Here is a 117,257-nt window from a genome sequence, read left to right as displayed (position 1 = left end):
TCTCCTACGTTGCATGAAACATGTCAAATTAGGTAATATAAAAGAGGGCAGAAATATATACAGAAAGGGGTTCAAAACCTTATATTCTGAGATATAAACACGTTTTTTACTTCTTCCTTAATTCTACATCTTCTTCCCTTGCCTCTTCTTTATTTTCATAAAAACTCATTAATACTTTCATTAATGTCATTTGCTATGCAAATATACCTAGTACTAACTTGATCTTCGAAAGACCCCCCATCAACTCCCCTAGGGGACTTTGTGCGGGTATTTATTTAGGAAAAGATGTACACCCCCTGAGAAAATCCATTGAAAAAGAAGTCAATGCAGTCTTGAAGTGAAGGTCGTAAAACATATTGTGAATAACGTACAAGAATTTCTAAGAATAATTCATCCCAAAATATTTCTTGTGATTTTTATATCGCCATCACGATACAAACTAGAATGTGTTACTGGTAATGCGATGAAATATGTTTTTTAAAAATAATTTTTAATTAAAAAAAATACATGATAGATGTTTTTAGCTTTTATTTTTTATTTTTGATATTAACATATTAAGATCATAAATTTTTTTAAAAAATATTGATTTAATATTTTTTAAAATAAAAATAATTTAAAAACATTTTAAAAAATAGATTGAATTGTATTACCAAACACAAAAAAAAAATATTCACTCACATAAAACCTCAAGGAAAATGAATTGAGTCGTTGTACCATCACGATGGTACATTTCAATAAAATTAACTAGTGGAAGATCATAGTTTGTTTACCAAATTTATTTTATTTTTTTCGAAAACTTTTTGCAAATTTTGATTTTAATCCGGAAATTTGTTCAAATACCTTTTTTTAATTCCAAAATGATCATTATTGGACTTTGTTTTGTCTCATTTAACTTCTAAGTGGGTTCATAAATACAATTTAGTTCCTCAATTATTAAATTTTTTGTAATTCATCACTGAAATTAAATCAACCTATCAGTCCTCGCATTTAGTTTAAATTTTGAAAAAAAAAAATGATATCGTTGGAGGTAGGCCTCGTTTATAGAAAGAAATTTTCTAATTTTTTTCATTTTTGGTTATATTTTGAAAAACTAATAGACAGAAATTCACTTTTTCATAAAAAAAAGTTGTAGAGAAAGAAAAATGTTTTGCGGTCCAAGATTCATTGGAACTATATATTATAGGATTAATTTAAAACCAATAAAAAAGAAAAATATAAAAACCTCCTTAAAACTATCATGGGATTAATTTAAAACTATTATAAGGATGGAGTTTTCAATTCTTTATTTTCACTTTGTTTTCCTCTCCACTTCCAGATGACCTGTGGGCCATACTCTAGCTACTAAGAAAGCATGCATAGCCAGCCTGTATATTCCTCCTTATGGATAACCTCCAAAGAAATTGAGGGCACGTCAACGTTAGAAATTTATTTTTAGCACTTGGTTAATAAATTAAAAGCAAAGTCGAATCACAGGGGATAAAATTTATTGGAAGTAATTTTTCAAAAAAAAAATTTTAATATGAATTATTAGCATGATTAAAATAAATTGTGAGTAAATAAAAAAATTATTTTAAAAAACTCTTGATTGGTATTATTGTTTTTAAAATCCAAAACTCTCAATCTCACATTGAAAGAATAGAGGTTTTCTCTGTAGCTTATATAGCGGGAATAAACCCCCCACGTAAATGTAAAACTAAAAACATTAAGATTTTGACAAGTAACGAAAACCCGAGAAGAAGAAAAAAAATGAGTAAATGATAATGATGATAATGATGATGATGATGATGATAAGTGTGATGCATAATAGAAGTTATAACCCCCATAAATAAATAAATAAGCATTGTTGAGATTAAAAATAAGGATTTTGAATTTTAGCTTAAAATTTATAACGTCAGCGAAACCAGTAACGGGTTTCAATGGATAAAAGAATAAGAAAAATAAAAAAATGATCCTAAAAAGTAAGAAATTAGTATGGTAATGAATGATAATATAAGCTATAATAAAAGATAATACAAAGAAAAAGGGCAAGACTGATGATACAAACATCGGTTAAAAAAAATTAGTAACGTTATTGTGAAACGGTAATAAGTTTGGTAAAGAAATAAGAAATAAAAAATAATTATATTTTTTAAAATTATAAAATGGTCTTGAGAGTTCGTAGGAATAATCGATATGATTTATGTAAAGATTAAATAAGAAAATTTGTCCCTTATCAACTAGTTTTACGGTATCGAGTATAGATCTCAATCTGACTATTATATCGGGCTGAAATTTTACAAGTAAACTACTGACATGTTGTTCTATCTTGGATTTAGATTTTAGAGTAATCAGCATTTGGAAAGGTTATATAAGATTGGCAGTAGTCGAACAAAATCAAGAAAATACCATGTAAACTTACTAATGACAATTTTATAAATAAGTGGAAAAATAGAAAACTTAAGTTCTTCCTCTCTTTATAACTGAGGGGTTTGCTAGGAAATAAAAAAGGATAACAAAAAATGAGAGGAAGAGAAAGCTTTAGTGAGGATAGAAAATTCAAGGTAAAAAAACATGGAAGTGAAGATTGAATGAGTGATCCTAACTAAAAATTCTAAAAAAAAAAACAAATGAAATAAGAGAGAGCAAGAGACTTAGGGATTCAAAATGAGGTTTTAGTGAGAGAAAATGAAGAATATGAGAAAGAATGTAAATATTAAACTAGTTAATGAAGTGACACTTGATTTGGGTTGAAAACATCTAGGTAAGTTGTTTTTATGCAAAAGTTTCATGTTTAATTATGTTTTTGAAGTAAAACATAGAAATTCCTAAATTTTGAGGAAACTAGGGTTTATGAAATTATTGAGATTGTGTAAAGTAGATGTGTTTCTTGTGATAAATGATGATGATGATGATGATGAAGAAGATGAGTTTAGAAAGTGTTATTGAAGATAAATAAAATTATGGGAGATAGAAAGATTTTAAAGAGTGTTTAGCTAAAAATGGATAAAAAAAATAGAATCATGGAACTAAAGTGAATGTTGAGTTTTTGTATATATTTAGTATATGATAGTTTGTTGATGATGATTAGAATTGAATTAAATAAATTATCAAATTTCAATTGATTTTCTTGCTAGTATATTATGAATTTGAATATATGTACAAATGTTGAAGCATTGTATTAATGGGTTAAGATTTATAAATTAAGTTAGATAAACATGTTTAAGGAGAAATTTATGAACAATCAAAGATCGAATTATAGAGACCTTAATGAGATAATTAATTTATAGTTATGCAATTAGTTTAACTGATTAGGAGTTTTTTTTAATTTGAATATGTTTATCAATAATGTGTTGGAAAGATTTTGGAACTTGGTGGTATGAAATGTGAATTACATGTTATGAGCATATTTTAGAATATATAGAATGGAATTGTTGAAACAATTGGCATGGCAAATGATTAACTTATTAAATTTGATTATATGTTAGTGTTAAGAATTAACATGACTAAATAGGGAATCTAGAAAAATGGAATGAATTCTGATTTTTGATTAATGTTGAGAAAAGTTGGGTTAGGAAAGTTACTTTGATGGATGGTGATTCTAAAATGAAATGAGGTGTATAAGAAGGCTTTTTCTTTGGTCCAAATGGAAAGAAAATGAGACTTTTATGACAACCTAAATTTTGAAGAAAACAAGGGTTGTTTCTGTACCATATAGATATCAAAGTTAGAACTTGAAAACGATAAAATTTAGAGTTGGTTTCTTGAAGAAAGTTATAGATATGGATGTTATCTTTCAAGTGAGATTGGGCTTGATAATTTCAGAGTGATATAACTCCAGATATGAGCTAAAAATCGAGGAAATGTCTAAGCCAAACTAACTCTTAGATATATTTCTGATACTACTATAATTATCGATTTTGAACTTGAAAATGATGAAATTTGGAGTTATTTTCTTTATGAAAGTTGTAGATATGAATATTATATATCAAATGAAATTATTCTTGATTAAATCAAAATTAATTTAATTTTAGATATAAGATAAACACTGAATAAAGGCCCAAACCAAACTAAATCCTACTAGATATGTTTGTTGTCTGACTTCTAATTGGGTTTGGGACTTGATTGATAAGATTTGAAATATTCTCATCATAAAAGCTGTAATAAATGTGTTAAATTTCAATCAAAATAATTTTTACTTTATTTGAAGTTATGGAACTCCAGATATAGAAGAAATACTAAAGAGGAGTCAGGTTGTATGCCATATGATAGATTTTTGCTGATTAATTTTTAGCTAGATTTGAGATTAGATAGTGATAGAAGTTTGGACATGTTCCTCATGAAAGTTGTGCTTGAAGATGTTATTTTTCATTAGAAAATGATCTTGCTTGATTCGGAGCTACAAAACTCCAGTTAAGGATTGAAAACCATAAACAGGTCATGCTATAACTCAATAAATAGATTTCATGTATGTGTGAAATGAGTAATTTTTAATATGCTAATAGATGAATTTGATTTTTCTTCTTTCTTAACAATAAAAGATGTGTGTCTTAGATTTTGAAAGGATTAAACCATGTCTAAATCTAAGTTCTAAAGATTGAGTTATAAAAGAAACACTAAGCAATGTTCAACATATGTGAGTTACATTGATTTGAGTAAATAATAATTATTTTGCTTGAAAAGTTATCCTTAATATAGAACTTTGAATAAAAGATTGCGAGGATGAAAATAAAAAACACATGAATGAATGAATGAATATGCATAAGTTTGTGTATGTGTAATTTTGAGATAAATAAATACTCCAAATATAATTTTGGTACGAACGAGAGTTATTAATTGTAAAATCAAATCTTGTTGTGGTTCAAGAGAGGCTACAAGGATAAGACAACAATAGTAGGAGCAATAGTACATATATAAACATAAGGTAGGTGCCTTGCACCTTGATCCTTTTATTTTGTAAAATCTGTAAGATTTAAATCACTATCATTTCTTAAAATATGTTTGTGAATATAGGATTGTATATAAAAAGGAAAAAACATGTAATCGACTAGCTGTCCTAAATAGAGCTAGAGGCGTCAATGTATTAGTACTATCGTGTTAATAATAGTATAACTGAGATGAAATGTTATAGTTGTTGTCTCGAAGTGAAGTTTCTGTGTTATGAATAAAGTATCAAGTTCTAGATTAATAAAGTGATTTTATTATATATCTAATTGTTGTGTAAATGGAGGCATAAATATATGAAGAAAGTATTGCCCGGTGATCGGCTATTAGAACTAGTGACTCGTTAATGGGGCTAGTGCTTGGTAATAGCCTGTTGGAACTAGTGACCTGATAATGGGGCTGGTGCCTGGTGATGAGGTGTTGGAACTAGTGACCTGATAGTGGAACTAGTGCTCAGGCAAGGGCTAAAGGCATCAATTGATTAGAGCCCGTTTGGAAACGCGGATTGGCCCGCGTTTCCAAAAAATTCAAAAATGTTTTGTTAAAAATTAATTTTTATATATGTTTTAGATCATTTTTATACGTTGATCTCAAAAATAATTTTAAAAAAATAAAAAAAATCATTTTGATGCATTTCGGCATGAAAAGCAATTTGAAAAGCAACCGCAACCACACTCCCAAACAGGCCCTAATGTTTAGGAAAACTTTTGGTAAGATGGTTCTTTTGTGCCATATGATTGATTGAAAATTTGATTTATGATCATGATATATTATTGAAAAATAAAATGATGTTTTGTAAAATTGATTATAAGGTTTTGGTTATGATATGTATTACCTTCAGGACCAAGATTATGAATTGGTTAGTGGCCCCTCATGAAATTATTAATGTCTGAATCATTGACTCGTTGGATTATTAATGAGATGTTGTATAAAATTCAATAGTTAATATAAAACTATAGTGGTATAATCATGTTAATGGTACTAAACATTGGATTAATGAATTTGAAGTAATGAAAACTTAATCCTCGTGAAGGATGGAGACAAAATTTGTATTAGCTAAGAAGAATGCATAGAATGGTGGATAAACTAGTAAATCTGAGCGGTGAAATAAAAGATGGCTTTCATGATGAAAAGGATAATGGTACAGTTTAAAAGTTGAATTAGAAATTATAATAATAGAAGTTCATTGATCATTAGGATACGGTATAGCTGAAGGTATTGATGATGTATATATATTGTATTTCAAGTCATTTTGATACAATATGAGAACTATTTATTATATGAGTGTAGAATGTCATGTTAGTTGTTTTGTATAATGTAATTATGTATGATGGTTGACATGTTATGAATTTGTTGACAATTATAATAGTGGAATGAAATTTTATTAGTAGTGGCAATGACTATATATAGCCCGTGGTTGTCAATTGTTTTATTCAATGTAAACAAGATAGGAAAGTTCAACTAGAATATTGGTTATGTGATGGAAAATATACTATGATAATTTTAATTTCATGGTAAAGGAACTACCAAATTTAGAAATTAAGTATGGACTAGCTATGTAGAATTTAGTAACAAATAAACTTGTTGAAGCTTAAATAGTTGTGTAATAGTAATATGGTATTAATGTGTTTAACCTGAACTATTATGAAATTGTTGGCATGATATCCTTAAGTCAAGCATTTTAAACAATAAAAATGAAGAGATGGAATTTAAAGGAGCAACTTTTTCTATTAGTATTTTTATAGATAATGTCATTTTTAAGCAGATGATGCAATTACCTTATAGGATTAAATTGTTTGTTTTATGATGAATGAAAGACCTCAAACGAGGGATATAAAGGATAGAATATTGGAAATGTTGAGATTAAAAGATCTAGCTTATGCATTAATTTACTTTTGAGTATGATGAAACAAAATGTGAAACTAGTTAATGATATGTTTTATTAATATGATTTGAATACTTGTTGAATTGAAAATTGAAATCAAACATAGATAAAGAATTTTGTAGGATACATTACAATAAAGACAAGGCACGAGAAATTTCTAGTATAGAACAAATTCTTGCAGATTATTCATGAGATGTATTAAGTTCATTAAACAGATCAACCAATAAATGTACTATGGTCTTTTTAGGTAAATATTTTGTAAAGATATCTTATGAGTTTCTAAATGAACCCATATGACATCAAAGTTCTTAGAAGAGATAGGAACTAGATGAAATGGGATTTAGGTTTAAACCACATATGCTTATTTGGCTTAGCTTGGCATGACACAAACATGGACTCAGGTGAAAATTATTTTTTGATTTATAGAAAATTATTTTTGCCAGCTTAGCCTATTTTATGTAGCCCATCCATAAATAAAATATATTTAGTGATCATTTTATATTGTACATAAAGCTAAAACCTCTCAATTTTTTACTGTAGATTGTGAACAATGCAATCCACAGTAAAATAATGATTTTGCCCTTCAATAACCATAGGATTGAACACAAACTTGGGGCTAAAATAGTATTTTTTTTTTTTTTTTACATTTTATTGCATAGTGTAATCAGGCTTTTGCCCTTAAAAAATAACACAACTTATAACCAATGGGTTTTTTGTGATTTTTATATTTTTCTGTACAATGTAATTACTACATAGCTCTTGGGTCATTTTCTTTTTTGCCTAAGGTCAATGGGCATTTTTTTTTACAATTATTGCTTGGGATCAAGGGTATTTTGGTCTTTTAATAAATAAAAAAGCAGGTGGGAGTTCCGCGCCCTTTTAGCAGCGCACGTGGTGCCTCCCGGTGGCTATTGGTTGCCTTTTGAAGTTGCTTTCGAAGCATCACGCCACCCCCTACACGATAGCCTGACACATGTCAGCCTCCATGGCATAACAGAGCTCTAACAATGATTTTTCTCCTCCCATTGTTTTCTCTCTCCTCCACCTCAAAAGGTGTGTTGGCCTTGTAAAATTGTAAAGTGATTATCAATATTTTAATTATATTAAATTTTATTTATATATTTTTTAATTTCATCTCTTGATATTTGATTTTTTATGTTTTTTTTATGAAATTTGATCCTCATTTTTTTATTCCTATTTATTTTGCTTTTAATCCTTTTTTTTATTGGATTTTATTTTTTGATTTAATCCCTAATCATTTGATTTTAATTCCTTTTTTTATTGAATTTTATTCTCATTCTTATGATTGCAAATCCTTTTATTTTGAGTTCTCTCCTTGATTAATTTTTTTTTTGTTTTGCAATTTCATCCCTCGTTGTTTAATTTCATTGAAATTTCTTATCATATTTGATGTTTATTTTTTTATCATGCTTTTAAAACTCGGTCCAGGAGTCGACCCCCATCATTTCTTGGGTCATGTCTTGGGTCATGGGTTGGGTCGAATGACCGAGGTTACCGAGGTCAATCAGATTTTTTATTGTGTGGGAAGTAAAAATGATATTATTTTGATAAAAAAAAAATAATGGCAAAAAATAATCAATGGATTTTGACATGATTTTCCCCTAGGTAATTGCTTGATTTTTTTTTATTCTTCAAAAAAGTAAAAATGATATTATTTTGATAAAAATAAAATAAAATAATGGAGCAAAAATTCAATTATAATCTTCTTTCTTTTGATTAGTTTTTCTCTATTTTGAATTTTGTTTTTAGATTATTTTTTTCAGCTTCATCCTTTTCCATTTGATATTTATATATATCAGATATGGTACTCATTCTCTTTATTTTTGTTTTTTTATCCTTTTTTTGTTTTTTTTAATTTTGTCCCTCAATATTTTTGTTTTTTTTAGATTTAGTCTTTATTTTTTTTAATTGCTCTTTTTTGTACTTTTCTTAATTTGTTTGTTCTTACAATTTTATCTCCTAGCATTTTATTTCATTTGTTTTTCTTATTCAATTTTGGTTTTCATTATTTTAAATTTTTTTATCCTTTTTCTTTTGTTTTGTTAAGTCCCTCATTATTTTCTTTCATTAGTTTTTATACTACATTTAGTCCTCATTATTTTGATTACTATTTGTTTATTTTTTAAAAAGTTATGGTTAAGAATTTTGTTCAAGATTTTTTTTTTTTTTTTTTGTCTTCTGTATGATCATCTCGGTCTCATAACCAGAGTTGTTGATTTCAAAGATTAGCCCGATTTAACTTCAGTTTTTTGTAACTTTTTTTATTTCATCCTTTAGCACTAAGGTATTGGGCCTTGAACTTTCTATTTTTTCTTCCTCTAGAATTATCCCGGGTCGCGGTTTAGTTAAGTTAACCCGGGTTCACTCAGGTTATCACCATTTGAATATCTTTTTTTATGTTAAAAAAAATTGACCCATCCTGCGGCATAGCGCGGGCAAACAAATCTAGTATATTGCTATAATTTATAGCACCCTCATATATTTAGTTGAATAAAATTAAACCTAAACAATTGCAGATGATTTTTTTTATAATAATCTTAAGGTTGTGATTATAAACATAGTTTATTATTACTAAATTAGTTGCCAAGTTGAGTATGTATAGTGCTGTTGCTCTAGAACTTTGCCCTTTCAAACATGGTGGCTGTTGACCATGACAAAAGTCACTATAAAAATACCCAGAGAGAATATAAAAGTTGTTGTTTTCAATGTCCTACAGGCATTTGTATAGGATGGATGGTCCTCAGCAAGTCAGGAGCACTACAATCTAAAGTTTGTAGGGATGCCTTGAGATGGAAATTCTATAGCATATGTTAATTCCATTGGAATCGTCCCTCGCCTAGGAAGTAGTGACCATTTAAATGGATGAAAACAATAACTTATCAACATTTATACAAAATGCCAAGTTAGGGGAGAACAACTTTCAAAAGGGTTTCGTTCGATATCACATGATAGAAATATCAGATAAAATAATAATTAAAAAAAAAAAACGTGTTTGGAAACATTGAGTTTTAGAGTGAGTTTTTGTTATTCAAAAGTATAAAAGATAGAGAAGACACATGTTTATTTCTACTGCCTAACCAAACGCTACTTAGAAATTTTAGAGTCAATTTAAATGACTAAGTATGATAAATATCCTCCTTTTTATTAGAGTATATTCTATCATTTTTCAAATTTACTAAAAATAAGACTATAGCTTGAGTTAAAAGTGAGATGAAAAATTATTCACCACTCTTACCATTTTGCAATAATTCCACCAAGACACACTACAAAAAGGTAAATACAAACGGATATACCGATGAAATATTTTTGTTGGTAGATTGCGGTGAGTTTTTTCAACTGAATATATCCTCGCAATATCCCTCAGTAAACACCACAACCCCCCCTTATATTATCATAAATCAACCTTTCACTACAAATTTAGTCATTTCAACAATCAGTTTGTCAACATCTATGTTCTTATTTAAATTTTATTGAGGATTTCTCACTTCAAGTAAGTAAAACTATCCATTTTTTATTTGAACTCAATTTTAAAATGTTAAATTTTATAGTATATTTTTGTAGTATATATATTTTATTTGGATGTTTACTTGTTTTGTAGCTTTTTCCCATAGAATTTTGTTGTGTGAATGTATGATTTGTACATGTTAAGATTTGTTTGAGATTTTGTAAAATTGTATTTGTTTGTAAATGGATGAAATCTAATTTGAATTTATGACTTAAATGTTTATGATGAAATAAATAATGGTTTATTTAACGGATCCATTTTATTTTTTTATTTTATGAGTCGTAAGGTGCCGGCCAATAACATGCACTTGAGACATTGGCATTCACTCACAACGCATGCTCGTCGTGTTTGATGCCGCCACGTCAAGGGGGTCAGGTCCCTTTATAGTAGGACTCATTTACCACGATGTACCAGGCTCAATGGAAGAATAACCTTTCAATGTAAATTTATTTTCCCTTCACATCAACATGTTAGTAATTTTTGAAAAAATAATTTTAATTAACGAATGCAATTTCAAGTTTACAAATATTAAGGCTACTAGAACCATAACATCGGTGATGAAAATTCTATTATTTAAATGAAGTCAAGTTTTCAAATATTCTGAATAAAAATCTATAATTAATATATGGTTTGGAAGATTTAAAATTAGATTAGATTAAATTTTAAATCGAAAAATTACTGGGTTAACCTCTAAATCATGTCGGGTTTAATAACAATTATTAATTATTAAATGGTGTATAAAAGCATGCACGTAAGGGGAAAACCCCACCACCCACTTTATTGGCACTTGTTCATAACCTCTATTAAGGGAATCTGCTCATTAGTGTCTTTATCAACCTCTATGACTAAAATGAGAGGTGGTTTTGTGCCTTACAACCCTAATAATAAACAACAATTTGTCATTTTTATTTGCCTTGGTCATCTTTTCTTGTGACTAAAGGATTCCTTGATAGTGGATATCCTTACACCTAGAAAAGCTACTTTGATGATTTTTCTTGATGATGATGAACCCCCAGATGATCAAATCAAACAAGATCAACTGCTCTTTGCTTTAATTCTTTTCTATGGTCGGTCTGGATATCCTAACTGCATGCGTGCACACCCCTCAATTGCTATAGATAGCCATCCATGCTAAAGCAAATTCCCTTTGGCAAGGTCCATACAAAAACACCGGCCTCTTTCTTGAAACCTACCTACGCCCTCTCCCTTCCCTTCTCTAGCATTTGACAATGACTCCTAAAGAGGTAAACAGTGCAGCAAACGTCATCTTCTTCCTCTCCCAGAGAGGAAAAGGAGATTCCTTTCATGTCCCACACCCTTTTGCCTTTCAAATATTCCCTCCTTCGGCACACATAAATATGCCGCCTATTGATTCTTCATTCTTACTCTCGACCCTCTCTCCATCTCATACAAAGCTTATCTCTTGGTTTCTCCATTCATGCCTAATGTTTCCAGAGTTAGAGGTACTCCTGATCCACACAGAACATGCATGAGCATCTAGCTAGCATCTAAGCTTTGATATATGCCATCTTCTAGTCTGACCGTTCGGTTTTCTTCTCTTGTCGTGTGCAGAAACCTCGAGTCACGGAGATACAAGTCCGAATGGACTGTAATGGGTGTGTGCAGAAGATCAAGAAGGCATTGCATGGCATCAATGGTAAGCAATCAGTATGTGACTTGATAAATCCTTCAATCTAGTTTCTTCCACTTTCAGATTATCATCTAGGCTTTCACTTTCAACTTCCTTGTATCTAATTTCGTTCTCTTTTTCCTCAGGTATATATGATCTCTACATTGACTTCCCACAGCAGAAGCTGACAGTCATTGGGTGGGCAGATCCCGAAAAAATTATCAAGGCGATTAGGAAAACTAGGAAAATTGCCACCATATGTTCCCATTCTGAACCATCAGAGCCTGCTGCTCAGACAACAGAAAAACCACCCGAACAAGCACCTGAAGGTGGGGCACCGCCACCACCGGCCTCCGACCAGGCAAATCCTCCCACAGCAGAAGCTCCACCTGCTGAAACAGCAGCTTCAACAGCAGAGCCTCCAAAAGATCCACCACAACCTGAGAACCCGCCACCACCTGGGGAGAATCCATCACCTGTTGCTGAAGAAACCAACGCAAATCAGCCACAAATGCCCCCTGGACCCAAAGATTCAGGAGAGGTTCATGTTATATACCATCACCCACCTGACTATGGCTACAGATTTGCTTATGGTCATAACTATGGCGGTAACTGGAACAGACACCCTATTAGCCAAGGAGTCCCACAAGCGGCGCCAAAGCCCGTCTACGTGACTCACAGCTACAACACATACAGGCCATCACCGAATGTCACTGAATATGAATATCTCCGACCACCACCACCCCATCACACAATTTACAGTAGGATGGACCACTACAATGAGGATTATCATGACAACAGTCGCAGTAATAATGGAAACATTACATCTATGTTTAGCGATGAGAATCCAAATGCTTGCAGAATAATGTGAGGAGGCCCATATGAAAAATAATAGAATCCAATGGCACCAATCATCTTCTAATATGCATGTGAACACGTTTTGAGAGGAGAATGAGATTCCAAGCTTGTATTGTGCGGGAAGAATTTATTCTGCATTCCACTTCCAAACTCTAAGAGGAAAAACATACCTTGTACTATTCACTTCCTTTAGAAGAAACCTGCTAAGAATTAATTATCTATTCTACGACTGTGCTCTCGGCCTTCCATTTTAAAAACAGTATTCCACCAGTAGTTTCAATTCCCGTAGCTTGCACAACCTCTGCATCTGCATAGGGACACTAGAAAGTTGAAAATATGCTTCCAAATGCCTTCCCCGTCAACCAAAAAGAAAACGTGCATGCTTCTCTACACGCATCTCAATATATTCCACTTCTAATTCTATACACCATGTCCAACCATGACATTGATGGAAAGATGATTCTTCTACTAATAAACCAAAAGAATTGATTGATGATTATGTTGTTTTTAAAAATACAACTGAAAGATCAATGATCAAAATTGACATGTCACTCGTTAGTTGTTCCAATGATGCAGAAATGTATAGTTTCATATCCCTCATTTTCACTTTTTTCATATTCAATCCCTCTTCTTTACGCCTTGTACAATTCAATTTGTAAGTTCATTTTTCTTTAGTTTCAGTTCTTGGACGTCTAGAAAAGAGGGAAAAAATCAACACAAAAGATAAAAAAAAAAGAGGAAGAAAGTTATTGGATGACAAAACTTCAACCATCAGTAACTAAGATTTTGATGTTTTTGGATTCATTTTTAAAAAGATAACTCAATGCAGTTAGTTTATACCTTCAATGATGCTTAATAAGGTAAATCAACCCTTAAAAAATATTATGTTAGTTTGATTTTGAGTTTTTTATTCAGTTAATATGTTTTTGGATTAAAACAATGTTGAAATTCAGGTTTATAGGATCCATAAACTTGGACCCCAATTTTCCAACTACTAAAGCTAGCTACATATGTCAAAAAATATTTTTGATACATGATGAGTTGTCCACAATATTTTAAAAAAATATATATAAGAACATATAACTTATTTTGAAAAAAAATAAAAAATCAGACGTGCTTGGGTTTGGAAGATGTCCGGGCCTGGCTTTCCAAGCCCAAGCACGTCTCGACTTTATGGTTTGGGTTAGGCATGTAGCTTAGTCTTTCCAATCAATCAAGCCTAGTTTTATTACAAAAACAAAATTGTCATATTGTCAAATTTTTCGTCAAAATTTCCTAGGTAGTCTAATTACCCTACTAAACTTGGATTTTCTCCCAATTTCACTCATGTTTACCCTACAATTTGAGTGTTCGTACACCTAAGAGTTTTTCAACCCAATCTCTTATTGATTATAAACAAGTAAATGCAACACAAGTAACGAAACAGAATATAAAAATACAAGTATTACAAGAAATAATCTCAAACAGAATATAAAAACACAAATATTACAGGAAATAATCTCAACCTTTATTAACCTTTAAAAAAGAAATACACAAAAATCTTTGTTTGTGCAATGCATAATTACCTTTGCATGCTACAAAACCCTTTGGCCTATCTATATTACAAAAATACAGAAGCTATAAAGAAACTAACTCCCAAAATATATTTTAATAGTTTTTATCTAAAACAGTCAATTGCTGAAAACTATCTAACCCACCGCAACTTCCCTGGGTCTGAAACCCATCAAATCATAAGCAATGCAAACACTGATGGAGTTATAGCAGCATGCATGGGCATTGGCTAATTCAGCAGCAGTGTGTATCGGTGCATGCGAGCAGCGGGTTTATGTTCAACACGATTTCGGATTTGGATGTTGGGTTATCTTTTTATATTTTATAATATGATTGTCTTTAAAAAAATTCATTCAAATAATTGTTTGGTAATTGCATATTTTTCAAATAATATTTTAGTTTTTTATGATCACACTAACCTAATATGTTAAATTCTTTCTAAAAATCCCCTCATGAACAGCAAATAAAATGTCTATTTAATTATTTTTTATTATAAATTTAAAAACAATAAAAAAAGATAATTTTTTGCAAAAAACAAAACCACAAGAATAAGAAGATTTAAGATACATTTTTTCACTTCTTATTTCAAATCAATAGAATTTTTTTCTAAGTTCTAATTTTAATTGCCTTCATTTTTTATTTAAGAAACCATAATCTTTTAATAGATAAAAAAAAAAAGAAATTTTTGACTGAAAAAATACATCTTTCCCTTTATTCAAATCATTATCTTTCTTACTAATATCTATTTTTATTGTCACAAAATTAAATAAAAAATTAAAAAGTTACCCCTATCATTATCATTAGGTTAAATACGGATCATTACGCATTGATTGGAACTGGCTTCGTTAGGGGGGCTCGCATAATTTGTAACGTCAGCTCAAAAATTGCTTTGACGTCAAGAAAGTTCCGTGGAGTTCATAATACTCACATAATCATTTATCTTTTGCTTTTGACAATGAAAATCAATTTTTTTTTACAATTCATCAATTTATATATTTTTTAAAATAAAAACATCATTTTTTTTTAATTTTCAATTAAAAAGTTTATAATAATGGAAAACATATACACAACACTAGAGCTTTCTTCTTGTGCTGCAACTTAGCTTGAAATCTTTAGCACAGCGTAGCACAGGTAACCCTAAGTAGTCAACTCTTGGATGGTTAGTACTTCAGTTCCAGAACTTTCTGCTTGATGCAGTAATCAGCTGCTGTCCATGATTTGGATCAGAAGCTCGAACCACAAAAATGATCCTTTTCTTTCTATTGATTTCCTAGACAAACGAAAATCAGTAATATGAAACAAGAGTGGTATATTCATTGTTATAGACTACGTAATTCCTGGCTACTAGTATTCTCATGGCCATGGAAAACTCGCTAATTCACTAAAACATTCTTATCAAACACGAGCAAGCCTAAAACGTTCGTGCATAGCTTTTTCGTCAGCTAAAATCACCTCTGCAAATGTTCGGCCACAGATGCAAACAAGATGCAGATATAAAACTCATGAAGAACTAACAGAGATGAAACCTCAACTAATTGGCTATCAGGTTATGCGGTAGTATCAGGAAAGGGGGCCTAGCAGTCAATTGCCTGTTTACATGTTACAACAAGTATAATACATTCACATTTGAAAAAACTTGTGGGCTGTTAATGGAAGAAAAAAAAATAAAACAAGTTAATTAGAAACGTAACACCTAGGCTTACCATGATCATTTCTAAACAAAAACATAGAGCGAAAACAAGATAAGAGGAATAAGCAGGTACAGAAGGAAACAAGTATTGCTGTACTCTATAAAGGTTGAAGATCAGTTTCGGATATGCACCAAAAAATCTGTGGATAGGCTGAACCAAAATGATAGAAGCCCCCGCCAGAAGATGCCTCTCTGGGTAACAAGCCGCTATACTCCCTGGGAAACCTTCATGATAACAAATTTTGGGGTAAATGTCAAAACGAACAAATCTCCACCAACAATTTTGAGAACTAAAAATCTTACAGTTTTTTATGATCAACCGGGAAGTTTAAACAAATTGTGAAAACTCCATTTGGGAATTTTTTTTTAAACATGAACATACATATAACTAGCTGTGCTTCTTCCAAAAGACATGTAAATTCTCATCCGGAATAATGCAACCATACCATTGTGCAGTTCTATAATATCATCACCATTCAATCGGTCAACTTCTAATCACTCAAAGTTTGGCCATAGGCAGACAAATAAAATTCTCTGTCAAGAATGATTACCTGGCATGGTGATTGCAGCTAGCTGTCATCATCACTACTTAACTGGGATTCATCATCTTCTTCCCCATAAAGATGTTCGTCGACATCATCATCATCCTCGTTATCATCCATTTGGTCATTATGCAATGAGATAGGGTTTTTGCTCAGTGCAACCTTGTCAATCTGTTAAGAGAACACAGACAACAAATTAAATATCAACAGACCTTATTAAAGCCATCAAAGTAATGCAACAAAGAGAAGTTCGGAACCTGTGCTGTTACAAGCTGCAATCGACCTGCTAATTGCAACAAAGGTTGAACAGCCACAGCCCTTGATTTGGTGATCTGAGAGAATAGAACATAATTTGAGTCTGCCAGGCAAATAATATGACACTAAGGTCTGGTGCAACAGCATTATAATCCAACGCCTTTTCTAACAGTCTCTATGAACTGGGACCTTTGAAAGAAGAAAAATGGGATAAAGGGATGGGATTGGAGATGAAAGCCGCCTTATTTCTAGATGCTTAAAATGGACAAATTGCATGTGATGGACCTGTATGGAAGGAAGAGCTCTTTTCCCTTCTCTCTACATAGAGATGATGGAAGTACCCATCTCTTCCTCTTCCCTCTTTTGCCCTGTGTCCGTGCCCTTCCATCAAATCATATCATGGGAGAATAACCACAGATGGCAAAGTAATGCCCCCCAGATGATAACAAAGCTCAGTCACTCGACGTAGCATCACCAGAATGTTTATTACAAGGCCCCTGCAAATAAGATCAGCTTTGGAGTTGGCCTGGTCTACATGTTACAATGGCCAAAGTTGATCTAGACCACAGAAACAAAGAGGCTGTCTCTGACCAATTTGCTACGTTACTAGTAACCTCAGCCTATCACAACCTATTTTGGCTTGACATCTTTCATCTTGGAAGTTAGAGCCACTAACAGAACAAGCCATGTTGTACAAGAATTTGAATACAAATGTTGATTACAATCTATAAGTCCAAGTATCTATAAACAAAAGTAAAGCTAACAAGTTATAATAGTGTATATAATTTTAAGCAGTGAAGTTTTACCATGAATATGACACATAGGGAAAGAGATATGGGGTAAAAGGAGCTAACAGCCGCAACAAGATCACTTCAAGTTATGACACAGCAAAGATAAAAGCATGAAAAGAGAAACAAATGATATGCCTACACGTTCACATTATTGTACCTTTAATAAGGAATTGAGCATCTGGGACTCCGGTTTTTCTTGAGCCACAATATATTGACCATGATTGACCAATATACAGTATATCCATGGTAAAACACACTTTCCACTATTTGACCTGTTGAAGACAACCACAGTTTTGAAATTCCTCCATAATTAGTGAATAGATACATGATGGCTTCCTAGAATAAAAGTCCTTCATAAATATCATAAGATGTAACAGGATCAATGAACATATTCTTCTTGGCAGAACCTTATGTTCTACATAGAATTATCTGTTGTCTTTTAAAGAAGTCTACAATAAGAATAAATTAGAAGTTGAGAGTCAACACAATTATAGAAAAGTAAGAGCAAACCTGGATTGCCACTTAGCCACCAAGAGTTCCAGTAACTTGTATGCATTGCTAGGTTCCATAGACAAAACTGTTGCCCTCATCTGATAAAAGAAAATTATCAGCTACTGTAGAAATGAAGAATATACATAAAGGAAAACAAGAACATAATTTGGAGGGGGGGGGGGGAACCAAAACTGCCTTTAGATGAAGAACAAACCTTCTTTAGCGGGATATTGTCTTCAAGGTTAATACCCTTAAGTGTTGCAGAATCAAGAGTGGGGCTCAATATACCATCATCTTTACTACCAAGTATGTTCAATAATCTCAACTGCTTCTCCATGCCAGTTGTTACAGCATCAACCTCTACCATGACATCTGTAGAAACCAGCATAATAAACAGATAAGAGCACGCAGAAGAATTGACAAAACAACTCACGTTAAACCAGAACTTCACAGTAGTAACTCTGAAGCAAAAGTGTGACTTCACAATTACTTATGCCAGCATGGCGATAGAACAATTTCAATATAATGTCGATTTACCCATTACATATTACAGAACTATATTGATATTTAGCACACGCATTTTCATATTGAAAAGCAAAATCATTGCACAAAACTTGTGACACTTTTCAAAACAGTTCTTGGGTTCTTGAGGATAGACCTTTCAGTTCCTTTCTCTCAAATCATTTCTATTTGTATATTATTTTCCTTGCTATCAGTTGCTCATTATTTTCATTTTCTCCCACTTTACAATTTGCATTCCATTTCATCTCCTTTTTTCCTCTTTCTCAAGCTATCTTATATTAAGTTACAGCTATCCATTACTCAGTTGCAACATTATCCTCATTGGCTCATGTGATAAGGAATAAGCATATTGTAGATAAATGCTTAATGAAATGAAGTAAAAGAATCATATGATGCAAGTTAAGAAAAAGGGAGAGATCATAAGATTCCCCATATTCAAGCATCCAGACACAGAAGTTATCAAAAGAAAAAATAAAGGCCACCCCAAAAAATAACCAAGCAACCATTACTGTCCCAAAAAAGTGATCTGATGTATTCGACAATTAACAAAAAAAAACCCTACCCAGAATAGAGAGATGAACCAACATAGGTGCATTCATATACATTATCGGAATTTTCTGGAAAATAATAAATGTACCTTTGCTCTCAACAGATTCTTCCATGACCTCATCACGGTCAACGATATTCATATTTCTCATCTTCTTCTCATGAAGATCATAAACTTTTGGGAGAGGAAGCAAGGCATCTTCCACATTGGCACGGTCTAATGCAGTAACTGTTGAATTTAAAGAAAAGTAATTAGCAACCATGCAAGAGCAACAATCCACATAAAAATGACATTAGAATTAAAAACTATCAGAAGAGGAATCTATATCATCAAGCAAGAGCTAGCATAATGATGAGAACATGTTAGGAAACAGCTGAATAAGCAGATTTTCAAAGGATGCAAAAAACATCAACTGTCTATGCAAACCATAACTACTGAAATCAACAAAATATAAAACTGAGAGCATTTTGACAGAGGGCTCCACCACAAGGGTTAGCCTCATCAGTCAACATGGTAAGCAAGGGCTGTAAAGGATATAGAAAATGGTCTACGCACACAGTCAGACAAGGCAAAAGGAAATCATTGTTCAATCAAACGTATCAAAGAAGTCAAAAACTAATTTTTTGAATTCTTTTGTCTAGAGTTCATGTCAGTATCAGAAGAGTTTGTCTACAGAGAGATGTCCAAGATAGCGTGTGGAAACCAATAACTCTCACAATATATTTCGACTTATCCAAAAATATAAATAGTTATAGTCCAGAGTTACCTCGATTTTGTAAGTCTCTGACTTTCTTAGAGTTGCTGAGAGACTGACTCAGTGGTAGCAGAACTCCATCCTGAGAGCTATTTAACTTAATGTCTGTCCCAGGATGCATTAATATTTTCTGAAATGAAGGCTTTACAAGCAAACCATAGGCAATAAACACATTTGCAGCTGTAGGTTTGGCAGTGCCTTGTAATTTTGCAGCCAATACTGTTGGTAATGCACCCTTGTGATTTTTGGGAAATTCTTCATAAGATAGTAAGACTTTTGTGGGTTTGGAATTGCGTAATTCCTCAACATTTTTTCCACACCACGTGTAACAAACACCAGTTTCTGAAATGGCCAAAACATACAGGCCTGCATCATCAACTCCCTCATTTTCAAAGCACTTGCAATCAATGAATACAGCAGGGTGCTCCATTGCAAGAACACAGCTTGCTGATTGCCGTTTGCCACCATCTATTCTCCACAGTGCAACATATCTTTCACCAACAGCAGAAGAGAGGATGTATTTTCCATCATCAGTAAAGACCATGGAGCGAACAGCTCCCTGTCAATATTGAGAGAGACTGATTTAGCTGAACATAGAAGCCAAGGAAGATAACTGAATGGAAATGAAATATAGTGCCAGAAACATATCTTCTGCATAGAAACATAGTGCAAAAGGAATATGGAAGCACTCACAGGATGACCAGAAAACTTCTGCATCTTTTTGTGGTCAGAGCAATTGAAAATCTTCAATTGTGCAGCTGCAGTTGCTAATATCTTCCCATCTGACATTCAGAGTGTGAATCCCAGCAAAAGTATGAGAAAGCAGTAAATATTGCATATTCACAAAGCATTCACTTCCAACACACTCTAAAGAGAGTATCTTTCATTGATGATTAGCAACCCAAAAAATACCAAATGCCCAGAGTGTAGTTAAATTGAATCATTCACAACTAATTTACTGAAGTACATCTTGGCATAAATTTTCCAGATTCTACACTTCATAAAAATAACTAATTAGCAAGTGAAAAAAATTACAGAGAAAATGTTTGGTTTCCCTACAACCATAAAGCAAGAGTAACACAAATGGAGTGAATGATCAATACCTGATGAAACAGACATGCAGGATATCGCCTTTGTAGAAGCTCTAAACTTCCCCAGAGTATTTCCTGTTTGTGGATCAGTTTTGCAAATCATTCCATCAGCACCTGAAGTGTAAATGCACGAATCACGTGTAGAAAATGAAACAGCACTGACACCCCTGCACATCAGAGAAAGAAAACTATTAAATCTAAAGTTACAAGTCAACTTTTACTGTTCTTTTTCTATTTTTGGCAATTCTGAAAACTGATGCTTACAAAAACCTAGGAACAGTGTGGTTCAAATTCATAAATGATAAAAGGCATGACAACATAATAATTATTCAGCAAGGAACTCACCCAGGATGGCAATCGCTAACACTCCACTTCAACTGACCAGCAGATACATCAAGTGCCAAAACATCACCACTGCCCGTTCCTAACACTAACAATGAACTTCCTAGCTTCCTTTTCTTCTGCAATCACTCATGGTTTTGAGCACAGAGTTATTTCAGATAGTAGGAAGCAAAGATCAATCATTTAGTAGCACAATTACAAAGCAATTTTTATATTTAACCTTCTTATCCAAAGACAACCACTTCATGCATTTATAATCAACCGAAAGGTGTCCTCTTTCAGGTTTAGCATAAAAATCTCCTTCACTTGATGTTATGTCTGCAAACTCAGTTTGCACCTGGCCCTTTAGTGTATCCCAGATCTGAAAGGAAAAGGAAAGATTAGTAGTTCCTACATGAAAAGAAGAAGAAAAACCTCCTTTATCAGACAAAGGATATTATCACACAAATAGCACTAAGCTGGCCAAAAATTCAATAATGAAGCATTGTCGGAAAACATATTCTACTATCAATCTCAATTTTCAAAAGCCCTAGCATTTTCAGAATTCAAAGATAAGGAAATCAAGAACCTTTATTCGACCATCTCCCGAGCTGATTGCTAAGTAGTCCAATGAAGGACTAAATGCTGTCAAGAGGTCTCTGATATTCAAGGACACCATAATCCTGCGAAAAATTTAAAGTGACAAGCGACACTAATAACCTTTTCATTCTCATAATTCATAGCTTATATAGTTAACAAATAACCATTCAACATAAACCAACATACCCACCACAGACTTTTATGAGAATCATTGTAAATCCCTCTTAAAACCCATTTACCCAATACCAACTTTCAATCATGAATGTAAAGAAAGATTAAAACTTTTTTTGACATATGGGATTATGAGTTAAGAATTTGAAGTTTAGAATGGTTTCTTTTACACTGTGTTTTTAAATAACACAAAAGAAGAGGAATGGAAGCAGAGGCTTACCTGAAACGGTGGTGGCGGAGAGAGGAAGTTGGAGAGGTGGCGGTCACTGGGGTTTTAGGGGTTTTAGAGTTTCCTCAATTCTCTCTCTCTCTCTCTCTCTCGTGGTTTTGTTTAGGTTTTTGTTTTGTGCTTTTGTAATAACAAAAAACACTTAATTGGGCCTGGGCTTTTTGGAGGGCTATCTTATTATGGGCTTGTGAGCCAGTTTTACACTTCATCTCACAAAAAACACTTAATTAGGCCTGGGCGTTTTGGAGGGCTATCTTATTATGGGCTTGTGAGCCAGTTTTACACTCTATCTCACAAAAAGATTATTATTATTATTATTATTATTATTATTATTATTTGGTTTAAATGTTCTAGGGTATTTTAAAAAACAAAATCAACCCTGGATTTGTTCGGAAAAAGAATACTACTTTAATTTTAAACTAAATTAGAGTTGGAAAAAAAAACTAAAAGTATTTATTCAAATGTAATATTTTTTATTTATAAAATTTTAAGACTAGTTTTTTAGTTTTATAATTTTTTACTGATTTTGAAAAATATATTTAGAGGTTTTTCATAGTTATTCAATACAAGTTTTTCACTGTTTTTCAAAAAAAAAAAAAACACGAACAATATAATTTATATATACACACACAAGCATTTTTTAGCAAGATAAGTGATTAAAATTATTTTTATATATTTTTATATTTAGTTGGTGTCATATATTTAATCCTTACCATAAATATAATATAAATATTTTTTTAGTTAACAATATAGCATTTTCATGATAATTTTTAATTTGAATAAAATAAAATTAATATTAAGATGAATATAATTATTTATGTTTATTTAAGAAAAATAATTATAATTTTGATGTATTTATTTTTTTATGAATAAATTTTTCATCATTTAAAACAAATGAACATATTTTTTAATTCCTCACTAGAAAAATAAAATTAAAAAAAAAGTTTTTTTTTCGTTACTAAACACACAGCTTTAGATACTCTTTATATATATGATAGCGTTTGGTGACCTTCTAGAAATATAAAAAATAAAGATGGTGAGAATAAAAAGAAATGTTTTCCTATATTTCTTATTTTGAAAGTGTCAATTATAAAACTATATAGATTTATTTTATATTTTCATTTGTTTTATTTCTTTTATTATCTTGAAATACAAACCAAATACTAGAAAAAAAAATCCATAGAAAGTAATTACAGTGGATCCTATTTCCATGCAAGTGGAAGAACAATATATATACCAAAATATATCTAATAAATTTCCATATCCTTCTGTGTTTGAGTTTAAATAAAGTTATTTAAGTCTCTGTATTTACAAGAAAAGAAATCTTTCTCTTATCTTTTTCAAGACGCCAGATGATAAATTGGACTCTTCGTAAAACTTCTGAGGCACACAGATTACATATTCATCGCTTAAGCCTCTGGCAATCATCCTTTGAATGAATATTACACATAACCAGGGCTTAAATTTCACGATGCCATGAAATTAAGAAAACGGCGAAAGAGAAGGAAAAAGATTCTTAGCTTGCTTGCCTTTCTCGAATTTTATTAACAAAGAAGAAAAGGAAATCGGTCGAGAGTTCAGACAGATGGGATTTTGTCTTCTGCTTCATACCTCTGTGTTTGAAACCCAACCTAGTAAGTTAACATGGATGATCTAAGATCCAGGTTAGATTAAGTTTCAACAAAAATAAAGAATGAATTAACTTGATATGATTTAATAAAAAAAAAACTGGATTAATCTAGGACTCAGTCAGTCTAAAAGAACCTTAATTAAATCATTGATTCTTTTTTATATATAAAAATACATTGTTCAAGATAATGTTATTTTTAATTTTTTTAAAAAAAACCGACCAAGTTAACCCGGAGTTGTCCCAGAATGACCCTAATATTCAGGTTTAAAAACCATGCTTCATATACATCATCAACTATCAAATAATATTTGTTTTTTTAATGAGGGTTTTTTAAGCCTGTATTTTTGTTTTTCCTAGTTGTTTTAAAATATTTTTTCCAAGTTATAGAGTTGATCTAGTTTTCCCGACTTGTTTTCTTTCGGGAGCTGTTTTAAATCCTCGTATAAACAGTTTTATGTATTATTTTGAGGAGATGAGATATATTAGGAGAATAATACTATTGAATTCCAAGATTTCTTCGGAGCTTAGAGTTGAAGATTTTCTTTACAGTGGTAATCTTCGGCCTCGAGCACCCTGATATTCTTTCTATCTTTACTGTTGTACGCTCCCTTGGATTTTCTTGGCATTCCACATGTCAATGACAAGGTATGATCGTGAGCCCATAAAAAAAGAAGTTTGATAGTTACAGTACTAGGCCGGCAAATAGACTAGCATGGAGAAAGTTGCTTGAAACGCATTCCATTCATATCATGAACGCAGTTCTATGGTAAATAGTCATAGCATCATGGAACTGTTTACCTTTACAATAATTCAAGAAGCAGACAAAGGTTGTCTGATGTAAGCCATCTGAACTGCAAGCTTGAGAAGAGACATGGATCCATATCCATTAAACCTAGAGAATTTTACTGCAAAATATCGTCAACTATACATGCCACTTTTACTTCTGTCCTAATCCATAAATGGTAATATTATATTCTGCTGATTCCATCCACGATGCTGGGCACTGCAGTTCTCCCGTGGAACTCTTGTTAGTTGTCATCATGAAGAATCTCTGGGTAAAACTTTAGCACTGTTGCATGCATTTAATTTATCTAGCTTGGATTAGCAGGATCTGGGGATAATTTCCCGTCTCTGTGGATGAGATATCAAGAATAGTGATCTGGGAATAATTCTCTGTCAACAACAACAACAAAGCTAAGCCACAGTTTCGGGCAATCTTACATTAATTTGTCCGAGCTACAGGATTGAAACACGCAAACATCAAAACCTGTGATCTTGTCATGATGGTTAGCACACGAATGTGCTTATGATTTACATAGGGCCAAATTTGATTGTAGAAGTGAAGTTAGAGATCTCATTTTCTTTCAATTAATGTCAAAATTCACCTGAATCAATCTCTTTCAGGCTCGGGTTCCTCTCCCTTCCTTCCTCCTTAATCTGTTGCGCACCGTAATGGTTGAACAAAACAAAAAGACAGCCATGTGATAAGGTGAATAGCTCTTGTACTTGAATAGAAAACACTTTGTTTTTTTATGGAATAATGCCCGTCAATCATGGCATGTTATATAATCTTAGCCAGAGATATGATTCAGTGACACCATCGCAATTGCATGGCTGTGTTTTTTTTTTTTCCTTGTGGAGTCTCTTCTTTTTCCCAAATGACCATATTTTCTATTGATCAGTCACTGTGCAAGAATGGGACACGCCTGGTTGGGGCCTTTTGCTGCCATGGACTTTTGTCACTATTAGAAGAAGATGTGGATCAGCTGCCTTCCACTGCTGATGTTACTGTTCACCGCCAGAACGGTTCCAACAAGGCATGTTTGCGTGTAGGGACATGCCTGCAATAGTCGATATCACCCCTGCCGTTCAATATTTGAGTGTTTTCTTCCATGAAGAAGAAAAACGTTTCAATTTCGGGGTGGACTTTCATGGATAAGCCATGACACAACATCGGATGCTGCTACCAACATGATTTTGAGCCCTTTAACACAGCATTGGATGCTTTAATCTCTCGGTATGATTTGCGAGAGTTGTAGACAACCTTGTTGCTTGCTAGGCTAGGAAATCTAGTGCTGACCTTAAAACACTGCAATCAATTAGCATGCTTGTTGGATTGCCATGTGGTTGCAAGGCAGGCACTTGCAGTTGTTATATTTATGGCAAAGATCCGAGGCCATGGTGAAAGCAGTCACATTGAACTTCTAGGTTAGGTGTCATGTCATTTTATGCCTCGCAGATGGCTTTAATGATCACATGCCTGCATGGTTTAATCTTTGCTTAAAGTGTTAATTACTGCTACCCTTCAATATCGGCGGCTTAACCTTGCGATATCAACAAGCTTTTTCTTTACACAGCCTGTCAATCATTTTGAAGCTTGAGTAACTGTCATTTGGCTTGCAATTTTTGACATAGACAAGCCTACCAAAAGAAAATGTATATCATCATTATCAGATTAGATGTAATTCTGAAGCTCCCATGGAAGTATTACTATGCTTTTGCTTTTGTGATCTTGACTTGTGTGGCCTGTTGTCTTGGATCCATGACTTCTTAGCTGCTGTGTTGAAATGTGCGAGAGCCGAGAGACCTCCGATGGAAAGAAATTATTCAAGGGGAATACACAAATATTGCTCAAATGCCCCCACGTTCTTATTGACTGAGGTCCCGTTTAGCCAACAGCGTTTCGAACTGCGATTTGCTACAAAAATATATGTTTTTTATACACGGTTAACCGCGATTTGAAACGTGCTTGGCAGTGATGTCTCCTATACTTTCATGGCTTTTTAGTGATCTGGGAGGTTGGAGAATTAGCTGCAGTCTAGATTTTGTGGTTAAAACATGATAAGATTTGAAAGTTGGCTGCTGCGAATTATGATTTTATGAGTTGAGCTCGTATCTTAGATAAATTTTTCATGGTATTCAAGTTTCTAAAGTTGTCCCATGTTTCTTTGTCCTTTATAAAGTGATTTTTGAAAATTATTTTTTAAATTTTATTGTGTTTATTAATTATTATAAAAAAAAATTCTGAATTGATTTTATTTATAAAAAAGTATTTTTTTTAGATAAAAACACTTTTTAAATGTTACAAAAAATTCAAAAATATCTTATTATTTGTTAATTATATCAAATTTGGTCCTTAAATTGTTTATTGCTATATATTTTATTTTGTGTTATTTTTTTCAATTTCATCCCTTAAAATTTAATTTTTATATCAATTTGGGTTTTCGTTCTTTTGATTGTTATTTGTTTTTCTCTTATTATTTTTTTAATTAAATTTTTTTATCTATTAGATCCGGTTCACAATCTTTTGATTCTATTTATTCTATTTGAAGTAATTTATGAAATTATAATTTTTTTAATTATCTTTCAATTTTTTTATTTGTCAAATTTGGTCTCTATTATTTTAATTATTGTTTATTTTTATGAAATAATTTTATTAAATTAGATTTGTTTTCAATTTCATCACCCTTCAATTTTTTAATCTGTTAGATTTGATCTTCATTTTATTTTATAAACTTGAAAAAATAAAATAAAATATATTTTCTAACTCATTTTCTATGATATAGTTAAACACTAATAAATGTTTTTTAATTTATTTTTTATAATACTAAAATAATTTATTTTTTAAGAATTACTTTTATTTTTTAAACAATACCTTAAATTAAGGTTGCGTAACGGGCATATGCAAAAAGTGAAGCATCTAAAGGAAAGTCTAGCATGAGATCTAGTTCAAATATGATTTAGGTTATGGTTTAGAAAATGTTGTTTCTTATTTTTATATACTTTAATTCCTCCATAAAAAAAACTTTGTTTAATTGAAATAATATTTATTTTATTCTAACCTAAGTTATATCACTCCATTAGCATATGAATACTGATTTATCTTAAAATCAACGAAATGCAAATTGATGACGCCTTGTGAGCTCCATCTTGCTTATGAGCAAGAGTGAGAATTAACCACTGCCCATGATTATTTTATTTCCAATCATAGTTAATCATAGGTGTCTTTCTTCTCAAGGTAGCACCAAGGATAGGGCTCAAATTCGAGATCGAGTCATTTTTTATTTAATAAAATATAAATATTATTAAACTTAAATATTAATTTAAAAAAAACATTTAAAAGGATATAATTATCGAAATATATAGAAATTGACGAATCTAATCAAGTTCATAAATATTAACATACAGTCTTATGTTTTGGAGGGTAGCATTATTTTATATTATACATATAACTAAATCGTGTGGGGATTTACTGTTTCCCCACACACAAAACACTTTGGATTACAACAGTAATCCACAGTAATTCTTTTTTTTTTTTGCTAACTTTCCCTTTTTTTTTGTTTTTTTGCAAAATTATTTTTTTCAACTTTCTTATTTTTCCTTTTTTTTTCATTTATTTTTTTTTCAAAATTATTTTTGTTGATTTTACCTTTTAAATATTAACCTGGTTAAAATTTTTGCTTTGTGATTTTTTTTAAAAAAAAATACTGTGGATTGCTGCGATGTTTTTCCACTTAGTTTTTCTATTTTATTTTTTTATTTTTCAAAATTATATTTGTCGATTTTTTTTTTAATATTGAGCTGATTGAGAATTTGGTTTTGTAATTTTTTTCTTTAAAACATTGTTAATTGCTACAGTGTTTCTCCGCATGATTTTTTTTCCCTTCAAAATTATCTTTATTTTATTTTATTTTTTAATATTGAGCTGGTTAAAAATTACAGTTACAATATGTGAGGAAAGCATTATAACTTTTTTTGAAAATTACTGTCCATTGCTACAGTGTTTTTTCCCATACAGTTTTTTTTATAATTTTTTTTAAATTATCCTTTTTAATTTTATTTTTTTGATATTGAGTTGTTTGTGAATTACAATTACAAGTCATTACAAATAAGGCTAAATCATATGGGAAGGCACTGCAGCTTTCATCACAAAACACTGTGAATTGCTACAGTGTTTCCAACATGATTTTTTTTTTGTGTTTGTTTTGTTATTTTTTTTTATAAAATTATCTATATCGATTTTTTTTTAATATTAAGCTGATTAAGAATTTAACTTTGTAATTTTTCTTCTTTAAAACACTGTGAATTGTTGCAGTGTTTTCCCATGTGATTTTTTTATGATTTTTTCCAAAATTATCTTTGTCAATTTTTTTTGTAATATTGAGTTGGTTAAGAATTATAATTACAATAAAACTAAATCATATGAGGAAAGCGTTGTAGTTTTTCTCACAAAACACTGTAGATTGTTACAATATTTCTCTAAATGTTTTTTTATTTTATTTTATTGGGAAAAGTGTTATAGTTTTCCTCACAAAACATTGTCAATTGCTACACCTTTTTTTCTCATGAGTTTTTTTCCTTCCAAAATTATCTTTGTTGGTTTTTTTTTAATATTAAGTTGGTAGAGAATTTAGCTTTGTTATTTTTTTTCTTTTTATGAACTTAAAAGCTAAATCATGTGGCGAAAGCACTTTATCTTTCATCACAAAACATTGTAAATTGCAATAAATCATTTTGTTCAGTCTCTAAGTTTTGGATCGCCAACACAATTTTTTTTTCGTCATGAAATATTTACTTCATCATACCTTTAATTTCTATTACTTATCTAGCGTTGGTTCACAATTATAATACTATCAAGTATATTTATTTTATAAACCCGCGGCAGCACGCGGGCATGCCATTATATATATATATATATATATATATATATATATATATATATATATATATAAGAATTTGCAGTCCCAGATAGATATATATTGTTTATTTTAACGCTCTCTAGCGGTACCAAATGTGGCAGTGAGCTGTGATTTGCTAGTAATTAATTTCTTTTTTTTTTTTTAAATGTAAGCTGTGGTCAATACTTTATAGCAGTCAATGCAACAGCAATTTATAGTATTTTTTTCAGGGAGCAGCTCACCAATTTGACACCCTGAATCTTGATTGGTCCAGCTCGACAGGGAAAATAAAATCAAACCATGCAACTTGGCATATGCGGGCAAAATCACTGGCGTGACTTTATATTTTCAAGTAGCTAGATTACGGAAATTAAAGTTTTTTTTTCCAACTTGGAATTAAAACAGACCGTCCATAGCTAGATTTATGTATTTATGGGGATTTTATCATGTATAGTATAGTTTTATCTTGAATATAAACCATCGACATCACAGCATGGTCATTGTACAAAAACAAATATTACAGCATGGTAGCCAAAGTAAAGTATTAGAGGCGTTGGTGCTCCCTTCTTTCAAAAGTTTTTAACTTTAGACCATTTTTTTTTAATTAGAAAAAAGGATAAAACATATAGATTTTATATTTTGTTTTTTTTTTAATAATAAAGATGTTTTAAGCTGATTTATGCATGATTAAGATTAAGATCTTTTTAAAAAAGAAAAATCCAAATTAGATATTTAAAAATATTTAATTAATCAGCATCTATTATAACTAAAAAAACTATTTTTGTTTTGCAGATAGGAAAATTTTTTCCATACCCAATAAATAATTAATATAAAATAAGGATATTTGAAAATGTAATAGAGGTTATTTTTAAAATATTTTTTATTTAAAAATATATTAAAATAATATTTTTATTATTTTTTAAAAAATATTTTTAAAGTCGACTAAAACAATTTAAAATTAAAAAATTAAATAAAAATTAAATTTTTTTAAGAATATTTTTTTTTAAAAAAAAAAACAAAATTATACGTAGAGGTGAGAGAGAACAAATAGAAAAAACTTGTGCTTCTTCTCTCTCTCTCTCTGTGCGTGTAGTGTTCTGTTATGTTCTGTCAAGTGATTGAAGCCAGGCTGGCATCTTAGCCATGATTGAGGTGGGTCCCACCCCTTCATCTCTCTGTCCTGTCATCCCACATGCTGTCTCAATACCCCATGCACCTCTCCTCCCTTATTTTTATTCCCCCGCTTCACCCATAGTTTCACTCGCTTCCCATACCACTACAAAAAAAAAAAAAAAAAAATTAGCCAGCATTGCCGATTACCATTTGAGATGACTATTTTTATAACATTGCAATTTACCAAATATTCATTCAAAGAAAAAATAATCAATGAACTGGTTTTTTTTCTATTTAAATTATGTATTTATAAAATATTCTATTCTTATTTCTTACAAAATATAAATGTTAAATGATAATATAAGATAACATTGTTTATCAATAAAACGACAAAAGTTATTTACTCATTATACAGTTTAAAATTCTTAAAAAAAACATAATTTTAGTGATAATATGTTATTTACTTATTACATGACAAATGTTAGATGATAATGTAAAGTTTTCGTGATAAAAAATAACAAAATAAGAACAAAATGGTATTTAATGAAATATTATCCGGAGAATAATTAAAATTACTCTATTTATAATAGATTTTAATTAAAAGATAAAAAACTAAAGGGTTGTCTTAAAAAAAAAAAGCTAGGAGTCAATTCGTGGGTGGGTAGTGTGCGTCTCAGTACAAAAAAATTCATGTCTTCACACCTAAATCTTCTTTTTTTTTATTCAAAAGTCATTTTCTTCTAAAAAACAAAGTACGTGACATGTCATCTATAGAGGCAAACAATATGTAACCTAATAGTAAAATTCTTGACCGCTAAAATTGACAATAAAATGCAACTAAAAAGTCATGTTTTAAGTTCTTGGACCCTAAAAATCCTTCATTAATCATTTTTTTTTCACTTGAAAATATTCAAGAAACACCATGAGCACCTTAATAAACCAGTCAACAATCTTAAAGTATACTAAAATTAATCAAAATATTAAAAATTAAATTGAATAAAGAAATCTTAAGCCTAATTATTTTTTTAGCGAGATAAGAGGTCGAAAAAGCTTTAATAGTACTCATCTTATAAAGAAAAACTCAATGATACCAATATAGCTAATTTAATTATCATATAACTAATTGAGAATTTTATTTCTCTTATTTTATCTTTTACTTTCTCTCGTTTCTCAAAACTAAGGGATTGGAACACATAAAAAAACAAGGAATAAAGTTTAGGATCTAAATGTAAATTCTAAAATTAAAGGGGACCAAAGATGCAAAAAAAAAAAGAAGATTTGTAGGATGGAAATGATGTTTTTTCTTGTGATAATGAAATAAGCCCTACTATTCTTTTATCATTCTTTTTCTATTTTTTTTCAAAACTACAAATGGAAATCCTATTCTACCAAATTGGCTCTTAATATAATTTTAAAATTCATGATAGCACCTGGAGTTTTCAAGAATACATAAAGAAAATAAAATATTACAAACATTTACATGAAAAATGAAATTAAAAAAGATTTTCAGGGATAAAAATAAAAATAAAAACAAAAAACCGGCACCGTTCAATAAACAATGTTTTCGGTAATGATAAATCAAGGGTATATAGTAAAGAACCATAAAAACCTGTTCTTTTTTACAACATGCCTAAAAAGAAAACTTACCAATAAACAAAACGGTTCACCAAAATTATATGCAACCTTTGGTTAAATTATCAAACCCAACTACATTTTTTTTCATTACAAAATAAAATATTAAGAAAAAATGTAAGGAAACAAAACAGAGGCAAAGCTACAGCAAACACAGCTGCTAAAATTTAAAGGGTGTTTGTCGGGACGGTTGAATTGTATTTTTTTATATTATTTTGATGTTTTAATATTAAAAATAAATTTTTTTAAAAAAATTATTATTTTAATATATTTTTTTAAAAAATAATATTAAATAAAAAACAATTTTGCTACCGTTCCACACTCACTCTCTCTCTCTCTCTCTCTCTCTCTCAATGAATGAAGCCCGTTTCAGACAAATTTGTCGGCGAGAGACGTTTCTAATCATATTCACTCAGAGGGTAATTACGCCATTAGTGGCCATTAATATAATTAATTAATACATTTCCTTTTTTCTTTTATTTTTTCATGAAAATTAAGCTGTCATTTCTTTACTTAACAAAAACATATTATTACTGAGCTATTATATAGTTTTGTGTAATGTAATTATAATTATTATAGTTTTAAAATTTGATTTGTTTGGGTTATACATCAAGAAGAATAATTTAGATCGATACAGTTTTATTTTTTAAAAATTAAAAATTATATCAATTTAAAAAAATTAATAACCGTGTTTTAACCGCACTAGAACTGGGTCGACCAATTTTTTTTCTTCCTATAATTGGACTAATCCGAACTTAGATTAGTTAGATTCCAGTTCGATACATCAGACTTGTCCGGATCTTAAAATAATGGTAACTTATGTACAGTGATGGTAGTAAGCAATGATAAATAAATAAATAAATAAAGAAAAAAATAAAGAAAATGTTCTTTGTCATTTATATATAATTAATGCTTATAATATACATGCTTACACAAAGCTGTCCCTGTTTCTGTGCTGCTTCTTCTTCTTCTTCTCCCCCCCTCCCTCTCCTTTCTCTTTCTTTCTTTTTTCTCCTTTTGTTCTGCAGTTTGTTGTTATTGGGGCATTAGCTAGCCAGACTTTGTTTTCTTTGCTCCCTTTTTGGTTTACACTGCTGAAGAAGAAGAAGAAGTTGTGAGTTCTTCACGAAGATGCCAGTAAGTACGTTTCTTTTATATATCTGCGTTTCTTTCTCCTTTTCTCTTCCTGCAAATCTGGAAAGCTTGGAATCTTGATTGGTTTTGTGATATATTTTTGTTTTTTTCAAGTATTTTTTCACTGCCTTTCTGGGATTCTCATGTTTTGTTGTATAGTGCATCAGTGTTTCACAGCAATGGCTATGGCTGTGAATTCAGTTCATTTTTGCTATTTCTTGGTTCATGGGCATTCTATGCTTCTATCTTTTCTAAATATGGTGATAGTAAAGTTCCATTTTTGCTTGAACCGATGCTTTTAATTTGGATATTATTTGTGTGATAGATTTTTTTTTCCTGTTTTGCTTCTTCCATCTCTTCTCATTTCTAAATTTAGTTGTGTCTTGAATATCTGGTCTTTCTGTGTTGCTGTTACTCTGGGCAGTTCTGCTCTCATTGGAGTTTTTTTTTTTTTTTGACCTTTTATACTTTTGACTAGTTGATTTGTTTACTGCATTGCTTTCCTTTCTTTTGGATTCACCAAACCACAGTTCAGCTTCCACATCACAAGGAGGCTCATTTGTTTTACTAGAAAATACAGTATAATTATTTTTATTTTATTTTTTATAAATTGCTTTCCATTATGATCTCATGTATTTCATTGCTTCACTTGAAGCATCCTCTTGTCAACTAAAATATAATAGTTGCCTGCTATACTTCATCATAATAGGATTTTTCAATATTTTTTGGGGTGTAAAGGGAATTGTTAGCTTGCGAAATTCTTACATAATATGAAGAATGCTCTTTGTCTCCATATGGCATCTTTTTTTGTGATAAAATGGACAGCCTGGTTTTTGCTTTTCTTTGTTCTTATTCTGTTGTTGGTTTTGTGAGCTTTGTACAACTCACTAGATTCTAAGAATCCAATAGAGGAGGTTAGAGTCTGCTTGTTCCTGTTTCAATGAATTTTCAATGGAATTCATGATTGCTTTGAATTTTTTATTGCTCTCTTGTTTGATTGACTGTTGCGCAAAATGAATCTTTATTCTACGAATCTGTTCTTAGATTTGGTTGTTTTGTGAGCTTTGTACAACTCACTAGATTGTAAGAATCCAATAGAGGAGGTTAGAGTCTGCTTGTTCCTGTTTCAATGAATTTTCAATGGAATTCATGATTGCTTTGAATTTTTTATTGCTCTCTTGTTTAATTGACTGTGGTGCAAAATGAATCTTTATTCTACGAATCTGTTCTTAGATTTGGTTGTTTTTGCTCTTGTTTTTCAGGTGGCATTACTCTTGCTACTGGCACTGAGCATTGCCATTAGAATTGATGCAGAAGAGAGTAGCGGAGTGTGTGACTTTAAGCCGGGTTTAAAACCGAGGCCACATAGTGTGTCGATCTTGGAGTTTGGTGCAGTTGGAGATGGGAAAACATTGAATACTCTTGCTTTTCAGAATGCCATTTTCTATCTAAAGTCATTTACTGACAAGGGCGGTGCTCAGCTTTATGTCCCACCCGGAAAATGGCTTACTGGAAGTTTCAGTCTTACCAGCCATCTCACACTCTTCCTGGAAAAAGGTGCTGTCATTCTAGGATCGCAGGTACTTTTTCACTGTTTGCTTTCTCGTATTTGTTTTCCCTCATTTGTTTTGTTTGACCTGTTTCTAGTGAAGAGATAGATGAAGAAAAATCTTCTAACAATGCAAAATTAGTTTGGTTTGCTATGTTCAATCCTTGGGATTCTTACACATGCTTTCCTTGTTTGTCAGGATCCATCCCATTGGGATCTTGTTGATCCCTTACCCTCGTATGGTCGTGGGATTGAACTTCCTGGAAAAAGATATCGAAGTTTAATAAATGGAGATATGCTAACTGATGTGGTAGTAACTGGTAAAAGCACTTGCGTTTTCATTTGTTTCTCTTTCAATCACCGATTGTTTGGTCTTGATTGCTGCTTACCTGACATTTATTTGCTGGTCTAGGTGATAATGGGACCATTGATGGTCAGGGTTCAGTTTGGTGGGACTGGTTCGAGTCCCGTTCCTTGAACTACAGCCGCCCTCACCTTGTGGAATTTACATCATCTGATCATGTAGTAGTTTCAAATCTTACCTTCTTGAATGCTCCTGCATATAACATTCATCCTGTATATTGCAGGTAAGTTTTCTAAGATCCAGGTGATTGCTAATTTAATAAACAGCTTAATATTAGATGGAGTGACTTAGTTTTGTGTGCAAATTGTCTCTGATGCAGTAATGTGCTTGTTCAAAATATTTCAGTCTCTGCTCCTGGAGAATCCCCTTACACCATCGGCATAGTTCCAGGTTTGTGGAACTTGTGTTTGTGTAATTAACATGTTTTCCACTAATTTCCCTCACTACGAATACTAACTCTATTTCATCCTCAAAATTTTAAGTTGTATAATTTGCTCAAACTAAGAATGCTTTATTAATATAATGAGTGAAGAGATTAGGTGTGGATGAACTGCCTTGATTGTGTTTTGTAATCATTGTCGGACAAGAATTCAGCTGACTCGGTTTTTATTACATTTTCAGATTCTTCCAATAATGTGTGCATAGAGGACAGCCTCATCAAGGTTGGTTATGATGCGATTTCCCTCAAGAGTGGTTGGGATGAATATGGCATTGCCTATGATAGGCCAACACAAGATGTACACATAAGAAGGGTCTACCTTCAATCATCTTCAGGCTCGTCCATCGCCTTTGGTAGTGAGATGTCCGGTGGCATTTCTAATGTGTATGTTGAGCAGGTCTACCTATACAACTCATTTAGTGGCATTGAGTTTAGAACAACTAAGGGCAGAGGTGGTTATATCAAACGGGTCATCATATCAAATGTTGAATTGAAAAATATCAACATGGCATTTGGTGCCATTGGTGATTGTGGGTCACATCCGGATGACAGTTTCGATCCTAATGCCATCCCAATTCTTGATCAAATCACTTTGCAAAATGTGATTGGTTCAAACATCACTACGGCTGGAAACTTCACGGGACTTGCAGAATCTCCTTTCACCTCTATTTGTCTATTTAATGTCTCCTTAACAATTCCCGCCACCTCAACTTCTTGGACATGTTCAAACGTTATTGGCTTTTCAGAGCTTGTTTCCCCGGAACCATGTCCTGAACTCAACAGCTCATATTCAAATTCTTCCTCGATTTGCTATTCCATCCTGAATTCCTATGGTAAATCCGTGAACTTATGAATACCGTTCCTTCAAAAGTACAGTCATATGGGGTAAAAAGGGATTCTTCCACAGCTTATGGTCTCCAGAGTATGTTAGATTCTTTTCAATAAGACACATGTCTACAGTATTTGTTCCTTCATTCCCTTGGTTTTGCATTTCCTCCTGTTCAATTCTGCAGATTATTTGTACAGCTTCATATCTTCATTCATGTGTAAGAAAATTTTTGGTAGTTATTGCAACAAACCACAAAAGTGACATGAATATTCTTAGTATTGCTACCTGTATTCTATTAAACCCCATACCTTGTTCACAGAATCAGATGCATGCAATGCAGTTTCCTTGTGAAATCTTCATTGGATATGAATCAATATACCAGCAGTATTAGTTGACATGAATTGCATGAATTCAGTATTTTGTAGTTAAGGAAAAGAGCATCTTATAAAGTTTAGGAGCTTCTGCTTCAAGGTCTAGGACGTGACTGATACGAGGATTCTGATAAAGATTTGCACTTCTGGTTTTATGTGATGGGCATGGTTGTCAGGAAAATAATTGCAGTGTTTTAATCTCGAGCCCCCCCTGAAAACAGCATGGCATGGTACAGATTTGTTTCCTTCTGCAAAATGTTCCTGCTACAAATTTGTTTACACCAGAGCTTTGAGGTTTGATTAAAAAATGAGGCATAAATCCCTTCACTCCCAGCCTAATTAAATCACTAAATCGTTGATCTGCAGAAGGAAGATTATGGATCATATAAAAGGAAGAGCTCAGTAATTGCTTGATTCTAAATCAAAGTTGTGCTATGCCTAGTTGATAAACAATAATAAAGAAAGATTTTTTACACACACACACTGAAGTCAGCTGTCACCCCAATAAACCACATCCTACTCCACAATTTTCATCAAGCTGGTAACATCTGCAAGCAAATTATTGTTATAATAAAGTAAGGAACAACAAGTCTTTGACATAAATAATCTCTTTTTTTTCTTTCAAGAAACCACAATTTAATCGGGCAACTAGTTTTATATATATATATATATATATATATATATATAATAGATTTTCGCCAAACCTTTTTTAGTTAAAACTCAGATTTTTTTTGTTATTGTATTTTTCTTATAAAAAGATATATTTTCAATTCATAGAATGATTTTTTTTTACTAAAATCTCCTTTATTTAAGAAGAATTAATTGACATTAAGATTGACATTACCTATAGATTTGATGTGTTGAATCAGGTTACCCGATTCACGAGTTTAACGAGTTCAACCATCAAACATGTTATGTTTATATATATATATATATATATATATATATATATATAGTTTTTTATCCTTTAATTTTTCTAATTATTTTTTTTAATTTCACTCTTCTTCAGTATTGTATTGGATTGGTTAGAAAATGAAATTTATGATTTATTTTTTTCTATTTTCTCTAGGGTTATCATGATCTCAATAATGTTTTTCTTAGGCTTGGTGCTTGATTTGTAAGGATCTAATTTTATCATAAAAAAAATAAAAAAAATTTACAAAGACAACAAAGTTATTAAACCCATTGAAATTCATGATTTAGGTTGCAAGGTAACCAAGGTTGATCCAATATATCACCGTCTTATAATTTTTTTAAAAATTGTTGTCTTAAAAGTGTTTTTTTTAAAAATTATATCATGTTTTTAATGGTCATCCAAGTTATCTTTAGACCTATTAAATTAAATGATTCTCTTTGGATAAACTCTCATGCGATTTAATTTAAAACTCGAGTTGGGCAAAGAAGCAGTTGATATGTTTCAAGATCAAATCACTCGATTGAATTTAATAATATTATAAAAAAATATCTCTATACTCTTAATACTTTTTTAAGTTTAGAAAAAAAATATCTATCATGCAGCAAAACATGGACGAATGTACTGGTAAATTTTAAACTATAACTCCAAATTTTAAAATTTATTTTTCATAAGTCATGTCTAATATTTATACTATAGTATTGAAAAAAAAAACATATAAAGATAATGGGCCAACCCATCACCCCAGTAGCCCATTAAGTTGAATTTGGATCCAAAATTGGCATTTGGCCACATAAGGACAAATTCATCTATTATCATATCTAACAAGACCAAAACCCTCAAAAAACCTCTCAAAGACCAACCGAAAAGCACGAGAGCGACTAAAAGCTCTAAGCTTGTACTTAACTTCAATGGCGGCGAAGAAACAAGAGAGTAACAACAAATCAAAGAAGAGAAAGCAAAACCCAGATGCTAAGACGAATACATATAGCTCATTTTCTAAAAGACCGAAGCTTGTCAGCTCAAAACCTGAAAACAAGCAAGAAAAGAAGCCTTTCAAGCCATTTAAGAAGCAGAATTTTGGCAAATTGAAGTCGCAATCTGGTGAAGAGAAGAACACCCCTTTATCAAAAAGAGAGCGTAGGCTACATGCAAAGGTTATTTATTTTCTAGTTTTTTTTTTTAATTTCTTTTGTATAGTTTTAGTGGTATTATGTATAGTTGTTTTTTGCGTACTGAGTGTTTTTGTTTGTTTGATGATAGGAATTGACGGAGGCTAGGAAGAAGAGAAGGAAGCAACATTACACTCTTGAACTAGTATGCGCATTCTTTTAATTTGTTTTTATATCCAATCTGATTCATTGAAGTCAAATATTTGTCTTTGAGTCGTGGTTTAAGGAGTTATTTGGGACTAACATGTCCTTTGAGGAATCAACTTATCATTTTTGGAAAAGATAAGTTGAAGTTCAAGGCTTGGTGTTTTTTTTAAAAGGAAATCTGAAGTGTATTGGCTATAGTTTATGTTGTAAGTTTTGTTTATTGTGATTATTGGTTTGAGCAAATATCTTTTATTTTCATACAGGAGCTTGCACGTCTTTGGGAAAAGATGAGGCAGCGTAATATTGTCAAAGAAGAGAGATCCAAGTACTTTTTTTTTTGTTAAGCTTAACTCCATGATAACATGTGCATGGGATTTTTCTTTCATTCTCTCTCTTAACCGTTTTTTCCCTTTTAAATTATCTTAAAAGGATTATTGCTGAAGCTATACTAAAGATGAAGGGGAAGATTCCGGAAATTGCAAGCTCCCATGTTTCGTCTCGTGTTCTGCAGGTGATTTTCTGCTTCCTTTTTGTTTGTCCATGATATGGGTTTTCCTAAGTTTACTGGTTTGTAAATGTTTGTTGTATCCCTCATTTATGCTGTTTTATTTCATTTTCAGACTTGTGTGAAGTATTGTACACAAGCTGAAAGGGATACCGTATTTGACGAGCTCAAGCCACATTTTCTGACCTTTGCGACCAACAAGTATGCAATTCATCTTGTCATGAAAATGCTAGATAATGGTACGTTTTGAGTTGAGAGAATCAAAACAGAAACTAGAGGGACAATCAAAATGCCAGTTCCTATACATTATATTTATACTTGTAAGTAAGACCCTTTTACTTTCATCATCTAAACTTCTTTATCTTGTTTGCAGCTTCTAAAAAACAGCTAGCAGAGTTCATCAGCTCCCTCCGTGGGCATGCTGCTTCTCTTCTTCGACACACTGTTGGATCTGTTGGTATGTTATACACTTGGGTTTTTGTTTGCTTTTTTTAAGGAGTAGTGGATCTCTTGGATACTCTGATTAAAGATATATTGATTCTGCTTAATTGTCTGTTACTCACTCTAATTCTCTCAATTTTCATTGAACTTAATTCTGGTGGTTTGTCAGTTCTGAAGACTCAATAGTTGATCTAAACCTGATTCATCCCTATACTTGATGCAAAACATTACCTTGTTAGAGGCTATTCCCTTGAATTTTTCTTTAGATTATGGTTTCCTTTGGTTTTTCCCTATCCTTTTCAGGAAAATATTGTTTCTATACTACTGTTTCTCAAGTTTGATGAATTGGATAAAGGTTTCCTATTGAAGATAGAATGCAACTGATTACTTTTTTAAAAAAATTCCTTTTTCAGTTATCGAGCATGCATACCAGCTGGGAAATGCAACTCAAAAACAAGAGCTTCTGATGGAGTTGTATTCCACTGAACTTCAATTGTTCAAGGATCTTTCATCAATGAAAGAAAGCAGGTGACTCATTTTCTGTTTCTAGTACTTTGCCATGCAAGAGTGTTCCTTATTGTAATATTTTCATGCTGCTTTCTTGATTTTGTTGAATATTTATCTATGCCTTGGTAATCTTTCAGGTTACTGGATGTTATCTTGAAGCTGAACCTACAGAAAGGTTCAGTCTTACGACACATGGCTTCTGTCATTCAACCAATTCTGGAGAAAGGAATTGTTGATCACTCTATTATACACAGGGTGCTAATAGAGTACCTCAGCATAGCTGGCAAGGTTAAACAACATTTTAATGCCCTAAACAATTTCAAAAGAACAAAATGTGAAGCATTTTATTTTCTACAGTAGTAGTTTCTCTTTGCAACTTTGTTGTCTTTCTAAATTAAGTTTGTTTTTAGACCTCAGCAGCAGAAATAATTCAACAATTGTCAGGCCCACTTCTTGTTCGAATGATCCATACAAGGGATGGATCTCGGATTGGGATACTGTGTGTCAAACATGGGAGTGCTAAGGTTTGTTGCATTTTCTTTGATCTTTAATATCGACAAAGATTTAAAAATAGTTGTTTATTTATTCAACCATGTGAAAAGGGTTATTCTGATTTCCATCGGTTGTCCATTGCCCTTTAATCTTTCTTTCCTTTTCCTTTTGTGATAATATCCAGGAGCGAAAGAAGATTGTCAAAGGACTGAAAGGCACAGTAGGCAAAACAGCTCATTTTCAGTATGGAAGTTTGGTAAGGATTTCATTTTTCATCTGTACGTGCTCTGTAGCTTCACGTATTTATTGCTCTTGTGGCTGGAGAAACCATTTACAGTCACCTTCCTGACATTGTCTTCTGACTTAAAAAGTTTCATTTAAGTATTTGATGTTGTGTTTTACCAATTGAGTTCACTCTTATGTTTCCTGTATTTCCTTGGGTAGATCCTGCACCACATAATTTCCTCCAGATCTGCATATATTGCTGAATTGTTTTCTGTAGTTGTAAATGGATTCTTTGTTCTGTGTTTTTGTTTCCAGTGGTGGTGGGGGGTGGGGTTGGGGTATGGTTCAAATTGTAAAGATTAGTGACTGAAGGTTGTGTATATGCTTTACACTATATCTCAGTATTTTGAATTTTTATGCCCATTTGCATTATCTTCAGCTTCATCTGTTTCCTTGCTTGTGTCATCATATTTTTGTTCTGTGGTATTCTCTGACTATTAACTTTTTTGTGTATCGGATGTTTTTAGGTACTTGCCTGCATTGTCTCAACTATTGACGACACAAAGCTCGTAACAAAGGTTGTTTCTAGTTGTGATGCTTATTACTGTTATTCTTTAGAATTTTCTTTTGAATGTCTCTCTGATTGAGTTTCTATTAAACTCCTCTGATTGCAGACTGTCATTCGCGAGCTTCAGTCGATCTTAAAGGAGCTTGTTTTGGATAAGGTTTCTACTCTTCTTGCACCTTGGAAGTCATTTTGGTTACATATATAATGGGAAAAGGTGTTGTGTAGCTTTAACTGTAAAACATGGATGGTCACCAAGTGTTTATTAAAATTCGGAATGCCACAAACAGGACTGGCTATTAATTATTAATTATTAATTAATTCAACATATCATCAAACCCCCTGGGCACCTCTGCTAACAAAATTTGGAAAACTGGTTCTTACAACGTATTTATTTATCAATTAATTTTGTGGGATCTTTTATCTCAGTTTTTTTATATTGACAGATTTTTAGCTGTCTGGTTTTACCCTTACAAAACTTGTTCCTGATTCTTTTCACTGTTTATTAGAATGGAAGACGTCCTTTGTTGCAGTTGCTTAATCCAAATTGTACGCGGTATTTCAGTCCTGATGAAATGGCTTCTCTTAGCCTATCTATTTCCTCTCTCAATGCCATGGTAACGTGATATTCATTTATCATTTATCTGGACCCTGAATGATCTTAGATCACTGATGCAATAATGCTTGACTGTACTATTTTTCTTTTCCATTTGCAGGGTGAATTGGAAGTAAATTCTGAAACTAAGTCTTTAAAGGACGAGGAATCTATTGACAAGGACAACAATGGGAGAGAAGTTACAATGGCAAAGCCTGATGGAAGTACAAGCCCTGAAACTCTTCAACTCATTGAGGGTGGCAAAAAAGATCCTTCTATTAGAAGGCAAGAGCTGTTGGTGGGCAGTGGCCTTGCTGAGGTTTGTTACATTAAGATCTCTAAAATTCCTTTTGTTGCTCCTTTCTATGGTGTCTCTGTATCAGAAAGACTTCTGGCTTTGATACTACTGTGCTTTGCAGAGCCTCATTGACATATGTATCGAGAATGCAGAAGAGTTGCTAAGATCAAATTTTGGTAAAGAAATCTTATATGAGGTTAGTCCCTGCATCTGATATTTTGTTGTAGTAATTATTTACTTCAACCTCCAGAAGTTCAGTTGCTGAAACTTGTTATGATATTTTCACCTCTCTCTTCTGAAGTCTATGTTAGTGTGAACTTGCTATTTTGCTTGATTATTGGGTTTAGGAGGCACATACGTGCCCCTATTAAGAGTGCATTTGATAATGTGTTGCAGGTGCTTCTGAAAAGGCATCAAATTGGGATGCTTTTTTTGTGATTTCGACATCTTCATGTCACAACCATCCTAAAGCTCTCAAAAAATACCAATCTGATGCCTTTGCAGTTCAAAATCAATTTGAAAAGCACTATAAAAAACACTGAGCAATTGCACTACCGAACAGGCACTAGATGTCTTTGTAAATACCTGGCTTAACCCATCAGATCATTTGATTTGATCTATCTTGGTGATGAATGAAGGTTGCAACTGGGGGCTCTGGTGGTATCCTTCGAGAAACTTTGGGTGACAAGATGAACACCTTGCATGAAGCTATAGCATCACTTGCAGCAGAATCTAAATTTGAGGAATCAGATAAGGATCATGTCCTTGAAAATTTCCACTCCAGTCGGACCATTAGGAAATTAGTTATGGAAAGCTCCATGTTTGCCACCACTCTATGGAAGAAAGCTTTGAAAGGAAAGTGTGAGCAGTGGACACAAGGTCACAGGTTAGGCTAACATTCAAGTCTCTCTTGCAAGTAGAATGCATTTAGCCAAAGCATAATTTTGATATCTGATGTTAATGTCTTTCGTAACGTTCTGCAGTTCTAAGATAATACGTGCATTCTTGGAATCGTCTGATGCCGAGATCAGTAAACTAGCCAAGGAAGAACTGCAGCCCTTAATAGACAGGGGTATTCTCAAATTACCTGAAAAGAAGCAACCAGCAAACAAATGAAGGTAAAATCGTTTGCAGCTGACGGTCACTATAATGACACTATCTCAAAGTACAGGCACAGCAGCTCCTGGATCACTGGTTGAATTGAATTTGAACTCAACCACGACAAGACAAGCATAGAGTGGATCCAAATCTGAAATGAGGTCCAAGGAAAAGGTGTTATAGCATGTACTGTAGCCTATCTATCTTTCTCTTCCATGAATCATATCAACGTGCACAACATCTGTACATTACAGAAATCACTTTGTTGCCGATCTGTGTCACAGCAGAATCATGTTTTTGTTCCTCCTATCAAGCTTGAAATTTTGTTATGTTACGACTTCCAATTTGTAGAAGCATTTGATCAAATATATGACTTCAACAATTTTGACGTTACATCATCTTAAGATTGCCATGACAGTCACGTCAGCTTCATCTCTTCCTTTGTTTATCTCCCTTGAAAATTACCAGCTGTAAAATATCGACTGCATAAAACCATGAATCTAGTGAGACAGAAATGATTAAGATAATGGGACAGAGGCCTGTTCTTCGAAAGGATAGATTTACTGTTATAAAAACATATTTATTTTTATGAATTTATCTCTGTTATTTTCTATTTTTTTGGACATTAATCAAAAGCAATTTAGATGCATCAGCTGCATTTTTCTTTTAGAATATCAACTTAAATGACTGGAATCACAAAAAACGCTTATAGTAAGGGAAAAAAACACAATTAAGCTCAGATTTTCAGCTGTTTCGTAAAGAAATATACAGAGGAGAGCTTGTATTCTATGCTGTTTCATAAAGAAATATCTTAATTAATTAACTCTGTTCTGTTTGGTTAAGTGTGATCGAAGCCATGTTTTACACTAATTATAGTTTTAAAAGTGTTTGTTTGTTGAATACACAATAATTTTGCATAAATTCTACTGAAAGCTTTATTTTAAAATCTTGATTATGAAAAAACTATAATTCATTGTTTTTCTTGAACTGTAATTATAAAAGCTATCAAGACACAGAGCATGGTTGCCAAAAATGTTACTAGCTCCCTCCCTACACACTACTACTCCTTGTAGTTCTATGTCCAGTGAAAATCAATGCCAATAATATATATTATTATGTTTTTTTAAAAAAAAAATTAACATCGAGAAATGCCACAGCTCCATAGAACATATATTTTCTACTGAACCCTACGCCCTTACCAATGGATCTGTGATTCCCAATATTATTTCATGGCACGATAGATGCTATTTGACTGAAAAATGTTTTGTTTGACTCCAGGAGTGTGACATTTTGTGGTTGTCTCCTTCCTCTGCTTTCTAGATTCTTAGGCATATGATTGAATCTCATTTCTTTTCCTTTTTCAAAATACAATTTCTTGGTAATTGAGAATTTATTTTTTTCTTTTTGTTTAGAAAATGTTTGGGAACGCGGCTGTGGCTGCGTTTCCAAAAAAATTGAATTTTTTTTTGGCTAAAATTTAATATGGTTTGTATGATTTGAATCGTTTCGATGTGCTGATATTAAAAATGATTTTTAAAAAATAAAAAAACATCATTGGTATGCATTTTAACACGAAAAGTTATTTGAAAAGCACCCGCAACCACACTACCAAACACGCTTTTAGACTTGCTCCAATTTTCTTCAGTAAATGTTTTTTTTTTATATATATAGAAAAAATGCTTTAAATATCCCCATAACTGAGTATCTACCACAAATTCAAGGGATCGGTCTAGTGGATAGTGAGATTTACTCAGTTTCCTAACCTTTTATATTCAAATTTTAAGATGAACACTTGGTAGAACTTATTAAATTCCATTTAATGCATGAGAATATCATTAAAGATCAATGGACGTGATCGCAATTGATATACTAACTGATTCGAAACAAGTATTTCAAGGCACATAGCATTATTTTTGAATACAGGTGAGCTGACACATGACAATGGCTGCTCTCTTAATATCTCGTGAAGAAGATAAAAGAATGGCCTCTAAGCTCTCAAAATCCAACCTCTAGATTTGATTTTTAAATTGAAATCAACCCAACTAATAGGGATTGAGGGATGGATATTGGAGCCAAAATCCAAATATTAACTTTTTTTATTTATTTATTAATGTAGATATCTAGATCAGTTTGCGTGTACCTCGACTAATCTCATATGCCCTGAAGTTAACGATCATATAAATCTTGATTAATCCCATGTATTCTGAAATTAATAATTATATAAGTCTCTAATGATTTTAAAATTCGTGAAACTCGATCAAATAACTTGTAAAAATACAAAACTAAAAAATAATCACCTGAGCTTCACCCCCGTATGGTTAATCTAAATATTAACCTCGTCAAACATTAACGTTAACCTCTCCATCTCTTCTCTTCCCACCAACCGATCCACTTTGAAAAATCTCTCTCGCAAACTTTGCTCTCTTTTCTTAACTGCTCCACCATTGCAATCACTCCCTCTCCTTAAAGACCGACGAAACGTACACCAACATTAAGACAATACACATTTAGCAACAATAGGAGTATATATAACAGTTCCATTCTTCATTTTTTACCCCTCTTCTCTCTAAAATGGGACTAGAATTAGAAACCAAGAAATCCCAGTTAGTGTTTGAGATTTGTTCTCTCTCAGCCCTATTGGTTTCCTGTGTTCACAGGCATCATAGTAGCAGCTGTGATCCTGTGGAATCGCATTTTATTGATTGGTATCGCATTCTGGGAGTACGTAATGTGTTAATCTTCTTGATCTTGATTACTTCTCAAGGTTTCTTTATGTTTTATTTCAATTTAATTCAATGTGTTCTTGGACTTGTTCGCAGGTAGATGAAAATGCAGGCTTAGAAGTTATAAAGAAGAGGTATCATAAACTTGGTAAGTGCGTTTTTGGATATATATATATATATATATAATGTTGATCTGCTTTTCCTTCCGTTTGTGGTGAGGATTGTTAATTTCTTGTGGCAGCTTTGCAACTTCACCCAGACAAGAACAACCATCCTAAAGCTGACATTGCCTTCAAGCTTGTCTTGGAGGTTAGATAGACTATTCTCTTCTTATTTATTGATACGGGTAGAACTTGGCATGTATAGTTGCATGGACTACTACTATTTCAATGAAGATTTATTGCTTAAATTGGTTTATGTAATCAATCAGATGAGATAGATATTAGACAATTCTTATGGATTAATGATGGAGATAATCATTTGAATCAAATTGAATTTAAGAAATATAGAATATGGATAGATGACACAAAATCATTTGCATTTTGGGACCATCCGTGGGCACTGACTGAACTTGGTTATTTAATTTCAAACCAAGATTTAGATAAATACCATTAGATTCTATTGTTATTAGAGTAGATAAACTCGCACCAGTAATCACATCAAACCTAGCAGCCTGTAAAATAAATGCTCACGAGGATGAAATGCAATATTTGATGACTACTAATGGTTCTGTACTATGAGAGTTGCCCTGTGTGACATAGCCATAAAGCCATGGCAGAGTTTGGGTGACAGAAAGGGGCCCTGGCTGGTTTCCCCTGTAAAAAGAAAAATTCACCAAACTTTGTTTTCTTCTTGTTAGTTTTTCCATCTTTTGATAGTTCTCTCCTTTTACTTCCACCTTTAATACACCAAGCTTTGTTACTTCACTTTGCTTCATTTCTTTCTGGGATAGCTTTCCATCAGTCTTGTTCCGTTTTCCAGAATCTATGGCTGCCTTGAATGTTCTTGCCGCAATGGCAGCAATGGCATTTGAATATCCCCCTGATTGCGGCCATGACATTCGTGGAAGTCATAAACTGGCCGATTGGAGGAATATGGGGCAAGATTGATGAACTTTTTCAAAAAAAATCAGTGCGAAGCAGGAACTGCCAAGTTGGGGTATCGTGATATAAAATTATATCACAACACCCTTCATCATTCTTTTAGTAATTAAGAATCAACATAAAATTTCATGGAACAGTTCAGTTTTTTTTTTTAAAAAAATAAATTTCAATGTTTGTGTGTCTCTCTGTATATATGTATGCATGTATGTTCCTTTCAGCATCCTCTGAAAAAGAATACGCTTTTTCTTGCAGGCTTATTCATATCTCTCAGATAATATAAAGAGAAGAGACTTCAACTTGGAGAGAAGCAAGAAATTCTGCATTGTGTGCAACAGAATTCCATATGCATTTTCCAACAATTTGAGCAAATCACATGCATCGAAAGTTGTCGAGGAATTGAAATCTGCAAATCGCACAAGATTGCTTCGAAATCGGGTAAAAGAAATAAAACAAAGATTCAAAGAGGAAATCAAGGTGATGGAGAACTGTTTGAGGGCTAATAGCTTGTCAAGGAAAGAAACACCTCTTTTCAAACCATCAGGGAATTACCAATTCCAAAGCAACACTCGTTGTGTGTCACAGAAGGCCGAGTCCCCGGTTTTTGATCCATCAAACTATCTTTTCACAGGCTATCCTCACATTAGGAATCGGATTTACAAGAAACCCGAGAACTTTTCAGACTTGAAGAGGGGAGATATATTGAACAAGTACGGTGGCCATGGAGAAGGAAGATCATATAATGATTTCCCAGTTTTTGAGATGAGATCAGATGGAGGAATGCTCAAGGAATCTGCTGCTTGTGTTTATTCATAATCCTGAATACTGAATAGTATTCATCCATACAGTACTGTGGAATTAGAGTTGCAGAATCTTACGTTAGCAGAGAATTCTTTTCGTATTTTGTTGCTGACATGGAGAATTTTTTCAAGCAAGAAACTGGTTTGTTGTAGAGAATTCATCCAAAGAAGGAATTACTTGTTGCAAAGAACCTCTACTTCATATAGAAACACATACCAGAACTCTTCACTCGGTATAAAAATAGCAAATTGTAGATAATTCAACCAGATAAACATTATTCATTAGAAAGAATCATTTTCAATAAGGAATTATGCGTGAAGAAATAATCCTTCACAAAATATTGCCAAAACGAGCTAGATTTTGTCCAAATTCAGCCTGGCTGATCTTGGGGCTCTAGGAGGCTGGTTCTTGGGCTACTCTGTGAAAATCAATGCCGATAATATACTGGAAAAACCATTAAAAATCTCATGTCTTTTGAAGGCGGAAACACTTATGCATATCATATTTTCATTCATTACTGTTTCATAATTCATCTCACACTACTACTACATTTTGAACCCGACTCGGTCAGACAAAAATGTGAAAAAGATTATAGATTTGTAATTATGATTTTATTAATGCCCAAATCACTGGTATAAATGAAATATTACTAGTTTGTTATTGTTAAATAATATTTATGTAATCTTATTTATTAAGAATAGAATAATACTTTCAGTTTAACCTATATATACTTTATATGTATTTAGGTTAAGATTAAGTATTCATAATATAAAGATTATTCAGAATTTTAGCCTCCTTTTTGTATTTGATCTCAATTATTTTAACATGGTATCATAGCTGATTTTATGGAACGAGGCTTAATCTCGAACACAACTTCGCGGGTCCAACTTTTTTTTGTCCGCTTCTGCAAAATTTGGTATTTCGTCAGTTTCTGCAATTATTTTGGTATTTCGTCTTCCCTTCAGCTTTTGCAATTTGATATTTCCATCCATTTTCTGCAAATTTGTTTTGTGTTTTGGAGTAATAGTATAATTTTGAGAAGATATTTGTTTAGTTTCTACAATTTGATATTTTATTTTCCACTGCTTTTGCATTCTGGTTCTCTATGATTGTTGATTATGGCTACTGAAAGAGATGATTTGCTTCAGTCTGTGAGTGTGAGGTTGGATGGGAAGAACTATTCGTATTGAAGCTATGTAATGAGAAATTTTTTTAAGGATAAGAAGATGTGGGGGTATGTTAGTGGAGCTTATATGATACCTAAGAGTAATGAGGAGGGGGATGCTGTTTTGATAGATACATGAGAAGCAAATAATGCAAAGATCATTACTTGGATCAACAATTCTGTTGAGCATTCGATAGGTACGCAGTTGGCGAAGTATGAGACAACAAAAGAGGTTTGAGATCATTTACAAAGGTTATTCACGTAATCAAATTTTACAAAACAGTATCAGTTAGAGAATGACATACGAGCTCTTCACCAAAAGAATATGAGTATTCAGGAGTTCTATTCTGCCATGACAGATCTTTGGGATCAATTAGCTTTTACAGAATCGGCAGAATTAAAAGCATGTGGTGCTTATATTGAACGTAGAGAGCAGCAACGATTGGTACAGTTTTTTAACAGCATTTCGCAGTAATTTCGAAGGACTTAGAGGTTCAATTCTGCATCGTTCTCCACTGCCTTCTTTTGACTCTGTTGTTAGTGAGTTATTGGCTGAAGAAATATGTCTTCAGTCTTATTCTGAAAAGGGAATTCTTTCTGCTTCAAATCCTTCTGTACTAGCAGTACCTTCTAAGCCATTCTGTAATCATCAGAACAAGCCTTACACAAGGTTTGGCTTCGATAAGTGTAGTTTCTGTAAGCAGAAAGGTCATTGGAAGGCTCAGTGTCCTAAGTTGAGACAACAGAATCAAGCTTGGAAGTCTAACAGTCAGTCACAATTTAATACTCATCGACCACCTCATGGTTATAAACCACCACACCACAATACTGCAGCAGTAGCTTCCCTAGGCTATATTATCGATCCTAGTACATTGGCTGAGCAATTTTAGAAGTTTCTCTCCTTGCAGCCATAAGCAATGTCTGCTTCTTCCATAGGTCAGTTGCCTCATAGTTCCTCAGGTATGTTACACTCTGAATAGGTCTTGAATTCTGATGTTTCCCATCATATATCTCCAGATTCCTCATCTACCTCAGTGTCCCCTTTGTCCTCCATTCCTGTTATGCTGATGACACTTCTATGCCCTTAGCAGGTGTTGGTTTCGTTGTCACACCTCACTTGTCTCTCCCTAATGCTTATCTTATTCCAAAACTCAAATTAAATCTTGCGTCTGTTGGTCAAATATGTGATTCTTGTGATTATTTAGTCATGTTTTCTGGTTCCTTTTGTTGTGTACAGGATCTGCAGTCTTAGAAGCTGATTGGGACAGGCTGTAGGGAGAATGCACTATATATTTTGGATTAGTTAAAAGTGTCAGTTGTTGCCGTTGCTGCCGCTACTGCTATTACTGTTGATTTGTCTTCCTTTCGTTTAAGTCTTTCATCTTCTAGTTTTTATTTATGGCATTCCCGTCTAGGTCATGTTTTGTCTTCTCGTTTGAGATTTTTGGCATCCACATAAGCTTTAGAAAATTTGAAAACTTGTAACATTTCAAATTGTAGTGGATGTAAACTGGCAAAATTTTTTGCTTTACCTTTTAATCGAAGTATTTCTATTTCATCTTCACCATTTGATTTGATTCATTCTGATGTATAAGGACCTTCTTTTATTGCCATAAAAGAAAGGTCTCGATATTATGTCTATTTTATTGATGATCATACTCGTTATTGTTGGGTTTATTTAATGAAACATCGTTCTGAATTCTTTGAGATATATGCAGCTTTTCGAGCTCTTATCAAAACTCAATATTCTGCTGTGATCAAATGCTTTAGGTGTGATTTGGGTGGGGAATACACCTCTAATAAATTTTATCAAATGCTTGCCTTAGATGAAACCATCCACTAAACTTCATGTACAGATACTCCTGAGCAAAATGGTGTTGCTGAAAGAAAACATAGGCACATTGTCGAAACTACTCGTTCTCTCTTGTTGTCTGCTTTTGTTTCTAGTGAGTTTTGGGGAGAAGTTATTCATACTACTGTAAGTTTGATTAATACAATTTCATCTTCTCATAGTTCGAGTCTATCTCATTTTAAAAAGTTATATGGGTATGTCCCTGATTATTCCTCATTTAGAGTCTTTGGTTGTACTTGTTTCATTCTTCGTCCTCATGTAGAACACAGTAAGCTATCCTCTCGATCCGCTATTTGTGTCTTTCTGAGTTATGGTGAAGGTAAAAAGGGGTATCGTTGTTTTGATCCAATAACTCAGAAACTTTATGTGTCTCGTCATGTTGTTTTCCTTGAGCATTTACCTTTCTTTTCTATTCCATCCACTACTCATAGCTGACAAAATCTGATCTTATTCGTATAGATCCTTTTTCTGAGGATTCTGGTAATGATACCTCTCCCTATGTTCGATCAATTTGTACTCATAACTCTGCAGGTACTGGTACTTTACTCTCTGGCACACCTGAAGCTCCATTCTCATCTACAGCCCCTCAAGCTTCATCTGAGATTGTGGATCCACCACCTCCACGTTAGTCCATCTGCATTCGTAAGTTGACAAAACTACTAGATTTTGCTTATTCTTATTATTCTTCATCATTTACTTTCTTTTTAGCTTATATTCATTGTCTCTTTGAGCCATCTTCTTATAAAAAGGCAATTCTTGATCCGCTTTGGCAGCAAGCTATGGATGAGAAACTTTCTGCTTTGCATAAGACAGATATTTGGGATTTGGTTCCTCTACCTCTTAGTAATAGTGTTGTTAGTTATCGTTGGGTGTATAAGATCAAGACTAATTTTGATGGGTCTATTGAGCGATACAAAGCTAGGCTGGTTGCAAAAGGATACTCTCAACAATATGGTATGGATTATGAGGAGACATTTGTCCCGGTTGCAAAAATAACTACTATTCATACTTTTATTGTCGTAACTTCGATTCGTCAGTGGTATATTTCTCAGCTTGATGTTAAAAATGCCTTCTTGAATGGAGATCTTCAAGAAAAAGTTTATATGGCACCCCTTCTGGTATTTCACATGACTCTGGATATGTTTGTAAGTTTAAGAAAGCATTATATGGTCTCAAACAAGCACCCCGTGCTTGGTTTGAGAAATTCTCTATTGTGATCTCGTCTTTTGACTTTGTTTCTAGCAGTCATTATTCTGCTCTTTTTATTAAGTGCACTGATACATGTCGTATCATTCTGTCTTTATATGTTGATGACATGATTATTACTGGTGATGATATTGATGGTATTTCAGTTTTGAAGACAGAGTTGGCTAGACGATTTGAAATGAAGGATTTGGGTTATCTTCGATATTTCCTGGGTATTGAGGTAGCATACTCACCTAGAGGTTACCTTTTTTCTCAGTCGAAATATGTTGTAGATATTCTTGAGCGGGCTAGACTTACTGATAACAAGATTGTAGATACTCTTATTGAGGTTAACACAATGTACTATTCTTCTAATGGTTTACCTTTGATAGATCCTACTTTATATCGCACTATTGTTAGGAGTTTGGTATATCTCACAATTACTCGTCCAGATATTGCATATGTTGTTCATGTTGTTAGTCAGTTTGTTGCTTCTCCTACTACTGTTCATTAGGTAGCTGTTCTTCGTATTTTGCGATATCTTCGGGGTACAGTTTTTCAGAGTCTTTTACTTTCATCCACCTCTTTCTTGGAGTTGCGTGCATGCTCTGATGCTGATCATGGTAGTGATCCCACAGATCGTAAGTCTGTTACCGAGTTCTGTATCTTTTTAGGTGATTCTCTTATTTCTTGAAAGAGCAAGAAACAATCTATTGTTTCTCAATCATCCATCGAAGGAGAATATCGTGCCATGACATCTACTACCAAAGAGATTGTTTGGTTACATTGGTTACTTGTTGATATGGGAATTTCCTTTTCTCATCCTACTCCCATGTATTGTGACAACCAGAGTTCTATTCAGATTGCTCATAACTCTGTTTTTCATGAGCACACTAAGCACATTGAGATCGATTGTCATCTTACTCGTCATCATCTCAAACATGGCACCATTGCTTTGCCTTTGTTCCTTCTTCCTTGTAGATTGCAGATTTCTTTACCAAGGTGCATTCCATCTCTCATTTTCGTTTTCTGGTTGGCAAACTATCGATGCTTGTAGCTGCCGCATCGTAAGTTTGAGGAAAAATATTAAATAATATTTATATAGTCTTATTTATTAAGGGTAGAATAATACTTTCAGTTTAACCTTTATATACTTTATATGTATTTAGGTTAAGACTAAGTATTCATAATATAAAGATTATTCAGAATTCTAGCCCCCTTTTTGTATTTGATCTAAATTATTTTAACAGTTATTATGATTTTGTTAATATATAAATGAATATCAGAAAGAGCTGGCAATGAATCATGATTTTCCACAGCCAGGACACCAAGGAATCCATAAGAACGAGGGAATGATGGTGAGAATTGTTAAAAGTTCAGATAAATCATCTGCATCGATGCCAGAAGCTAGCAAGGTAACATAGATGGAGGAGCTTTGCAACCAGGCTGCAAGATCTCTGATGGTTCTCGTGCTTCTATTTCAAAAGGCAGGCCTTGAGTGGATGAGGGCAATCATAAGAAGAATGGCTTAGTTGGCACTCAATCAAGCGAAGAAACTTGGATAGCACATATCTTCATCGATGCCAAGAGGAGAGGATAAGAGTGGTGATCGTAGCAAAAAGAAAAAAGTGGTGATCGTAGCAATTCTTGGTCCTGCAAATAATTTGAATGGCACGTAAATCTGTTGTTACTTTTTACTCTAACGATTTAATTTATACGAAAATAAAAATCAAGCCGCGGATTAAAAAATAAATTGAGGTAAAGATCAATCATCTTATCTTAAAACAATCTAACATGTTTTTGTTAATAGCAATGATATAGTTGTTTTTTAAAATGTTTTTTAGTTGGAATGCATCAAAATAATATGTTTTTTATTTTTTAAAAATTATTTTTGATATTAGCACATCAAAATAATCTGAAAGCATAAAAAATATTAATTTGAAGTAAAGAAAAAAATAAAAAAATTTCAAATTTTTTCAAATGTGTTTTTAAAATGCAAAAACAAACAGGATCTTAGGATTCTAAATAATCAACATTTAATCTATGAGAACATAGAGTTTCTTTAGAATTTCAAAAACAAGAACAAAAATTGATTTAAAATTAAAGAGTTGTTTGGATTCTAAATAATTAACATTTAATATAAAGATTTTTGTATTAGGTGTGAATTTTAATTAAAAAAAATTACAAATCATTATTTAGGTTTTGGATCTCATAATTGAGCTTCCACCTCTAGCTTTGCCTTCGCTATAGGTTCTTTGTGCGTATAGGATCACCAAATTGTTACAACCTTTCATTGTTGAATTCGTTAATTACAATGTTGATTAGGGATTTTTTACTAAAAATTCATTGTCATAAAGATAATAATTCATATTTTCTCTAAGATATCTATAAATCATTAATATTATATAAAAGATATTTATTTTTTATTCTCATGAGGATAGGTGCATTTAGAGCAACTAGTTTCTTAGCACTTGCATTACTTAATTAATTTATAATATTTTTCTTTAATATCTATAAAATTGCTTAGAATTATTTTATAAATGAATAAATTTAAATATTTATCAAATAAATATATTTATTTTTAAAATGATTTTATATAAATTTGTTGATTATAATGAAATTAACTTGTTTAATTTTTGAATCATGTAAATATTTTTAACTGGACTTAAGTAAAAATTAGGAATAGTTGAATTATCTTTCAAATAATTAGTAATTGATAGTTAGGATAAATATTTATAAATTTTAAAAATAATAACTACACACAAGGATAAATATTTATAAATTTTAAAAATAATAACTACACACAAATTTCACCTAACATCATACAATTGAATAGTGTAAGACTAGCTATAACCAAAATAATCATTAAAAACTATCTTAGTATTCAATTTTATAATTTGATGAATTTTGATATAATTTAATTATTTTTAGATTTTAATACTTTATATTTATTGTTGACTTATGTTATTTAAAATTTTTGACAGTTAAAATAAACTATCAAAATAGTAATATATAGTTTAGGAGCAATTCAAGTAATTTATTTATCTTATGTAGTGTTTTAAGCATATGAAAATAATGAAAACAAGGGAATAACTCTATATTATAGAATCCATTCTAAAAAATAGCTTATATTTTAAAAAATATATATTTTTTAATTAGAGATAGAGTTAAATTCACTTAGTATATTTTAAAAAATAAAAAAATATATACTATTTTAACTAATTTCTAACGAAAAAATATTTTAAAAAACAAACACACTCTCAAACATTTCTCATAACAAAGGCCAACCAGATCAACCTCCATTATAAAAATCATGGTTCAACCTCTTTTATATGCTTTAGCGGTCTAAGATCGGTCAAGATACAATTTTATTTTTTATTTAAAATTATTTTTTTATTTTAAAATTATTTTGATATATTAATATTAAAAATAAATTTTAAAAAATAAAAAATTATTATTTTAATATATTTTTAACAAAAAACAATATTTTAAAAACTAATAATTACAAAACGGGCCCCAGCAATAAAAATAATAAGGTTGAACCTACCTGGTATGCTCGATGATGGCCCATCCAATAATTGCTCAGTAAGGTTGGATCCAGCCAGTCTCCAGTCCAACACGTTCTCGTGATTTCTGCCCTCCTCTCTGCAACTCCTTTTTTACTTTCTCCACCTCCCTCCTCTCCTCGTCAAACCGTAGAGGTGGCATTTATCATTGATTTTTATTTATTTATTTATTTATTAATTAACAACACATTAAAACATAATTTCTGTAGTAATGAATACTACTTTCTCTTGTGCCTTTTGTTTTGGTGTGGTTTGTTGTATCATTAAAAAAAATTAAATTAAATTTTTATTGAATTATTTTATTATTATAATACAAAACAAGAGTTTAACAGATTAATTTAATTGGTTAATTTCAGAATAATAATTGTTCATGTCAAATAAAAGTGGAAGCCTATTTTTTATATTGATATCTTTTCAAGTAATTTTTAATGATTTTTATATACTAATATAAAAATTATTATTTTAATATATTTTTCATTAAAAAAATACATATATTCTATGTTTTCTGTTGATCATATATTTAAAAATATTTAGTTAATTAAGATATATAATAATTTTATATAAATACCGCTAAAAGCTCTTAAAATATTAATTAAAAAAACTACAACATATAATTTATTTTTTCAAAAAGAAATCATGAAAATTATCACAACATTAAATATAAACTTAAAAAAATTACAAAAATACTATACAATTCATTTAAGTAAATGAATTCATTAAACTCAATGTAATCTATCATATCATTGTGTATGAAATATAATTTACTGTCTTTTTCAGTTTTTGGATATAAATATTCAACACTCGTAAAAATTTATTAAATTCTTGTAAATACATTAAATACAAGTGAAGATGTATTTTTAAAATTACTTGAAAATAAATTTAATTGCAAATACATTATCATCGAATAAAAATAAATAAAATCATAGTGCACACGCACGTTGCCAACTTACCTCCTGAGTCTTAAACAGAGGGAAAAACTTGCCCCTTCAACGAGTCATTGCTTGCCGTAACGTGCGCGCACTCTTTTACTTGGTTACTCGGTTAATATATTCCCAAACTCAACCTTTCCGTTTCAACTTATTTTCATTCTCCAAAATATCCTCCTCTTATAATTTATTTCCAAATTTTAGGATTTAAATTCTCTAGTATACTATGCAATTACACTCTTTTTTTTTATTTTTTTTAATAAGAAATAACTCAACTATTTATATTTTAAGTTTGCTTATCAATAATTATTATGAGTTTAAGTACTCTTAGGATCACTAGAGGTTTACATGATTGTTAATTTCAAAACCCGTAAAATTAGTTGAGCCACACACAAATTGGTCTGAGTATTCATATTAATAAAAAAAAAATACACTTTAAGAGTATTTAAATTATTAGTAAAAATAAAAATCAAAATTTAAAATAACATCACAAATTATATATTTAGATAAGATTTAGCTATGTGTGACGGATAAAAATAATAGACATAGAGTAAACAAGTTTATTTTTTATTTTAAGTTTTAAAATTATAAAAATATATTTATTTTATATTTTTATATTTATCTTTTCTTGTAAACAAGATAAACTTAAGCTTAGTGTTTGTTTTTTAAGTTTAGAAAATGTTTTTGAAAATTTTTAATTATTTTAATAGATTAATTTTAAAAATAAAAAGATATTATTTTAATATATTTATAATTTGTTTTTTAAAAACCACTATCAACACGATCGCGAGCAAATACTTAATAGTAATTTAACACCTAATCTTTCTTCGTTTCAATATTATATATTATCTTTATCTATCCCTTTCAACATTCCACACTTCTTCTCTCTGTCCACAAACTTCTCTGACTTCAAATCAATACTCTTCCTCCAAAATCCCTGAAATCTGTTTCTCCTCGAAAAACCCATTTGCATGATCTCCAAAATTTGAGATTCTTCCATACATGGCGGCGGCGACAATGGCGACGGCGGCGGGAGCAGCGATGCTGATGTATTACATATTAATCCGGAGACTTGCGGCAGCGAAGGGCGTTGATTTATCGAAATCGAGGTCGGGGAGGAGGAGGATTGCCAGAAGACCGGTACAAGCGCCTGCCACTTGGCTAGAAACAATAACAACATTATCAGAGACGCTTAGGTTCACTTACTCTGAGACTTTAGGAAAATGGCCCATTGGTGACTTGGCTTTTGGAATCAATTATCTCTTAAGGAGACAGGTATATATTAAGAACTGTGTTTTGATTTATATTGGGTTGTGTTAAATTCGGGTTTTGTTTTTAAAGTTTGTCTTTTTATCATTGAGTATGTGAATTTTAATGTTTTTTGTGTTCAGTTATTTTACTTGTGAAGATAGAAAGGAGATAGTTGCTATTTTTGTAAGGACTGACGCTCTATTTTAATGAGTAATTATTTGTCGAAAATGGGTGGTCTTTTTTTTTTTTATGATTTTTGGTGTGTGTTTTGAGTTATTTTTGGCTTCTTAATGTAAGCATTTTTTTAGTTATATTTTGCTTTCTGGTGTAAGAATCTAGAGTTTACTGCTTATTTAGTTGTTGTTTAGTTAAGCTAAAAGGAGTTAATTAGTGTTTTGATTGCTGTAAAGACTGGTACTTTACTGTAATTGGTTATATATACTTTGCTTGGCCTTTTGCTTAAGATCAAGTGTAATTAGTTATTTATTTGTTGAAATTTTTATATTTAGGGGAATAATATAGCAGCCCTAGATGCAGATGACATGCCTTAATCAAAAACTTTGATTTGTATTACTCTTTTCTTAGGCCTTTGAGGTTTGGTTAATGTGTTTAATCGAGAGTTTTTTTTTTGTAGGGTAATTTGCAAGTTGCAAGTGTATATGCTGGTGGTAATTCTGTACAGCTGAAAGGCCCTGACATTATAGCAGAGATGTACGATCTATTGAGATTGTTGACCCTTTGCATGTATTTTTCAAAGAAGCCATTTCCAATCTTTTTGGAGTTGGCTGGATTCTCTCAGGAGGATGTTCTTATTCAGAAGCCAAAAGCAGGGGTAGGTGACCATCTATAATGCAATTTGTTAGTGTTCGTTGATCTCTTTCTTTACATTTAAAGTGAACCTGTAAACTTTTTTTACATAGGGTTTTACATAATGGCACCTTATTCGCTCTTTAGATACAGCTTAGCCTGTATTATGGGTTGTTATCAATTTTAAGTAGATTTTTCTGCATTTCTCGTTCTGTCTGTTCTTTCTAAAACGCTGTGCATACACAGCAATTTCCTTTACAGGTGGAACGTCCTGCTTTTAAACCATTAAGAAGATTCCTTACGTGGTGCCCCCTGTCAAAATAAATTCACAAAGGACTGTGGAAACAAAAAGCTGGTTTTAAATACCTTATTTTACAGTTTGTGGCTGTTATTTCTGAAAAGGAAAGAAATAGAAAGGTACACTATTGTAAGACATTGTCTTTCCTACTTGGCATGCCCCAACTAGGAGACTTGAACTGGATAACATCATAGGTGATTGGTGGCGCAGTCAATGGACCCCAAATCTTAAGCATGCATAAAAGTCAAGACTGCTACCTTTTCTTATCAACTTTTCCTCCTAGATTTACTTGTCCCAGAAAGGTTATGACACTGAACATACTTAAGATTCTTTTTCGTGATTCTGCTCAGTTTAAAGCATCAATATATGAGGCGTGCAACTTTTTTCCATTGTAACAGTATTCTGGAAGAGCTTGTTTAGATGATGTTCTTCCCATGTATTGTAATCTCTTTATGATCCTACTTTCTGCTTTATTTTTGTTCAAAATGTTAAATGAGTATTCCTTTTAATTTCCACAAGTTTGGATGCAGCTTCTGAAGCCTGCTTTCACAATTATACATGATAAAAATTCAAAACAATTCCTTCTACTGATTCGCGGTACTCATGGCATCAAAGATACACTAACAGCAGCAACTGGTGCAGTGGTCCCCTTTCACCATTCGGTTTTACATGATGGTTGGATTAGTAATTTAGTTTTAGGCTATGCACACTGTGGAATGGTTGCTGCAGCTCGTTGGATTGCCAAGATTAGCTCTCCTCTACTGCTTAGGGTACATGGTGAATATCCCGACCACAAAATTAAGGTAATTGAATATATTTTTTGGCATGGATTCATCTTACTCATATTAATGTCTCTGGTATACACTAACATGGTATTAGTGTAAGATGCTAACATGTAGTAAGGTTTACCTGTCTTTGAACTCTCCTCTAATTATTCGGTTATCATTTACAGATTGTTGGGCATTCACTCGGTGGTGGTACTGCAGCATTATTAACCTATATACTTAGAGAACAAAAGGAGCTCTCTTCTAGTACCTGTGTCACATTTGCCCCAGGCATGTGCTATTGACTCCTGGTGATCTTTTATTTTGTTTTGACATTTACCTGGTTAAGCTTGTACTGGATTGGATACTTGTCATGCTTGCCGTTTGCATTTGAATACCAATATTAATTTCTAAACTGAGATTCTGTGCTGTAGGTGCAATATTCTGTTTTCAGGATCATCCCCTGGATTTTGTTGTCATCATGTGTGAAATGCTCTTTGCACTTTGATTCTTATGGAAGATCTTATTTGGTTGAAAGAGGGTATACCTCCGGGTTACATTGATACGCTCTCTAAATGCCTTTCATTACTTTATTTGCAGCTGCATGTATGACATGGGATTTAGCAGAATCAGGCAAACATTTCATTACCACTGTCATTAATGGATCTGATCTGGTGCCTACATTTTCAGCTGCCTCTGTTGATGATCTTCGCTCTGAGGTGCTGAAATTTGTTCCCGGGAGGGTCAAACATTGATTTTCATTCTTTACCATCCACTGTCAAACTCCTGACTTTTAAATGGTTGTCAACCAGGTCACAGCATCTTCATGGCTAAATGATTTGAGGGATCAGGTTGAGCATACCAGAGTCCTAAATGTTGTTTATCGCTCTGCTACTGCCTTGGGATCCCGTCTACCATCCATAGCTAGTGCGAAAGCCAGGGTTGCTGGTGCAGGTGCACTTCTGCGACCTGTCTCCAGCCGCACTCAGGTAACATGCTTGTGGTTGTGAATTAGTGGTCCAGGGACTTGTAATCAAGCCACCACCATTTAGTTCTAATTTGGAACGAGTAAAAACACCTGTAACTCACATTTTGTCTCCGAATTGAATCAGGATTAAGATAGGATTTTTCTGAATCTTATAATTGTTTTGATATAGGTTGTGATGAAGCGAGCACAAGATGTTGCCCAAGCTGTTGCCAGAACACGCCCATCTTTAACATCATGGTCGTGCATGGGGCAACGTCGACGTTCCATGGGCCCTTCATCAGTAAATTCTAGAACACATGATTTGCCTGAAGCTACTGTAGTATCTGTAAACTCTGAAGCTCTTGTGACTGAAGTCCAGACAAAAGACTCACTGCAGATCAAACTTGAGTCAAGCTGTGGTTCAGGTCATGATGATGCCGGGGAAGATGAACCATTTTTATCTGATGATAGGGTCATGACTTCATCAGTCATGGAAGAGGTTACTGAAGGACAATTGTGGTATGAACTGGAGAGCGAGCTACAAAGGCAAGAGAGCGCAGTTGATATCCAAGCGCAGGAGGAAGAAGCTGCAGCAGCAAATGAGATTTTTGAAGAAGAGAATGATCTCGCCAAAGCAGCTGCAGCAGAAACTCACATCACCTCAGAGGATCTGTCAGAGAGCCAACTGTTCTATCCTCCTGGCAGAATCATGCATGTCATTTCCATGCCTTCATCAGATACTGCTAACTTAGAACTTGATGAACCCACGGAAGAACACGTAGGTTTATACGAGACTCCCAGAGAACTGTATAGTAAGATCCGACTGTCAAGAACGATGATCAACGATCATTACATGCCTATGTATAAGAAGATGATGGAATTACTAATCCAAGAACTGGAAAATGATGAAGATTGTAGCTGTGTTATGTTTGAAGATTAAATATATATAATAGAAAACACGTTTCGCATGAAACAACGATATTTGATGTTCTTGAGAGAGTATATACACGTTGGAATATTAGGCTTACAGATTTTCAGTGTCAAGTCTTGTCATTGTTATAAAACCTGAGAATCAACTCCAACCTAGTGTGACTCAGGACTTAACATTAAATCAAGTTGGGAATTTGGAAATTGACTTAGTACTTTTTAAGTTAATTCACAACTCGATCCACTCTATTTAAGCTCAAGTGATATTTAGTTTTTACTATTTCATGATTATTTTCTTCTGAAACAAACCCAGGTCGACTTTTCATGGCCTGACCACCTTATCCCATACCCAAGTATCATACAACTTGGGACTTTTCATAAACTTCTTTTTCATGATGGATTGAAAGAGAATTTTCGTCTCATTTTCTGGTTTATGAAAAACACCACCTTCTTTAAAATTTATGTTCTGAGTTGATTCTTGATTAGCAAGCTGACTTCTTTTTTTAGGTCAGACTGGGTTTTGTAGTGGGGAAAAATGAGAGTAACGTTGTAGCTTTGAAAAAATTACTAGCATTTCTGGGTTCTTGATCGATGAAATCCACACGGGTCTTTGCTAGTTATCAATAACGTTCTTGATGGAAATTGGTGGGAGCCATATCTAAGTGGCTGTTTGGAACTGTGAATGCGAATGAGATTTATCAGCAGCCATAATTTTTATTGTTTGGTTATGTTTCTATCACAATTTTTCAATGATGGATCCCACCATTTACTATGGCACAGCCATAGGTTGTAAGAAGCAGCAAAAAGCTGCTTCTTGTAATGAAAAAATGGATGAACAGTGCTTCATTGTTCATGTTTAAATATTAACGCAATACAATGTTTTTGTTGCTGAGGGCTTGAACCGGCACATGGAAGTCCGAAATACTTGGTATTTTTTTTTAATTATTATGAGTAAGATTTATTTGTATTTATTACTTATATCATTATTTTATAAAATAATTAATCCAAAAAATAGAAATAATTCTACATCATAAATTAATAACAAATTTTTATCATCTGTGTCATATTTAGCATAAACAGTAATATTTAATATAAACATGATTTTATTTATAATGCCATGTAAACATGATTTTTTATTAAAAAAAATTAATGCAAAAGTTACATTACTTGTTATTATACTTATAACCTTATATTAAAGTTACAAGTTTGATAAATTAACTCAAATTAATTTAAAATATAAAGTTTTGATTTATTTTTTTAAAACTAAATTAAGTTTAATTCTAATTTTAATTGATTCATAAATTAACCTGTTTAATTGATTAATTTTAATTAAATTAATTTTCATCCAATTAGATATAAAACTCAGGTCGACTAGGTTTATCAAAGCTAAAAATACATTGAACCGGGTATGACCCAACAAAATAAAATAAATATTTTTTTATTTTTAATTATGTTTTATTTGAAAAACTAGTGTTAAATATTATTCAATGACTACATAAATTAGACGGAGATCACTTAATAATGCTGCATTTATAGAATTTGGTCGCAATCTTAATTTTGTTCATGGTTATATTTTACCTGATGTTGTTGCGCTCTTAAGAAATTTATGAAACTGTAGTCCTTATCGGATATATTTCATACGTGATAGAATTGTGGATAGTTTAATGAAACAATAAAAAATATTTTATAAAAAATATTATTTATTTCATGATGTAATAGTAATAGTTATATTTACAATATTTAAATTAAAAACCATCAATATGAATATATATTTTTTAAAATTATTTTATAACCTCAATTTCAAAAATATTTTTAATCAAACATATTAAACTATTTTTCATTCAACCTCAATTTCAACCACAGTTTTAACCAAACACTTATTTTTTTAAACCAACCTCAACTAAAAATATTTTTTATAAAAATAACTTTTTTCAAATCACAACCACAATAACTACTATAATACTAAACACGCTCTAATAACGCTCAGACGTGCCAGTAGCCTCGTACAGCTAAACCCCTGCTTGACTTAAAACATTTCACAGGGGCAGTGCAATTTAAAAAAAAATATAAGATTCAAAATGCAAATCCATAGACAAGAAATTACATATGCATTAACCAAAAAAATTGATAAAAATATCGATTTGGGTACAAGTTAGGTGAACCCCTAACCTGCCTCCATATCCAATATTTAATTGAATTTTAAAAGGTATAGTTTAAGTGATTAAATTCTAGGTTTATTTTATAAAAGTCATTGATTTGAATCTTATAAATTTTAAAGCAATTGAAAGCTTATATAATCATTAATTTTAGAACCTATAAAATTAGTCAGGGTACACGCAAGCTGATCCAATCAAGTACTTCTTGATTAAGTTTGAGTAGAAATCAAATCTAAAATATTAATATTCAATTTGATCCTAATCAAGTACTCCTTGATTTTATCTCGATAAATGAAAAGTTTGAAACTAAAATTAATAAAAAAAACTATTTAATGATAAAATTAAAATCATATAATTTTCATAGTGGCATTTTTTAGATTTGTCCTACGAATAAAAGGAAAAAAAAAAACTAGGACAAAACAAAAATCAAACACTTCTTGTGTTTAATAACATATGATACAATTTAATTGGTCAGTTTTTTTAATTTATTTTTTAAAAATTATTGATTTAAGTATTATAAATTTTAAGAAAAATTACATAATTATTAATTTTAAAATTTTAAAAATTTAGTTAAAATATACATAAATTAGCGTGGATATCCCAATAAAAAAACAAGAGAAAAGGCTTCAAATTATTGGAAATAACACCACCTTAATTTGTAAAAATCGATGCATGACTCTAAATTCCAATTTCCAAACAACGACAAGACCAATCTTTCCTCGGCCATTCGAAGTGTTTGAGGAAAGTTATTTCGGTGCCTTTATGTAGCCTACGTGAGTGGAGTTTCCAACCCTGGTTAGGGTATGGAGATCATAAGCAATCCAACACTTGGATGTATCCTTGTTGTAAAAGTAACCCAAGCACTTGCAATCGCCTGAACATTTCCTCCGACAATCGTCCTCATTCATCGGACCAATCCCACTTGTGTGCTTACTCATGTAATGATCAACCCCTTCCAGCTTGTAGTAGTAGAATTTCTTGGATCCACATGAAGACGACTTCACAGGTTGACAGTCCCTGCTCCAACCCATTAGTCCATTCGGCAATGGGCAAGCAACACATTGGTTATCCTCACAAAGTCCAAAGCGACCGCATCTCTCTGGCAATTGACACTCACTCTCCCAGCCAGAATCTCTAGAGAAAAGGGTGAAGGTCACTTGAAATCCATCATTGCTGTTCGCTTTATCATAGAAGGTGTGGATCCTAAGATTCCCATCTATCCCGAGTCGAAGAAACGACAGTGTGTTATTGTAGTTGACTGTGGTGAGTATGGCATCTTGGAAAGGAGTTGAAAGAGCAAAATCATAATAAAATCCATCGACTTCTTCTCGGCTATACAGAGTTACATTCTGAATACGACCCTTGGATTCGCTTAGCTTGTCTGGAGTGTAGTACAGATAAGGCCTAGGAGAGCTAGGGCTCTTGTAGTACATGGCTAGTCTTTTGGGTTCCAAAACCAAGCTATATGGTCCATCGGAGTTTTCCTTTTCAGATGCCCGACTCACAAGCCTAGCTGTTCCTTCAACACGAAGAGACTGCCCCACTAGAAGAGTATCGGTGGGATGGTCAAAACTTTGCCAAACAAAATTGCCCTTCGAATCATGAAGCACCATGTTGCCATTGGGAAGGAGTTGCAGGCCAACAACTCCTTTCTGGGCAGTGTAGGTTTGCCAAGCAATGCTTCCATCAACATCAGCCAAGACAAGGTTTCCATCTTCACCAAGAGTGAGAGTGGCATTTACACGTACTGGTTTCCCTCGGTTGGCTTCCCAAACAAAATACATCTTTGGAGATGCGAGAGGGTTTCCCATGCGGAGAGCGAGAGTGAAGGCATCAGGGGTGGTGTTGTAAAAGCCAAGTTGGAAAGGGTAGTTATCAATGCCTATGAGACGATAATTTGCCCCATATTCTACCGAGTACGCCCCGAAAAATGTGTCGACGGGGATCTGAAATCTGGCAGATGGAGGGACAGAAGCTTGAGCAATCAAGGAAAAGATTGAGCCGTAGAGGAGGCAGAGGGAAAGCAAGGAGACTTCAAGAAGAGGAGAGGACATTTTCCTTGGGTCTGATGCAGAACAAAGGCACGCAGGTCCTCTTTTATAAGAGAGTAATAGAGATAGCTCCTGTCATGGATTCAGTAATTATTCTTTTTTCAAAACAAAATAACGGGGTTATAATTATTTTTTAAAATATTTTTTATTTAAAAATATATTAAAAATAATATATTTTTTTATTTTTTAAAAATTTATTTTTGATATTAATGCATTAAAATAATTAAAAAATATTAAAAAATATTAATTTAAAAAATAAAAAAAATAATTTTTTTTAAAATATATTTAAAATACAAAATCAAACAGTAATTTATCCTCCAGATAGGTAGAGTTAATTTGTCATTAACTGCTAATATTTAATTGCACGTGATCTGCAGTAGACTGTAAGTGAGTGTTCTGTTGACTAATAAATGGCAAAAACCTTTTTCTTATTTTTAATTAGATAAATATGGGGCCAAGTGGTAAGTTGTAATTCCTTTGTCAACAAATTGTGATAAATGCACGTGACATGACTCGGACTCGTTTATCATGAAGCGGAGGAATAGTCAAATAGGTGCAAGTTGCATGTTATATTAAAAGTCAACTAAAACAAAACACAGGATAACTTCTCTTACATTTAATTGTTCGTCGCTACAATATAATATAATGATTATTATTTTTATTTTCATCAATAGTTAGATCTTTGACCAGAATTATTTCTGAGTATTTTGATATTTCCACTAGGTGTAATAATTATTATTGATTTGTTAGTGTATTTGTATTTATTAAATATTGTGTAAATAATAAAATAACCAAAATATCTCTAAAAATAGAAAAATTAGTGATCTTGGATAGCGGTATTTAAGTACTTTTTTATACACGGTAGGACTGTGCATTTACCCTTGAATACAAGAGATTTAGTTCATTGTAGTTAGGGGTATTTGAGTCTTTCAGCCTAGATTTTGTTGTGAATTGTAAGTTTAGTTAAGTACAGTAACGTAATTCTATTATAAAATAATGATTTTTTAATTGAAAAGTTTCTGGCGTGTGTAAAGCAAGCACCGACGCGTTGGAATTGCTGCACATTTTTGTGCTGTGGGTGCGGCAGTTTTCAATGGTCAAAAAATCTCTTCCATCATCTTAGCCAATTCCTCTCCGTTTTCTCTTCCATTATAGGCGACACGTGTACTCCAAACATGGCTGGTGTATCGCTAGTGACCATTTCTTTTCTTTTTCTTCCTTCATCTTTCTCTCCTACCCAGTAAATACAATATAGTCCTCATTGTTATTTGTTTTTTCAAATTCAGACCTTTTAGTTTTGATTGCTGCTTTTTAATTGTTTTTTGTTGTTGAAGTTTTATTTCTTTTCAATTTAACCTTTGATTTTTAATTTGTATATATAAGGTATTTCGATTCGGTCCTTCTACTTTTAATTTCTTATTTTTTTTCTTTGCTATTTTGTCAAAGTTTTTATATCTTTTATTTTTATTCTTCAAATCAAGTTTAAGATTTTTATTTTTTCACTGATAATAATGATTTCAATTTAGTTTATTTTCTTTTAATTTCTTATTGTTTTTTTTTGCTCTTTTATCTAAGTTTGTACAGTTTTGAATTGTGAAACCTGAGAACAAATTATACCAAAAAAAGGGGGATTTATAATAATTTAAATTTTTATAATACAAAAATAGTGTAATTATAAAAAATAATAATGATAATAATTGTGGTGATAAAATTTAATAGTTTTGGAGAACAAAAAAAAAAGAGGGGGGCTTAATTGAGAAAAAGGGAGAAAGATGGGGCCAAAATAGAATTAAGAAGAAATGAGATTATAAATACCCCATTCTTTCTCTCTCCCATGGTCGATTGGACAACATCAAGAAAGGGGGGAAATTTTAAGATTTTCCTACATCAAACCTAGGAGAAAACACCTAAGTTAGTATACCTACACAAGTCTTGGAATTATTAAGTGGAGAAAACACACTTGGGCAAAGGATTTACAAGAAGAAAAGTGAAGAATTTGTGAAAGAAACGAGGGTCGGCTACTGGTAAAGAAAAAGGAGTTGAGAAACTTTAATCAAACTAGAAATTAAACCTAAATTTCCCTTAGGTATGTGGTTCTAAATAAATTGTGAAAGCCAACTTAAATTCAATTAAGAATTGTGTAGTAATTTGAAGTTGAAAAATTAGGGTTATTGAGTAAAAAATTGAGAAAATGCGGATTTGATTGGAATTAAGTGGATAGGAGTTGTATAAGTTACCTAAAAGGATGAAATTATGCAAAGAAGATTAAAAAAAAACCCATAACCAAAGGAGTAAGAGTGGTCGGCCAAGGTGGGTTAGAGAGGAAGGGGATAAATTCTAATTTTTTCCTTCTTATTCCATAAGAACATTGAAACATATTGTTATGGGGTAAACAATGATGAAATCTTATGGATGCGTGTATAAAAAGAGGAAGGGAACCCTTAGTTCCCTTAAGCCAAATTCGGCCAAGAGCCAAGTGAGGGAGGGAAGAAAAAAACTCTGGTATGTTGTGTGTTCATGATGCATAAATTAGGGACAATGGAAAGCTTAATCGAAAATCATCGATGAATCTAGTCAGATTCATCACCTCCTTTCCAGAGGAGATTCAAACCCCATAACAACAAAATCTGGGGACAATCTCTCATAAAAGTTGTAGTTAAGAGTGTTATCTTTCCAACGAATTTGACCCCGTCTAATTTAGAGCCCTAGAACTCCTGATAAGAATAAAAATCTGAAGAGAGGTCGATCTATCTCCCTCGCTGACAGTTTCGGCCGAGGCGATAAAACGATGAAATTTAGCCATATTAAGGGTAGAATTCGCTTTTTTGCTCTTTATAAAACATGTAACATCATGTCTTGATCTTAAAAAAAAGGATGGTAAAAGGAAAATGAGTATTATCACCATTGCTGCTATTGTGTTGTGATATGATGATTAATATGGAATAACGATGGGTATTTGTGGTTTCAGGAAAAACCACAAAAGAAGTGCAACAATAACAAGGGAACACGAGTCGAGCGTCCATAGCAGGTAGGTATTCGATACCTATATCTTCTCTATTTCATAATTATTTTAATCATTGGTTGAGTTATAAGTTTTAGTGCCTAATTATGAAAAAAAAAAAAGAAAAAAAGAGAGAAGAGAAGTGAAAAGGAAGGGGATAAACAAAAAGAAAATGGAAATGGAAATGGAAATGGAAATCTAGATTTAATTATGGGTCCTTACGGAGGAAATGAACAATAACAACGATCTTTATAGACGATCGTTCCATGAATTTGATTAGCCATCCTAAATACGGGAGGCTAATGATGTTAGCCAAGTTGGCTAACATCAATATGATCGGTACAGGGGAGGAGGAATATGAAACTTGATTAGCTATTTAGGTTCAAATTAGTTAATGATATCGGCGGGTGACATTAATATCAGCAAAACTCATGGAACTTGATTAGCTTTCCGAGGTGAAAGCTAATGATGTCAAGGATTCTTGACATCGACATATCCAGGGACCTCCCAAGATAACATGGAACATTGATTAGCTAATTCGGCCCGGAAATAGTTAATGACACCAACGGTTATGTTAGTGTCGGCATTTCCACGAACTTGATTAGTTGATCCTAGGATGGGTAACTAAAGGCACTGATGAGGGTCATTAGCGTCGATAGTAACCTCCCTATTTTGGGTAGAAATGTTAGGGTGGTACTCTCGATTAGAACTTGGACTTATAAAAAAAAGAGGAAAATGGGATACAGTTATGAGAAATAATTTAGCAAATCCTAGAAAAGGGCTAGTTGTTGTGTATAGAATTGCATATGACTTAAGTAGGTGAATGTGTTGTATAAATTTTTCTTCCTTGCAATTGCTTGTATTCTATGATTTATTTATTTATATTGAAATCATGATTTGCAAGTCCCTCCCATGCACGTCAGAAGTAGAAATTAGGTTATTGACTGCTTTTGTATAAGCTAAAGACTTAGGGTCTATTTATGCATTTTGTTATGCAGCAATCATGTAACCTGATCATAATAGTATACTCTTTATACTATTTTGTTTTTGGAATATCAAAATGTATTAATTTGCACTTGGAATATTATAATGTACTGGTTATGTTTAGAATGCTAAATTGTGCTGTGTTTGTATATGAATTTTCAATATTTGGATGTTCGTCTTAATTTCTAATTTATGTGTGTGTTATGAGATGAAAATTGAATAAAACAAGTTGTCATGATCATATTTTTGAATGAATTGAATAACTGAGTTGGATCACTTGTGGATGTGTTTATGGTTTGGATGTGGATGCAAATGTATATACGGTCAATTGTCGATAACTTGGGACCTCTCAGTGTATGAAAGACTATTTTGAAATTTCATTAGAAATTTCAGGAACTTATTGTTAGAGAATAATAAATCATATCTTAGAACCTCACCTAACAGCTTAAATTATTGAGTTGGATAGTTCTTTGACATGGTATCAGAGTCTTGATGACCAAACGGTCATGAGTTCGAATCTCACCATCCCTATTTATTTGATAAAAATTCGGTCACAAGTTCGAATCTCACCATCCTCCATTTATTTGATAAAAATTAAGCACAAGATAGTGTGGGCATGTGCAAGTTTCAAGCCTAAAAGGCTTTTACTTGAGGAGATGTGTTAAAGAATAATATAAATCATATCTTGATATCTCACCTAAAAACTTAAGCTATTAGGCTAAATTGGTTCTTTGACACTTATTGTGAATAATTTTTTTTTTTACTCCATTCATTTATTATGTGGAAGTTATATGGATAAACTGATTTAACTTTTGGGGTTCTTACATGAATTTTATCATTTAAATCAAGTTCATGATTTTTATTTTTTTCAATAATAATAATAATAATAATAATAATAATAATAATAATAATAATAATAGTAGTAACAGTAACAGTAACAATAATAATTGTAATAATGGTCATGGTAATATTAGTAATAATGATGATGGTGATAAAAATTAAAATTAAAATAATAATATTATTGATAACAACAACAACAATTAAATTAGTAATGATGATGATGAAAATATTATTATTATTATTATTATTATACTAGTCATAATAATAATAGAAACAACAACAACAACAATAATAAAAGTAATGGTGATAATAATAGTAGTCATTGTTGTGATGGTAACAATACCATTCCTGTTTCTACTACTACTAGTCATTGTTGTGGTGGTAACAATACCATTCCTGTTTCTACTACTACTACTACTACAAATAATAATAATAATAATAATAATAATAATAATAATATGGGAGAAAAGAAGAAGAAGACGAAGAAGAAGAATGATGATGATGATGATAATGGTTATTGTGATAATAGTAACAACAACAACAACAACGATAATTGTTATTAAAATAATAATAATATTAATGATAATGCTGATATTATTACTAATAATGACAATGTTAGCAATAATTGTAGTGGTAATAATAATAATAATAATAATACTTATTATAATAGTTGTAATAGTGATTTTGAACACTATTTTTTAAAATCTTTTTGTATGTTTATAATTTTTTTCCTTTTAATTTCATCATTTAATATTTAATTTTATGGGAATTGAACTTCATGATTTTTTTAGATCGAGTGCTTCAAGTTCAATAACTCAGGTCACAAGTTTAAAAAAGTAGATATTATTTTTAAAAGGTTTTATAATTCTTATTATTTTTAATAGTTATATAATCTAGACTGCAAGTTTGATGGAAAATTTGTTTCATGATTCAATAAAATAAAATAATATAATTACATGGAGTAGAAACATAGTGAACAGCATTGATCTGTTATTATATGTTTAATTAATTGAAAATGTCTATTGGCAAATCTCAACAACCTTTTTGTTAATCGAATAATTAAAATGACTTCGCTCATCTCTCGCTTATATTATATCCATACAAATAATATTCTATTTTTTTAATTTTAATTTTAATTTTAAAATATATATTGCTAATATTATTCCAGGCATTAACAACTGGATTCACAATCCATATGTTTTGTAAATTTTAATCTTCAATATTTTCCACGTGGATCTAGTAGATGAAAAGAGAAGCATAGCCAATTTGATTATTTCATAAATAAAAATCTAGCCATTCCTTTTTAAGGATCCATTAGGGCTCCTTGACACGTTAGCTCTCAGAATTAAGTTAAATATTTTTAAAAACAATCCTATTATAAGTTTACTAAAGTTACTCTTATGAAAAACAATTATATATATATATATATATATATATATATATATATATATATAAAAAGATAGAAAAAGTAGAACAATATTATTAAGTATCAATATAAAAATGGAGCCTCTAAATATAATAATATGTAATGTGTCAATTGATAAACCAATTATTGATTTTATTTACATTTATCCACTTTAGCAAAATATTATTTTCTGCGAATGATTGTAAGCTTTTCCATTTCGGTTATCATGAGGTATATTCTGAAAGTTTTTTCCTTGTCCCTGAGAGGTGAAAAACCTAAATTTTATATTATAACAAAAAAGATTATGAGAAAACCTACCTTAGATGGAGGGCTCAATTACCCACTTGAACTATCTTGAGGTTACTAAATACATTTTCAAACAGAAGAATATAGAGAAAACCTTACAAAAAAAAATTATTTCCTCTCCTATATAGGGCATAGACCCAAAGAATTCGAGTTTGAACTTCAAATATATTCAAATGTTTGCAAGCTACAGCTTTCTTTTCCTCCATCTATAGCTCAACGGAAGTGAAATCTAAGATGATTGCCATTTTGAAATACCAGTACCTTTCATAGACCGCAGATATGTAGCGCGGCAGTTTTTTGATATTAGCCACCGTAACGTGTCTTGAGGGGCTCCGGGGGCTCTTCTTCCATTATGCCTGCTCCTGTTGTAGCTAGGTACTCACGAATGGTTGTTTTGCGGTCTCCAAGGAAAGTGTGTTCCAAAAAATTGTTGTAGGCTGCATCGCTGAGATTCTTCGCTGCCAACACACTGCACAAAGTTTTATCACCCTTAATTTATATGAACAAGAATTGTAGTCGCAAACAGAGTGTAATGGAAAGCTTTGGCCTCGAGGATTTATGCTAAATGAATTGCTTCAACTTTACTTGCTTTGCCAGCCCAAAATTAACTTCCTTTGGTGAACAATTCAAAGAGCGACAAGAAATCATCTCATCTCCAGCAAAAAACCAGTCAAATTTCTTTATGAAGTAAAGGGTCAGGCATTTGATCACCAACTTTTTATGGATGTCCATATCTGATTGATGGTAGCAAATCAATACATGCTTGAAAGCACACAATGTAGGCTTGTCTAAAATACCACTTACCAGTGACGAAGATAAGCACGACAAGGTAAGATATCATCTCTCCAGATCTTGTCGATGTTATATCTTCCATAATGCTGAAAATAAATCTCCTTACTTCCTGCATGAAATTAGCTAGCAGATATAACAATCCCATCTGTTACAGCAAGCAATAACCAACAAGAGAAAACCTCGAATGCTAATTATTGCTTATTCATATTTGTAGTGCATGGTGAACCTTTTCATTATATAATAAAAAATATTTCTAAATCTCCTTGATTAAATAGCGGTAGCTCTCAGAAGTGAAAATGTTAGAAATTCCAAATTTTTGAAGTGCTGCAACCTTTGCAGACAATCAACATCATCCTGGATCAAAGAACAAATAGTTCTCATTTATCAAAAAATCACAGGAAGCTGGCCATGCAAATATAATCATGAAATGCAGAACTGCTAATGATGGCCATTCCATTCTCAATACTTGTATATAACATTACAGGTGAAATCCTGTACAAACCTTTGCATCTAACTTGGAAAAACTCTTCATCACTATATCGCGCACAAAGCACCTGCATCAATTCCCAAACCAGTAAGCAAATCTATTAACAGCAACTTGTCATGCAGACGAAATCAAAGAAATAACATTTTTCACAATTTCAAACCCACATACCGCAGGAAAATCAAACGGCTTGCCATCCAGTGTTTCAGGCACAACCTGCCACAGGTAAACAAAGCAAAGTAGATACTAGAAATCTGAACAAAGTCTATCATTAACAGCCAGTCATCCAACAACTTACAGCTAGAAATCAGAACAATGTTTATCAATAATAGTCAGTCATCCAACAACTTACAGCTAGAAATCGAAACTCGAGCTCCCTCTCCATAAAAGCTGGAATCTAACTTCACGAAGCAACAAATTCAATTAAGCTTCAATGATATAACAAATATAATCACATATTTATTTCTCAATTATTCAAATATCAAAATAATTAATTGAATGAAACACAATGCCTCAATAACAATTCTTTTAATGTTTATATATAAATAAAATACCTCTGATTTTTCAATCTCAAAAACTGTAACTACTAGACTTTCACCTTCACACGGCTCCACACTCAAGCTCGAAATCTCCTGCAAAAATTTAAAATTTAAAACCCCAACAACAATATCGAATTAAGAAAAGCAAACCTAATTGATTTTTTTTTTTATTATTTGTAGTGTAGTGAAGAGTTATGAAAGACCTTGGTTTCAGGCTTGGCGATACCACGCTCAAAGAAAATAGGAGCTACGTGAGCAAAGACGCGTCTAAATCCATTCAGTCTTGCAACTCTAAAGTTGAGTAGATCTGGAAATGTACTTCTCGCACTTCTCTCAGAGAGGAGAGAGCCGAAGCCGCAGACGGAGATGAGATCGGAGTCGGACGAAGAGAGAAAACTGCGGAAATCAGAATCGTCTCTAAGTTCGATCGGTTCCGGTCGGGAGATCGCAGAGGACATGATCAGAGACAGTCGCCGGGGAGGAATCCGGCTGCCGGAATAGCGAGGGAGGCTGAGAGAGGGGAGTGCGGCGAGGTTGTTTGTGAGAAGCGAGGTTGAGGAGGAGATTGGAGAGAGAATTGTTTTCACGTGAGAAGCACGTGAGCAAGGAAAGTGAAGGAATGGAAGGGGGAGAGAAGTGATCATGGCATGGCAGGTGTTTCTTTTGGCGGTGATGGAGAGGGCCAGGATCAGGATGGAGCGTGGTGTTACAGTGGTTTAGCACTGTTTGTTTGTTTGTTGAAAAATATATTTTTTTAAAAAATAAATTTTAGAAAATATTTTTTAATGTTTGGTAGTATAATAAAAAATAAGTTAGAAAACACTTTCTAATGTTTGGTTATGTCATGAAAAAGAAGCTGGAAAATAACTTATTAATGTTTTATTTTTCTCAAGTTTATTAAAATAACGAGAAACAAATCTTACAAATTAAAAAGTTGAATGAAAATAAAATTGAAAAAAAATATAATTTCATAAATTATCTCAAATAAAATAAATAATAATCAAAATAATAGAAATCAAATCTAAAAAATTAAAAAAAAAATAAAAGGTGAAGAAATTAAAATAATAATAATTAACATTTCATAAATTATTTCAAATAAAATAAGTAACAATCAAAAGAATGAGAATCAAATTTGATAGATAAAAAATTTCAATAAAAAAATGATAAGGAAAAAGTAAATAGCAATTATAAAAATAAGAACCAAAATTAATATAAAAATTAAATTTTAAGAGATGGAATTAAAAAATAAATATTCAAAACAAATTATATATATCAATCAAAAGTTTGAGGATCAAATTTGATATAATTAGCAAATAATGGCATTTCTAATTTTTTCATAACTTCCGGAAAGTGTTTTTCGCCCAAATTTTCCAGGAAAACACTTTCCTGAAAACCAAGCCATATTTTTCTTTGACTGGAAAGTGTTTTTCATTGACCAACTTTTTTAATGACAAACAAACACATGAAAGTTTGGAAAGTGGTTTCCCGGAAACCACTTTCTGGAAAACAAACACAGTAAAAAAGGGAAACACTTTCCTGAAAACCAAACCAAATTTTTCTTTGACTGGAAAGTATTTTTCGTTGATCAACTTTTTTAATGGCAAACAAACACAGGAAAGTTTAGAAAGTGGTTTCCCGGAAAGTGAATTCCGGAAAACAAACATGGCCTTAATCGGGGTTTCGCTTACTTCACATGCATTGCACGTGAGCTTTTTTGTAAACTGGCTTTCATACCATAAGAGATTATTTGTTTTTATATTTTAAAAATATTTTTTTAAAATTTTTTTACTTTAAATTAAGTTTTAGAGTATTTTTTAATTTTTTTTGATTTTTAATGCTAAAAATAAATTTAAAAAAATAAAAAAATAATAATATTTTAATATATTTTCAAATAAAAAATACTTTTAAAAGCAATCATCATCACTGTCTCAAACATCCTAAAAGTATTTGCATAATTTTTTAAAGTTTTAGATTTAAATTTTTGAATTATTATTTTAAAAAATTTATTAATTTTCTTTTAATACATAAGGTTAACAAGAGATGTATTTTTAAAATTACTTAAATAAATACTTAGATTTTATTTAAAAATATTTTTATTATTTAACAAATGAAAAATAATAATGTAATTGTCTCTTTATCAATAGTTTTTTTTTTTTCATTACAGATAAGAATCAATAACCTAACCCATAGCACTTAAATAGTGTCTCAAAATAGAAAACATTAAAACAAAAAAGATAGAAAAAATATGTCTTCGTCTTTTTCTTGTCTCCAATTATATATATATATATATAGAAAGAGAGGTAGAGCGATTGAAGGAGGTGTGCTCTTTTACTCAATTCTCAGACGTGTAAAATTCTGGGTCCATAATGCTTCTTCACAATTACACATACAACAACTACCAGAGTAGTTGAAGGCATTGCTTTACAAAGCGTTCATCATGTCAGCCTGTGAGGAGATCAGTTGAGGGTCGATCTGTTGAGACGGTGAAGGGTGGAAGAAGAGACATATGGCTGAGATATCATCCATGGCAATCCCTTTTTTCTTGCACCTCCATGCACGGCCTGCGCATTCCACCAGTCTTTTAGCTGATTCTTCCCTATCTGGTGTCAAAGAAACAACCTGCACTGCTTCTTGGTTGGAAATCACATCCCATACCTGTGCAAAACAGCAAATAACCACCATTGATTTATATTTTACTACTTCTCAAGGCAAAGGCAATGTGTTTTTCTTGGATTCATTCTGCTTTTCATTGGCTAAAATCAACAGAAGTGAATACTTTGAACTGTGTTTGATTACTGTTTCGAGATACGGAACATGAAAATGAAAATAGTTGGGGCAAAGAAGACATGTTTTAATGTCTTTTATCTTTTGAAAAGACAGAGACTCATTCTATCCTCGAAGAATTCTTCGACTAAACATGTTTTTATCATCTCTGTGCCTATCCTTTCGATCATGGAATATCAAGTGATTAGGCCAAAGAGTGCCATTGAGAAAATGCATACCCCGTCAGTCGCCAAAATGACGAACTGATCTCTGCTTGATATGTTTCTTCGTGTCACATCTGGTTCCGAAACGAGCCCAAAATCTTTTACGCAGTGGTCTCCAAAGGCTCTTGATAATGATAGTCCTGGAGTCTTGCCGTTTGGCATCCAGACCCTATAAACCCCTGGCTCGTCATGCAGGCAAAACACTCGACCCTTCGACTGTGTTATTCTTTCAGCCTCCTCTGCAATCAGCATCAGAAATGTTTAAACAACAAACTATCACTTGTATTTGTGCATATATATATATATATATATATATATATATATATATATATATATATATAGAACGAGTTAAGGAATGCTCTTACCAGGTAAATTAGGCTTAAAATCGATGGTAAGCTGAAGTGGAACCAAACTGCCATCAATGGAAGTGGTCGCCAGCACAGCCCGAGAATCACCAACATTTGCTATAACAAGATTCTCACCCTGAAGACACCATATTGGACAAAGAAATTTAGGCTCCTGGTGATTGAAAGCCAAGAAATTCTCAAATATTTAGCCTACAAGAACCCTACAGACTAATTTTATTTATCATCACATTCTGCATTTCGAAACTCCAATTCTGCTCTAGTTACACCTGATCAACAATTTTATCAGCCAGGGACAGCAATTTAAGACATGAACAGCTTTGAAAAACACCAGAAAGACATAATTAGTCAATATATCTATTGTAAAGAACAAAGAGATGCGTTTACTAATAAGCAACATACCTGTTTAATGATTGTTACGGCCGTAGTCCCACTAAAAAAGGAGTCAATCTTGCGATTCTGCTTAAGTTCCTGATCAATGGCAGCGTAAGTCTTTAGGTAGGACTGCTTCCAAATATCGAATTGGTGAAGGTTTCTATCCAAATCCATCTCGAAGTCCATGCCAAGCGATGTCAATGCAAGGTTTTCTTGCCAGTTACACAGCAACAAAGAGGGTACAGATTCTCTAACTTTTTTTGAAACGAAATGGCCCCATGGTCCATGCCCATCAAAAATGCCACAGAAGATCATATCATCTTGACTCCCGAATCCCTACATGACAAGGAACAAGCCAAAAGATGAATCATGATAAAACTAGCTGCATATTGAATTCACTGTGAAGTCTTCATATGGCTTGTCTTACCTCCCACACAACAGAAGAATCCTGATTAATTCCTTTTTGCCCTCTCTTGGAGCAGACCGATGCAAAATTATCTGACTTACTAGACTTAACATTGCCAGAGGAGCTCAACATCAACTCGTTCTTCCTCGCATCCTTTGCCAAAGCTTCTGCAGCTTCCTTTCCAGTATCTTTTTGAGAGTTTCTGCCCTTGATTGTCGATATTATTCTGGACAATCCATCATGAAAAGATGGAAAAAACACCATCGATTCTACAGCCTAATCACACAAATTTTTTTATCTCTTCATCTAATTTAAGTTGTGTGTAACTAATGTTTTGAATAAACATCCAAGCTGATCTTCACGCACACTTCCAATATATATATATATATATATATATATATATATATATTGTTATATTAATACCTGGGATTCCAAACTTCAATTATCAAACTTGAAATCTACATTCAATAAACAAAAGGGCTCCTTCTCTTTTCCCATTTTGAAGAAACAAGCATCACAAACAAAACCTCCTCAACGTCCCGAATGGTGACATGAAAAACTTACTACGATATATACCTAAGAGTTAAAACTTCATTTCTTCAACGTTTTCTTGGCAACCAAACAGAACCCTTATATATTATATATCGAATTCAAAATAAGATAAATAGTCGAAAAACAAAAGGCCAACAAATAAGAGAAGAAGAAAAGTGAGCAAGAAACCTAGTGATATTATTTCCCTATAGGTTCACGAGAGGAACTTCTAGCTATTAACCTGAAATTAAGCTGGGACTTTAGCCTGATATCTCCTCTGATCGCCGGCCGGTATCTGATGTGATCACTCAAGCGATCCAAAATATTAGTTGGATATTGAAGGGCTACTTGTTTTTTATACTCCAATTTCGTGCACTCTTGTCTTGCTCCTTCAACCCACAATCAACTTGATAAACGCGTACGTTGGCAAGCACTGTAGATAGCTTTACAGCAAGTCAGCAACTGTATTTTGCTCACTGAGGAAATGACTACAATTTGAATGTTATGTCAGCTAACGGTCGGTTTGGACAATTCACAAGGATTTTTTTGGACAACTACGGACTCTCCTTGAGGTTTTGTGTGGTTTCAGGCTTCAAAGAGTTGCATCATGGCCGCCAATTTGGATATTTTTTGAGGAGCCTGATAATTCATTAGATCAACATGAATATTAACAAGTACAATGCCGGTGCCTTTGCGACGGATAAATTTGTAAATTCTATTTAAATATTTTAATTAATTTCAAAAATCAAAATGAATTAATATTAATTGTATATTTTTTTAACTAATATGATTTTTTTAGTATTTAATATTATAGGTCTATTTAATGTTTGAGTTTGAACAATTACTCAATTAGTTAATTAAGAAAATCTAATTGGAAGATGCAAATATCAACACTAAAAAGATGCTAAATCATCTTAAAACTACATTTAATCTTAGTTAATAATTACATAAAAAAATCACAAGATAACCATTAATTATTGACAAGAAAAGAGAAGAAAAAAGTTGGATAGGATGTACCATGCATACACCTATAAATATAAAAAAAATCAGACTTGTAAATTTGAGTTGAATGTTTGACTCGGGTTTTTTTTTAAATAAAAAATAAAAGAGATTGATGCTTGCAAGTTTTTATGATCTAAAATCAAGAATGAACCGGTTTGGCTTTCCAAACCTAATCTTTATACTATTTTAAATTTAAAACATTTTAAAATATCTTAAAATCATTTTAAAAAGATAAAAAATCATTTTTAAAAATCAAAACATTATGTAAAGAATGAAAAACTTAGAATAAACTTTAAATATCCTACCTTATTATTATGATAATATTAATTTTGCATTCAAAATATTTTTTGTATTAATCATTTTTAATTAAGAATTTTTATTAAAATTATCTAAAAAAACATATAGATATTTATATAAAATAATGTTTTTTCTTATTTAAAAATAAATATGGATATAAAACTTTAATAATGTTTTTAAGTTGAACTTTTTATAGATAAAATGGAATGAAAAAGGCTTATCCCATCATAACAAAGTGCATAAATAACAATTTAGCTAAGGGCCCAATTACGACAATTTAGAACTATATCTGTTTCCGTGCTTAGCTGCAGGTAGAGCAAATTTTTTTTTTTGATATAAAAAAAATATTAGGGTAAAAAAATCTAAATTTTGAGTTATTGGTTTAAATGATAATCTAAATAATATGAAAAAACATAACAACAATTAAAAAAATACAACAAAAAAAAGTAAAAAGAATAGACCTAAGTGTATTTAGATTTTCAAACAACCTAATTTCAGCCTAATAGAAAAAACCATGATAAACATATCTATGGTATCAAAAAAACTTAAAAAATTATTTAAAAAACTAAAATTAACCCAAAATAAAAAATCTTCCCGAGCTCATATATGTTTTTTTACAAAATTTAAAGATAAAAAAACACCTAATATGAATTCTCATCATTAAATGAAACTATTTAACACAAATATTGACCGTTATGGTGGTCTAATTTAGTGTCAATAATATTTTTTTCTATCTATCACTGAAATCTAACAACCTCTCTCTCTCCTTTCTTAAACCATAAACTAAAAAATATCAAAAATGAGTTTTTGTACCAAAATTAAATTGAAAAAAACCTTGAGGTGCCAATACTTTAAAGTATGAGGACTAAATTAAACTTTTTGTATAAATTTTGAAATCATCACTCATTTGTGGCATCTTTTCTACTTTGATTTCCTATTTTTTAATTTTATCCATAGTTAACAAATTTGATTCAATTGATATTGAATTTGGTCAAAAAAATAGCAATTGCACAAAAAAAAAGTTTGAAAATCAAATTATAAAAAATATGAATAGTAAGTCCATAGTGAAATGTGAAAAGGTGCAAAATATTAGCTCAACAATACTCGTCCCATGTATTTTAGTATTTTACTTAAAAATAATTAACATACTGAATTTAACCCAAAAAGATAATAGTCACATTAAAAAAAAATTAAACGATAAAATTAAAAAAATAATAATAAATTTACAGTGAAACATGAGAGGGTAAACGCTTTTAAATTTTTTACTTTAATAGTAGATTCTCTTGCTACAACGAGCATGTTCAAGCAAGTTAAGAACATTGAGGTGAAATACTAAAAGCTTTATTAGTTTTGCAGTTGTAGATCAATTTAATGATACATGCAATATCAAAGGCAATAAAGATATTTAGAGGGCCTGAAAAAAACCTTATGCTCCTTTCATCCAGTTCTCATACATGTAAAATTCTTGGTCTATACTTCTTTACAATATTTTCACAGACAGCAATCACTACAGTCGGTGGCTGAAGCTTTGTTTCTTTAAAAAGTCTTGATCATGTCAGCTTGTTTTGAGATCGTCAGAGGGGCAGCTTTTTGAGATGGTGAAGGGTGAAAGAAGAGGCAGATGACTGAGATATCATCCATGGCAATGCCTCTTTTCTTGTTCTTCCAAGCACGAACTGCGCATTCCACTAGCCTTTTAGCTGATTTTTCCCTATCAGGTGTTGAAAAAACAACCTGCACTGCTTCCTGGTTAGAGATCACATCCCATACCTGTGAAAAACAAGAGGAAAAACACTTCAAAATTGTACAGATTCTTATTTGTTCACAAAGACACTAGAAATGCTGTAGAATATTTGCCATGAGAAGGACTACAATTCATTCTGCTATTTTTCTTATCGTCTCTCTTACTCTACACTAACCTGTAGTTTTACCTGCTCGAGATGTCAGCAAAAAATGCAAAAAGAGAAGACTGAGGTGATACTTTTGTGATCATAAAAAAGATTGGAATCATGAAAACACATACCCCATCAGTGGCTAAAATGACAAACTGGTCTCTGCTTGTGATGTTTCTTTGTGTCACGTCAGGCTCAGAAATGAGCCCAAAATCCTTTACACAGTGGTCGCCAAAGGCTCTTGATAATGCTAGTCCTGGAGTTCTACCATTTGGCATCCAGACCCTAAACACCCCGGGCTCGTCACGCAAACAAAACACTCTGCCATTGGACCTGGTTATTCGTTCAGCCTCCTCTGCGAGCAATATAAGCAGGGAAATAAATAATCAATGCTCATATCATTATGTATCTGTGCAGGAATGTATAACTTGCGAGAGGAAAGGCCAGCTGACCTGGTAAATTAGGCTTAAAATCGATGGTAAGCTGAAGGGGCACCAAACAGCCATCATCATCAGTAGTTGCCAATACAGCCCGAGAATCACCAACATTTGTTATAACTAGATGCTCACCCTGAACACACCATTGCAACAAAAGTATTAGGCTCCTTTAAAACATGAAAAACTCTTAGAAAAAAGAACGGGCTGGCGAGATTTTAACTCATGATCAACAAAGTTTTTCTGATACATGTTAAAGAACCAACTCGATATAAAAGCTTAAAGCTACCATGTTAGTGCTAGTACTATTAAGCAACATACCTGTTTAATGATTGTTAAAGCTGTAGAACCACTGCAAAAGGAATCAATCTCGGGATGCTGCTTAAGTTCGTGATCAATGGCAGCATAAGTTTTCAAGTAGGACTGCTTCCAAATATCAAACTGATGAAGGTTTCTATCTAAATCCATTTCGAAGTCCATGCCAAGCGACGTCAATGAAAGAGTTTCTTGCCATTTGCATAGCAATGAAGAGGGTACAGATTCTCTAACCCTTTTAGAAACAAAATGGCCCCATGGCCCATGCCCATCAAAAATCCCACAAAATATCATATCTTCTTGGCATCCAAATTCCTGTTTAAAAAAGAAAATCAAAACCATGTTGAGCAATTAATATTCAATATTAAGAATCGGCTAGAAACAATCCAAAAGGCTCCTATTTTGCTCAAATCTTTTATGATGGTTTATGTTAAAAGTAGTCGTGCATGCATACCTCCCACACAACCAAGGAATCCTGATTAATTCCTTTCTGCCCTCTCTTGGAGCAGACAGAGGCAAAGTTACTTGACTTGTTAGACTTAACAATGCCCGAGGAACTCAACATCAACTCATTCTTCCTCGCATCCTTTGCCAATGCTTCTGCAGCTTCCCTTCCTGCATCTTTTCGAGAATTTCTTCCTTTCTTGATTGATACTGTTCCAGCCAATCCATCGAGCAGAGATGGAAAAAGCACCATTGCTTCGACAACCTTATCATGCAACAAATCTCTTTATTTAACTTCACTGTAACTAAATAACTTCCAAAAGCACCTAATGATATGTTCTTATGCACGTTCTTTAGATACAAACTATCTTAAGAAAGGTTAGTTAGAAGAAGATCAAATTCTCTATGATCATCCAAAAGTAAATATAAAAGAGAAGAAGAGAAGTAAGAGGAAATTAAACCTCGAAAAATACGCTCTTTAATTTGGTTCACAAAAGGAATGATCAGCTACTAGCCTGAAAGCTAAGACTTTAGCCTGATATCTCCTATCACCAGCCGGTATCTAACGTCACTCCGGCAACCCGAACCTGTATTGCTTGGATAATCAAAGGCTACTTGATGCTTATACTCCATTTAAATTTGTATATTCTTTCAACTTGCTAGTTCATACGTATGTGATTTATAGCCTTACAGCAACTGTGAGCTGCCTGGGAAATGGCCACCATGCCATTGCTCCATTGCTCCATGTCAAGCTCAAGTAATGGGCTCTTAGGACATTTCATGGGATGATTTTTCTTGGGACAACTCCTTGAGGTGAAGACTTGCGTCATGGCCAGTTTGGACATTCCTTAAGTTCATGAATGTCTATTGCTGATTAGATCAACAACATTAACATGCAAATAGCTAGAATCAATTTTTTTTCTTCCTTGGAGTTTTTTCTTTTATTCGACAATGAGTTGGTATTTTTGATCAATTTGCGTATCCACATACTAAAAATTATTTTCTTACTTCGGTTAAAAGTATTTCTATGTGGAATCAAAGAGATTTAAAGAGATTATCTATGTGGGTTTAGTAATAGAAAACAGAAAACAGTTCTCCGTTTTCATTTTCCATTTTCAATTTTTTTTTTCTAATTTTTCTTTTTAATAGAAAATTGAAAAACGTGTTTATTTGTGAAAACTAAGATAAATTTTTTCACTGAAAAATTAAGAAATATATAAATATTATAACTCTTTTCATAACAAATCAAAACCATAATTTATATTGTAGAATATTAATTTTATTTCATTCAAATAAAAAACTATCATGAAATAATTATATTGTCAACTAAAAAGTCTTTTTTATATAAAACTTGTAATAAAAAATAAATTTACGATACTAAATAAATGTAAGAACCTAAGAAATAATAATTCACTATCACATTTATTAACAGTTTTACCGATAGAATTTTCTGTCGGTTTTTACACTACCATTCCGTCGGCAAGAATTTTACTAACAGATTCATAGATGAAAACCGTCTGTCGATAAACATTTTGTTGGTAATTTCATTTCTGTCAACATTTTTGTCGATAAAAAAAATCAATGGTTTTACAAACGAAAAATGCGCGCAAAAAAAAAATACCTACTTTAATATACTGACAAAATCATTCCGTCAGTGATTGGTAGTGACATTTATTGTAATTTTATTCCAACCCTCTATAAAATACCGACGAAATTATTTCGTCGGTGATGTAACAGTGTTGTAATGGCATATGAAGTAAATTGTTTGAAACTCTCTGGAAGATACTGACGGGTTGTGTTCGTCGGTATATCCATCTATAATAATTAAAATATATATTTTTTTAAAAAATCTTTTGAAAAAAAAGAAAATAATTAAAAAAATAAAATTGTATAAAATTCAAAATCCAAATAGTCATTACAAAATTATATGTTCAAATAAAATTAAACTAGAAGGCGCTAGAGGAGGAGGAGGAGGCGACTCGCCATTCCCGAGACCAAACAGTCAAAATAAGGACGTATATGTATCACTCATCTATGATCTTATATCCATGATCATGCGGCAGAGTTCTTCATAATCCACCAAGAGTCATTCATATTTTTTGATGAGATAGGTCGTATGTTCTTGCAAGGTTGCGAACTCCGAAAACTAGATGCTCGATACCGATTACGAGTTCCCAACGGTTGAGACATTACGGGTCGTTCGCAAGTTCTTAATTGTAATGTTGGAGAGTTGATACACCCAATTTTTATCGGGTTCATCAGATGATCTTGCCTCCATCCATAAATCCAGATCAAAATCCGGGTGGGTCGAAGGATCGTCCCAGTGTCTCTTCCTCAACCGACTGTTATATATCTCTTGGAAATAAAAACTAAAATTATGAAATTCAATTCAAGAAAGTAATAACTTACGAAAGAAAATGATTGAACAAACATACCATAAAGTGTTGAGTGCGATTGTCGATGAACTGTTGCACCCCCTTTTAGCGGTCTTCACTCCACATGTGTGTCTCCATAAAAAACTCTATTAGGCTCGACTCACGTTTAAGAGCCGTAGCTTGTAAGAAAAAAATATTGCAAGTTAAATATATTTATAAATAACAACAAATTAATTAAAGATAGATGTGATTAGAATTAATCTTACCATCCGCTTTGCATGCGAAACGAAAGGAACAAAGTCGCCGGTGTGCATGGTAACCAAGTCGTGAATTAGCCTGTTCCAGTTCCCTAGACTGGACTACGAGTGTCGTGTGAAACGCTCGAATGTCACATGCCGAATATATTCCACCCATATATCCTTCGGAATGTATAGCGGCCAGAAATCCTTCCAAACTATCACGTCATTCCAGCTTGGTAGAGCATTTTCTCTGGCATATTTTTTAGCTTTTTTTTGCATCTCATACCAAAAATCATGCAACCTACATGATACAAACGTATTCTATATGAGTTAATGACAACTAAAATTTTAATATTTAAAATAAAAAATAATTATCGTATTGTTTTCGTTGTTACCTAGTTGTAATGTGATTCACCCAAACCCTCTTCGCAACATTGTTATTTTCTCTATCCCATTCAAATTTATCCTTGCATTAACAATTTATAAAAAATAAATCAATAATATAAATAAAGTAAATGAATTTACATAAAAAAATTATTAAAATTTTAAGTTAACACCAACCTTAAATCTTGTAAGCCATGCATCGACATGAGGTTTTCAATCAGGATATTTGAAAACTTGACTCCATTGAAACAATGAAATCTCTATTGATGATTTAAATACCGATGTTATTACTCGAGTGACCTCAATGTTTGTAAACCTTAAAATCGATAAAATGAATGTAATATTAATTGTTCATAAATTGTTAAACACAAACTGACTCAAACCAAAACAAACTTACATTGAAAGTTCGTCCTTTCAATACGCCTCGTACTTGCCGGTGAATGGATACTGCTATGAAGGAACATCGCCTCTACATTATGGAACAACACTCGAAGAGGCAACATCATGAGTCGAAGCATGTGCCTCTTCTTGGTCAGCATCTAAATGACACGTTGTTGTCATCATCGCAGTTAAAAGAACTACCTGCAATCATGTGTTTACAATGTGCAGTTGATTTTTCTCTATACATCTACACAAATTTGATGAATATTTACACAATTAATTTTATTTTAAAAAAAATTAGCAGTACCTCCTATATATTAGAAACTACCCATAATTTTCAATCCTGCAAATATACAAAATATATGCCACAATCCAGTTGATTTTATTTTATTTCTACCAACAATTTTGGATTATTCAATTTTATCTCATTTTCAATGTTATAATATTTTTAATCCTAAATTGACAAAAAGTTTTTGTAATTAAATTTAATCCTATATATTCAATTAATATTTATACTACAAATTTGACAATAACAATTAAAATTCAATAAAACAATAAAACATTATTGCAATATAGAGAATAAAATAGAAAAAATAAATTTAATCCTATATATTCAATTAACATTTATACTACAAATTTAACAATAACAATTAAAATTCAACAAACATAATAAAATATTATTGCAATGTAGACAAAAAAAAATACAAAAAAAAATATAAGCTTTAGAAATGAAAAATGCTTACCTTAATGACATGCTTAATTTTAGAGTTTATCTACATGTGATACAAAAAAAACATACATTGTTAATAAACCAAAGAAAAGAAGAAGAAAATATACATCAAAAGATTCATCATATATACCTATTGATTGTGTTAAGAGGAAAAACCTTACATTCTACTTGAAGATGTTGAGACAAGAGCGGATTGAAGAGTTAGAGTATGGAGAATAGTGTGAGAATTGAGAGAATTTGAGAGAGTGAGAGTTTGTGAAAGAATGAGAGAATTGAGAAAATGAAGTTCTAGTGTCATCGCTAGGTTTTTATACCTTGTTTTTACCTACAGATCATCAATGATATATGAAATAATTTTATTTTTAATTAATCCGTCGGTGATTCCCATGGTAAATACACTTTGAAATTTTTATTTCGTATTAAAATTTTCAAAAAACTCTCAAGACTTTTACAATCCATCCATGATTTTATCGATAAAAAAAGTAAATAATACACAATAAGAGATACATTAATTAATAAGGCATTGGAATTCGCAGTCCATCATAATTGCCTTGGAAACCTGACACTCACTCAAAGCACTTTAATTGCCATCACCGACATGAGAAGGGGAACTATTTCCTTTACCTCTTGAACACATGGATGAACAAGATCCATTGGTGTTTTGGATGGTATTTCCCTATGTGTTATTGACTGTGAACAGTGCTAGGGGGAGGGAAACAATTCTCCTCACCTCTTGAATACACCGACGGACACAAACCATCGGTGTTTCCATGGTGTGTTGCACAGTGAACAGTGCCAGAGGGGACAATTCCCTTTGCCTCTGGAATACACCAACGATTTGTGTATGTCGGTGTTTCCATCGATGTACTGCACAATGAACAGTGTCAGGGGAAGGGGAACAATTCCCTTCACCTCTAGAATACACCGACGAACACAAACCATCGGTGACTACACAGTGAATGATGCCAAATGGTTTCTGTATTCCTTATCTATTTATCATGCAAATACTGAAATTGAAAGCTGCTCGCACAACAGAATAACAGAAGTTCACATAACAATAATAAAATAAATAATTCTTTGTTGAGAATTTCATCAATAAGTTCTCTTTCAGCATGTTCCCTTCAAGTAAAATGCTTCTCGTCCATTTGATAATTCTATCATAACTGACTTCACTTAACTCATAATCCGACTTGATGGTAAACACTTATGCAACGACCGATAATGGTTCGTCAAAATCTTTTAAAAGATAAAAAAACTTAGCAGCATCTACATTAAGTTCTTCATCTATGATTGAATATTGACCAGCATGACCCATAACTATAGTCCTATAAAAATTACTGTTGTTAGTTTCAACTCCATGCACATTGCTAGCACTAGAAGTTAACCCAACCATCCTTTCTACCATGGTCTCGTGAGGAACAAATGGTTCTTCGCGTGTATACAAACACAGGTGAACTCCATGAACGTTTCATATAGAAGATGCATCATTACAACATCTAGATCTAGAATTTATTTTTTTTACACCTCTTGCATGGACACCTAATACTGCTTCCACTAATATTTGTCAAAATAGATGTTGCGTAATTAATAAAACCCTGAACCTCATTACAATAATTCATCCTCTGCAATTCTTGATGTGAATCTCGATACATCAATGAACGATCATTCATGACTTCTATCGAACCAATATATATCAAAAAATGATGACAACAATATGTATTAATTAACTACGTTAAGTAAATAATTAACCTACTTTCATACTTCTCTTAATTCATTATCAATTATCTGCTTAGATACAAATTTGCATATATTAATTTACTGAAATTACAACTCAGCAATAAAATTGATAAAATATAAAACGGTCTATTAAACAAGTCATTATTTATATCATTACAACACACCTAAGTAGGTAATTCGATATAAGTTTTAATAATTTACAAATAAATATAATTTTACAAAATCAAAAACAAACTGTAACATGCACAAAATCATGTATCCATACAACAAGTTTGTTTGAGAACAAAAAATAAAATAAGTAAACACCCAAACAAAATACATATACTACAAAAATATGCAATAAAAAAATTGACATTTTAAAATTGTGTTCAAATAAAAAAAATAATAGATTTACTCACTTAAAATGAAAAATTCACAATAAAAATAGTACTATGACTGGAAAGGTAGAGTAAGGATGAGTTGTGTTAAGATTAGAGGGGGGTTTATTTATTAGTTGCATATTGGGGGGTTGTTTAGTTGCAGAGGGGAAGAAGGAGAAATAGAAGAGAGGAAAGACGACGACCAGGAGAAAAAGGTACTTGTATATATAAAAAAAAAATTGTATTGTTCATGGCTTTTCCTCATTTAAAACATAATGAAAAACTTATACAAGAAAATTGTGAAGAATCTTTAAAATATATTTTTTGAAAAACAAAAGGGTAGTTTTTGGGTGAAGAAATATTATATTTCAACAAAAACTTTTAATTTTTTTTTAACTCGAGTTTCTTATAAAATAAAATAAAAATAAAAGTATTGCTATATTTCTTAAAGACCTCCTACTTTTATAGAAGTTGAATCCAAAACAATAAAGTGAAAAAGATGCTCATTTATTAATTAACTACAAATGTCAAACTTTAATATTGTTTTATTTTATTAATTTAACTCACAATCAATCACATCTTGATCAAATCAACTAACACGTCAACAAAGCTAAATTTTGTTGAACGGTCTAGCTATATTTTTCTAAACAATAGAAACAAATTTAACCTAACCCCGATGATATATATATAACGAGGGTTTATATGTTCTCCATCGTAAATTAAAATAAGATTTAGCTAGCTAGTTTGATGTCATGACTGATCGTGATTTGTCGGTCAAGAAATATGGAAAGTAATGAGCGATGAGCTGATCAGTGCAATTAAAGTAAGATTAACACATGGCTGGGAGAGCAAGGGGATTAAGATTGTATTATCTTCAAGAGGTGCTAATAATTAAGTAGAATATATAGCACCGATTTACACAAAAAATATTGTGAGTGCAGTGCTCCTCCATATGATCGATGATACCAAACACATGCATGGCTGGTGTTTAACGCAGCCGATGTGGTGACCCCTCCGATTGTGATGTGTAATGGACTTTGCAGGCAGGGACCACAGCCCATCAACTTTATCGATTTTTTATGTTTTTAGATCGTTTTAATACGCTCATGTAAAAAATAATTTTTTAAAAAATAAAATAAATTTTATTTTGATATATTTCTAGATGAAAAACATTTTAGACCACTATTGCTACAAGAATTCCAATCCCAAATAAAGTCGGAAAACAATGTGGGAGAGAAGTGAACAAAGATTTCAGAGAAGAGGAGAGCACGAGATATTGAGATGATCATCTGGGTTGTCGCATGCACCTAATTGCTTCTATAGTTTGCATTCCAAGCACCATGATTCTAAGTGATTTTTGCACGAGATTCTTTCATGGAAGAAGGAATATTGGCCGGGCCGGGCTCTACCAGCTGCTTGTCTACTCATAAATGACTTACTGTTTATTAAACTTAAGAGAGTGTTTGGAGTAGAGGTAGCTTGTGCTTTTTTAAGTAAAAAGCATGTTTTTATAGTTTTTGGAGGTGTGATTTGTACTTAAATATATTGTACCTTTAAAATAAAGCCACAACACTTCCAAGCCAAACACCTTCTAAAACTACTTTTTGGCCGGCTTAATAGAGAGAAAAACAAAACTGCAAGTGTTATTTTAATATTTAAGTTAATTTACTAAATACTATTTCTAATATTAAAAGAATTTGTCCTTGTCTGGAAGCCTCAACACGATAGAGAAATAAAGTTTTTTATTTAAATAATTTATTATCATCCATCGTATTCTGTGGGCAGAACCTAATTAGCGCCACTCAAATTAAAGTAACGAGGGGTATAATTGTAAGATTTTAAACTCCGCGAGACTTGGCTTGAAATAAAATCTTAATAGTTAGAGGACTGAACTGAAAAATCTAATCGGTTTCCCATCGGTTTAATTATGCAACTTTGAGGATGAGGGGAGCCGGCATAATGGGCAACAAAACAAGGGGTCTAAAAAAGAAGTCAGATTTGTGGATGACATTTGAAAGGGTCCCACGTAGAAATCAAAGTGCAAAAAATAAAAAATAAAAAAAAATGTATTGACTCATCTGGTGAGGAGGATAACTACTAATATAATATTTTGTATTCTATTAAAGTTCATATGCAATATTTATTTATTTATTTTTATAATATTCTCTATTGTAATTGAATTAAATTATATTATTTGATTTAAATTTATTTAATAAATAAAATATATTCTCTGATAAATTCAATTTTTTATTTTCTATATTACTCTTGTTACCTTCGTTTTATTTCTTCAAAGATCTTTTAAAAAAAAGGGACTATATAAGTATTTTGAAGAACTTGGTTTTAACATTAAATTTCTTCACTTTAGAACTGTGAACAAGAGACTTTTGATTTACTTTTATAGCAGTTTTAGATATTGAATTCTATTTGAAATTCAAACTTGGATTCCAAACATCATGTAAAAATCATACAAAAGTAAATAGAGGTTAAAATTTACAATTATAAAGGGAAAAAAAATTTAATGTTAAAATTAAATTTCCCAAAATACTCATCCACACATCCTTTTTTTAAAAAAAGATCTTTGAAGAAATGAAGGTAATATAGAAGAAAAAATAAATTGAATTTTATTTCTTCTAAACAAATTGAATATTATTAAATTCAGTTATAATATATAATTGATTTCAAGCTATGAAGGTATAAAAGTAAAAAAGATATCAACTCCTGATTTACTATATTAAATAGAAGAAATTAGTGTTAAAGCTAATTTCTCCATCCACCCATCACTTTTTTTAGGAACATTTGAAGTAACAAGATGAAGGTAATGATTATAATATATAAAATAAATTAAATTAAATTTTATCTCTCTCAAGCATGTAAATTTAACTTATTTATCAATTGAATTCAAATTAAATATTTTAATTGAATTAATTCAATTACAATAAATAATTAGTTTCAAACGGCCAGGTTTCAATCTTTAAATTTTATTTTCATTATATTTTACTCTCTAGATTATGAGATAGAAGAGGTAAAGTTGCAAGGAAAACGAAAAGAGAGAGAAATATACTAGTGGACCATAAAAAAAAACTTGGTATCTATAAATTCATTTTAAAAAGGAAAGTTCACTAGAGGTGATTTTTTTATTTTACTATACTAAAAAAATAAATCATGGCTCATAAAGGTTTTCCTAATTAAATTTGGTGTGTGTATATATATATATATATATAGTGATTAAAACATGATTTTAGTTGGAAATGAGATTTATAAGGTTACTAGAATGTTTTTTGGTGTGTTAGGGGAAAAAAATGGAGAAATAAATTTGGAAAGTTTAAAACAAAACATAAATTAACTTTTTTTTTATTGGACTAGGCGTTGGCTTGTCATTCTTGTTCTAGGCCCTTTTTTTAATGATCCATCACTTTTTTTTCTTTTCAATTTTAAAATAAATTCTCTTTCAATAAAAAAAGTAAATAATTTCTGAAAAGTATTAGACTGTCATTTTCAAATAAAATTAAATTTTTTTTTTCTAATGATGTTAATATTTATGAATAATTATATATGAATCAAATAATATATTATCTTATTTTTTCATATAGTCGTATAAAAGTAATTGAAATATATATTTTTTTATCCTTGGTTGAAAATTGCTTTACATATCTAGGTTTTATATGAAGAAACACACTTTTGAAAAAGAAAAGAAAAGAAAAGAAAAGAAAAGGCATTGTTTGACAAGGTAAAAAAGGAATACATGAATAACGAAAATGGAGTTGTCTAAAGAATTAAGTTGAGTTATACTCTCTTTTGATTATTATTTAGTAGCGAAATTATTAGTTAATCATTTAGGTTTTTAAAAAGTAAACACCCATATTAACTTAGAAATATTGAATCAGTGGTTATACATTTTTTTTAATATTTTAAATTCAAACTCGAACTCTAAAATTAAATTATTTTTTTTAAAATTATTTTTAAAATTAACATATCAAAACGATTTAAAATATAAAAATATTAAATTTTTTATAAATACAGTTTATACAGTATTTCCAAACAGAGACCACCTCCATGTATATAAAACTGCAGCTTCAGAATCATTCAGAAATAAAATTCATACTGCTAACATATCTTTTCACTTTTGCTCACGCATAAATCTATGGGCCCATGAAAACTCAATCTTACCTTGAAGGCTTGCAAAAATATTTGTTCCGACTCCTTAAAAAAAATTATTTAAAAAAAAAATTAAATTGAAAGGATTCTTTAAAAACTCAACCGTCAGACCCAACCCAAGTTCAATTTATAGGATTAACTTGAAAAAAAAAAAAAAAACAGAAAATAGATAATCACGTCTGACCAAACCAACCCAAGTTGATAACATTAACATATTGAAATGAGGTATTTGTTATCAATTACATAATCGACAAGAGAAAGAAAATAGAACCCGAGAACAAATGATTTAATAAACTTTTTTTTTAATGAAAAAAAAAATGCTGGAGGAGCATGCTGCTTAAGTACTTGTATATTTTGTATTTGGTTGAACAACAAATAGAGCTCTCCTTATCCCCATCTCTATCTCGTATTTATATGCAACCTACCAGAGCGAAAAAAGAATAAAAAAAGAAAAAAAAAAACGGGGGATTTTTTTAATGAAATGATTTGAATGCTATAAAACAATGGCCAGCAGCATTACCAGGAATCGTCACCGCCGTGTAACCCAGCAGAGAAAAACACTGGGACTGGTGACTACCCTCTACTCTTAAAACCTAATAAAAAACTTGGGATGCATAATACTCGCTCTCATTGAACACAGGTCTCAAGTCTTCCTTGCACATGAAGTCCAGAGGGAAAGAAACAAGATGCCCCCGCACCGACTTTAATCTCTCCAGCGGATCAGTGTTTTTTATGTCTCCATTTTGGTAAGACTCAAGCTTTTGAGGGGCTATCCCTAGATCGATGGTGGTATGGCCAAGCCTATCCTTCCAGAACGCAGTACTTTGTCTGAGCGCGGCTCTGCATGCGATTAGGGGCGGAAAGCAATTGGTTATGATCATTAGGCAGGGAAAGATGAGTGAAGAAGTATCATACCTGGTGTGTATAAGATCACTTGGCACACAAGAAAAGACATCCTGATAGATCATGGTATTTGTCTGTCAAATGAGAATCACCAATACGATGTTAGCTGGTAGACCAAATTCAAGGCAGATGCAAAAGCCCATCGGGAAAAACCTCGGGCAAAAGATGCATTGTTTATGCCGTTTAGCATATACGATATATAGAATATTTATACCCCTTGTATTTGGTTGATAAAAAAGCACAGGCAGATTATTTTGGAGCAAATTAAAGTTTTTATGCAGTAGAATATGCGCTATAACTTCATAACTATGCTCTTGTCCTTGCCTCGAACCTTTCAGGATGACACCCATGCCAAAAACATACCACACTCTCTCACCTAAGTTTAAAAATCGACCAAGAAAAGAGAGGGCCAGGGTAAGAGGTTCCACAGAGGTCATTGCTTAGTAAAAATTGTAATATAATGGAAACAGCATGTCTAACAACAATTCCAATGAGCATATAATAAGATTAAGGGAACAAACACCAGAAGCAAACGTGACAGTAATTTAGCCATTCAAAGCGCTCCATCTATATCAGCAGATGTAGGAAGCACTTTTTAATGTGAACACAGCCTCTTAACATGTTGATATGTCAGCTGAAAAGAAAATCCATGTAGAAGAAGAATTTTCCTTTATTAGCTTTTGTTTAAGAAATTAGAAACTTCATATGACAATGCCTAGGAACTCACACCCTATTAATGCAAGCTTTTCAACTCTGCCATCAACGCCTATGGGAAGTCCTCCAGATTCAGCATTTAACATACACAAACAATATACATTGGGTATTTGAATGCAGGAAGCAATTCCAAATTGTTCAACATTGAATTGAAGTTCGGAAAAAGAGAAAGTGCTGTATGAAGTAGTCTTCTAACATAAAATCATTTCTGTTCTCACCTTTGCAGTTGACATCCATCTGTCTTTGTAAGTCGACTCAATTACTGGGTCAATCACTTTATGGATCTGAAATTAAAAGAAAAAGGATGTGCTGTGTCAGATGGAAAGCAACAGTAGTCTATCAGTGACGTGACTTCATAATTGTGGACCAGTCAATATTTACACTAACCTCTTTGGCATGAAGACCAAGGTGTTCAGACCACAATGAAAGGCGGAGACTAAGAGTAAATTTTCCAGCCTTCCAGGGCTTCCCTCCCATTAATGAATCCACAAATTCCTTGTCTTCGATAAGTACCCCAATCTATTACAAAATTTTACCAAAGAAACAATGTAATAACATTCTTTAATCGTTGAAAGTTTTACAAGCCAGATGCTATTCTCATTCCCTTTAACCTGTAATCACTACTCATCATAGATCCAATTTTATCTTTGCAATTTTCCATGTCACAAACAACTGTATAAAGGCCTGGTTAGAGTTTACTTTGACAGATCGTCATTTCTTAATTGTATTAGGCATGCATTAACTTTGAGAATCAAAGTTTCAAACAGAAAACCATAAAGGAAAACCTGGAATAGAGCGATACCTCAGAATCTCGTGACCCAAGCAAACTCCTGTCATTAATATTAGCTGATCCAATCAAGGTTGCACGGTCATCAACTATCATTATTTTACTATGGACATACACCTGCAGACACAAGGAAAGATAAGCATTTTGTTCAATACAAAGAAACTCTGTACATAAAATCAATAGAGATTGAGGTGAAGGGCTATAAACAGCTTTTGTCAAAGGCTGGGGAGAAAACTAATAGACGAAGTAATAAACAGCATGAGATCTATGCATACCTGACTGGTGACCACTGGACCACCATTAAAAAGTTGGCCATAAGCTCTAAGGCCATAGAAAGAAATGTAATCTTGAGTTTTCGGACCAAGAAGATCATATAAGTTGTGCAATACTGAATTTTGTCCTCTGCAAATAGTTCGATATTGCCAATGCATTATGGCTCTGACAGATGCTGCACCACCATCATCTACACCACCCTGTGAGACTAAAACTTGAGCCAACAAAGACGAGAGGGAAAAAAAAAGGGAACACCCAAATTTCAAATTTCAAGTAATGAACAAAGAATTAGAACCTGGAATCCTGGAAGCAGTGGTATGACAATAATAACCCTGAAACACTTCTTTTCATTAAATGCTCGCATAATACGCCGATACAATGCTTCTAACACACGATTCTGTATAATGTCATCTCCTGAAAGACCTGATATGAAAAATTGATTCTGGGAAACCCAGCAATGCAGAAAAAGCCAGGCAAAACGAATAGCTTCAGACTTTTTACAATCAGCCTTAACATCAAAATATGAAACTTCCATGCTGATTAGAAAGACAGCAAAAATAAAGAACATCTACAGTTAATGAAATAAAATCTTTTACTCATTCACAAAACCACCTTTTAACCAAATTATTAAAAGCTTGAAGTAAATCATTCTTGATTCCTTAGACAAAATTAAAAACTCTTTACAATCATTCGAAAACCGCATCCTTGATTGCCCCTCCAAATTCATCATAGATGAAAAGCTATTCTTCTGTACAAAGATTCTTTCGTTTTCTCCCTAAGCAGCAATCACTTCATAACTTCCAAAAATCAATAAACTTCCCCTCAGTCAACCTCTAAAACTGACTGAATTCACTTCCTCTTGCCTAAAAACCACTCATACTATGCCACAGTATACAGTCTCTACTTTTCCTTTTCTTAGCCTTCCCAGGCCCAGGCTGATATTAGTGATATCTTTCAGGATGCACTCTTAGTAAATGTGAATGAGCAAGTTCATAGAGTAAGATAAGAGTATCTAAAATCAATTCCTGACTCTGACATAAACAAATAAAACTGGAATAGAGTGCCTTGGCCATAGCTTAGATGGTGAAGGGTGCTGCACACAGATGGGTAGTTCAATGATGGGATAGTCCCTGTGCAACCACCAACCCTCTACACTACCGGATAAAGCCTGAACACTTGTATTTATGTCTGATAAGAGTTTTTTCTTGCAATTTTGCCCTCTCTAAAAACCATTTCTTTAAATACTTGCTGCACCATTAGCATCGTGTCAAGCCTCCTTTGTCATTTCATGCCTTGAACCAAATTCATGCTGCTCTTCCTTGCCAGCGATGCGAGGGAGACAGAGACTGAGCCATATATATCGAGATGGTAATTTTACAAGCAGCTGTTCAATATGACTTAAAAAACTCACTAGGAGTCGATACAATCACGAGAGGAAAAAAACTGCAGAAAAACTCAAATTGAGTGTTTCAAAATATATTCCCACCGAGGAAACTATTTGAAATGATGTGGATATGCTTGTCCTTAAGTTACTTGTTCAAACGACAGTGGGTTCCATTCACAGAAGGATACAATAAATAATGGGTAACAGTTTATACCTCGATGTAGACAAAGTTCTCCGCTTTCTCGATAAGAGAACAATAAGCACAGTGAATGCTCTCTTCAATTTGGCTTGTTCCAGCAGACCACTGACTCACACTCCTTATAACCTGGAAAACGAAAGAAATCATTCATGACAGAGGATACAGATTAAGTTTTATAGATGATTTATAAACATAATAAGTATTGAATAATCATAGCAACGTTAATGGAAAAAAAAAATCAATTGTGCTGTCTTGTAGAATGTGAAATTGTCACAAATAGAAACATGAAACAAGGTTGGCACCATTTCAGATTTTCGCGGTTCTTCCCTTTTTTTTTCAATAAATGGACAGACCTTTCAGTTCCTCTAAAATTGCTTTGAATTAAGTAAATTAAAAATTTGAACAAAACACTCTCTAGGGCTAACTGAAAGACATGCAATGCTCAATCTTCACATAGATCATGAAAAGGTAAGAAATCCAGGCAAACCATGTTAAATATAATCTCCTGTTGGCATGGAGGACTGAGATCATCGGATGACTCAAGGTGGGTTTCTTACACTTGATTACAACTATAAGAATTGCATAAAATATCATGAGCAGTAACCCACCTGACAATGACAAGAAACACGAGAACCAACTTGCCCACTTTCATCCACAGAACCAATCTGATCAACCCTTTCTTGTGATTCCCACCATTCCAAGTCAGAAGTTTTGCTGCCAGGCTCTGCTGCTAAATCTGGAGACATTTTCACATGAAGATTCAAGGAATCGTGATCATCCACAAAGCTTGTCATTGGCATGTCTGGAACAACTGATTCAATTTTGGATTTCCGGAAAGCATTTGGGTGGCTTCTGCCAGGGGTAGACTCCAGCCCATTTCGTTTTGGGCCTACACCAGAGCCATCAGGCCCATCAGCTTCCTGAGGCAAAAGAAGAGGGATGTCTTGTAAAGATGAACTAGAGGAAAACGAATCCTGCCTTTTAATGCCTTCTACATTATCTTCAATATCTTTTCTTTCAACTTCCTTCTCTTTGTTTTGCCCCCTATAGTGTGGGATAACCATGTGCTGCTGGGGCATAAGTAGAGGAATTGCTTCCTCATATGGAGCTTTATTTCTCTGGAAAAAAGAAAAAAGCATATTCATGTTAAAATTAAAAGCTTTCCCCAACCTGCATCACAATCACCATACTAATTAGTGCTAAACTTTTGACCTTGGCATAGTTCCAACGCTGGACAAAGTGCCTAGCTACATCACGACAAGGCGGTCCCCAAAGAGCACAATGGACATCATGCCAAGGCATTCGAGGATATTTGCCACGATCCAGTTCATCTTTCATCATATCTTCCCATGAATTTGGTTCAGATTCCCTGGAAGATGAAGTGAAAATTCATTTCATAAATCCAGCAAATGCAAATTCTGCTTCAAATAAACTAAACTACTATGCCAATTGCACATCACACCAATCTATCATTTTTCAGATGACTTGTTGAGAAGTCTTTTATGCCTGACTTCTATGTATGGTAATGTGTTTGAAAGTGCCTTTCAATGGGCGTTGTGACTGAAAAAGGCATAAAATTGATAAATTTTTAATGATTTTAGATGGTTTTGACATCTTCAAAACCATTAAAGAGCATCTAAATGCACTTTTGCAAAATCACCTACACCGCATTACCAAAGAGGCACTTAACATTGCAAAAACAGGTTATTGCAGATTGTTGTAAGATTCCCTCTACTTCAAGAACATAGCATGAACACATTAAGTGGTTATCTATGATTGAGCATACGTTTGTTTATTAAATTCTAGTAATTATCTTTGATTGAGCATTGCATTTGTGTATGTTAAATTCCAGTGACTTCATTGTGTCAACTTGAAAAATCTTGTAACTTCATTTTACAGGATATAATCAGTTAATCAAGCAGCACAAACCACTGAAACAGCAACACCAGATACAAGATGAGATAAATAAAATGACCAAAGTAATGAATCATTTATGTATTTATCAATCTCTCAGAATATGTTCATTTAACATTCTAAGAAATCACATTTGAGTAGAGAAAAACAAATTATTTACCTTGGGTTATAATAATCCTTTCCTGGCCATTCTTGAGGAGGGCAGTCGCCCACTCTGTGTTCACATGTGTCATAACGGCCAAAGCACAGGTCCAGTCCTCCAATAAAGCAAACCTGGTGATCCACGATGACAAGCTTTTCATGGTGGGACCTAAACATAACCAAAATATATATCAGAAATTGAAAGGCCCATTCTGATGAAGATAACTCAAAATTTAGTTCTGCCCAACACTCTTAAAGCTTGTCCAATAATGCATACCAAAGGTAAACACCTGTTGAAAAGTGGTCAGGAGACCGCAGTACCCTCACATTCTCATGAATACTAAGAAGCTTTCTCTTGCTATACACACTATTTATTTTCAGAGCAAGAGCCACCTCTTTATAGAGAAGAATATATATCTGCAGTGAAAAATTTAGATTACACCACCGGTCATGCATATAAAACCAAAGCAGGTTGAAAGAAATCCTGCAAAGAAATCTTGATAAAACTCCATGTCACATACCACTTAAAGGCTTTCCCTAAGATTTTTATAACTTTATTTAAACTTGTAAATATACCTCAAGGTTCCTCGGTGCCTAAATTATATTAGGCAATTGCACCATTTAACCGGAAAACACGTATGCATGTGGGAAATAAATGTAGTGGAATGCAATGCTTGCAGAAGCTTTCTATATATACTACAAAAGTTAATGCCCCTATTTCCATAAAAGATAAGGCATCTAGAGAACATTTGTGCCCATAAAAAAGACTCATGGCCCATCCTCAATTTATCACCTTTAGTCATGCTTTAGAAAAGAAAAAAAAACAGCTTCAAAAGTTTAGTGCATATTATATTATAATTATTAATAAAACTAAATATCAAATCAATGTAATAAGTAAGAAGGCATTGAAGCAGGAAAGAACAATAAACAAACAATTTGCACCTGAATCCCTTGTTTAGCTTTGATTTCCAGCAAAGAATCAAGTCTAGAAGAGGCATGATCACGAAAAGGACGCCTTAGATAAAGTTCTGGGCACAGCCACCACCCACAAATAAATATCTGCAGAGAATTTACATCAATCCAAAAGATACTGTATAAATTAAATCGCAGAATAAATAACAATGAGGAGAGATGATTCAATGCACTGGAGCTGACCTCAGATTTAGCATCCTCAATTGATGAAGCAATAGCATCAAAAGCTGCCCTACCATCTATAAACCACTGAGCCTGACTACCATCGTCAGACAAACCCCTAGGAGGAGCAAAAGAGCCAAAGCGATGAGGATGACACCAGCCCTCAGGAGGCCTAAGTCCAGCATCATTAATTGCAGCAACCCAATCTTTAACTCTGGCACCACTTTTAGATCTCAAGTCTATGCTTCTGTTTCCACATGTGACCTTTGAAGTTTCCAATCATCTGTTAGTGAGTGAAATTATCTGATACAATTTCCTCATCACTAAATCATTAATAAACTTACAGTAATGAAGAGGAAAACCCATCACAAATTGAATATATACCACCTAATAACCTGTTGTATCTAAAGGCATCTAGCATGAATTCCCTCTATATTTCTTTGTTTGGTTGTTTACTACACATTTCCTAAAAATACAACCCATGTAATCAGTCAGACTCTGACATGCATGGAAGGATCATATCACTTTTGAAAATGTAATGGCTATCATCTAGTTTGCCTTGCCATCAACAACCAGCAATATGCTTTTAGCTTCTCAGATTACAATGTGCTTGTGTGCGTTTGCATGTGTAACTGATCCTTAATCAAGAAAAGCAGCTGACACCAAATCCAGGATATACCATCATCAGCAAAGTATTGGGATAGGGCTAGTACAAAATAACATCATCAAAATTTAAAGATGACTCAAGGTCAAATTGATTGTTTGTACAAAAGCACAATAAGGAAAATCCCACAGAAGAAATAAACTGCACACTGCTTACCTTAAAACTGTGCCGTAAGGGATTCCTATCCTTTATTTCTGCTGCTAATGACACTCGGCCTTCACCACTTCCATCTGAAGTAGGTAATACATCAAACACAATTATATCCAAAGGTTTGGTAGCAAAAGGATCAGCCAGAAGTGCCAAGAATCCTGGTTTCAAAACAGCCCACACCTGCAGAAAATCATAAAACATGGACAATGTTGTGTGATTCCTCTTGTTGTGGAACCTACAGAAAGTTAGAGCAGTCTCTTGTTGGTGTACTATCAAAAAGACCCCAACTAAACCACAAAAGTTGACATGCATCTCAAGGCTAAATCATTTCTGAAATAATCTTTTCCCTTGCCACTACTATTAATTTCCCTCTTTCAGCTTTATTACGACAAATCATATGCTCTATCTAATTTTTTGCAACAAATATCAAGTTTGAACTACAGCAGCAAGATGCAATAAATGAATTGTAATTTTGTGAATGCTGAATCTTAAAGGAATTAGATTCATAAAGTATAATACATGCGAGACGTAATGCATAATGTTCAATGCGGGCAAAATGAATTAAGGTTATCAAGTTATTTATCAAGCTTTTAGACAACTCAGCAGAATGATGTAGAAGGATCAGTCGTTTCACCTTGTCTTGTTCAGCAAAGTATTAGGACATGATAATGATTTTTTTATTAGTCACTTCTGCATATATTAACTGGCATATGTGGCACCCATATTACATTTGAGCTCCATGATAAATGCCCATGGATATAGAAAGTGTGCTTTTATACCAGCCTTCATATTTACCCAACAAACTTGACTTTCTTTTTTAAGAATTTCCTAATCAGAATATAGACCAAAAGTAATTCCAAACTGTCCAAATTGAGAACGGAGAAAACAAGGAAGTAACTAAACAAATGCATATGCTTGTGCAAACATTCATTTTATAGTGATAGGAGGTCTCATTTATGTGTTCTCAGAAGAAGATTCAATGTTAAAATACTCAAAATATCATTCAACAATGTCTCAATAAAACCAAATGCATTGATGAACCATAAACAGAAACCCTTCATTGTTGCACAACGGTGCACATACACAAAAATGACAAACGCATCTTCAAATCAAAGCCAGGTACAGACCTGGTCTAGGGACAAGATTGCATTACCTTCTGCCAGTTGTCATTACAGCAACTAAAGCAACAGCAAGCACATTTCCTGGAATCATCATTCTTCACTATTTGTGGTAGATGCTTCACCATAACATATTCTTCTTTCAGCTTAGGGCCATATTCTGGTAAGAAGGACAATTTCGAGACCTCCAAAAACTTGCAAACCTACAACAGAAATTGTCTATTGTAAAATGCAATCCCGATTAGCAATCAAGAAGCAGTAAACATTAAAAGAAAGAGAGTATTTTAAATTTTAAAACATTAGGTGTTAAAAACCCAAGACTTTGGAATTATGGGTTGAACTGGAAGCACCAGTAGTTCAAATTCTCTATGATAGGTTCACATGGTTCATCATCACACCACACAAACAGAGCAAGTTCCTGACTGCATAGATATCAATTGATTTGAGTGTAATGGTGTTTCTAAAGGTTGTACAGATGAATGGCAGCCTGACAATTCAAATGATGCATCACATAGAAATGAACTACAGGCTTGCTTATGATGAGTGCAAAGGACAATAAAGTAGCCGAACCCAACCAAAGGCAGCACAGGAGGAGAAGACATGTATTTGCTGATTAGGGCATACATTGAGCAAGTATGAAAATTGATGCTTCGATGAGATGCCTGGTGCATTGTTTTTAGCTCAAACTACTTGTAACCAATTTAAAAACAGCGTGGAGCTTAATTGATCATTGTCAGATTATAGAATATTAAAAAAATCCTCAAGTGACATGCAAGAGGAAAAAAGAAAGTTGCCTTCAATGTTTTTTCAGAAGTTTCCACATCTGATATATGTACACACACACACACACACACACACACATGCATGCATATATGTATCTAAGCACTAGAGACAAAGAAGAGGGCATGTAGGAACTAAGGTGAATATGCCGAGCAGGCCCTCGCTTTGGAGTTCAAAGTAATGGTAGCTAGTAGAGATGCTGGATTTATTTATCTAAAATTTACATTTTTCTGCAGTCATCACCATATGAAAATTAATCTATGTTATTCACTTTGTTAATTTGAAATAAAGTTTTCACTGTCCGCAAACAAATCATGGATATGTATTCCGAATAACACCAGCAACAAAATAAGACAGGTGCCGCAAACTTTTTTAAAAATATTAGAGTCCAAACATACCTCTCGGGAGTTAACAATATCCATGTTCCCTAAAAAGTGATTTAAATATTGTTGCATTGCAACCTTTGCTTCGTCTGACATCGAATGCTGCTTTCCCAATGCTGGACGAATAACTGGTAAGGCAGCACTTGATGGAACATCTCTGAACAGAAAAATCACCTGTAAGAACTATGAGAATTACTGTAGACAAGGACATAATTCATGTTTAATAATTATAAAAAGGTGTAGGTTGTAACCTGTTTTTGGCAATTTCATCATGATGCAATGGAACGGTCTCATCATCAGCATCATCATCATCATGCACCATGGGCGTATGTTCTCCTATTCCTAGATTTTGAAGCCATTCTTTAACCTTTAATATAATTTTTCAATGAAAACCACATCAAAACCACACCTTCGCATATAAAGTCATATTAACAACATAACAATCTCAAAGCATTCAGTTATACAAAAACTAAACCAGTGTGATCCATCACAAACAGAGACACACCTGCTCTTGCTTCTCCTGAATTTCCTCGAAAAACAATCGTTTCTTCAATGCAAAATGTAAATAAAACACTTGAGCCGCTTTCTTCAACAGTGTCCACTTGAACTAAATTCACCAAAATAAAATTACACGTTAAGAAACTTACATTTATACGCCCCTACTAATTCCAGGAAAAAAAAAAAAACAACTCTACTTAAATAATTCTCCACAAATTAGAGGATCCAATAATAATTAAATATTCTCCGCAAATTAGAGGATTCAATAATATATTTAAATATGTAATATATCTCAGGTTAATAGAATCTAGGCTTCAAATTTTACTTTTCAACTAGCTTTTATGATCATCCAAACACGGCCTAACATTCAAATTCAAATTGAATATTCAAAATTCAGAAACCCAAAAAACAAAATCGAGTCAAAATTTAGTTAACCGATCGCGTATCTGTACCTGTTTGTATTGAACTTCGATAGTGTAAGATAATTGAACAGGACTAATATCGCTGAGGTCGGGTCTAGAAACGGAGACGATAGTGCCTTTCGGTAATTCATCGAAAATCCGACAGGATTCCGGTGTCGAACCTTGACGGAAAGAGAAGAAGGACGATATTATTGATGATGATTGTGGTTGTAACGGCGTTGATGGCTCTGATTGCATTTTTACGTATCGGGGACCACCACCACCACCACCTCCGACACTTCCACCTCCCATTAATTGCTCTGATGATGCCATTGATTTTGACTTAATTTAAATTAGTAATTTTTCTTATATAAAAAAATGAGAACTGGCGACTTTTTTTTTTGTTTGTTTAGATCTGAGTTAAATTTTCTGGTTGAGAGAACGGCAGAGACGGTAGAAGGTTTGGAATGGTTGGTTTGGGGTTTAAATAAGTGAGAGAGGGCCATCGAGATTCGCGAACCCACGTGGTCAGATCTGGAAGCGTTCAAAAGGTGGGTTTTTTTGGGAACTGTGGGTTAACGGATTGTCCGAACAAGAACAGATGGCTCTTCTTGCACTTTATGAAGAAGCATATATATAAATGCTATTAATACGTGTTGAAACTTGCAAGCTGGGAGAAAAATTCGCTGGCAAATCGGTACCGACATGGTATGTTAGAATATTTTTGGTAATGCGGTGTGACATGATTTAAAAATAAAAAATAAAACAAAATTATTTTAATATTCTGAAATTAAAAATATTATTTTAATATATTTTGAAATAATAAACACTATTTTAACTATTGGTGAAAATAAACTAGAACATTAGGAATTTAAGTTAATTTTTAAAAAATATGATTGTGTTATTAATATGTTTATATATAAAAAATTTTAAAGGGAAATTATATCTAGTCTGATTTTTTTTTTAATTTATCTTTATGATTTGAAAAATTACATCTTTATATGTTTGATTAACTCAAGAATTAAAATAATATAAATAAATAAATTTATTCTTGAGTACCTGATCAGTATTTGAAAAAAGAACTATGTTTGTGGAACAGGGCTATTGTATATTGTGAAAAAGGATCAGGAGCTCACAAAAATGCTAACCGCCAACGGAGGAGAAATTTCTGCAGGAAAACACGATATGCAGTGGCGTAAATGAGAATAAAGACAGCATTACCACCTGCAAATATATCTAAGAAGATATATTCTGCTTGCCCAGCTGGAACAGGGCTGAATCCTCGCCTGCAAGTGGCGGAGGGGCAGAGGTACCACCGAATTCCTGGCCAGGCAACCAATGGCCTGTACAAATTCTAAACACAGGAACCCTACCCAACAATTCCTTGACTGTTACAGCAGCACAGTGAACGGCATAAGGATCTCCAGGTCCATTGCTGAAAAGAATTCTGTCTGGTTTTATCTTTAGAGTTTCTGATGGTGGCCGATTTGAAGGCACCATAGTGATTTTACAGCCATAAGATGCTACGCGTCTGAGTAAATCATGCTTGATCCCAAAATCATATGCAATGACCTTCAATCCAAGAGTAAGAATAAAAAACAGAGAGAGCAATTTATAAACAAAGATTTTCATTTTCATTCAATGCGTTCTCATTTATTCTATCTAATTAATTCTAAAGATTTCCTTTCTCCGGTTGCAATAGCTTAACTGGTCAAATCTTGAATTTACTCTTTAATGCTCACAAATTTAAGTTTAATCAGGCCTATTAGAAGCATACATGATCGTTAATTTCAGTATCCGTGAGATTAGTCGAGATATGCGCAAACTGACCTGAATACCCACGTTAATTTCAGTCCTTGTGGGATTAGTCGAGGTATGCGCAAGCTGACCCAAATACTCATATTAATTTTAGTATCTGTGGAATTAGTCAAGGTATACGCAAGCTGACTCGAACACCCACGTTAATAAAAAAAAATAAAAAAAAATTAGAAACAAATTACATTAATTTCATCAAAGCATTTTAAACTAAAAAAATGTAAAAAATCAATCACCATTTAAAAATAAAACTAAACCAAATAATAGTTAAAGAAACCAGTAACAAATAGAAACCGACTATATACAATTCAGCCGTGTCATTGTTCATTACCTCTTTTTCGTCACGCGTAAGCATGGCTATGCTCGTTGCTTTGAATCTATCCAAGACAATATGATGTAAATCCCTCCAATATTGTCGGGAGATGTAATTATTGTAACCATTTTTGTTGGCTGGGAAACCATTTAGGATATATGTGAACGTGAGAATACTTCAAGTCGACGATCGTTACCTGCATCTTTCGAACCAGGAATACATGTTTGTATATAAATAAATAAAAACTGTCAGGCAAATTAAGTATGTCTCTGGACATATATCATTTTCCAGTATAATTACTATTTTACTCTTAAAAAAATCAATGATTTTGTTGATAATTCAATATTTTCACAACATTTATTAGTTATTATCAAATTGATTAGAGATATGTATATATATTTTTATTTTTTTAAATACACTAGAATGACTAAATTATCATTAAAAGTAAAAAAAAAAACTCAGAATTAGCACATTGGTTTTTTTTTTTTACTTTTAAAAGCACAATAAAATAATTATATCACCTTCAAAAACAATTTTTTAAACTGGGGTATAAAGATTTTTTTTGTATTTTCATTATAGTTTTTTGTTATAATGAAGTTGAGTGAAAGTAATTTACATCCTTTTTGTTTGTTGAAAAGTAGCTTTCATGAAAAGTGGATTCTTGAAAAGTAAATTATGTTTTTGATATTTGACAATATTATAGAAAACGAGTTGGAAATATTTTCTAGTGTTTGATCATGCCATGAAAAATAAGCTAAAAAATAACTTTTTAAATTTTTTTCAAGTTTAGTAAAAGAATAAAAACTAAATCTAATATATGAAAAGGTTGAAAGAAGATTGAATTGAAAAAATAAATTTCAATCTCATAAATTATTTTAAATAAATATAAATAGCAATAAGAATAATATATACCAAATCTAACAAGTAAAAAAGTTGAAAAAAAATGAAATTGAAAAGAAGTTTCGATTTCATAAATTATGTCAAATAAAATAAATAACAATTAAAAAAATGAGAATCGAATATGATTGATAAAAAAATTTCAGTCACAAAAAATATAAGAGAAAACAAATAAGAATAAAAAAAATGAGAACTAAAGTTGATATAAAAATAAAATTATATCAAATTCTAACGGAAGAAATAAAAAAAAGGATTCAAAACAAAATATACAACAATAAAAAATTTAAGGACCAAATTTGATATATCAATAAATAACATGATATTTTTAAATTTTTTGCAACTTTTTTAAAGTACATTCCGCCTAAAATAAAATATTTTCTTGAAAACCAAGCTAATTTTTCTTTTAGCTGGAAAGTGTTTGATGTTAACCAATTTTCTTAATAGTACAAACATAAAAAATTTTGGAAAATGGTTGTGAGGAAACCACTTTCCATGAAATACATGGGGTGCTTTTCAATAAATATAAAATATTATTTTTTAAAAAATTTAGTTGGCAATTACAATGCCTCCATGCTATTCGAGCAGTGAGTGAGGAGGTGTTTGGAGACCAAAAGATAGCTTTCGAGGTGCTTGGTGGCCTTACCATCCATTGGCAGCGCGTGTGGCATACAAACCTTCAATTTGGCGTTAACGACCTTTTCTTTTTCCCTTCCTTTCTCTCTCCTTTTATTTTCATGCCTGAACCTTCAAATTTTTAAAGAAACCCTTCAATTTGGTTTTGTGTTCAGATTTGGTCAATGTTCTTTTGATTTCTATTTGTTTTGCTTTGAATTCTTTTTTCTTGATAGAATTTATTGTTTAATTTCATTCCTCGACATTTGATTTGATTTGATTTCATTCTTATGTCAAATTTAATCTTTATTCTTTTTATTGCTATTTATTTTACTTTAATAAATTTTTTAGATTTAAATATTTTTTTATTTCATCTTTCAACATTAAATTGATTGTAAATTAAGCTTTTTGGTTGAACTCGGGTCTAGAATTTTACGGATTGCAGGTTCAAAAAACTAACTCCGGTTTAAGAGATTCATCCGAATTTTCTTGTTTTTTTTATTTCTTTTCTTTATGCTTATGTTTTTTCAAGTTTATTCTTGAATATTTATTTATTTCTTAAATTTTATCTTTAATTTTTTTTATAACTCTTCAATTTATCCATATTTAATCCAACCAGAGGTCAATTAAAAATCAATCAAGGCCGACCGAGAAGAGAATAATAGAAAGAAAAAGAAAGACACATATTGTTACAATGTGTCATCATATTCTCACTTCACTCTTTAATTTTTTTTTTATTTTTACGATCTGATTCTTTGATAGTATGTTGTATTACATTTAAGTTAAGGCTAGGTAAAGGTTAAAAATAAAAAAACAATGTGACTTTTTTAAAACAAGATCACCGACTAGTTCGCTCTTGAATCATTAAGTCAAGCCATACTGTTTTGTTTTTGTATTTATTAATACATAAAGTAGTTGATTAATTTAATTTGATCATTAATTAATTATTTTATTCTTATTTTAAATATTTTATCATGTACAAGAAAAATAACATGCTTACACTTTTTTATACAATAATTGTGTTTTAATTGGATCCACATCAAAGACTTTGTTTGGAAACGCGATTGAAATTATATTTTTTTAAATTTTAATTTTATTTGTTAAAATTTATTATTTTTATATTTTCAGATCGTTTTAATGTGTTAATTTTAAAAATAAAAAAAATATTATTTTAATATATTTTTAAATAAAAAATACTTTAAACTAAAATAGAAGTTAAATAAACCGAATTACGAGCACGAGGCCACCGAATTACGAGCACGAGGCCTCGTTATGGATTAAAGATGAAGAGATGAATACATGATATATGTCGTCTTATTCCAACTAACTATTTTCTCCATAAAAATCAAAATTCCCCCATGAGTGGACAAGACCAGAGGAAAAGGGAGATGCCGTGTCGAAGAAGACAAGAATGAAAAGAGAGAGGGACCGGATCTAGCGTCGATGAGGATGGACGACTGATGTTGATGCTTATTTCGCAGGCAGATATGAGACGCACCGAGACTAGTGTGAGAAAAATCATGAGAGAAGACCTCCAAAGTCGAAGAAGTCATTTCGTCACAAGTTCTCTCCTTTCCCTCTAATTTTTTCCCTAATTTGTTCGAATCAGTGATTTTCTTTCGTTCTGTAAGGAATCTGCCTTTTTTTTTTTTAAAAAAAAAATATCATTTATGTATCATTGTTGAAGGAAATATAAATTCTATGGTTGACTGTGGGACTGATTTTGAATGCCATGTAGTTGTGGTTTTTACAGTCAAGAACTCTCATTTAATGGGGTTCCAATAATTGTTTGCTCATCATGTTTAATTATGAAGCTTTGAGCTTGAAAGTCATGTTAATGGGGACAATACTTTTTGTTGCTTTTTGACATCCAGGTTTACTTAGGGAAGTAACTGGTCTTTCTATTTGGCTAATTTGATTTGGCTTTGGATAGTCAATTGCTGGTATGACTACGTACGTTGTAGTTAGTTCTTTCTTGCTGGTGTTTCTTTTCCTGTTGTCCACACGATTTTCCCTTTTTAAGCTGTTGCTTGTTGGCATGGCCATATTGCTGGTATGACTACGTTGTAGCTAGTTCTTTCTTGCTGGTGTTTCTTTTCCTGTTTTCCACACGATTTTCCCTTTTTAAGCTGTGGCATGGCCATATTGCTGGTATGACTACGTTGTAGCTAGTTCTTTCTTGCTGCTGTTTCTTTTCCTGTTTTCCACACGATTTTCCCTTTTTAAGCTGTGGCATGGCCATATTGCTGGTATGACTACGTTGTAGCTAGTTCTTTCTTGCTGCTGTTTCTTTTCCTGTTTTCCATACGATTTTCCCTTTCTAAAAGCTGTTGCTTGTTGGCATGGCCATGTTGCTGCTGCTATGGTTTTCTTGCTGTGGCTGCTTTTTTTTCAAATAATTTGCTTGAGCAGCAAGTGCATAACTTGGAAGAGTGAAGGTGGAACTTGAGCAGAAAAATAATAGGGGCTTGCAAATACAAAAGAAAAGCTTAGCATGGTCGTGACCAAGGGGGAGAAATTGGTTCAGCGACAGGATTCACCAAGGCACGCTCTAGCTGAGAAAACAAGCGGGCTTGAGAAACGTGTGGATGAATTGCAACAGCATGAATATCCATATTGTGTTAAGTCACTGTTTGGGAATGGAGAGGAAACCGTATTCTTAAAAATTTTAAATTTTTTTTATTTAAAATAATATTTTATATATATTTTTAGATTGTTTTGATATGTTTATGTTAAAAATAAATTTTAAAAAATAAAAAAAACTTTATTTTGATGTATTTCTAAGCTAAAAATACTTTAAACTACTACCACAATTCTAAACAGGCCTTTAATATATAAATGTAATCGGTTACTTACTGTTTAAGCGTGTGATATAAATTGTATTTTAAAATGAATTTTTATTTAAAAATATATTAAAATAATTTTTTTTAAAAAAATTTATTTTTGATATTAATATATCAAAATGATAAATAAAAACATTTAAAAATTAATTTAAAAAAAAATAAAAATTTTAAAAACATAATTCAATCATATTCCTAAACATATTTTTAGAAATAGATGCATTCTGCTTGTAAGATTTTGTGTATCGAATAAGTTCAAGCCGAATAGAAACTATAAATTAAAGAAACCTTATGTGTTGGGCACTTGCTATATATATATATCACCAAGTTCAAATCACTTATATACTTAGCAAATTTAAAATGATAGGAAATCAAAGAAACCTTATGTGTTGAGCACTTGTTATAAAAGCTTGACTGATAGTCCCCAGTTGCTATATATATATATATATATAGACGTGAGCGGTATGAATAGAATGTTATGATAACATTGATTTACTATCCCGGAAATTGAGGTGTAGCAATGAGGTTCTATTGGTACCAGCATTCTTTTAATTGATTAGTCGATTCCGAGTAATTGGGTGACTAATGATGTTAATAAAGATTACTAACATCGGTATGGTTACTCCCAGTTAAGGGAGTAAGATAAATTGATTAATTATTCCGGGTCGAAAATAGTTAATGATATCAATGGTCGCATTGGTATCGATAACTATTTCTGGTGTGATTAGCCATTCCGGATAAAGGAGGCTAATAATATCAAAGGTTCTTGACATCGACAACTTAGATGGTAAACCATATATGGATAAGAATTGCTTAACTATTCCGGGTTAGGAATAATTAATGATATTAATTGATTGTATTGATATCGGCACTTGAATAAAATTGTTTTCTTTTTTGAAATTTAATTTTGTAATATTATTGAATAAGATGTGTTGTGTTAATGATGAAGAGTTTGGTTGACATCCATGATGATTGGATCGAGTTGTGAAATGATATAGGAAGTGTAAATTTGGTATTGTCGATAACTTAGAACCTCCCAGTATTGGGGAGACTCCGTTGAAATTTCGATGGATTTTTTTTAAAAAAACTCTACTGAAATTTCAAGTTAATTGTTGTGTGTTGTCCCAGAAATTGGAATTGTTACACCCTAGTTAAGGTATCTGGTGGCTTGATACGGAAAGTTTAGGTGGTTGCTAGCTAGTGTCAGGTAGGGCCTGATAAGTCAGGGTGGTTGATGGTTGGTTCTTGCTAAAATCCCTTTTGATAGATGTGGGGATTCTTCGATGTTTAAGATACCAAGGGACTCATATGGGGTCTTAAAAAAAATTCTCAAAAGAGTGTTGGGCTCAGGTGTTATGGCGTGCACAACGTCGAATGATGAATTTGCCTCCTTGATCGATGGGGGTTTGAATGTGTTAGGATAAATCATAAAATTATGATTTTTAAAAGTCGTCACCTAATATTATTATCATTAAAAAACCTAATGGTCTGTGAGAGTTTAGGTAATGGGACTTAGTTGTGCATGGGAAAGACATATCACCTTCAGTATACCTTACTTATGGTAAACTGTATTGTTGATTGATTTTTTTAAGTCCTGTTTGTATTCATTGGTTCATCTAAGGTTTAAGAAAGTTTCTCCTCAATAAAAAAGTTTCTATTTTATTAGACTAAAACTTAATAATTCTAAAGTCCACATTTTAATGGTGCATTTATTTTTATTTTGTATCTTTAATACTTGAGGATGTATTTTATAGTGTAATTTTATACCTCAAAATATTAAAGTTTACAATTAATTCCTAACATTTTATTTTTATTAATTCATATTTAATACCGGAAATATGTCTTACGTTGTAAAATTCATAATCCAAATATTAATTAAAAAAATTAGTTTTTATGATATTTTTGAAATTTTGATCACATTCTAATAGATAATTATAAACCGGCAATGATAATTAATGATTGATTTTTTTTGTGTGTTTTTGAAGTATGATGAAAAAGTAATTTTATTTTTTTTATAAAATGCACATGGATTTTTTTTTTAATTTGGCTGTATGCACATATATAAAAAAATAAAAACATGTTTTTGTGTTTTTAAAATACTAAATTTTTTTATTTTTTGAAATTTTAAATTAAAGCAGGTATATTTAATATTGAATCAGTATCTTATAGCATAAGTTTACAATCTCAATATTAAATGAAATGGTTAAAAAGAAATGAAGGAACCATAAATAATTTTAAAATAGTTTCTAATTTTTTTTTTAATTTTTAAAATTATTTGAGATTTATTTGAAAAAATATTAAAAAAAAACAAGATTTGAAAATTTTTAGAGGACGCATTTACCGAACAAATTTTAAGTACCCCAAAAATACATTTTTCTTTGACAAATTTCTGTCAAGTCAATGGTCTTAAATATTTCAAAGACTTAGCCCAGCCACGTGTGCTGGACTCTCTAGCTGAAACTAAAACCAACACAACTTAGGGATTCAGCAAAATCATATGTTAAGATCTAAGTCCAAACAAAACATTCATAAGCCCATAAAACACCTATTAAAGTGGGTTTCAGCGAAATCATAACCTATGAAACTTATCAAGCTGGGGCCCAAGGTTAAACTTATCTACACCAACCCCTTACTAGAGCAAGAAGGAAACATTTGTTGGACATAACTCTTCAACGTGAAAGTTGTCGAAATGGTTGGGGATGGATTGAAGGCTGCTGCTCACGGTCTTGTGGAGGAAAAGTTGCCGGTGTGGAGTGGCTGGAACGCTGCTGGAAGAAACTACACTGTTGTTGATGGATATGTCACCGTTGACAGGTTGTGCTCACTGTGCTGGTGCAGAGGAGAGGAACTGCAGCTGTTGCTGGACTACTGTTGGAGCACGGTGCTGAGCTGAAGACTTGCTGCTCACAGTGTTAATGCAGAGCTGATTCCACAAGATGCCATTGCTGGAAGTGTACCTGGAGGCTCACGGCTGCACTGCTGAGCAGTGGCGGAGCGTAGAGTTTTTTTAATGAGAAAGTAAATCTATATTATATAGATATATATTAGAAATTAATTCAAAATATATATACTAATTCATATCAAGTAAAATTAATTTAAAAATATTTTTAAACTGAAAAAACTTATATTATAATTGTTCTATTCAAGTTTTCATACTAGGCAACTGGTAGAAATAATGACAATTTGATAAGCATATATACTAATGAAAATATCAAATTCTTCTTTGTTTTTACCATTTTCTCTGCAAGACTAACAATACCTTTAATACCAGAGAACTCATCACCACTACGCAGATCAATAATATATGTATCAAGTTGGTCAACAAGCACCATAAGATCCACTATAGAGAATTCACTAGGATAAAAAAGAGCAAGGTGAATAAGCTGATGAGTGTACAGTCTCTTTAATACTACGACCGAGTACTTGTGAACGACTCACAATGTTTCTATTGTTGGATGCTCATAATCAGTTCTGAACACTTAAGCTTCGGAGTTCATGGCGATTTTAGATCAACGAGTTAAAGATCAGATGACCCATCTTGTTACTAAGTATGAATGACTCAGTGCTGAAACGACCAAACTACGCCAATTGATAATTGAGATGAGATCACAGATGGGTGGTACATTCACTCCCTCATATTTGCCCCACAGTCCAAGCAAAGATCCACCACCTCCTCCTTCTCTAGTGTCTTTATTGTAAATTAATTGTATTTGAACTTATAAATGTTTAAATTTGTAATAAATATTAAATTTTATATTAATTTATTTTTAAACTATTTTCTATTTATGTTTAACAGATTTTTTTTAAAAATATATATTTTTAAATTATTATTGATGAGGTTACTGACGGACATGCTCTATCTTTATATTCTAGAGAGTTGAAAAAAATTACTACAAATATCACTATCATTGTTTACTCACTGATGGAATAATAGACGGTTTATTTGACGATTACATGTCAAATTCACCAATGGACATATCAATGGATGAAAAAAATCACCACTGAAATGACATGTTTTTTTTTTTTCTGGTGATATGTTATATTTAGTGATGGAAATACTGATTGAATGAAATCGGTAAAGCTTTTTTTGGTGCGCTTTGTCCATTAATAAATCCATCTGATAAAAATTATTACTGACAGACCACAAATCACTGACGAGAGTTTTTTTGACAGATTATTTTTATTCGTGATCACATTAGCAAGTTTCGTATTGACGGACTGTGAGCATAAAAATTGATAGAAAATTCTGTTGGTAAATTTAAAATTTCTGATAGTGAAAAGTATACTAATAATAAATAGAAAAAAAAATCTTACACTAAAAAAAAGAAATAAAAATAACAAAGAAAATATTTATTATTCTAACAAATCTCTTTCATCATATCTCCAGTTAGAAAACAGACTATCAAATTAACATAATTCCTAAGAAATAGATTAATACTGTTTTTTCAATATATGACTATTTATATATCATATAAAATCATAAATAATATAAAAGAAATATTCCTAACACATCCCTAATTTATATAGTATCTTATTGATATTTTATTTTGACAATGAAAATTACTTTGAAAAAAGGGTCAAAAAACCAATAATTTAATTTTAATGAAAAATAATAAAATTATATTAAAGTTTATGTAATTATTAAATCATATAATTAGTTTATAGAGAGAGAGGAGGGGTTTGATTAACCTCTTCAAAGAGTGAGGAGGTTAACATTGTATTGTTTTTTTTAAGAACAAAAATATTCAATCATCTCTTTCATGTTTTGGTCCCTAAATGTCGAGAGAAAAGAGAGAAAGTTACTAAAAAAATAGAAAGAGAGAGAATGTAAAGCCCTGGCCTATTATAACTATTATAACATGAATAATCAAGAAACATAATGAAAAATTTGATGCATAGAGATTTTGTTATACAGATAAAAAAAATATTTGTGATTATTGAATGAATAAAAATAAATGATACAATAT

General features: G+C 32.1%; 11 protein-coding genes across 16 annotated transcripts; 5 read left to right on the top strand and 6 right to left on the bottom strand.

Annotated features, from left to right (window-relative positions):
- Window positions 1–11,551: 11,551 nt before the first annotated feature.
- LOC133696604 (heavy metal-associated isoprenylated plant protein 35-like) lies at window positions 11,552–13,040 on the top strand. The gene is made up of 3 exons (XM_062118828.1): window positions 11,552–11,794; window positions 11,904–11,988; window positions 12,108–13,040. The coding sequence occupies exons 1-3, from the start codon at window positions 11,561–11,563 to the stop codon at window positions 12,830–12,832; spliced, it is 1,044 nt and encodes a 347-aa protein (XP_061974812.1). The 5' UTR covers window positions 11,552–11,560; the 3' UTR covers window positions 12,833–13,040.
- A 2,850-nt stretch (window positions 13,041–15,890) lies between these two features.
- On the bottom strand, window positions 15,891–22,467 carry LOC133695975 (uncharacterized). Of its 2 annotated transcripts, none has more exons than XM_062117968.1 (14): window positions 22,367–22,467; window positions 21,965–22,058; window positions 21,617–21,757; window positions 21,400–21,515; window positions 21,067–21,221; window positions 20,657–20,745; window positions 19,976–20,522; window positions 19,300–19,437; window positions 18,355–18,512; window positions 18,159–18,238; window positions 17,806–17,920; window positions 16,860–16,934; window positions 16,612–16,773; window positions 15,891–16,285 (listed from the first exon to the last, which is right to left on the bottom strand). In XM_062117968.1, the coding sequence occupies exons 2-13, from the start codon at window positions 22,052–22,054 to the stop codon at window positions 16,630–16,632; spliced, it is 1,848 nt and encodes a 615-aa protein (XP_061973952.1). In that variant the 5' UTR covers window positions 22,055–22,058; window positions 22,367–22,467; the 3' UTR covers window positions 15,891–16,285; window positions 16,612–16,629. The 2 variants fall into 2 exon arrangements, 1 of the variants encoding a protein (XP_061973952.1); XR_009842580.1 differs by lacking the exon at window positions 15,891–16,285 and adding an exon at window positions 17,143–17,354 and having other exon boundaries at window positions 16,729–16,773.
- Window positions 22,468–33,351: 10,884 nt separating this feature from the next.
- Window positions 33,352–37,021, top strand: LOC133697623 (probable polygalacturonase). Its single transcript, XM_062120309.1, has 6 exons — window positions 33,352–33,565; window positions 34,825–35,142; window positions 35,311–35,431; window positions 35,524–35,698; window positions 35,795–35,865; window positions 36,097–37,021. Exons 1-6 carry the CDS (start codon window positions 33,560–33,562, stop codon window positions 36,765–36,767), a joined length of 1,362 nt encoding a protein of 453 aa, XP_061976293.1. The 5' UTR covers window positions 33,352–33,559; the 3' UTR covers window positions 36,768–37,021.
- A 1,823-nt stretch (window positions 37,022–38,844) lies between these two features.
- Window positions 38,845–44,465, top strand: LOC133695869 (pumilio homolog 24). Its single transcript, XM_062117835.1, has 17 exons — window positions 38,845–39,184; window positions 39,291–39,344; window positions 39,610–39,671; window positions 39,776–39,857; window positions 39,967–40,090; window positions 40,225–40,308; window positions 40,706–40,820; window positions 40,937–41,087; window positions 41,210–41,323; window positions 41,476–41,547; window positions 42,044–42,094; window positions 42,191–42,241; window positions 42,591–42,698; window positions 42,798–42,995; window positions 43,096–43,170; window positions 43,613–43,860; window positions 43,958–44,465. The coding sequence occupies exons 1-17, from the start codon at window positions 38,939–38,941 to the stop codon at window positions 44,088–44,090; spliced, it is 1,968 nt and encodes a 655-aa protein (XP_061973819.1). The 5' UTR covers window positions 38,845–38,938; the 3' UTR covers window positions 44,091–44,465.
- Window positions 44,466–46,436: 1,971 nt separating this feature from the next.
- LOC133695747 (pre-mRNA-splicing factor cwf23-like) lies at window positions 46,437–48,937 on the top strand. The gene is made up of 4 exons (XM_062117692.1): window positions 46,437–46,793; window positions 46,892–46,943; window positions 47,037–47,104; window positions 48,151–48,937. Exons 1-4 carry the CDS (start codon window positions 46,644–46,646, stop codon window positions 48,709–48,711), a joined length of 831 nt encoding a protein of 276 aa, XP_061973676.1. The 5' UTR covers window positions 46,437–46,643; the 3' UTR covers window positions 48,712–48,937.
- Window positions 48,938–58,245: 9,308 nt separating this feature from the next.
- On the top strand, window positions 58,246–62,453 carry LOC133697884 (uncharacterized). The gene is made up of 7 exons (XM_062120706.1): window positions 58,246–58,665; window positions 59,276–59,473; window positions 60,277–60,549; window positions 60,699–60,801; window positions 61,111–61,229; window positions 61,323–61,499; window positions 61,668–62,453. Exons 1-7 carry the CDS (start codon window positions 58,393–58,395, stop codon window positions 62,415–62,417), a joined length of 1,893 nt encoding a protein of 630 aa, XP_061976690.1. The 5' UTR covers window positions 58,246–58,392; the 3' UTR covers window positions 62,418–62,453.
- A 2,738-nt stretch (window positions 62,454–65,191) lies between these two features.
- On the bottom strand, window positions 65,192–66,614 carry LOC133695749 (EP1-like glycoprotein 3). The gene has a single exon (XM_062117694.1). The coding sequence runs from the start codon at window positions 66,612–66,614 to the stop codon at window positions 65,307–65,309; it is 1,308 nt and encodes a 435-aa protein (XP_061973678.1). The 3' UTR covers window positions 65,192–65,306.
- A 6,529-nt stretch (window positions 66,615–73,143) lies between these two features.
- Window positions 73,144–75,692, bottom strand: LOC133695937 (uncharacterized). 3 transcript variants are annotated; one of them, XM_062117916.1, is made up of 7 exons: window positions 75,166–75,689; window positions 74,978–75,055; window positions 74,776–74,820; window positions 74,595–74,639; window positions 74,442–74,493; window positions 73,952–74,048; window positions 73,144–73,616 (listed from the first exon to the last, which is right to left on the bottom strand). In XM_062117916.1, exons 1-7 carry the CDS (start codon window positions 75,604–75,606, stop codon window positions 73,451–73,453), a joined length of 924 nt encoding a protein of 307 aa, XP_061973900.1. In that variant the 5' UTR covers window positions 75,607–75,689; the 3' UTR covers window positions 73,144–73,450. The 3 variants fall into 3 exon arrangements, with proteins under 3 accessions (XP_061973900.1, XP_061973901.1, XP_061973902.1); XM_062117917.1 differs by lacking the exon at window positions 73,144–73,616 and adding an exon at window positions 73,623–73,881 and having other exon boundaries at window positions 75,166–75,692; XM_062117918.1 differs by lacking the exons at window positions 73,144–73,616; window positions 73,952–74,048 and adding an exon at window positions 74,055–74,293 and having other exon boundaries at window positions 75,166–75,692.
- A 1,571-nt stretch (window positions 75,693–77,263) lies between these two features.
- On the bottom strand, window positions 77,264–80,269 carry LOC133696956 (probable protein phosphatase 2C 34). The gene is made up of 6 exons (XM_062119256.1): window positions 79,868–80,269; window positions 79,117–79,371; window positions 78,717–79,025; window positions 78,315–78,432; window positions 77,965–78,188; window positions 77,264–77,617 (listed from the first exon to the last, which is right to left on the bottom strand). The coding sequence occupies exons 2-6, from the start codon at window positions 79,357–79,359 to the stop codon at window positions 77,384–77,386; spliced, it is 1,128 nt and encodes a 375-aa protein (XP_061975240.1). The 5' UTR covers window positions 79,360–79,371; window positions 79,868–80,269; the 3' UTR covers window positions 77,264–77,383.
- Window positions 80,270–82,161: 1,892 nt separating this feature from the next.
- On the bottom strand, window positions 82,162–84,646 carry LOC133698007 (probable protein phosphatase 2C 41). The gene is made up of 6 exons (XM_062120864.1): window positions 84,472–84,646; window positions 84,021–84,275; window positions 83,573–83,881; window positions 83,270–83,387; window positions 82,949–83,172; window positions 82,162–82,695 (listed from the first exon to the last, which is right to left on the bottom strand). Exons 2-6 carry the CDS (start codon window positions 84,261–84,263, stop codon window positions 82,462–82,464), a joined length of 1,128 nt encoding a protein of 375 aa, XP_061976848.1. The 5' UTR covers window positions 84,264–84,275; window positions 84,472–84,646; the 3' UTR covers window positions 82,162–82,461.
- Window positions 84,647–94,550: 9,904 nt separating this feature from the next.
- LOC133697258 (phospholipase D zeta 1) lies at window positions 94,551–106,450 on the bottom strand. 3 transcript variants are annotated; one of them, XR_009842849.1, is made up of 20 exons: window positions 105,865–106,450; window positions 105,420–105,521; window positions 105,166–105,281; window positions 104,930–105,071; window positions 103,787–103,954; window positions 102,640–102,813; window positions 101,841–102,083; window positions 101,628–101,744; window positions 100,963–101,102; window positions 100,705–100,854; window positions 99,843–99,999; window positions 99,239–99,748; window positions 98,646–98,756; window positions 97,343–97,489; window positions 97,050–97,247; window positions 96,790–96,891; window positions 96,375–96,506; window positions 96,206–96,271; window positions 94,891–95,347; window positions 94,551–94,791 (listed from the first exon to the last, which is right to left on the bottom strand). XR_009842849.1 is itself a non-coding variant. In XM_062119718.1 (20 exons), exons 1-20 carry the CDS (start codon window positions 106,144–106,146, stop codon window positions 94,964–94,966), a joined length of 3,366 nt encoding a protein of 1,121 aa, XP_061975702.1. In that variant the 5' UTR covers window positions 106,147–106,444; the 3' UTR covers window positions 94,551–94,963. The 3 variants fall into 3 exon arrangements, 2 of the variants coding, with proteins under 2 accessions (XP_061975702.1, XP_061975701.1); XM_062119718.1 differs by having other exon boundaries at window positions 94,551–95,210; window positions 95,286–95,347; window positions 105,865–106,444; XM_062119717.1 differs by having other exon boundaries at window positions 94,551–95,347; window positions 105,865–106,449.
- Window positions 106,451–117,257: the final 10,807 nt, after the last annotated feature.

This window comes from Populus nigra, chromosome 6, assembly GCF_951802175.1.
Source record: "Populus nigra chromosome 6, ddPopNigr1.1, whole genome shotgun sequence".
Taxonomy (NCBI): Eukaryota; Viridiplantae; Streptophyta; class Magnoliopsida; order Malpighiales; family Salicaceae; genus Populus; species Populus nigra.
The sequence above is the reverse complement of the archived record's forward strand: the minus strand, read 5'-3'. Positions and strand labels throughout refer to the sequence as shown.

What these genes read in the sequence shown, in the direction of transcription:
- LOC133696604 (XM_062118828.1), top strand. Translation starts at nt 11,561, where the DNA reads ATGACTCCTAAAGAGGTAAACAGTGCAGCAAACGTCATCTTCTTCCTC. An exon ending in TAATGTTTCCAGAGTTAGAG is followed by an intron (nt 11,795 to 11,903) that starts GTACTCCTGATC and finishes TGTCGTGTGCAG; the next exon opens with AAACCTCGAGTCACGGAGAT. An exon ending in GGCATTGCATGGCATCAATG is followed by an intron (nt 11,989 to 12,107) that starts GTAAGCAATCAG and finishes CTTTTTCCTCAG; the next exon opens with GTATATATGATCTCTACATT.
- LOC133695975 (XM_062117968.1), bottom strand. Translation starts at nt 22,054, where the DNA reads ATGGTGTCCTTGAATATCAGAGACCTCTTGACAGCATTTAGTCCTTCA. An exon ending in AGAAGTTTTCTGGTCATCCT is followed by an intron (nt 20,523 to 20,656) that starts GTGAGTGCTTCC and finishes CAATATTGACAG; the next exon opens with GGAGCTGTTCGCTCCATGGT. An exon ending in TGCAGCTTGTAACAGCACAG is followed by an intron (nt 16,774 to 16,859) that starts GTTCCGAACTTC and finishes TTCTCTTAACAG; the next exon opens with ATTGACAAGGTTGCACTGAG.
- LOC133697623 (XM_062120309.1), top strand. An exon ending in ATTCATCCTGTATATTGCAG is followed by an intron (nt 35,699 to 35,794) that starts GTAAGTTTTCTA and finishes TCTCTGATGCAG; the next exon opens with TAATGTGCTTGTTCAAAATA. An exon ending in CACCATCGGCATAGTTCCAG is followed by an intron (nt 35,866 to 36,096) that starts GTTTGTGGAACT and finishes TTACATTTTCAG; the next exon opens with ATTCTTCCAATAATGTGTGC.
- LOC133695869 (XM_062117835.1), top strand. Translation starts at nt 38,939, where the DNA reads ATGGCGGCGAAGAAACAAGAGAGTAACAACAAATCAAAGAAGAGAAAG. An exon ending in AGCGTAGGCTACATGCAAAG is followed by an intron (nt 39,185 to 39,290) that starts GTTATTTATTTT and finishes GTTTGATGATAG; the next exon opens with GAATTGACGGAGGCTAGGAA. An exon ending in ACACACTGTTGGATCTGTTG is followed by an intron (nt 40,309 to 40,705) that starts GTATGTTATACA and finishes TTCCTTTTTCAG; the next exon opens with TTATCGAGCATGCATACCAG.
- LOC133695747 (XM_062117692.1), top strand. Translation starts at nt 46,644, where the DNA reads ATGGGACTAGAATTAGAAACCAAGAAATCCCAGTTAGTGTTTGAGATT. An exon ending in ATTGGTATCGCATTCTGGGA is followed by an intron (nt 46,794 to 46,891) that starts GTACGTAATGTG and finishes ACTTGTTCGCAG; the next exon opens with GTAGATGAAAATGCAGGCTT. An exon ending in GAAGAGGTATCATAAACTTG is followed by an intron (nt 46,944 to 47,036) that starts GTAAGTGCGTTT and finishes TTCTTGTGGCAG; the next exon opens with CTTTGCAACTTCACCCAGAC.
- LOC133697884 (XM_062120706.1), top strand. Translation starts at nt 58,393, where the DNA reads ATGGCGGCGGCGACAATGGCGACGGCGGCGGGAGCAGCGATGCTGATG. An exon ending in TTCAGAAGCCAAAAGCAGGG is followed by an intron (nt 59,474 to 60,276) that starts GTAGGTGACCAT and finishes GTTTGGATGCAG; the next exon opens with CTTCTGAAGCCTGCTTTCAC. An exon ending in CTGTCTCCAGCCGCACTCAG is followed by an intron (nt 61,500 to 61,667) that starts GTAACATGCTTG and finishes GTTTTGATATAG; the next exon opens with GTTGTGATGAAGCGAGCACA.
- LOC133695749 (XM_062117694.1), bottom strand. Translation starts at nt 66,614, where the DNA reads ATGTCCTCTCCTCTTCTTGAAGTCTCCTTGCTTTCCCTCTGCCTCCTC.
- LOC133695937 (XM_062117916.1), bottom strand. Translation starts at nt 75,606, where the DNA reads ATGATCACTTCTCTCCCCCTTCCATTCCTTCACTTTCCTTGCTCACGT. An exon ending in TTTCCAAGTTAGATGCAAAG is followed by an intron (nt 74,049 to 74,441) that starts GTTTGTACAGGA and finishes AATTTCATGCAG; the next exon opens with GAAGTAAGGAGATTTATTTT. An exon ending in CGTGCTTATCTTCGTCACTG is followed by an intron (nt 73,617 to 73,951) that starts GTAAGTGGTATT and finishes AACTTTGTGCAG; the next exon opens with TGTGTTGGCAGCGAAGAATC.
- LOC133696956 (XM_062119256.1), bottom strand. Translation starts at nt 79,359, where the DNA reads ATGGTGTTTTTTCCATCTTTTCATGATGGATTGTCCAGAATAATATCG. An exon ending in ATTCTTCTGTTGTGTGGGAG is followed by an intron (nt 79,026 to 79,116) that starts GTAAGACAAGCC and finishes CTTGTCATGTAG; the next exon opens with GGATTCGGGAGTCAAGATGA. An exon ending in CCGTAACAATCATTAAACAG is followed by an intron (nt 78,433 to 78,716) that starts GTATGTTGCTTA and finishes TGGTGTCTTCAG; the next exon opens with GGTGAGAATCTTGTTATAGC.
- LOC133698007 (XM_062120864.1), bottom strand. Translation starts at nt 84,263, where the DNA reads ATGGTGCTTTTTCCATCTCTGCTCGATGGATTGGCTGGAACAGTATCA. An exon ending in ATTCCTTGGTTGTGTGGGAG is followed by an intron (nt 83,882 to 84,020) that starts GTATGCATGCAC and finishes TTTTTTAAACAG; the next exon opens with GAATTTGGATGCCAAGAAGA. An exon ending in TTTTAAGCCTAATTTACCAG is followed by an intron (nt 83,173 to 83,269) that starts GTCAGCTGGCCT and finishes TATTGCTCGCAG; the next exon opens with AGGAGGCTGAACGAATAACC.
- LOC133697258 (XM_062119717.1), bottom strand. Translation starts at nt 106,146, where the DNA reads ATGGCATCATCAGAGCAATTAATGGGAGGTGGAAGTGTCGGAGGTGGT. An exon ending in CCTTACGGCACAGTTTTAAG is followed by an intron (nt 102,084 to 102,639) that starts GTAAGCAGTGTG and finishes GAAACTTCAAAG; the next exon opens with GTCACATGTGGAAACAGAAG. An exon ending in TTGAGGATGCTAAATCTGAG is followed by an intron (nt 101,745 to 101,840) that starts GTCAGCTCCAGT and finishes AATTCTCTGCAG; the next exon opens with ATATTTATTTGTGGGTGGTG.